We start from the raw sequence: 144,179 nt of genomic DNA on the forward strand, positions 1-144,179 counted from the left end.
TCTGTTGAGGGGGCAAGCCTTAGTGTCCGCCAGAGAGCGTGGGAGCTTTTCCGTCTACCAAACAGGGCTTGGGCATCGAGCATCCAAACTGTGTACGCGGTCAGTGTTTCCGATAGGGTGGAGGGTGGAGTCCGCAGGCGTAGTAGTGTGTGACGTCGACGCGTTTCGCGTGACGCAGCACGCTTCTTCAGGACGTAATTAGCGTCCATTACGTCAGTCCTTTAATACTAGGAGCTCAGCGATCATTGGTTAAAGACAGTCAGGCTCCCTGCTGACGTGTTATCACCTAAACAGTGACCCCTAGTGGACTCGGGAGAGATCAACACTAAAAAGAAGCACATAGATTGTTACAAGCAAAATATATGACAACGTAATCAATACTATCATATATGGTTGTAAATAAGCAACATTCAAGGTGATTAGGAGTTAATCTATGGATGAAGGGAGCAGAGGAATCCAGTTATCATTTTTACAAATAGATAAAGAGGAGCATTTAAAAATCAGGGATTCAAGTGTGATCTAGGGAGGCAGTTCTTATCACATTTATTGCCTAAACAATAATCAAGGGATATTTACAAATCCCTGATACTCTTACACCATATTCACACCATCATTCATGGAGTATATATAATGGACATATACAACCCATATAGTATATAGCAGTATATGTTATATTGGTGATCTATTAAATAAGGGAACATAACAGGGTTGGTACATATGTCCAAGTATAACTATTCCAAAATTGTTGTTATTGATTCAAGAATATTTTCAGACTACACTCGGTGTTAAGGCCTTTGGGTATAAGAGTTCCAAGACGAAAAATCCAGGCTTTCTCCCTTTGAAGGAGAATCCTGTCATAGTCACCTCGTCTGGGTGAAAGATCAAGGGAGAAAAAACCTTTAACTTTTAGGCCTTTAGGGTCACTATTATGTAGTTCTTTAAAATGAATGGCAAGGGGGGTGTCTTCATTGAGTCTAATGCTTTTGATGTGTTCGTTGATTCTTATGCGGAGCTGACGCTTTGTTTTCCCCACATAGAATTTGTTGCATGGGCATTGAATAGAGTAGAGGACTTTGCTAGTTCCACAATTGATGAACCGTTGGATGAGAAAGGTTCTGGTACCTTCTGAGTTTGTGAAGACATTGGTTTTCTCCACAAACCTACAAATGCCGCAATGGCCACAGGGAAACATTCCCTTAAGAGGAGGAAGATCTGTAAGCCAGGAATGTTTAGTGTTTTTTTGGAATTCTGAGTGAACCAAATGGTCGCCTAGATTATTTGCTCGTTTTGCCACCAACAAGGGCCTGGGTCCTACTATCTCTCTACTGGTGGGAATAGATGTTGAATCATTATACACATCTATTCCCAATGAATGGGGAATATTAGCCGTTTATCATTTCCTTGAACAAAAACATTATAAATTTGGGGCCCAAAATGAATTCCTGATTGAAATCTTAGACTTTGCTTTAACTAACAACTTTTTTCAGTTTCTCGGAAGTAATTTCCAGCAAATACAAGGGACCGCGATGGGAGCCCCGTGGGCCCCATCATACGCCTGCCTCCACCTAGGCCTATGGGAGGAGGAAACCATATACACTTCCTTGATGTACCTCAGCCATGTAAAAACATGGCTGAGGTACATTGATGATGTATTGGTTTTATGGACTGGTTCTAGGGGTGAATTGGATGAGTTCATGACTGAGCTCAACTCTAACCCTAGAAATATAAAACTTACATATATAGCAGATCCCCTTGAAATTTCTTTCCTTGATCTCAAAATCAAGATAAACCAAGGTTGTCTCTCTACTTCCACATTTCGAAAGGAAACTGCTGCAAACACGTTATTACGTGCAGACAGTTACCATCCTGGATCCCTGATTCGCGGAATTCTGGTAGGGCAATTCATCAGGGTCAAACGGATTTGCTCTGACCCTGTTGAATACCACCGGGAGGCTGCAAAGCTCTACTCCAGGTTCCGTGAGAGAGGATACTCTCACAGAACCCTTAGACGTGCGAAAAAACTGGCAGGTAAACGTACACGCCAAGAAATCCTTAACCCCATAAAGAAACAAAAACCAAAACAGGATAATTGCCCTAGATTGATCACCAAATTTGGTGGGCAATGGAATGAAGTAAAAACCATTCTTGAAAATCATTGGCACATTCTTAGGAGAGCGGGGAAAATAGGAGAGATAGTAGGACCCAGGCCCTTGTTGGTGGCAAAACGAGCAAATAATCTAGGCGACTATTTGGTTCACTCAGAATTCCAAAAAAACACTAAACATTCCTGGCTTACAGATCTTCCTCCTCTTAAGGGAATGTTTCCCTGTGGCCATTGCGGCATTTGTAGGTTTGTGGAGAAAACCAATGTCTTCACAAACTCAGAAGGTACCAGAACCTTTCTCATCCAACGGTTCATCAATTGTGGAACTAGCAAAGTCCTCTACTCTATTCAATGCCCATGCAACAAATTCTATGTGGGGAAAACAAAGCGTCAGCTCCGCATAAGAATCAACGAACACATCAAAAGCATTAGACTCAATGAAGACACCCCCCTTGCCATTCATTTTAAAGAACTACATAATAGTGACCCTAAAGGCCTAAAAGTTAAAGGTTTTTTCTCCCTTGATCTTTCACCCAGACGAGGTGACTATGACAGGATTCTCCTTCAAAGGGAGAAAGCCTGGATTTTTCGTCTTGGAACTCTTATACCCAAAGGCCTTAACACCGAGTGTAGTCTGAAAATATTCTTGAATCAATAACAACAATTTTGGAATAGTTATACTTGGACATATGTACCAACCCTGTTATGTTCCCTTATTTAATAGATCACCAATATAACATATACTGCTATATACTATATGGGTTGTATATGTCCATTATATATACTCCATGAATGATGGTGTGGATATGGTGTAAGAGTATCAGGGCTTTGTAAATATCCCTTGATTATTGTTTAGGCAATAAATGTGATAAGAACTGCCTCCCTAGATCACACTTGAATCCCTGATTTTTAAATGCTCCTCTTTATCTATTTGTAAAAATGATAACTGGATTCCTCTGCTCCCTTCATCCATAGATTAACTCCTAATCACCTTGAATGTTGCTTATTTACAACCATATATGATAGTATTGATTACGTTGTCATATATTTTGCTTGTAACAATCTATGTGCTTCTTTTTAGTGTTGATCTCTCCCGAGTCCACTAGGGGTCACTGTTTAGGTGATAACACGTCAGCAGGGAGCCTGACTGTCTTTAACCAATGATCGCTGAGCTCCTAGTATTAAAGGACTGACGTAATGGACGCTAATTACGTCCTGAAGAAGCGTGCTGCGTCACGCGAAACGCGTCGACGTCACACACTACTACGCCTGCGGACTCCACCCTCCACCCTATCGGAAACACTGACCGCGTACACAGTTCGGATGCTCGATGCCCAAGCCCTGTTTGGTAGACGGAAAAGCTCCCACGCTCTCTGGCGGACACTAAGGCTTGCCCCCTCAACAGACTCACCATGGCCGGACACACAACCGGACTGACTTCTACATACTGACGGACGGCACTAAGCGGACATCACACGGACTCATACCATCCATACGGTCAGTAAACGGCTCTGTTCCTGTGACTAAATGTTTGCAAACATGCCTGTCCTGGTGAAATCTATAGAGATGGAAGGCTAACTGAACGGTCGGAGACATACAAAGTGTGTCTATCAGTGAGCATAATCTTATACACCGGACTGCAATATCCACAGACCAGAGGACATTTAGCTGAAGAGCGTCCTGACTGCTCAGACACATATACTGGTTGAATATCAGACCGGGTATGCAAATCACTGTTTAAAGCCATCTGTTTGTTTGCCTGCTTCGCTTGCCTGTCTGTCCGTTTCAGTCATATGTCCGTGCCGCTTTACATGGTGTCTACTGCTGTGTTCTATGTTTAAAGATTCATCTGGAAAGTGCAGCCATTCAATACATGTCCATTTACCAGAGGAAGTTGTGGTAGAGCCATCAATTGCCCTTGTATACCATATGGGTGTGAGGACCCTGCACCTAACGGTCATATACGGAGACTTTTGATAACCACCAACCAAAACTTTTATATCAAAATTTGCACAAATATCCCCAACTGGATGCTTCTACTGGAAGTGGCTTTATCCATACATATCATGTTCATACTCCAAGAGTACTACAATTAATTTTATTTTTGTCATGAATATTTTTTGAATATTTTTTGATTTTTCAAGTGATTGTTGGATTTTTCAATGTGCAATTGGGGTGGTGGGTGGAGTCTGTAGCGTAGTGGTGCCATTTTTCACCAGACAGGACCTTTTACAGTGTTTCATCTTCATGTTGATTGGTAATTCTCTTATAACATTCTGTGCAATGTTGATGCTGTTGTTTTAACTTTTATTCCATAATTTTTCATTCAATAAAGCTCTATGTGATTCAATTTACCTCACCTTCGTTGTAGCCATACTTTGCAACTGCTTTTCTTTCACTTTTGTTTTTTCTTACAATTTCTTAGTTGCTTGGCACACAGGCTATATGCCGTTGGGTTTGAGGTAATATATTTCATATATATGTATATACATACATCACACCCCCATACCCCATTGTGGGTTGAGTGGGCTTTCTAAGGTCCAATATCCCTCCCCCCCCCCATCCCCTTGGAATACAATGGAAGTTTTAGTTTGCCTGCTAGGGGGCACAGAAGACATAAAAATCTGAATCCCCCACAAGTGGCAGCCCTGCATAAGTGAACAAGACCCAGAAACACAAAACATTGATACATCCATTGGTGAAATGAGTGGCAACATACTCAGCATTCTTGTTGGAGAGGTTCAGTTCCAACCTGTGGACCATGAGCATATAAGATGTTGCTACTACTGCATCCCGGGTACTATACCTCTGTGTTTGCATATTGCCTCTAAGTCTTTTAATGTATTTTTTGTTGGACCTCACTGTTAAATTTTAATGAAATCCTATAGTGGTGAGAGATAAATCATATCAAATCCAGGCTACATATGAAGGTAATAACCGATTAAATGCCATGGAAGAAACAGTTTACAACTATAATCAGACATTAAGGGTCTCACAACCAGGGGAAGGGGGGGGGAAGGAGAGAGAGAGAAAAAGAGGGGAAAAAAAGGGTTAAAGAGAGAGAAACGATAATGAAAGTTCAGAACAGTCTCCTGTTACTATAGAGCTGTTGTAGCATCTAAAGAATAAAAGCATTGAACTATAACTTCGGTAGTAATATTGAGGAATCATAGGTTTCATATTTTAACGTCATCAATTTTAGGGGGGCTTTAAGGTCAAATACCTTATATTATGAAATGTATGTTTAGTACATTTTACAACTGTTTAACTGCATTTATATGCAGTGGGCAAAAGCAAGAATAGGCCTTGCTGTCAAAAATTAAAATGATGTGCATCTGTCAAACAGGTGCAGAAAAAGTGGTCCTTGGGTGTTAACTGTGCCAATGAAACCTACACCAAAAAATTTCTTCCAAAAAAATCAACAGCAACAAAGCTAGGCAGCCTAGACAGTCTTTCAGAGATTCCAGATCGAAAAAGCATTTAATCAGCGACATTGGCATCAGGGGCTCGATAGCTGCTGCTAATCCAGGACTGATTCATTTTGATAAATGTCAGCCAGTCCACTGAGTCTTTGGACAAATGTGCTCTCTTATCTGTCACAAAACCTCCGGCAGCACTGAATGCCCCTTTGGAAAGTAGTAACCCAGTGGATCATCGATTAGAAACGTCTCCATTTCTGTTTATGCCCCTAGATAATCTCCCACCATATGATGCACATGCTGCCGATGGGATGAGGAAGCTGACAGCCCTGGGTGCAGAGGACTAAAAAAAATTTGAAATGCATCACTGAGACAGCCCCCTTCTCCAATGCTCCTTAAAACCTTAAAACTACATTTTCCATGAGACTGTAACCTACCAGAGTCTAGAAAGGCATTACATAAACTCATCTTTAAGTTATTCTTAAGAGATTTCATTTTCTGCCCCCTCTGTTGGAGCAAGTTCCCAGACTTTCCTCTTGTAACTGTGGTCAAGGTGGGTTGCCAACCAATAGTGATCCTTTTCCTTGATTCCACAAATTCTTGGGTCCTTTCCCAGGCTTTGAAGAATGAGTGAGCTCATGCACCGCAAGTTTGCAGGGGCATGAAAAGCAGAGTCCTCAGGATCACTGAGGATTACAGTATCTGGAACTGCCTCCTCCCAGCCACATACTACTCTCAAGGGTTCTGGGGATGGAAAACCATCTCTTAAGCTTTGATTTATGTCTTCCTATGCTTTAATGTCTCCAAAACTGCCAGAATCCTTCTCCTCCCTCTCCTCTTGTGTATTGTGTGACATCACAAGAATGGTGCCTGCATAAAATGAGCCTTGAGAGGAAATGAAGTCCTCCTCTTCCTCCCGCTGCTCTGCCTCGGGTGCCCTGTCCATAATGACATGCAGATTCTGCTCCAGCTGGAACACAACAGGGATTGTGTCACTGATTGAGACAAAAAGCAAGGAACATGAAAAATTGCCCAGCAGCACATAACCCCAGAGGGATAGTTGTAAAGCCCACTGCAAAGCAAGTATCGTATAAAATGTGAAAATGTTAAAACAAGCCACAGAATATATCCTCAATCCCTGTCAACTGCCCTCTGAAGAGTAAAGTGATTACAAAATAAAAACAATGAGATGGGTAGCCCAATGGACTATACACATTGCCACTGATTACTAGCTAGAAGGTGCAGCTTGAAGCAGCCATAGGTGATTGCTGAGACACTGTGAAAACAAATAGGGAAAGGACAAGTGCAACCTCCATAGTGTAGTAAACAAGGTGAACAATATTTATTAATAATTAAAAACACACTCACAAAGGGGAAGCTTGTGCAAAGTAGGTAAAGTCAAAGCTGCTGCCTCTGGAGCCCAGAGCCGCTGTGGAATTCCCCTGCTTTGGCTGTGAGAAGGGGAAGAGCACAGGCAGGAGGGAGCCGCTGCTGCAGGAAGACAACCCGACCAGGGATAGAACCTGGAGCCCAGATGGAGAGGATGCCTACACTATGGAGGTTGTGCTTGTCCTTTCCTTTTTGTTTTCCTTGTGGCACAGATGCATCCACTGTAATGATTCACCATCCTTGTCACCTCCTAAAATGGTGACAGTACATTGCATGCATCCTTTATCAGCAATATAGTAAAACAAGCTGCGCTGCTAAAGTAAAACAGTGCTACAATCACACATGTGTATCAAAAAACTTAAATTGAAGAAATAAAATAAAAAATATTAATAATGAAGTCCATAAAGTCTCTTATTCAAAAAAGTTCCAAAACGATAAATATTGTTTCAAATAATCGCAGGATTCACTGGGTGTAGTTGGACCTCTGCTAGTAGTACAGACTGCTTACCAGAATGTAATGAATTAAACGCCAAACAGGGGATTTCACACCCGAGAACTCCAAAGGATATCACACTTCTAGGTCAGATACTCCACTGTATTCCCAGAACTTGGACCATATAGTAGGCTCAGCCGACATCATACCACGTACATATGAGAAAAAATAAAAGATCCCATAGTGTAAAACTGATATACAGTGTATAGAAGCGAAGGAGGAAAACTTACAAGTGTAAAAAGTTTTGAGCATGAAAGTGTATCACACAAGACTGTGAAGAATCCAAAAAGTGGCAGGTATTCCAGATAAATAACCAGACTCCACCAGACATGTAGTGACCACCACCAGATATACAAACTGCTTACCAGAAATGGTAAAATACTGTAGATCGCCAATTAAAAGGTATTAGATGATTCGGACACCAGACTTCACCAAAAGAATAGTGACCACCACCTGTAGTGCAAACTGCTCAGCAGAAATAAACATATTATTGCCAAAAAAGGTGATATGGGACAATCCAGATGTAGACCAGGGACAGTAACCGTCACCCAAAACTGCTAACTGCTTACCAGATGTTCTCATATAACACGCCAAATAGAAATTGGTTCCACCCACGGTCTCAAATACTCCAGTACTCCAAATAGGAAGGGACTTGAATAACCTCCAATTTGTAGTTGGGCTCAAATCACATATTATGGACATCAATCACCAGATCACATGTATGAAGATAAGACATACCCCATAGCGTAAAACTGTATAATTTATTAAAAACAAGTAGAAAATAACTTACAAACATAGGTGGGAGAGCGCATAGAATAAGCAACAAGCCGCCGGCCGGTCGGCTCTTCCGCCCGCCCTTCATCTCTCTCGGATGACATCAGCACGCCACAACTGACGTACATTTAGTCAGAAATGACGTTTTCAAGTTACGGGCGGCGTGCTGACGACACCGCTTTAATACATACATAGCGAGGATCCACCCATTGTGACTTCCAGGATCCTATTTGAATAGGTACATCCAGGGATTATGCCCATAGAATCTCCCCACAGCTACATCCTTTATCAGCAGCCATTGGCGGGGGTAAAAAAGCTGATCCGGCCTGAGCCTGTCATGCCATACTGATACAGGTACTTGTTGATGGCCCTCTGCTGCATGTGCAGTCGCTGCAACATTGGCAAAGTCGAGTTCCACTGGTGGGCATGTCACAAATCAGGCGGTTTACAGGCAGATGGAATTCCCACTGGATTTCAGTCAACTGAGAACTGGCTGTGTATGGCTACAACCTCTTCTGGCCTGCTTTAGCAGATCTTCCAACCCTGTTTACCTATTTAGGAAATGCTGCACCACCAAATTGAGGACACATGCCTTTCTAAGGGTGGACAGGAGATTTGTGACATTATCGCACGCCACCATTCCTGGCTCCAGCTTGCATGGCATGAACCACCTCTGGGATTGCCCCTGCAGAGCTGAAAGAATCTCTGCTCCGGTGTGGCTCCTTTCCCCTACACAGACCAGCGTCCAGCTGAAGCACGGCATTGGTATATTTTAGCCTGAATCATTGAATAGCCCCTTAAAGGCTTAGGGTGTCCTGGAGGTTCATAGGACAATTCAGCAGAGGAGGACATAGAGGAGGAGGTGTGGAACTGACAAATCTCGCATCATCACCACTAGCTGTATGGAGACAAGGAGGCACAAAAAGATGCAGCACTGAGCCCTGTCTTGCATTCTCCTGAGTTGCAAGCAGAGTTACCCAATGTCCTGTGAACTAAATATATCGTCCCTAACCATGCTTGCTGGACCACGTGTCAGCAGTAACATGGACCTTGCAGCTGAATGCCTTGCCCAACGATACCTGGCAACCAAGTTGCATCAGTGACCTCATCATCATCATCCCCTCCAGTCTCATCATCACTGCAGCCAACTTGGCAATACACTGCGGCTGGGGGAACACGACTGTCAATTTATTCTCTACCAGTGTTCTCCTCTCTTTTTAGGCTCATGTCCCTATCTTCCTCAACCTCAGAACTAAGATCTAAATCAAGTAATGGCTGTGCATCATCAAGGAGCAAGTGGCTGACACTGTGTTCAAATAACTCAGCTGACTCCTCCATACCTGATGCTGGGGCTATGGCAGGAGTAGCTGTGGACTAGGATGCAGAAAAAGCATGCATGTTGCTGGATAACACGGGTAACATCATTAAACAGTGGAAATCATGACCTCATGACCTGCCTGAGGACGGATCACGTGCACCTTTGCCTGTGGACACAGACGCTGCTGGCCCTCTCACAGTGCCATGGGAATGTCTGCCTCTCCTTGTTGGCCTCTCAGACATGATGGGGAGGCGCTTATTAACAAAATGTAATAAAAATGGGTAAATGCGTACTTTGATGCACTTTAATTAATGGAAAGGGGTGTTTAGTGCACTTTAACTTGAGTACTTACTACACAGACACACTCCACTGACACATTAAAATACACTGCAGTATAACTGCACTGATACACTGCAATATACTGCGGTAAATGTGCACTAACACACTAAAATATACTGCTTTAAACATGCACTTAGGCACTGAAATATACTGCGTTAAACGTGCACCAACGCACTGAAATATACTGCATTGAACATGCACTAACGCACTGCAATATACTGCGGGAAGAATGCACCAATGCACTGAAATATACTGTCTTTAACGTGCACTAACGCACTGCAATGCACTGCATTAAACGTGCACAAACACACTGAAATATGATGCGTTAAACGTGCACTAAAGCAATGCAATATAATGCAGTGAACGTGCACTAACACACTGAAATATACTGCACTGAAATACACACGAGCAGCCAGACTACACCCCAGGAATACAGGGTTTTATGTTTAGCTTAAATCCTGGTAGGTGCTCAGAAGTAACTATATATTTCTAGGACAAATAGGTGAATACACCTTTTTGGAACACTTACACAATTTGCTCAAATCAACTCTGTCATAGGAAAAAACTGTAAAAAAATATATATATAACTGTTATTGAATGAAAAAAACAGACCCAATTCCCCTTTTCACACATTGGAGGTGGATGGGTGAATCTTCCCCACTGTGACTTCCCCTCTGTTAGAGTATACAGATTAGTGCAGTATAGCCTGCAGTGCTGATTGAGCAGAGACAATCTGACAGTGGGTGGTTGAACAGAAGTTGATTGGTAGATCGACTTCTGTTCAACCAGAGTGCTCACACATGCTCTAAAATTTGGCTGGCCCCTGCTGAACTTTAATCCATGTATAGGCAGTGTGACAGACCATCCAGCACCCAGTATGGGTGCCTCGGTCAGTATACAGCTTCCTCTAGTCTGGAACCAGGTACCAGGTATTATAGTTGAGCACCCAAGAACTAGATGACACTAGCTTAGGAGCAAACTGGAACTCACTTTATTGTAAACTCAGAATACATACCATGCAAGATCAGATAAGAGTTTGATCAAATTATCCTAACCAATACAAGCTGTAAACAGCACATCTAAGGAGCAGCTACCATAAACATAAGCAGTAATATAATTAAACAGTAAGCTAATCAACATAAATATATAATATCCCACAACAGTTTAGTAACAAGGTAAAGTGGACACAATATTAATCACATCTCCAAGAGATGAGCAGACAGACAGAAACAATAGGTGACTCACTTAACAATGGGAATTTACACCTAGGAGACATGCAATGGGGAAATTATACCAAGGGAGAAAGACACCTTAGGACAGTGGTTCTCAATTCCGGTCCTCGGGACCCACTAACAGGCCAGATTTTAAGTATTACCTTGGGGGATGCAGACTAGAATACTGCAATCACTGAGCAGCAAATTAGATCACCTGTGATGTAATTTAGTTATCTTGCAAACCTGGCCTGTTGGTGGGTCCCGAGGACCGGAGTTGGGAACCACTGCCTTAGGAAACCGATTATAGCAGGAGACCCCAGCATCAGGCTGTTTTGTGCTTTTTGTATTAACATCTACTCTCAGTCTCCCAGTCTCAGTCTCCCAAAGAGTAGTGCTCCCTCAAAAGCCAGGGCCCATAGTCAGTAGGCAAGAGGCCATCCTGCAGTCCACTCCAAAAGCCTCAGTCCTGGAAGGGTCTGTCACAGGCAGCTTTAGATGCCTGGTCCAAAACTGTTGTTTTATTGACTACATGATATGTCACTACGGTGTCTTACAGTGATATAGCAGCCACTGTTTGGAATCATGGCATAGGACTTGAAATCACAAGCGAAGGGAGAGATATTATATCCTTTTTAACTTTCCTTGTACCATGAAAAGTATTTTCTTCACCCTCCACTTATTTGTTGGACATAATTAAAACATCATGACTTCCAGTTCCGGCGCCGAATGGAGAGGAGCTAGGAAGCTGCAGCTCCTGCCAGGCTCCCTGTCTTCTCTGCTCTAAAGCCTGCTAGCTCCGGCGGAGACCCCATCCTCCTCGCCCCATCAGCCTGAGACACTATAATGGATCGCTTTGTGGAGCGATCAGCACCCCGCTCGGCGCCTGCCTCCCCCACCGTGTCGGATGACACAGGACATGCTGCAGCCAACATGGCGCCAGCTGCTTCCTTCTTACATGAGTCTTCTCTCTCCCAGCCCCATGCCTCTCCTTAGCCTGCCTCTCCTCAGCTGGGCATCACATCAACAGCCCCTGATCCAGCCTCACCAGCCAGTATTGCCCAAGTTGTGGTGGCCCTCATGACCCCCCATGCTGACAGAAGCGGTGGACCGTGCTGTCCTTAAAGGGCTATGGCACCTCACCAAGGAACTCCACTCCCAGGCACAGAGGATCACACACACAGAAGACCGCATATTCCTCCTGGAGGATGACGCCAACGCTACCTCTACCTTGCTAGCCAAATTGTCTGTTGTACAGAAGGAACTCCAGGCCAAGGTTGATGACCTGGAGAACCGCTAATGGTGCAATAACTTGTGCATTATTGGCATACCGGAGTCCTATACTGCTTCCTCCCTGGCTACTATCTGCGCCACCACTATTCCTAAACAGCTGGGACTATGCACCCCCTGTACCGTTGAGAGAGCTCATCGCATCGGACAGCCCTCGGAAATGCGTACCAAGCCTCGCCCTGTAATCGCCAGGTACTTGAACTATGTGGACAAGCATGAAATTCTCCAGAAATTTCGCAGACAATGCACCCTAACTCTGGATGTTCATCCCCTGCTTCTTTTTGCTGATTATTCTCTTGAGGTTATACTGTACGCCATCGCAAGGCTTTTTCTGCGGTTTGCTCCTCTCTCCACAATGATCAAATCGAATTCACGCTAGCGTACCCAGCCATTTTACATGTCCAGCTAGCCTCAGGGGAATGTGTGTCTTTCTCCTCCCCATCCAAAGCTGAACAGTACTTCAAAACAGACCAGCAAACAGACATGGATCAGGAAATCGGCTCATCTTCCTCAAGCCCCCCTCCCTGAAGGGGACCTCCGGCCTCATCTAAACAGCAACATACCCCCCAGAAGCCGCCCTTCAAGAGAGTTCGCTTTGGCTTGCCGGACCCCATGGCAACAGGCACTGACTTACTGTCCTACATCATCATTGCTTTCCACTTCCACTGGTTTTAGATCTCCATGCTGCACTTTGATTTACCATTGGACGTTTTTTTCCCTATTTTTCATGCCTTAGTCAATAGATTGGACTCTCTGCCATTGTCCCTTTCTCTGTCTCAGGTGCCCCCTCCCCCCTCTCTTTTTGCCCCCATCCCCCTTCCCCTTCTATTTTACCCCATCCTTCTCCCCCTCCTGCCTTCTCCCCTCCCCTCTCCCCCCTTTCCCCCCTCCCTCTTTACTCTTCCTCCCATCACTCCTTCTTTCTCACCGCCGGAGGGGTCTCTCCTATGTTCCCAGGGGTTGCCCCTTTGGCGGTGGCCTCACATGGTGGGGTCTCCATGAGGAAAAAAGTGAAGTAGTTAGACGGTTTTTGTTGGAGGCCGTGCCTCCTCTCTGAGGTTCTTCTTGTTATCTGGTTGTTTATTGTTGCTTCCACTCTCATTGCTCTAGGTTGCACTTCATTCTAGGGAGGATTCTGATCCGATGGAGCGATGCCTGGGGTACTACCGTCCCTGGCGGGGATCGATCTTCTTCACCTACTGCTTAAGCCATGGCTCCCTCGGATGCCGAAGATCACCTAAAGGTAATATCTTGGAATGTGAATAGGTTGCACACCCCCAAAAACGCATGCAAATTTTGAGACATCTTAAGCATCTACGGTGGATGTGGCTCTTTTGCAGGAGACGCACCTGGCCGCAGAGGACTTTTTTAGAATGCAAAAACTTTGGGTGGGCAAGGTCTATGGATAACCAGCCATGTGTAGGAAAGCCGGAGTGTTAATTCTGCTGCACAAAAATCTCCCTTACACCTTTACATCTTTGGACACTGACTCACTCGGTCGTAGAGCTACGCAACATCTCACACTAACCTCCAGGGACATTGCCATCTCTAACGTCTATGCCCCCAACTCCCCAGGAAATCTTTTTACCAAGATTTCGCTACTTGGACCCTCCGGGTTTCCGAACCTTTGCACCTGCTTGGAGGAGGTCATACATTTGGCTGAGGATAAATCTCCCACCCCTAGGCACTCTGTAACGGTCGAGGCTCCCCCCACTCCACTTGCCCAGACTATCTCCTCGCTTCAGCTCACAGATGTTTGGCGAATCAGCCACCCCACGGATAGGGATTTCACATTCTTTTCATCCCCCTACTCTTCCTTCTCATGCATTGATTATATATTCAGCTCCCTGGCTCTACTCCCCCTTATCTCCCACTCTGATATCGCTGACATGGCTATCTCAGGCCCCTCCCCTGTTTTGGTTCACCTCACGGGTCTCCTCCCTTTCCATCTTACCTCGCCAAAAACGAGGACTTTCAACGCACGGTCTGCGCGGCGTGGGACGAATACATCCAAACCAACCACACTCACCAATCCACCCCTAACCTCTTTTGGGAAGCAGGGAAGGCGTTCCTCAGGGGTCGCATTATCTCCTACGCGGCTCAATTCAAAAAGCACAACTGAAGACAGTACATGTTAGCCAGCGAGATCCTCCGTAGGACACACCATACATTATTGCAACACCATACCCCTTCCAATATTCAAGCTTGGCACACAGCTAAATGTTCGTTTGACCACTGGGCGGCTCAGATGGAACTCATCTACCACTCACACTTTGCCCTACAGCTCCACAGATTTGGAAACAAAGCGGGGAAACTTTTAGCTAGGATTAGCAGAGGCTCACATCAACTGACCTACATTGGTGCTCTTTGCATTCCGACTGGAGTAATCACTAGCTCAACCTCGGAGATCAACCCGATCCTCACTGACTACTATACGGCCCTATATTCTAAGACCCTATAGATGCTGACAAGGCTTCGGAGCTCCTTGCAGCTTTGAAGCTGCCCCAGCTACGAAGTGAACACATAGAGGCCCTGAATGCCCCTATAGCCCCCTCCAATGTCTTAGTGTAACGCTCCTGCGTTTTTATTGTAAGCTGGATTTGCAGCTGCAGAATCTCCACTCAGTAGTCATGTAGAGATGTGTTGGAATACCAGATCCAACTCTCCAGAATCATCACTGTGGGCCTGTCTGCTTCAGCATACAGATATACACACACTCAATAAGATGTTCCTGGAGTGATAGGATGTATATGACAGTATGGAGGTGATGTGCTGAAGGGACAGGTGTGAGCAGTGACAGTAATGGTAAGCACTTGATAGTAATGTTCAGGAGAGTAGTGGATGGTAATAGGTAGAATGCAGATAGGTTAGTAATCATGTATGGTAACAGGTGGTAAGGACAGCAGATGACATAGACAGGATAGACTAACCCAGTGCAAGGATAGATGGTAGTAGACTCAAGAGCTAGCAATCTATGTAACAGTGCAGATAGTAGAATTAGTATGCATAGATAGTAACAGTCCTTAATGTGCAGAAGATGATAGTGTAAGTTAGTATGGAGGATTCCCCCCCGAGATACGGGATCAGATGCGAGGTTCCGGTCTGTTCCAGGTAAAGGCAAATAGCTGGAGGTTCCGACAGCAAGACAAGGCTTGTGAGCATGTAGACACACATTGAACGAACAACGTGAGAGAGAATGCTGGCGATTGAAATAGCCGCTCAGCGGCGCTCAGCGATGACGTCATCCGTCTTAAAGGTGTATGCGTTCCACCTAACTAGAAAGGTGGGACGCAATGTTTTGAAAGGAAAATGGTAAATAAGGGTACCAAAGGTACCAGAATCTTACACTTAGACACAATCAAGTCCCTAACCACAGGGAAGGCCCCGGGCCCAGGTGACTTTTTCTCTGAGTTTTACTAACTCACCTCAGATTTCCTCCCCTATACTTGCCGCTTATACCAACACGTGTGGGAGGGGGGTCATACAGGCCCATATCAAGCTGTTATCCAAGAAAGGCAAGGACCCCCTTCCCCCCCGGCTCATAAAGACCCATATAACTCATCAATGTTGATGCGAAAAATCTCTCCAAAATCATCGCTACCCGACTCGCTACGATTCTCCCATCCTTCCTTCACCGAGACCAATCTGGCTTCATACAGGGCCGATCTGCAACGCTTAACCTACGCAACGTCCTTTTAGTCCTAGAATTTGCCAAAACCCATCCTAACACAAACACCGCTATCATCTCCCTCAACGCCGAAAAGGCTTTTGACAACATCAGCTTCTCCTGGTTATTCATGGTCATGCAGTCTTTGGGTTTCACTGGTCACATACTACGATTTGTGCAATCCGCGCAAATTGTCACACCCTCGTTTACTTCCCACTAAATTCCACTCACTAAAGGGACCAGACAGGGGTGCCCTCTCTCTCTCCCCTCCTCTTCTTCCATATCGCTATCGAGCCACTTTAGAGACTTCTCTACTCAGAGGCGGGGATTAGCGGCATTAGGATTAGTTAAACAGATCTTACGCTCCGCGTTTTTCGCCGATGGCATTCTGCTGTTTTCTACCTCTCCCTCCGCTGACTTCACTCTTCTCAAAGAGCTTTTCTTGACCTTTCGTAAATGCTCTGGGCTATGCATTAACTTTGACAAGAGCGAAGTTCTAGCTCTTAATTCGCAGCTGGCTAGCTCATGGGTGGGCTCTTCACCTTTTTTGGTAGCTAAACAACACATTACCTACCTGGGGATAAAAATAGGTAAAGACCCTTCTTCATTGTATTCTCTGAATTATCCCTCTGTCATTGAAAGAATTGTGCGGGATTTGGAGGCCTGGGCGGAGCTTCCCCTTTCGCTTTTTGGGAGATGTCACCTGTTTCAAATGGTCTCTTTCCCGAGATTGTTATACCCCCTACAAACCCTTTCCTTGTTATTGAAACACGCTGATGACCAAAAAATACACTCTGCCTTACAGAAATTCTTATGGAGGGGAAGGAGGCCATGTACACAAACTGACTCTCCCGAAGCGCGAAGGGAGAGCCGGGTTACCTAACATTAGACTGTACAACCTCTCCTGTCTACTGCATCAGGGTATTGACTGGTTGGCTGAGAAATCTCACTATTCCAACTGCGACTTAGAAGCTTCCCTTGTTGCCCCCTTCAAACTACAAGCCAATGCAGCACATTCAATTGCTGGGCCTCTTTAGGCCTAACCTCCCTCTCCTCCTTTATGGACCAAACCCTGGGATCTCCCAGACCATTCTCCTCTATTGCTCAACAATACTCCCTCCCCCCTTTGCACGCATTCCATTACTATCAACTGTGCAGCTACATTAAAGCATGCTTTCCTGCCAGAAAGAACCCGTGTCAACGCTCCTTCCTTGATACTTTATTGAATCAGGAACTCTACTCCATCTCAGAAATGTATTCAAAAGTCGTCGCCCACCAAGCGACTAAGTACCACACAGCTCCTTTTAATCCCTGGATCCCATTTCTGGACCCCCCAGAAGCCCCTGACTGAATACTGCAGGGTTACAAGAAATTCCGCTCTCTAGTTATCAATGAAACCTGGCGAGAGACTAAGTTCAAATTAGCCCACAGAGCCTACTTTCCCTACCGCCATGACAAACTGGACCCCCTTTCTGCCACCTGCACCTGGTGTAAGGGCTCACGCCCTACTCTCTTTCACAGACTTTGGGAATGATCTGCCATTTCTACCTTCTGGGACCGTGTGATTAAATATATTTTTGAAGTCACAACAATCCTTCTCCCGAAGACACCTATGCTGTGCCTTTTTAGTTGGGACACATCTATGTCTGCCCTGACGTCAGCGGCTCACAATCTGATCCCAAATTGGGCTCACATATGCCTCTTAACTGCACGCAGAACTATAATGCTCGCTTGGATACACCCCCCCCCCCCCCCCTCGGCTGGCCTTGGTGAAACAGGTCCTTCTGAAACTCTTCCACCTGGAAAAATTGGATTCAATCGGCCAACACTCCAGGAATATGAAGAAATTTCTTAACAGGTGGAGCCAATTTATGGAATATTCCCTCCCTGCGGAGGAGATCTCCCTCCACATGTTATCTTTTCTGTTTAACAGCTAAAAGTACCAAGCAGACACGCCGAACGCCCTGGAGCTGGCGGAATAAAACTTCTACAATCGCACATCGCTTCACAGCTCCCCTGATACATTCCAACGGCACCCCCCTTCTTTCTCTCCCAACTTGTTTCTCCATCTCTCTACTCAACCTGTTATACTTTAGATCACTTAAACTACTCTGCTACGCTCCCTCCCAGGCTTTCGCATGGTTCAGCTTGCCTATATGGGAATGAAGTGTTTCTACTGTATCACCCCAACCCAGATACTATTTTCATTACTTGCACAGTTACTATTATGCATTGCTTGTATGTTTTAGGTATACCTCAGTACTCTGATAGGTCATTGGGCCCATTGCACTGTTACTTTTCACTTTGATGTGATTTGTTTTATACTTATGTGGAATTTTTTTTTTTTTTTTTTTTTTTTTTTTTACTGTTTGCTCATGTACTGTATGTTTTCTCTTTGCACAATTTTCAATAAACATATTGAAGGAAAAAAAAAAAACATCATGGAATGTGTAACACAATCGCAGATCTTAACCAACAATGCGAAATGGAAAAAAAAATAGCCAGAAAAAATATGCAACTAGGAAAATGGTCCCAATGGTTAACACATCAGAAATTTAAAATTCACCTGTAATACTTTAAGCCTAATCTGCGTTGATGTCTTTTAATCTTGAACAATATCCACACTTGGTGAGCTAAGGAATCCCCTCCCTCCCCCCCCTTTCCCCCCCTCCCCCGCCATTAAAATTATTTAACATAAATATGTTTGAATTTATCTACCTCTGTATATTGTACACCATAAAACCTTACTGTTGTTGCTACGTCTCCAAGTACCTAGTCTGTTCCAACTAGGCAGAACCACAGTTGTACCTCATCTGGATTGTCTTACCCTTTCTTTGTACTAAAACTTAATAAAGACTTATTGAAATTAAAACATCATGGAAGGGACTTTGATGTTTCTATCTCTATATATATATATATATATATATATATATATATAAATATAGTATTTTTTTAAATTAATTTTCAGGAAGAACAAGCAAGAGCCTCAAAAGAACCTGGGTTTCCCCCTTTTTTTTAAGTCACCTCTTTTGAAATACCCACCTGATTCTGGTGTTAAAGCGGAGTTCCACCCTGGGACACCCTGGGACATTTTAATAAAAATACCCCTGGGATAGTCAGGGCTAGTGCATTCCACAATGGCTAGCCTCTAATCTGTCCCGGGTCGCACTTATCTGCAAGAAGAAATACTTACCTTGAAAATGTATTGTCCAGCGCTGCCATCTCAGGTGTGGGCAGCTTGAAGCCAGCGCGATCCTCTTCTGTGTCCTCTTCCGTCCTCTTCGGTCCCACGATGCACTGCACCGGCCCCGCCGTCACTTCCGGGGCCGCAGCGTCATCCCTGCACAGCTTCTGGGCATGCCCAGAAGCTGTTTAGCAAGGTATGACGGCGCCTGCACCAGAACTGACGTTGGGGTCGGTGCAGGCGCATTGATTCCTGGGAGCGATGACGTTCAGCTCCCAGGAATCATTGCAAAGCCAGGAAGTGATGAATTGCCGTGGCCGCCGAGGGGAGGAAGAGGAAGTAAGGTAAGTATATTATCTTCTAAACAAGGTATGTAAAAAATAAATAAATTGCGATTATCCATTTGTTTTTCAGGTGACCAGGAGCGAGAAGATGGAGATAAGTTTAATTTTAGGGTGGAACTCCGCTTTAATAATAACATAGTATGGGGTTTGCATACTTGAGGGCCTCTTGCTACAGACTTATATAACTAAAACCTGGACTAGTAACAATGGGGAAGGAGCAGATGCATTTAACTAAAATATTTTGTGGGAAAAAAAAAAGATATATTAACAATAAAATACAAATCATCAAAGTTTAACCTGGTGAAATCTTATTGTGGGCTGAATCTGTTAAACTAAAATCAGAATGTGTTATTCAATAATTTCAAAACGCCCTAAATGAAAAAAAACATTAAATCTTTCTTGCCAAAGGTGCTGCATATGCACTGAGATGGATGGAGCACTGCCACTAATCACAAACAATTGAACAACCAAACAATTTGTTCAGGGCTTCTATTATCCAGTGTAATAAAAATGTGACTCATATACCAATTTCCAGTCATTTGTAATGTTATGTCTCTTTTCAAGACAAACCTAATGTAGCATTACTGTACTTGACTGTAAAAAACAAATAAAACTTGGAAGGAAATTAGGCATCTATTCATCCATTCTTTAGACTCCAAAGTCTTTGCTTGTAAACTTTGTGGCCTCTGTTCTTCTTGAAAAAAATGTCTGACAGACAAATGCTGTAACGTTTTGTGAAAAGATATAGCTGTAATAAGCTAAACCACAGATGAGGATCCTTCATCTTTAATATTTAAAAAGAAAAAAAAATGCAGCTGCCTTTTATATGTCTTATTGTATAATGAATATGTTTGTGTAAAGCTGAATGAACATTGGGACACAATGTACAGTGATAGTTTCTTTGTTAGTCCATGTGGACTCATCCAAATTTTTGCAGATGTCTTTTCAGATCATCAGAATATTGTCTCTGCAAATACATTGCACATTTTTATATTTATATCTCCCATAATTTACTGTGATATGAAAATGCACTGAATATAATTTCAGAGGATCTCAGAATATATATAACGAGACAGTGCTATGATATTATTTGCCTGTGGTAGGCAAGGCACCTATGATATAAAGCTTGTACCACCATGGAACAAGGTCTTTGACCCACTTGCTTCTTACTTTTAATCTTTGTTAAGTATTCTGAAGTGGGTGGACCAGAATCCAATTATTTTTCCAGAGTATCCCTAATGTACTTCTATAAAATGCCTAATCTAAGTAAATATATTCCTGCAGTAACTAAGTGACAAAGTATTTGATCTTCTGCAAGTATTTAAGCCTCTAATTATTATGTCCATCGTAATGAGTTGACAGACCAGCACGCTATTTTTATCTGTTGAAAAATCGTAGAGAGGCAAGTGATGAGAAAGTGAGGTCATACAATTTAATGCTGTTTCTGAGAAGAGAAAGGCTGTTACAAATGAACTGTAATAATTTCTCAATACTGTAATCAGATCACACATTTTATATCTAGCATAAACACTCAAGAAAGTGGCTCTTAATTAAAATATTTATTGCAATAACTCTCAGTCAGTTCATGATGTTCATAGCATTTGAAAACCCAGTGTTCACAGTTAAAGTACAGCACATAATGCTTTTTTAAGGCTTCATTTATTAATGATTGTCGTTAAAATATATCATGGATAATGCAATGATTAAATCATTATTCTATCTAAAGATAAAAATTTAATGTTTTGTAAATGAGAGAATTAAGAGCAGTACATGTATTTAAATAATAAATCCACTGAAAACATAATTCTTGTGTGTTGTGGGACAGCCATGGAATTAGGCATGCCACATGCCTGGTAAACAAGATTTCATGCTGGTGGTGAAATAAAATTATGATCCCAAGCTGCTAGCGGTCGAAGCACACTTGAGACTATGCTACTGCCATATGTGCAGGTCCTCATTGAGGTGGGTCAAAAGGGCTTAAATCACACTGCTTTATTCCTCACTGAGACTCACATAAACTGCCAGATCGTGCTTCTCTTCTAAGCTTTCTAAAATTAAAAAAAAAAAAAAGATTGCAGAGAAGTGCTATTTAAGCCTTTTTTGTGAAAAAAAAAAAAACCTGTTGCTCTTGGCTTCTGCGCTGTACTTATGCCATACATTAATTAGGGATTACATATTAATCCAGATTATCCAGAGATTACTACCCAAATTGAGGACAGGGGGGAGCTTGCTGGGTTCTAAGCATTTCAGCCTTCAGAAAATTAAAACTTGCAGAGAAACCCCAGGGTGCTTTAAAAGTAGATTGTAAAGCAGTGAACCATGGGAAGGGAACCACGGGCAATTTCTGGAGCTTTCTGTGCAATTAATCTATTAAACTATCCAGAGTCAAAGGGCGCAGTTCTGGTGGCCACCAGTGGGTGTCTCTCAGCAACTGAGAAGTCGAAGTAATTAGGCTGCATCTGATGTGGGCTCCTGAAAGGTATATAATCCGGCCTTGACTGAAGGTCGGTGTTTTGGTGTTCTTCCTGTGAGCCTTGTCCCTGCCTGATCATGATCTTTGCTCCTGTACCTGCTTCTGAGACCTGTTTCTGTGACCAGCTCCCTGTACCCTGCTCCCCATTTCCAGCTCCCAGTACCTTGCTCCCCCACCACCCTTGTTTCCTGTCTATGTCCTGACCTTGCTCTGCTGATGTGTACTCCCACCATTTGTACATAGCCAGTTAGGTTGTTATTGGGGTTGCTGCACTTTCTTGTTTATGTACCACTTATATTGTTTATGGTTTACTGGTGTTGGTGTTGGAATTGTATTATGTGTCTTAAAAACTTCTTTTAACTTACTTCCGCCTGATTCTTGATTTCTTAAGGTACAGCCCACTGATCTCGTCACCCTTGCTGGATACCTTCATGTGGTATCCCAGACACTCACCTGTTTATAGCCTCACAAATCCCACTGGGAAGTGCCTGATGATCAGCATTAAAAAGGTTGTAATGGTAAAATGTTCTTTTACCTTAATGCATTCTATGCATTAGGTTAACCTCCCTGACGGTATGATTATGTCCAGATTTCTGTGCTAAAAGCGGTACATTGTTTTGCATAGAAATCTGTTGTTTTACATTTTAAAACTCACCTTCCCATGCGATTCCCCACCGTCCTCCCCCACCGTCCTCCCCCGCCGTCCTTCCGCTGTGTGCTCGGCCAATGCCAGCACCTGTCTTCCGGTTCCCTTCCCTGTGAGCGTTGCAAAAATGTAAAAACACAAAATTACATGATACAAAGCTGTGATCCTAACGGATTATACTGTATTATGGCATTTCACCACAGGATTTCACCTGGTGACTTTTCCTGTGCCCTGCCTGTGCTTTTCCAGTTCTTTGTGCATGGAAAATAGAGAACAACCATAGCGTCAAAAAAGCATTCTTTTTGCGCAAAAGCGCTTTTAGACGAACTGGAAAACAGCGACAGCGAAACTGAGTTACTTGAACTGAGCAATAGCGATTCATGGGAAAATTCGTCATCAGGTACAGAAAGTGACAACAGCAACAATTTGGATATCTCTTTCTGGCACATAGCTCTGTTGGAAATTCTGAAGAATCCTTTGATATACTTCTCAAATTCAACAAGCTATGTGCCAGAAAGAGACATCAGAATCGTCGCTGTCGTCACTTTCCGTACCTGATGATCAATTTTCCCAGGAATCGCTAAAGCTCAGTTCTTCAAGTAACTCAGTTTTGCTGTCGCTGTTTTCCAGTTCGTCTAAAAGCGTTTTTGCGCAAAAAAAAAAGCTTTTTGGATGCCATGGTCGTTCAAACTTTTCCAGGCACAATGCCCCGGAAAAACACAGGCAGGGCACTGGAAAAGTCATCAGGTGTAATCCTGTGTTGAATTGGCATGATACAGTGTTATCCGTTAGGATCACAGCTTTGCATCATGTCATTTAGTGTTTTTACAGTTTTGAATTTGCCGCCGGTTCCACCCCCCTGCTTCGCAATGCTCACAGGGAGAGAACCGGAAGGCAAGTGCCGGCAATCGCCCGTGCACAGAGCATGGAGGGACTGTGAGGAGGACAGGGAGGATGGCGGGGATGGCGGGGGGAGCGATGGGAAGGTGAGTAACATTCTGGGGTAATCCTGAGTGTGGCTCGGGGGTACCGCTTTTGGTACTGAAAATTAACCCCGAACCACACTCAGGAATACCCCCAGGGAGGTTAAAAAAACCTTTTAATAGTCGCTTCCACCCTGCTTCCCTTAAATACTCACCTGAGCCTGATCTTGATTCAACACTGTGGAGGGCCCCAAAAGAGGAAGATCGGGGCTAGAAAATAACAGAGTTCAACAATATTAACAGGAGGGGCAGTCTCTAATATGGGCCAGCTACCACTAGGGCCCTTTAAGAACATTGGTGCACTTGGTGAAAGTCCCCATTGAGGACCTGCAGGCAGTAAGTTGCTATAGAATAATCCATGGTAACTGCAGTCATTTATGGGAGCAGGTTAGTATTTCAGCAGCTCAGACTCTTTGGGACAGGTAAAGTGCGATATTAAAAATGGGGAGTCGGGTTAAAGGAAGGTGTGGAAGGATTCTGCTGCTTAAATATCCTGCTTTCAGTGGCCCTTGTGTGTAACAATGGAAAGAAACTTGAGCCTGTGGCACTCTTACTGACTCCTGGGCTCAGCGTTCTGCTCTCATGGTGGAAGGGGTCCCCTCAGTTCTACTAGGAGATTGCTAGAATTCAGGAATCTGTAGCAATGAGCCTAGGGACACACAGGTCTCTTGGTGGCAATGAGAGAAAAGCTGCGATGCAAGCTGGGCTGCTGGAAACCTTATGGTCCCGCTGGTGATTAGTGCTGAGCCTGGCTGGCTCGGCCTCCCTGACGATATGGTCCCATTGATGCATCTGCCAGAACTCCCACAGCACCCAAAGAAAGCAGCTTTCTAGATCTGCTTCTGCCGAACACTCCTGCAGCAAGCAGCTACAAGGGAGATACCTACATCCACATCACTTGTGCGGATGCAGGGATCCCTGCAAAAACAACCCTCAAAGTGTATATCCGGCTTTAGAAGACTGATAGACTTGAATTGACATAGGGAGATTCTAAAAACAGTCACTGTGCTGCATTTCTATTCAGGAAATGTAACCAGCATACAGTGTACAATAGTCAAACATGGTTCCTCATGAACAAATATGATTACATTATAACAAGAAACGTGTAAACGTGTTAATTTGTAAAAGAAATTGACTCTCATATGGTTTATTACATTTTTTTGATTAAATAACATACATACATACAGTATATTGTAAATGTGTTAAAATGACAATAGATTACTATTAAGCCTCACCTTTTGTTGATTTGGTCCTGGCTAGACTGAGTGGAACTCATAAATATTCAGCAGGAATCTTTATGCAGTACAAATGCAAAGTTGATATGCTAATTAGTCCATTTATGTATGGGGATATTAGAAAATTGTGTTTTAATTATTTATTTGAGGTTACATTATTTATTGACCTCTTAGGAAAAGGGGTTTAAAAACCCCAACATAGCTTGATTAACAGGAGAGATGTGAATTGCTCTTCTGAGTGAGTTTCCAATGTTTAAATACAAATTGTTTGACTTACTGAGAAGTCCTAACTGTAAAGTCCATTTTATGAATTTAAGCTCTGGAATGTGTGGACATGGAAGACTTATGGGACATTCTTAGCACCAGTTGTAGTTTTCAGCTCCCAACACCAAGAACTGGAGTAAATATTTTAGTTGTCTGGTGTTTCATTAACTACTAAAGAGTCTACTACACTAAAGCCCCATGAGACTGTTGTGAATGCTTTCAATTGAAACATGCAGCATCTGTATTCTTGTGCCAATCAGAACATATATACTGAACATACATATATACATAGGTTCTTAGAATAGAAAAGTTGCAGGCAAGTATTTGCTATTACAACTAGAGCCTAACATGAAAGTAAAGGCTAATACATTTCTGGTTAATACATTAGGAAAATTGGATGGCCGCACTCCCAATCAGGATAAAAGAGTATTTTTATTTAGACATCCATGAAAGCAAAAGAACAATGTATCACAAGCAGCTCCAAAGCAGGGGAGAGAAAGGGGTTAACGTGTTTCACATGTTTCTTTACCAAAACCACTGTGGTTTTTTTGGGGTGATTTTGATAAAGCATGGTAAACATGTGAAACATGTTGACCCTTTTCTCTCCCCTACTTTGGAGCTGCTTGTGAAACATTGTTGTTTTGCTTTTATGGTTGTCTAAATAAAAATAGTCTTTTATCCTGATTGCGAGTGCGGCCATCCAATTTTCTTATTTCTCTGATTCCTGCAGCAGTGACAGGGCGTGCACCCCTCTCAGGGTTTAAGCAGATTCCTAACCCACCTGTGAGCAGTGGTATACATTCTGGTTAAAACATTGTTTCCACCCTTCTCAGCGAAGTTGTTAGAAGCTACATTATCTTACTGTATTTTATAATAACTTTTTTTTTTAGAAGAGGAGAGGCGAACAGCTCAAACTTTCACAACAGAAAACAGAAAAAAAAGGAAGTCGTGACTACTTGGATGTCCTTGTGTAGATTGTGGTGACTTATCCTTGAACAGACTTGAGATTACATGTAACTTTGCAAAATACACTCATGCAATTATGTCAGTACAAAAGAACAGAAAAAACATACTTTACGTCTGAAAAACCATCTATCAGAAAAAGGTCACACACTTAAATTAAACATTCAACTACAACTATACATAGTGTATGTCTTTCTAATTGAGTTTCTATATAGATGACACAACAAGAGAAAATTATGTTAAAGATATAGTCCAGCCAAATGTTGAAATTTGCATTTATACTCTATCATTTGAATGCTTATTGTCTCTAAGGGGTAGATTTACTAAAACTGGTAAAGCTGGGTATGTTAGCCAATCAGCTTTTAACTTCAGCTTGTTCGATTAGGCTTTGACAAAAAACCTGGAAGCCAATTGGCTTCTATGCAGAGTTGCACCAGATTTTGCACTCTTTAGTTTTAGTAAATCAACCCCTAGCTGTCATCTAGCAGCAGGCTACCTTGACAACTAAACTTGTAAATACCACCTTATCCCCATCTAAAAAAGACCCTGATTCTGAACTTGTAAAAAATGCAAGTGTGTTTACTGGTTCAAGCCACATTGTTACTGTCATGTTGACAACCTCACCCCCATTTCTCATACACGCCTCACAAGTACAAGAAGTAGGGGGAAATCTCCATACAGGGGTCATAGACAGCAAGAGAAATCTGAGCTTTTCCCAAATCTATCCAAAACTCTGACTCGGTTTACTTGTACACCAATAGCCCACCCAGGGCCGGGACAAGGGGTGGGCCGGAGAGACGGCTGCCCTGGGTGCAATCGTTTATTGCCGGGATGGGGGCACCCTGGCCCTAACCCTAAGAAAAGGGGGGCACAGTTTGGAATCTTTGCCCTGGGCGCTGGATGGCCTCGTACTGGCATTGAGCCCACCTCCCAAAAATATTTAAGTGGTGATACTCAAGATACTTAAAAAAGAAATGTTTCACCATTCTTTCAGAAGCACATTTGTGAGGTCAGCCATTGATGTTGGAGAGAAAGTCTGGCTCGCAGTCTGCACTCACTCATTCATCCCAAAGGTGTTCTATCAGGTTAGGTCAGGACTCTCAGTAACTTTCCTCCACCCCAAACTCGGTCATCCATGTCTTTATGGACCTTGCTTTGTGCACTGGTCCAAATTATTTGGTAAAGGAGGGATTATGGTGTGGGGTTGTTTTTCAGGGGTTGGGCTTTGTGGGAACAGTTTGGGGTTGGCCCTTTCTGTTCCAACATGACTGCGGACCAGTGCACAAACAAGGTCCATAAAGACATGAATGAGTGAGTTTGGGGTGGAGGAACTTGACTGGCCTGACCTCAACTGGATAGAACACCTTTGGATTGAATTAGCCTGCAGACTGTGAGCCAGGCCTTCTCGTCTAACATCAGTGCACTTCTGGAAGAATGGTCAAACATTCCCATAGACACATTCCTAAACCTTGTGGACAGCCTTCACAGAGGAGTTGAAGCTGTTATAGCTGCAAAGGGTGGGCCAACTCAATTTTGACCCCTACGGACTAAGACTGGGCTGCCATTAAAGTTCATGTGCTTGTAAAGTCAGGCGTACCAATACTTTTGGTAATATAGTGTACATTTGAGGCATTGCAAAACATCCTGAAATCTCAAAATGTATTGATCTCCTGGACTTTGTCTATCTACATGCACAACAGCAGATATGTTTCCATTAGACAATACATCTCAGAAAGCACTTAAAAGAGAAACTTAAAGACCATTTGAGATTTTGAGTGGTTCAGGAAATTGAAAATGGAAGATGAATTTATTATTATGACAACAGAGAACTGACCAGTATATTTTTGACCTAATCTAAAAGAGGGCTGATGAAGAGAAACAAGTAGACCACGCTTAGTCATCTACATTAGAGCATTTGTTGTTGTTGGGATAGAGATCGTGAACATACTTGGGAGTGCAGTCGTTTTTGACTGGTAGAATTTTAATGGATTGTGTTAAGCACAAAGAAAAAGATGTTCCAAAACAACAGTGTGAGTTGATGTTGGGTATACATTTTGCTCACCGTCAAGTATCTGATTTATCTGATTGTGGTCTGAGAAGTAATATTGAAAAACTGTTCCAGAGACCGATTAGTCCTCAGTATCACCTTCCGATTTCTGGATGATATGCAGAGGAAGAGGAAAGTTCAGTTGCCACTTGCTGCCAAAACGACCTTTGGAAATAAATTTTGTTCTTCTGCCTAAGACTTTTTACTTGAGATTCCATATTTTTTAAAACCATAGTCTGTAAAAGGATGTGAGAGCTGTTTGGTCATGGGATAAAAGGAAGAACATTTTACTTAAATGTTTTTCTATTTCCAATCAGACAAAGCAGACCTGGAATTTGATTTACTCGAAAATATAAATCCTGCAAATCAGGAGATCACCAAAAAAGAGGTTTTACTGAGTTTTAGGTTATTTGTGTGTGTGTATGTGGGTGTTGGGGGCGGGCTTAGTGCTATACGTTATGTGTGTTGGGGGATGGGTACTGTAGGTTGAAAATAAGAGCACCTGTATTGCAAATTGCACCAGTTTGGGCCAGTCTTCTAAAACAGTAATTCTTATACATGGAGCAAAGCAAATGGATAAAGCAAATGAATGACAAAGAAAATGGATAAAGCATTGCCAACCTTCCCAGCAGCTGCAAAGAACTAGCACTCTACCAGAAAAATTTCACATAAAGTGGGTCATGCATTCACAAAGCAACAAGGAAGGACTCCAGAAACAAGGGAAAAAAAACAACAGTATTTCAGCATTTATCCCTTTCGCTACTAGGCCCTGCGCTCAACTTTTAAACAAATTTTTGCAATTTTTCCATTTTTTTCCCTTACAGCATTCAGAGTTTGTAAAAGACCCCCCCCCCCCCAAACCATAATCTCTCTGAAAGCACATGACCAGTAAAATTAAAAGAAGGTACTACTGCTTTTTAAGGCCCCACAATATTTGCAGAAATGTTTATGTAAACATTATTTTCGCTAAACATACACTAAAAACATTATTAGCAAATCATTATTAGCAGATACAAACACAGCAAATTTTACAAAATCCCTGCAAAATTCCTACTGAATATAAAAGCTTAACCTGTATTTAGTTAATAAATAACAAATATTTGTCAATTTTAAATTGCACCTTTTTGCAAAATGGTGATAAGCGAACGTATGCAAAAATGTAAATAACCAAATTTCTCTAAAAAGCTGGTTTTCATTTTTCATTTCCAGCTTTCAAAATTTGTAAAAGACCCCCTTAATTTTCTGAAAGCACATGCCAAGTAGTATAAAAAACAGATCCTACTGATTTTTTTTAGGTAAATAGCTCTGATTAGCCACGGAACAGAGCTATCAGTTTGTTCAGCAGAGTCTGCTGAACAGTTCTGCTATAAGTTCATGGTCTGAAGTGACCATGAGTTTATAGGAAAAGGAGGAATGTCATGTTTGTATGGAGTACAGATCTAGCCAGCTGGAAGCAGTGCTGTACGAACCTGGCAGTGAAAAAGGTTAAAGATTGGGTCCTGCAAAGAAATGGGGCAAGCCAGGGCTCCATTGCATAAAGAAAAAGACTGAAACATTTCCAAAGGAAAAGTCCAATATACAGCTGAGATTAGCAGACAAAGTCAAGACTCCAGTACAGAAATAAAAGAGTTGACACCTTTTCTGTGAGTCAAGCCAAGGGAGAAAAGTAAATCTGGCCATACATTAATAGATTTTCCAACAAACATTTGTATGAACATTCGTACAAAAATACATATGACATTTCCTAGTACATTGAATGGCTTGATGAATGTCTCTGGGATGTACTTCATATTTTCATTTACTTTTAACATTTAATTTTGGAGTGAATAGACTTTACCAAAGGAATACCACAAATTTTCTTGTAAATTTCCACCCTGCTTCTTCACATTTTATTTTCACTGCAGTTGAAAATTAATGTTGATTTGACCCCACTAACAATTGTAAAATCAATGAAATACATAAGTGTTCTCATTCAAAACCACTTTACATTTGCCAATAATTTTACCAACTCTTTTCCATTCCTGTAAGGAGTGCTTAAGCTGTAGCCTCAACATCCAGCACCAGAGAATTTTTGGATGCTTTTTTTTGAAACACACAAGAGGCTCTTAACCAATTAACGACTGCCCACCGCAGATTTACTGCGGCAGGCAGCCGGTCCTGGACAAACCGACGTAGTACTACGTCGCTCGCTCAGGACTCTAGGGGGGAGCGCGCGGCGCCGGCAGTGTGCTCCGCCCCCGCTTGTCAGCCGGGGAGCCAGTGCGTGTGACAGGCGGCTTCGATGGCCGCCGGCCACACGAGATCTCCCGCAGCTGAGAGAGACGGACAGACGGCTGATGTAAACACAGCCGTCTGTCATTCTCCCTGAAGTGATCACAGAGGCTATGTGATCCTGCTATATAGGATTGCATGTCTCTGTGATGACTTCACAAGCCACACCCCCTGAAATTTTGAATCACTAGGGACGCATTTAACCCCTTGATCACCCATACTGTTAACCCCTTCCCTGCCAGCGCCATTTTTACAGTAACAGTGCATATTTTTAGCACTGATTACTGTAGCAATGTCACTGGTCCCCCCAAAAGTGTCAAAAATGTCAGTTAGGGGTCCAATCTGTCTTCTGCAAGGTCGTAGTCCCGCAAAAAATCGCAGATCGCCACCATTACTAGTAAAAAAAAAAAAAACAATAAAAATGACATAAATCTTTCCCGTAGTTAGTAAACGCAATAACTTTTGCGCAAACCAACCAAAATACGCTTATTGCAATTTTTTACCAAAAATAAAAAGCAGAAAACAAATTGGCCTAAAATGTTAAAAAATTTAGAATTTTACACTTTTTTTGAGAATTTCATATAAAAGAATGTGAAAAATATTGTTATTTTTTCAAAATTGTCTCTCTTCTTTTGTTTATAGTTCAAAAAATAAAAATTGCACAGGTGATCAAATACCACCAAAGAAAGCTCTATTTGTGGGAAAAAATTGACATCAATTTAATTTGGGTACAGCGTCGCATGACCGCGCAATTGTCCGTTAAAATCACACAGTGCCGAATCACAAAATAGGTCCTGTGAATTTGTAAAACTACATAATGGTAAACGGGATATAATTAATTGGTGAAGATTATGGTGGTAAGAGAGGAGCATTGTGCAAGAATGGAAAGTCTTGGAAACTTCAGCTGGTTGGAGAACTTTACTGGTGTATAACATAAACCATAGCCAACGCAGAGCGTGACAGTGTATGGCACTCCTGGACAGTGCTTGTTTCTGTAGACTTTGCACCACTCTTTGCCAAAGCCCTGTACTGCCACCAAATTGCTTTATGTACTATCACCATGTACCTTTTGAACAAACTGAGGCAGACCCAAAAGGTGAAATGTCTGACCAACAAAACGTTTTGTTACTGAGCAACATATATTTTTTTGTCCAGTGTTTGCATTCATGAAAAGCATCAACATATAATAGGTCATAGGACTTCTAATAGAGCAGGGGGACTTTATAGATGTCAGCCCTTATGTTGTAAAGTGCTGCTCAGACTGATTGCGCTATATAAATCCTGTATAATAATAAAATAATAACTTTAAGAGAAAAATATACCACAAAAGTTAAAATCACAGAATTATACTTCAAACCACACTTTGTTAACAATTGTATAATGTTTTGAATTTCCTAAAAAGTAAAGCAATAAGTTAAGAACACAACATATTTGTTTTTTCCCTTTACATATACTGCATGTGTTAAATATGTATTACTTTAATTTATTTTGTTTGTGTTCACACATGTTGTTCTGCAGCTGGCTTTAACGAACATACAGCTTTTGCACATTTAAAACTGTAGAGCAATGTCTTAAAACATACTGCCGAAAACACAGTGGGATGCAAGAACCTAACTAGTACAGCAATAATTTAAGAACACAACGTAGAAGTATAGCTATACAGACTTTAGAAAAACATATATTTTTTTAAAGTACTATTATGCTCATTTTAAATATCAATACCAACTCCACCCCATTTACAAGCATTCTGAAGCTCACCCCCCCAAAAAAAGATTCTATTTGTATCCACTAATACTTACCTTTATCCACAGTCCTCTAACCTCCCCCTCCCCTCTGCTGGTTCTGACAACCAATCTGCTAAAGTTGTTCTGCATGCCAGTAAATGACCTGTTCCGTTGCCACCCCTTTTGTTGGCATCATCATGCCTGCACTCTAATCAGTGCAGGATCAGCAGCCATGTCATAAGGATGGGACATGGCCCATACTAAAGGTACCCACTCATATTACAGCTTTGAAGAGCAAGAAACATGTATGCCAGCTTTCATGGGACTATAAACTAAGGTGAATATTAGTGAGTCAGAAAATGTATAAAAAAAAAAAAAACAAACAAGCCCCAGATTATGCATACAGGTTTATATTACATTATACAGGTGATGGGGTCTTGCACACAGGGGTCTAGTGTCTAGACTCAGAGATCCTCACTCAAACTACGGCCCTCCAGCTGTTGTGGACCTATACATCCCATGAGGCATTGCAAAACTCTGACATTCACAGACATGACTAGGCATGATGGGAATTGTAGTTTCTGAACAACTGGAGAGCCATAGTTTGAAGACCCCTGGTCTAGAGAGTTGGGAATGGGGATTTTTAGATTGTGAGATATGCTAATGCGATAGCTCTGGCCAACCGGGACTTGCGTGCCTCCTTAACCAGGATATGAACAGCTCACGAAGTTTACAAAGGGTATCGAACATTGGGGCATTGGTTGGGATTTTAAAGGTACCGTTCTAATATAACCAATATGACACAAGAAAGTGTGTTCACTTGTTTAAAAAAGAAAGAATATATAACTTTATTAAGTGTACATAATCCCACAATGGGATGCACAATCATATATCAACAGACATGGTGACTGACAGAAATTTTTTTAAAAAAATAACATGTAATAAAAATGTGCCAAAATGGCCAACATCATTATATCAACATGTGGTCACAGCCTTGTTTGCGTGGGTGGACTCTCCAAGAGGCTGCTGCTGGCCTAGATACCCTAGCCCATAGACAAACCTCTGGTGTATCCAACTTCCACTATCCGACATGTTTCGCGGTGTCTATGGCCCAAGACTCCATTCTTGACATACACGGATATGCATAATGATTTAATCATATGATATTTGAGCATGAATCGCTGAACTATAATGTTAATGACTGTTCTTTCTCATGTTATCTCTATAGTTGGTCACTGTTAACTCCTTATACCCCTGAGGAAGCGGTTCACACCGCGAAACATGTCGGGTAGTGGAAGTTGGATACACCAGAGGTTTGTCTATCGGCTAGGGTATCTAGGCCGGCAGCAGCCTCTTGGAGAGTCCACCCACGCAAACAAGGCTGTGACCACATGTTGATATAATGATGTTGGCCATTTTGGCACATTTTTATTACATGTTATTTTTTAAAAAAAATTTCTGTCAGTCACCATGTCTGTTGATATATGATTGTGCATCCCATTGTGGGATTATGTACACTTAATAAAGTTATATATTCTTTCTTTTTTAAACAAGTGAACACACTTTCTTGTGTCATATTGGTTATATTAGAACGGTACCTTTAAAATCCCAACCAATGCCCCAATGTTCGATACCCTTTGTATTCAATTAGGGATGTGGTACCTTATGACAATATTTACTTTTCCAATGAGCTAAATGTGTCGCTATTATATTGGGTGGATAACACACCCGGGGCCTTTCTATATCCTAGCTCACCAACATATATTATAATTGATATTTAGATGTTTACTTAATAGCCCTATTGATATAGATCCCAGTTATCCTATGTATGTGACTAATTTCTCTCTCCTTTTTTTTTTTCTCCTCTTTCTTCCCCCCTCTCCCCCCCCCCTTTCCCCCCCCTCTCAGGATCTCCTCGGACCTTGCAGGTTTGGGCCAATTGGGCCTCTTCTAGCCGTTTATTCTGTTTTTCTTTATGTAACAGGTCTTTGAGCACCCTGATTTTGCAGAGAAATGGCAAAGTATCAAAGATAGATTAAGCAATATCAATAAAGAAATCCTAATAAAAAAACAGTCCAAATTTAATAGAGATAAATTAGCCTTTCTCGGAGGCTATGCTTATAAGTGGACGAATACACAACGCCCGCATAATTATAAAACAGGACGCACAGGGTTTCAATTACATGCTCAATCAGATGATTATTCTGAGTCAGATTCATCAAACTCTAATTCTATTTCCCTACAGGCATCTGTACGATCTTTGGCTCCACAGGCCACCCGTACCAAAGCCCAGAAACGCACACGCCATGGTGATGGACACTCTCCAGGTGACACTAATGATAAAAAACGCACACAGTCGGCACGATCAGGTTTGGTTTCAAATACGAATGATTTAACACCAGCATTACAACAAATTTTGACACAAAATTCACAGAAGACACAAGCAACACCTAATGATGATGGTTTTTTACACTTACCCACAACACCATCCACCAAAATGAAAATACAAGCGAGCCTGAAAGGCTTTGTCACGCAAACACCCCAACACTAAATACACTAGAAGTTAACACATTTAACATCATCAACCTTATTCCAATCACGCTAAATAAAGACCAAATTGCAGTACTCCAACTTGGTTTGGGATTCTGCCCTACACAAAATATAGATATATATCAAGTAATCAAAGATATATACCTATTTGCACGCAACCTCACATTTAAATTTATTTTTGATAAAGATCGTAAGCAGAAACATCTAGAACTTGAATTAACTGAGCAAATCAAGGACTATACCACGGACGAGTTCAGGGCACTACGCGATCTGATGCTCCTCTATGAGGAAAGTAATCCCTCATCTGACCCTCCAAGTATTAATCAAAATACAGTGATTTCCTTCAACACTCAACCTAACAGAAAATTCAAACCAAAATCTAAACAATTTCCAGACATTATGACATGCCCGAATATTTGGGCCTTCGTGAATCAAATTGTTAGAGAACTAAAACAGACACACTGGTCACCAACTGATAAAAATCTAACATATAAACAACGGCAAGCACTATATGATCTACCATTTTTATAAATTGTGGATACATAGGTGCTCACAGGCTATGTCCGATATAGATCCTGTTGAGGGGCCTTTCATTTATCTTCCTTTTGTGTTTCCCTCCATTCCATTTACTTTGAGATGTCTCCATGCATAGTTGTAACTATGGGATATATTGTTTAGCCAGGAGCGGAATTTCCGCTGAGAACTGTGTTCCTATGCGGCTGCGTTCTTGGCATATATAAATGTACTCACTTTGTATACTCTGTTGTGCAGGGCTACACAACTAATAATGTATTCATACAAATCATCATAATTGTATCCATCTTATTGTTTTTTTATAATTACAGAGATGTGAACCCTGACATGTGGTCCGATATATGGCATGCGATTATCCCCTGGTAGGATTTGAGACCATCCTTGGATTTAGTGCTTTGGACTGCCTGTAGAGTCCCACAGGCGGGTATGCGATGTTCAGAGGCTCGTGATGACTCATCAGTCACACGCCCCTTTGTTTACATGGACGGACCGCCCACCGTGTGACGCCGTTTCCTCCTCACAGCGGATGCTGTGTCCCGGCGTGTCGGTTGGCTAGGCAACCACTGATGGGCGGTACCGCCCGTGCTCTTCACAGCTGCGCACCGCGTCTACCGACGCAGGTGCGCGGTTGTACATTGGACCCCGTGACGTCAGTGCGGCGCGCGTCGCCCGACACTGACGACGGGGTTGACGACACTCATAAAAGCAGCGGCAAGGCATGGTCATGACGCAGACGATGGAGGCTGGACACATGCACTAGGAAAGGTAATGGCGTTTACCACGCTGTATTCATAGGGGAATTAACACAGGCTGCTACAGACCTTGTACCCCCGTTTTTTACCTACTCTATAGTTGTTTGATTCCATGGGTAATTGTATGGCTTTTTATCACGGAAGAGGATTGGTTAGGCTGTGTCAAACATGCCTCCATTATCTGATATCAATATATATATACCTCCACAGATATCCAGGGGATCCCTGGGAGACCCAAAGACAACGGGACACTTTTTATTCATATACAAAGATGTCCTTTTGCTTCATATATCTAACCTCGCCATCTCCATCGTCTGACCAGTGCGCTGCCTGCTAGCCTTTATTTTGGTGGGTATTAAGATATTCAGATGTTGCTTTTGTTTCCACCGATTACCATAGAATTACTCTACTTAAGACAACAATATATGGCAAATACTAGCTATTCATTAAGTGAACATATGTCTATCTCTAATAGTAATGTATATTAACCTAGATATTATATCCATCTACATCCGATTTATTTATGTTGATTCACTAGTACAGACTATACCCTATACCTTTTTAGGCATGGCTAACTGCTAGTTGTGATCGTCCATACCCGCCTGGGGGACAATAGTCGGCACCCAGCACATGCATCTTGGATGCTTCGATACATCATTCTCATTACCTAGGAATATCACACGTTTTTCGGCCTACATGTCAGTGGTAATAATACTTTCTTGTGATCTATGTAAGTACTCAAGACAATTTATGATTGAATAAATGACGTGCAAATGTCAGAAGATGGAGGGGTCTATGGCCCAAGACTCCATTCTTGACATACACGGATATTCATAATGATTTAATCATATGATATTTGAGCATGAATCGCTGAACTATAATGTTAATGACTGTTCTTTCTCATGTTATCTCTATAGTTGGTCACTGTTAACTCCTTATACCCCTGAGGAAGCGGTTCACACCGCGAAACATGTCGGGTAGTGGAATTTTTATACACCAGAGGTTTGTCTATCGGCTAGGGTATCTAGGCCGGCAGCAGCCTCTTGGAGAGTCCACCCACGCAAACAAGGCTGTGACCACATGTTGATATAATGATGTTGGCCATTTTGGCACATTTTTATTACATGTTATTTTTTAAAAAAAATTTCTGTCAGTCACCATGTCTGTTGATATATGATTGTGCATCCCATTGTGGGATTATGTACACTTAATAAAGTTATATATTCTTTCTTTTTTAAACAAGTGAACACACTTTCTTGTGTCATATTGGTTATATTAGAACGGTACCTTTAAAATCCCAACCAATGCCCCAATGTTCGATACCCTTTGTATTCAATTAGGGATGTGGTACCTTATGACAATATTTACTTTTCCAATGAGCTAAATTTGTAGCTTACAAAGTTTGAACATAATTAAAACATTAAAACATAATAAAACCAACTGATATGATAAAACATAGTTATTAGTTGATTCATCTACTAAAATTTAATTTACTAAATAGCACATAGAGCATAAGGCAGGAAATTGTTCAAAACCTTAAATATTAATCTTAAGTGAATACAAAGCCAGACTCAAATATCACACAATAAAATGGGACACTTTAATAATTACTAATAAAGCAATTTAAGTCTAACTCGATGTTAAGACCTCTTGGAGACTTATTAAAAGATAAATACACTTTGTTTCTCTTTTGGATAAATCCCTAATATGGTTAGAGCCTCTCCAAGTAGCATACACCACATCAATCCCACATAATTGCAATGAAGGGTCTCTATTATGTTGTTCCCTAAAGTGTAGGGACACACTGTGTTTCTTAAAACTTTTTTTGATGTTCGCCAAGTGTTCAGATATACGGATCCTTAATAATCTTTGTGTTCTACCTACATAATAGAGTCCGCATGGACACCAAAGTAAGTAAACTACATATGTCAAATTGCACAAAATAAATTCACTAATAGAGAACTCTTTCCCATCAACATTAGTGATAGACGTATGACTTCTATTACTAGTTTGGACAGTCCTATAGGATATACATTTCTGGCAAGGAAAAAAACCTTTTTTTCCAATGTCAATTTTCTGTTGACCTGGGGGCCAAGCATTTTTTTAACCACAAAGTCCCCAAAATTAGGTGCCTTCCTGTAAATAAATTTAGGATTAGCTGGAATCACCGGACCCAAGTCCCTATCCAGATTCAGGATGTACCAATGTTTCTTAAATATCTTTTCTATATCTTTATATTGTTTATGTAGGTTGGAGATAAAGCTCCATTGATACTGGTTAGTCTCAAATTTCAGATTAGGGTCCTTTTTTAATAAACATTGGGCTCTTGGTACTAGAGAGACTTCATTGATCATTCAATCTAGAAATTCTTCTTCATACCCTTTCTCTTGGAATTTTTTCTTTAATATTAATGACTGATCTATGAAATCTTCTTGTTTATTGCAGTTACACTTGACCCTTAGAAATTGTCCCTTAGGGATATTTCTAATCCAGGTAGGATGGTGCCCACTCCTTGTAGCTAAATAGCAGTTTCTATCAGTGGGTTTCAAATAGACCCTAGTGGCTAGTTCATCCCCAACCCTATCAATCACTAAATTTAGAAAGTGTACTGAAGACTCAATGAGTTGATAATCTAATTTAATATTATTTTTGTTATGATTAAGGTGTTCCAGAAAATCATGCAACAATTTCTCTGAGCCCTCCCATACCAACAGGAGGCCATCAATGAACCTTCAATAAAATTTGAGCTGGGGTGTAGGTGTATTAAAGACAAAATGAGTCTCCCACTCAGCCATAAACAGATTATTCAGATTATTGTCATTGCTATATTGGTATTTATTTTCTAACTAACACAAAATTCCTCTATGTGCATTATTCATAACCTTTGACTTATATTTGAATATTATCTAATAAACCAACTTATGTAATATGTATACGATAATAAATAACATTGTGTCAATACTGTACAACAATAGATTATTAAACTGTGAAAAAAGGAGATCTTAGATAATGAAAAAAAAGTCAAAACATTTACATTTCCGGGAGTTAGGGTTGTCCAATGTCATTAGCAAGTGATTCATGACACACAAAAATGTATAATTGATATGTGAGACTGCCTTGATGGTAAAATAACAATACTTTCCATTACAGATAAGAGTTTTGACAGCTCATACAATGAGACTGTATGCATTTTATGGGTCATTTGGGTTCCATTCAGATCTACAGGTCATTCTCACTCCTTCTTACTTTGAAGCATTTAATAGATTTCAGTAATAGAACAAAGAATATGCAACTATAGTGTAGATGGAGCCACATCTGTGCATATTGCACTGTGTTGTGTTTTCACTTCATCTCACATTTGTTTGTTTGATATATATATATATATATATATATATATATATATATATGTTTATATATATATATATATATATATATATATATATATATATATATATCAAACAAACAAATGTGCATATCTCCTCCAGAGTCAATCGAGAACGTCTCTATGAAACGTCCAAAACATAAGCAGCGCTGAAATGATGGAGTGCTCACTCAGCAAATGCATGATAATATGTGCCTTTAGAATGAATCCTTGCTCTGGATGGATCTCAGCCTGGGATCCGTGCCCAAAATTTTTACAGGAAATGCTGTCTCCAGAATCCGGCTTATATGCATAAATAAACCTTACCCAATGGCCGCCTACACTTCCAACAAGGACATGAAGGAGCATATAAAGAGAAAAGGCTCATAGGGTAGTAGTCCAAAACAAAGGTTTATTGGCACAAAAACCCCTAACCCCTTCTCTATACACTCACACAGTTTCAAATAAAACAGCACAAAACGATGTAAAAACTGGCAAAGACAGACGACAGCTGTGCCGCCAGGATCTCACCGTCCCTCACTCGTCAGCGTCCAGAGGATCTCGGAGCCGTTCATGGCAGCCGCTCAATGTCTGGTTGCCGGGGTGACCGTGTGCTCATGCACTGACGCGTTTCGTCATCAGAATGACTTTAACAGAGAATGTGGGCACGCGACCCGGACACCACTACTTATCTCCCTCCTCCCCAACCGCTTAACCCTTACAGCCAACTACTCACAACACAATGACTGCTAGCCTGGGGAAGCCGATCTGGTTCACCGGAGATCACCGATATATAACATCAATCACTTAGAAGTGAATGCTTATGATTGTATGCGCATCATTATTAGGGGACCCCAGAGGGAATGACAATCTTCCTACTTGCAATGGCCATAATTTGCTGTTAGAATAAAGTTTAGTATACACCCCGCGGGATACAAAGAAATATATAACCCCAAAAGGATCGCATATTAGCCACAAGACGTCTGTCGTCCCTTAAACAACATCTTAACAAGATAAAAGTCAAAAAACATACATCATATAAATAGATGACATTATTATACTTATACAATCATAAACATTATGGGAGATCTCCACATCTTATTATTATGCCCATTTCGCATTTGTCTCAGTGGTATTAACCCTGTGTATGGGGATGGTGTTCCTTAGACCATCCAAAGGACTTTGATTATATGTGCATATTGGAATAAATGCCCACCCAATAATAATAATAAAGGGGAAAAGAGTTCATATCAGAAATGGAGATCACCACAATAAAATTAAAAAACATAAATATAATTTAAGCAGTGTGAACGATACCAAAATCAATCCGAATACCACAACACTTGCTGTTAAGATTAAAATCTTAAAACTAAAAGAGATATATAATTAATAAAACAAGATGCACATTACTCTATGCCAAGACGGGAGCAATAATCCCTAATATGCATGGCGACCCTCAACATCAATAATTGCTAATGTAGCAATTAACATCTAATTCGATATTGAGGCCATTGGGAAACCTAGAATTGGTTAAGTATATCCAATGGGTTTCTCGTTTCTGTTTTATTTGAAACTGTGTGAGTGTATAGAGAAGGGGTTAGGGGGGTATTGTGCCAATAAACCTTTGTTTTGGACTACTACCCTATGAGCCTTTTCTCTTTATATGCTCCTTCATGTCTTTGTTGGAAGTGTATGCGGCCATTGGGTAAGGTTTATTTATGCATATAAGCCGGATTCTGGAGACAGTATTTCCTGTGAAAATTGTGGGCACGGATCCCTGGCTGAGATCCATCCAGAGCAAGGATTCATTCTAAAGGCAAATATTATCATACATTTGGTGAGTGAGCACTACCTAAGGGGGGGTCACGTGGTGCGGTGAAAGCTTTGTGTTCTCAACTTCACTTTGTGGTGTCTGGCCATCCCACCCTTTGGACTTTTGTGGACTTACCTATGTATATTCCTGTGTGTGTTTATACCATCATTTCAGCACTGCTAATGTGTTGGACTTTTCTGTCTCGATTGACACTGGAGGAGATATGCACATTTGTTTGTTTGATTATTTATTTATGAGGCAGCAGCTACAATTTATTGTTTTATATCTTTTAATATCTAATAGAGATTGAATATTTGTGTATATATTCATTCAATATTATTTCCTCAGCGCAGGGTGATTGAGATACATTTGGGCTACGCTTATTGATCTCAGTCTTGTTTGAGATATATATATATATATATATATATATATACAGTATATAAAAAATGGACAACTGTAAAAGTAAAAATAGTGGCTTTCATGTAACTTCACTTGTGTTTTTACTGCTGAACTTTTATCATCCAATTAGATATACAGTATGCTGTGGCGCTCTTATTATTTTATAGAGATTATTAACTTTGTGATTTATTCATTGTGAAGGAAAATTAAATACATTTGTTCCGCCTTTTAGAATAGAGTGGCTGCAGAAATTATTAAACATTGCAGTGTAAAGAACATTATAACAAAGTCGATATTATTTATTTAGCTGTCGATATTATTTAGCTCAAAATGGAAGTCTTATTATGCAACATAACGTTTAGGTCAGACTAGTGTGTCTCCACCATGAGGCAAGGTGAGATAGGGTAGAAAGGAAGGAGGACAGTTTCACTACCTGGTGTTGGTGCATTCTGTCAGGAGGTCGGAGTGAGGGTGCACAGTTGGGCATCAGTGGAAGCGTTTACTTCCTAATATAAAGCCTACTTGTGAACACTGCTCCAGGCGTATCATGTGCGCCTCTGTTACTGTTGGAGGTGCTTTTAACTACTTGACGTCCACACTATAGCTGAATTACGGCTACAGCGCAGACCTGAATTGCCGGGAGGGCGTATATTGACGTCCACTCGACAATGAGCGGCCTGCATGCTCTCTGCAGAGTGCGCCCGCTTTGCTCTGTGGTCGGCGAGTCCATGAGACTCACCTGATCACAGATCGGAGATCAGCTAATGACAGCTGATCATGTAAAGTAAACAGCACCTGGCGATCAGCTGTTTTTTTCTCTCACACTATCAGTTTGAGGAGAAAAAAACAATGATCGCCAGCTGCTGTCAGAGGGACATCGGTCCAAAGACAAGAGGTATTATTTGTGTACCCAGTTCCACCTACTAGTGCCCACAAGTGGCCAACAATGTCACCCACCAGTGCCCACCAGTGCCACCTACCAGTGCCCACCAGTGCCACCTGCCAGTGACCACTAGTGCCACCCGCCAATGCCCACCAGCACCACCTACCAGTGCCACATATCAGTGCTCACCAGTGCCACCTATCAGTGCCCCATCATGTGTCCCCTACCAGTGCCTATCAATGCCCATCTGCGCCCACTTTAAGTGCCAATCAGTGACGCCTATTAGTGCCCTTCAGTGCCACCTACCAGTGCCCTTCAGTGCCGCCCATCAATGCCACCCATCAGTGCCACCCATCAGTGCCACCTATCAGTGCTGCCTTATCAGTGCCCATCAGTGCTGCCTTATCAGTCCCCATCAGTGTCGCCTATCAGTGCCCATCAGTGCAGCCTCTCAGTGCCCATCAGTGCAGCCTATCAGTGCCCAACAGTGCAGCCTATCAGTGCCCATCAGTGCAGCCTACCAGTGCCTATAAGGGCCCATCATTGCTGCCTTATCAGCGCATATCAATAAAGGAGAAAAATTACTTGTTTGCAAAATCTTATAACAAACTATAAAAACAGTTTTTTGTTTTTTTCAAAATTTTCAGTCTTTTTTGTTTGTTAAGCAAAAAATAAAAACCCCAGTAGTGATTAAATATCACCAAAAGGAAGCTCTATTTGTTTGAAAAAAAATGATAAAAATTTCATTTGGGTACAGTGTTGCATGACTGCGCAATTGTCATTCAAAGTGCGACAGCACTGAAAGCTGAAAATTGGCCTGGGCAGGAGGGGGGTTTAAGTGCCCAGTAGGCAAGTGGTTAAAGGATGCTATTAACCATTTTAGCCCCGGAGGAGTTTGCTGCTTAATGACTAGGCCCTATTTTGCGACTCGGCACTGTGTTACTTTAATAGACAATTGCGTGGTTGTGCGACGCTGTACCCAAGTAAAATTGACGTCCTTTTTTCCCACAAATAGAGCTTTCTTTTGGTGGTATTTAATTACCTGTGCAATTTTAATTTTTTGCGCTATATATAAACAAAAAAAAACGACAATTTTGAAAAAAAAAAACAATGTTTTTCACATTCTGCTATAGAACATTCCCAAAATAAATTGAAAAATCAAACTTTTTTAACATTTTAGGCCAATTTGTTTTCTGCTACATTTTTTTGGTAAAAAAATCGCAATAAGCGTATTTTGATTGCTTTGCGCAAAAGTTATTGCGTCTACTAACTACGGAAAAGATTTATTTCATTTTTGTTGTTTTTTATTTTTTTTACTAGTAATGGCAGCGATCTGCGTTTTTTGCGGGACTGTAACATAGCGGCGGACAGAACGGACCCCTAACTGACATTTTTGACACTTTTGGGGGGACCAGTGACATTACTACAGTAATCAGTGCTAGAAATATGCACTGTTACTGTAATAATGCCATTGGCAAGGAAGGGGTTAATACTATTAGTGATCAAGGGGTTAAATGTAAGCCTAGGGGTGTGATTCTAAATGTGGAGGAGCTTGGCTTGTGAGATCATCACAGAGACATGTGATCCTATATAGCAGGATCACATAGCCTCCATGATCATTTAAGGGAGAAGGACAGATGGCTGTGCTTACATCAGCAGTCCGTCCTTCTCTGTCAGCGGAAGAGGGGGGGGAGATCGCTAGTGACCGGCAGCCATCAGAGCCGGCTGTCACACGCACTGGCTCCCCAGCTGACGAGCGGGGGCGGGAGCGGGGGCGCCCCCTAGAGTCTCCTGAGCGAGCGACGTAGTACTACGTCGGTTTGCCCAGGAGTGGCCGCCTGCCGCAGTAAATCTATGGTGGGCGGTCATCAAGTGGTGAAAGATGATGGTGTATATCTGCTTAAATCAGATTGCCTAATTTTAGGAGCCTCCTCTGGTAATAAGTGAACATATTCATAGGTGCTTAAACATGTTATGAAAAATCTCTCATATCAAAAACATATTGATATTGCAGCCATACTTTGTGGATGAGACCAGATGATTGTCATACCTATAGAAGGACTGTTGTCCTAAAAGCCTGTATTAATTTACAGATCCACTTGCAAGGTGAGCGAGCATTTTAGCTGGTGATGGAGCACCTGTGTGGCGGTGAAGCATTTAGTTTATAAGAGTGAAGAGCCCTCAACACTTGCACCTTTTTTCTTTATGTTTTTAGATATAAACTGAAAACTATTTGGAAGCTTTTTTCAGTGAAGCACATTGTTTTTAAGGGTGAAGGGCCCTAAACACTTTTTTTTCTTGAGTTTTTTCTGTTTGAACTGTAACAATTAGTTTTTGAGGGAGTGCTACCTTTAATTTATTGCTGTTTTTATGTTTTGGAATTTTTTTATGTCATTAAGTATATAAGGTGTTAATGTCATATTAATATGTTTTCGATATGAGAGATTTTCCATAGCATGTTTAAGCACCTATGAATTAGGATTGCCACTTCATCCCTTTAAACCAGGACACATATGAATTACACAGTTTCCGAGGCTAATTTATTACAGATAAGGCATCAAGTGAGTTTAATTACCAGCTTAATCAGCTACAGAACCTGTGTAATTCATGTGTCCTGGTCTAAAGGGAAGAGGTGGCAACCCTACTATGAATATGTTCACTTATTACCAGAGGAGGGTCATATAATTAGGCAATCTGTTCTAACCACTTGCCGACCACCAGCAGTACATATACTGCGGCAGGTTGCCTCTGTCCTGCGACACAATGTAACTGTAACCAGGTTGAAATATGGCGTTATAGTATTGACTTGCAATTTAAGCCTAGATCAGTTGCTCCTTTAAGAACTGTGGAAAGAACATGGGTCTCTTCCAGGGAGCGATGAACTGGATTATGGGGGATTTATTTTGAAAGAAGGCGGAGACCATGCATTGATGGATTGACTGGACCATACTCCCAGGGAGCCTTGAGAGATCCGTGGAGGATCATGGGAGGAGAGATAAATTGGGGGCGGGGATGGATGCATGCTCACTTGCTTCGAAGGACTCGTGGAGTGCGTGTGTGCGGAGGAGAACAGCTGAGCGGATTGATCAAGAGAGAGGCCGGAAGACGAGGCCTAGCTTGCTGACAGAGCGCATCCTGAGAGAGAAGGACAGCGGAAGTCATGGTGAGGTCCAGTGCGGGGGATTGAAAGGACAGAGAGCGGTGCGGAGATAGAGAGAGGCCTACACACTGAGAGTGCTGAAGTTGCCTGTGACGCAGCATCAGAGAGAGAAAGAATCCTGTGAAGGGCTGTGGCGATCACTGCTGGATACTGTTGCTACAGTAAAGTGCCTGGTGATCTGTGGAAAATAGCAAGTATATCTATATCTGCATATAGCATAAATTTACATTAGGATCTGGATATCACCTATACTCCTTTTGTGGATTACAAATATCACTTAACTAAGTGATTAGAGCTCCAACTGCCGGCAAAGAACCACAAGGCCTTGCTAGGGTAGTGACTCCATTCATTAATATTTAAGGGGCGCCCCCAGATTTCAGAGTGTTTATGCCAGTAGTTTAGATTGAATCTTTTTGACCTAGATGAGATAGCAGTTATTGCTGAGTGTATTGAGTTCAAGTTGCTTAATAGTGAATAATACATTATTGCATCATAGTCACTCTCACTTACTACATATATATATAATACAATATATATTGTTAATTATCTGCTTTAAGTTGGTGTTTGTGTCTCAAGTCCCACATCCATTATTGGGACTTGGGAGACCAAACTCTCCCTAATTCCTGATTGCATATTTGTTTTGTTGATTCTGTATCTGTTGCCTTCAAATTAATCCAGTAACCAGTTACACTGGTATATAAGTGTCAAGAGTATTACTATTCTAATATGTATGAACCTGTAGATGCCTCAGGGTCTAGCGCTGATAGACTGACCCCCCCACCCCTTCAACCTCTGCAGCAATGCTGGCAGCACTCATACGTCTATTTCCCAAAGACAACCTCTGGATATGACGCTGAGCATGTGCACTCAACTTCTTTGGTCGACCATGGCGAGGCCTGTTCTGAGTGGAACCTGTCCTGTTAAACCACTGTATGGTCTTGGCCACCATGCTGCAGCTCAGTTTCGGGGTCTTGGCACTCTTCTTATAGCCTAGGCCATCTTTTTCTCCCTGCTGTACATGAAATTTAAGGTGTCCAATTAAACCACTTAAGCCCCTGAAGATTTTACCCCCTTCCTGACCAGGCCCTATTTTGCGATTCGGCACTGCGTGACTTTAACGGACAATTGCGCAATCGTGCGACGCTGTACCTGAACGAATTTGACGTCCTTTTTTTCCGACAAACAGAGCTCTCTTTTGGTGGTATTTGATCACCTGTGCGATTTTTTGATCATGTGCTATAAACAAAAAAAGAGCAACAATTTTGCAAAAATAACAATATTTTTCACATTTTTTTGTATGAAATTCCCCCCAAAAAATGTAAACATCAAAATTTTTTAACATTTTTGACCAATTTGTTTTCTGCTACCTATGTTTGGTAAAAAAAATCACAATAAGCCTATTTTGATTGGTTTGCGCAAAAGCTATTGCGTTTACTAACTAAGGGAAAGATTTTTGTCATTTTTGTTGTTTTTTTTTTAACGAGTAATGGCGGCGATCTGCGATTTTTTTTGCTGGACTGCGACATTGCGGCGGACAGATCGGACCCTTGACTGACATTTTTGACACTTTTGGGGGTACCAGTGACATTACTACAGTAATCAGTGCTATATATATTCACTGTTACTGTAAAAATGACACTGGCAGGGAAGGGGGTTAATTTTATTGGAGAGGGAGGGGTTAATGTATGCCTGGTGCTTACTGACATGTGTGGGGGGAGGTGACTGAGTGACTCAAGGACAGATCGCATGTTCAGCTATGCTGAACACTGCAATCTGTCACTCCTTGTCACTTAGGAGATCCGCCCGCTCTGTTTACACAGGCGGGCTGATCTCCAAACTAGATTCCCCGACGATCGGGAAGAGCAGCGGCGATCGCCGCCACTCCTCCCCTGGCCCGACTCCCGCTGTGACTGAAAACAGCGGGCGCGCCGCCTACAGGGGGAGGAGTCCAGCGACGTAGGTCTACGTCGCTGGACGGAATCGTGCCACTTTGCCACAGTACAGTCCCAGTACAGACTGGTCGGCAAGTGGTTAAAGAATGAACATAGATAATTAGAACTCTATAGTCTCCTAAAAAATAAATGTAACATGAAAAAAAATTAACATCTAACAGATATGTAACTGTAAATGATACAGTAAATACATGTACCTCATGGAATACTACATTACATTACATACTACTCTGTAATAATCATTCAGAACAGCATTCATTAGCAAAAGAAGAAAACAAAGTATTCACAATAATTGTAATATAAATAAATAGCCACACACGAGGTAGAGCACACCCCATATTTATTGGCATACATGTACACACATGATCATAGCTAAATACTGCAGTGCAGTTTCATATAGGAAACTCATTGGCAATTGCCAGATATGAAACCAAGACTATGCCGATTTGGAATTCTCCAATGCATATTCGACTATTTGTACGCCTACTTTTCCGTTCACATGTTCACCTCAGTTGTTTTAATTGGGAGTAATTAAATGTAGAATGACTATTTCTTCTCCTTATTCTTAATGAATTAGGCCACCTTGACACTTTTGACACTTTTTTGGGGACCAGCGACATTATAACAGTGATTAGTGCTAAAAATATGCATTGTCACTGTACTAGTGATACTGGCTGGGAAGTGGTTAACATCGGGGGCGATCGAAGGGTTAACTGTGTGCCTAGCTGGTGTTTTACTGCAGTGTGGGAGGTGCTTTTACTAGAAGATGGCTTAAATCTGAGTCCCTGCTTTGCAGGAACACAGAATCTATGCCTTTCTTACTGACAGCATAGTGCTCTACCTTGTTTACATAGGCAAATCCCCGTTCTGCCTGTGTACCGAATGATCTGCGGGTACTGGCGGACATCGGGTCCTTGGGACCCACTGATCAGCTCCTGCTATGTAGAGTCACAGTGGCAGTGAGCCGCTGGCAGTGCGCACTCACACCCGATAGCTGGAAGTGCAGGATCATGTGTATATATATAGACGTGATCCTGCACACTGGGGCCCCCTGTATCAGTAAAACCTGGTTGGCAAGTGGATAATTGTTCAGAAAAAAGCAGAAAGGTAATTGTTCATGCTGAAAACTGAAGATCTGCTTAAAAAAGAGGCAGTGTTTTCCACAATAAAATACTGTTTATCTGTAAGTGTTTACAATTATCTGCCTGTGTACAACGAGATTTACCCTTATCAATTTATGGGAAAAAAAAATTTGCATAAGGAACACTACTTAACCACTTAAATACAGGGCACGTTTATCCCCTTCCTGCCCAGGCCACCTTTTTAGCGCTGTTGCACTTTTAATAACAATCGCACGGTCATGCAACGATGTACCCAGATGAACATTTTGGGCTTTTTTTTTTTTTTACACAAATAGAGCTTTGGCTGCACTGATGGGCACTGAAAGGCAGTGACTTGCATAACTGATAGGCACAGATTGGCCTCACTGATGGGCACAAATTGGTATCACTGATGGGCACCGATTGGCATCACTGATGGGCACCGATTGGCATCACTGATGGGCACAGACTGGCATCAATGATAGGCACAGATTTGCATCACTGCTGGGCACTGTTAGGGCTATACTGATCATCAGGCACTGATAATCAGTGCCCTGAATATCTGTACAGGTCTCCCCTGTGAGAAGATGTCGCTGATCGACTTTCCTCTCCTCCCACTCTGTCAGTGTGAGAGAGGAAAAGCCATCATCAGCTCTTTACCGAGATTGTTGTGCCATGTCCCATTATATGACGTCCCTGAACAACAGAGCATCCCGCCCACAGTCAATTGTCTATACAGCAGAGGGAAGGTAGCTAAAGGGCAACTCTATTTTCATGGGAAAATAAATAGGCAAATAAAATAATAAATAATATAGCGTATACAATATAACAAGTCATATTGTAATTGCATGTTATTAAAATTACATTTACTTTTCAATCTGCAGCAGCTGTAATTCTCTGTAAAATGTAATGCAATATGGCTGCCGGGAGGCATTCTGTACACAGATGGTGTACAGAATGCGCCCCAAGTATGTCATTTCTTGCTTGTATGGTTGGCTCACCAATTTTCCCAGAAATCTGCGCTAAGATATGAATTCAAATTTTGAGCATCCCCTGCAACAAAAAAATAGGATTAGGAGGGGGCCTGCTTACAATCTTATACAGTGGTATAAAAGGTAATAACTGTGAACGATGAACTGATGGAAGAATTAAAGTGTTTTTTTTATAGTTAAAAATAACAAATATGTTATAGTTATCTGCTCTGTGTAATGGTTTTGCACAGGGCAGCCCAGATCCTCTTCTTCTCGATCCTTCTTCTGCAGTCCTGGCCTCTCCCTCCTGTTGAGTGCCCCCACAGCAAGCAGCCAATGAGGAAGGGAGTCCCGGGCAGCTGAGGCACTCCTGAAACATTGCTGGTTATACAGCAGATGGACCTCAGGTAAGTATTAGGGGGCTGCTGTACACAGAAGGCTTTTTATCTTAATGCATAGAATTTATTAAGATTAAAAACAACCTTCTGCCTTTACAACTACTTTAAAATTCAGTTGTTAGGTGGAGGCGCAATAGGATTCCTTGAATAGATGAGTTTTTAGGGATCCCTTAAAGGTGGACAGATTGAGGTAGAGACTTCCAGACAATGGGAGAGGCTCTGGAGAAGTCCTGGAGGCAAACCTGAGAGGAGGAGACAAGTTAGCCAGAGAACATGAGGTCTTGAGAGGAGCAGAGAGGGCAGTTTGGATGATATTTTGATACAAGACTGGTAGCTTAGGACAGAGTTGTGAATGGCATTGTATGTTGTTTTTTTTTCTTTTTTAATTTGATTGTTGGGTAATTTGGATGCAAGTGGAGAGTTTGGCAGAGGAGGGTGGTGGACATTGAGTGGCTGGTAAGGTAGATGATTGAAAGGTCTGCCTCCTACATTCATGGATCATGCTTCATTCTTAGAAGCTATAAAACATATTCTATGAATGAAGTAGGCGTACAGGAAGGCCAGGCAGAGTCACACCATCTTGATTTGTACCTGTCACAGCTCCCTTAGCTCTATTAATCCATACCACACAGGGAGATCAGGGCAGTGGGGTTGGGTGAGATTGGAGGAGATATCATTTCAACCAAACCAGGAGACAGCAGCACAAGGGACACATCACACTTGTAATTAATGATCTTTTTTGCTGATTTTTTTTACTTTTTTTTAGCTAAACTTAGGCTTTAATGAGCAGATCTGGCTGACCTTATGTATATTTTATTACTAACTATACAGGTGTAAAGAAGTAAAGTTTTTAAAATAATAACACATGGTAATGAGATTTCATTGAGTTGACCTCTTTAACATGTATATCTAAAATCATTATTAATAAAATCATCATTCTCATTATTTTTAGGTACAGCGAAGGAAGGAAATTATTACCATTGTCATTTCTGTATATATTACAAGGTGGAACACATAGGATTACATAAAAATATTCATTCTACCCCTCCTCCTGCTGACCTTCAAAGATCTTCTTTATTTTTTCCTTTTTGTTTATCTTTCCCCAAACCCGTGTGAAACTATCCCTGGCACGGATGAAAGAATCATGTCTCCATTCATTTCCTATCTGGCAGAATTGCTTTCACATTTCATATCATTGGTACATAATCCTATTATCTCCATTATTTTCTTAATATCAAGTACAGCGGAAGATAATGGATAGACGCTGTAATAACAGTGTGGCCTGCAGGAGACCCTCCAGGGAAATAGCTTTGATGCCAGCGGAATATTAAAGTTTCTCCGGTCTCTGCTCTTCCTTTTTCACTTTATCTCCTGTTTTCTAAACTATGTAATGGCTTTTATACACTCTACATGACAATAGCATTACAATAAAAAAAGAAAAAAACACTGTAAAGCAAGAGGTACACTTTGTCTTTTGCACTTTTTCAATTACATCCTCTGACAGCGTAATCAATGTCCGATAAGAACAATGGAAACCCCATGTATCATAAAATTCAGAATCAGTAAAAAATATTCTGAAATTAAAAGGTATTAAATGCTGCATTATGAAGCAAAGTAATTAAAAAGTAATTAAAGTAGAATTATGGCCTCCCTTTAAAAAAACAAAAGTGCTGCAGAGCTTAATTAAAGTTCATCTGCAGTTTTCTCTTAGTCCCCCTGCAGCGTCCCACAAACACCTGTTGAGTATACCAAAGAAGACATTTAATGCAGCTTTTTGTGATGATTTGACAACAATGCTGCATTTTTCCTGAAATTCAGAGTAACATTACCACTCTCATATAGGTTGTGTTTGCATTATATTGGGATGAACCAATGCTGAGGGGTCATGGCTATTAGTATTGTTAGGGCTGTCTTGGGCACTGCCCAGGGGCCTGAGGTGCATGGGGGCCCAAGAAATTCAGCCCCCCCCTCTCCGGCACTCCTCTGGCATTTTGCAGGGGTTAAGGAAAACCCCCAAGGCAGAGGATTTGCTGCTTGTGTGGGTGACATTTGTCCTGCTCCGATCACATTGGATGAACAGGAGAGGAGTAAAGCGGGGATCGGAGCAGTACACATTTCACCCACACAAACAGTAGCAGTGGTAAGATTGTGGCTAGATCTAGGGGGGATAAGGTGGGCTGCCCTCCATGCCCCCCTCCCCAGAATTCTGCTGCACCCCCAAATGCCCTCCACCACTCCTAATTCTGTGCCAGCAGTTTCCCATCCCTGCACGGTACACAGCTTGAGCAAAGCCCTGAGAGCTCCTCCTCCCTGTCTGATTCTCTTACACATAGCTATATTCACAGTGTAGAGCAGGCTACTGAAACTGTGCAGCCGTTCTGACCATGTATTTTCACAGGTCAGAACTAAATATAGTAGCCAGCTATACACTGTGCAGATCGTGGCTATTGTATGTGTAAAGTAATTGGATTTCAGCTTCAGTGTGTATTGTGTAGGGAGCAGGAGATCTTAGTGCCTGTGTTCAGGCTGTGTACAGTGCAGGGATGGGAGACAGCAGTGACCCCTGTCCTGTACAGTGCCCTCCTCCCCCACCCTGTACCGTGCACTCCTGCCTGCCCTGTACTGTGCCCTCCTGCCCACCCTATACTGGGCCCTCCTACCCCCTTTGTAGTGTGCCCTCCTGCCCACCATACTGTGCCCTCTTGCCCCCCTGTACTATTCTCTCTTGCCCACACTGTACTTTGCCCTCCTGCCTTCTCTGTACTGTGCCCTCCTGCCCGCCCTGTACTATGCCCTCCTGCCCACCCTGTACTGCGCCATCCTGCATGCCCTGTACTGTGCCCTCCTGTCCACCCTTTACTGTGCCCTTCTACCCCTCTGTACTGTGCCCTCCTGACCACCATGTATTGTTCCCTCCTGCTCACACTCCTTCCCGCCCTGTACTGTGCTCTCTTGCCCACCATACTGTGCCCTCCTGCCCGCACTGTACTGTGCCCTCCTGCCCGCCCTGTACTGCGCCCTCTTGCCCATCCTGTATTGTGCCCTCCTGCCCACCCTGTACTGTGTGCTCCTACCCACCCTGTACTGTGCCCTCCTATCCACCATACTGTGCCCTCCTGCTCACTTGTACTGTGCCCTTCTGCCCGCCCTCTACTGCCCCCTCCTGCCTGCCCTTTACTGTGCCCTCCTGCCCACCCTTTACTGTGCCCTCCTACCCCCTCTGTACTTTGCCCTCCTGACCACCATGCACTGTTCCTGCTCACCTGTACTGTGAACTCCTACATGCCATGTACTGTTCCCTCCTGCCCACCATACTGTGCCCTCCTTCCCGCCCTGTACTGTGCCCTCCTTCCCGCCCTGTACTGTGCCCTCCTTCCCACCCTGTACTGTGCCCTGGTGCCCATTCTGTATGGTGCCCTCCTGCCCACCCTGTACTGTGTCCTCCTACACACCCTGTACTGTTGCCTCCTACCCAGCATACGGTGCCCTCCTGCTCACCCTGTACTGTGCCCTCCTGCCCACCCTGTACTGTGCCCTCCTGCCCACCACACTGTTCCCTCCTGCTTGACCTGTACTGTGCCCTCTTGCCCACCCTAAACTGCACCCTCCTTCTGCACTTCTATACTGTGCCCTTCTGCCCACCTATACTGTGCCCCCCTGCCCACCCTGTACTTTTCCCTTTTGCCCATTCTGTACTGTGCCATCCTGCCCACCCTGTACTGTGCCCTCCTGCCCACTCTGTACTGTGCCTTCCTGACACCAGCCTCTGCATTTATGTTTGTATGTGCCTATATGTAGGAGTGGGGGGCCTCAATTTTCTTTTCTTTGGGGGGAGGGGGGGTTAATGCTTTTGGGTGTAACTTTTGTTTTTGCAATTAAAAAAAATGTGTTTGTTTTACTTTTTTCATCACATAGCAGGAAAAAAGTCCCCTATGTGATGATTTTTTGGTGACTGGTTCTCTTTAATGAGACTAAAAGACCCTGCATGTCTCCTCTGGGCTCCACTGGATGTATTGCAGTGCAAATCGCATTTCAATACATTCCTTCTCAGTTATGCTACCTGGGCAACGTGACAGGGTGATCCAGAAGTGACATCATACACGTCACTTTCCAGGCCACCAACAAGAAAGATTGGAGAGTGGATGTGTGTCTGCTCTCTTCCCTCCCCTCCACCTCACGGCATCCATCATGATAGTCCGAAGCCCACAGATGGGGAAGCAGAGCCCAAAATACCTGGAGAGGGTGTCGCTACCGGGGGATGTGTGGAAGCCCTCAGATGGAACCGCAGCCATCTGAATGCTTCCACCTGACAGGCAGGAGTCTGCTGCAGCCATCAGATTGTGTGTGAGACCCCTGCAGTCAGGTTTGTACAATGTACAGACCAGACAGCGAAAGGTTTAAGGGACTCTGTCACTTTGACTATTATGATCTATTACAATGGCATATGATGGCAGCAGCAGGGGATTTTACATGCATTCTCGGCTGCAACTGCAGCTGGGAGTATATGCAAATCTGGTAGACGCTGTACAGCTGTCTGATCATTTTCACAGACTCAATGTGATAAAAATACTGTGTCCTGTGCCCTCCTATCCCCCATACTGTGCCCTCCTGCTCATTTGTACTGTGCCCTCCTGCCCGCCCTCTACTGCCCCCTCCTGCCTGCCCTTTACTGTGCCCTCCTGCCCAGCCTTTACTGTGCCCTCCTACCCCCTCTGTACTTTGCCCTCCTGACCACCATGCACTGTTCCCTCCGGCTCACCTGTACTGTGAACTCCTACCTGCCATGTATTGTTCCCTCCTGCCCACCATACTGTGCCCTCCTTCCCGCCCTGTACTGAGCCCTCCTGCCCACCCTGTACTGTGCCCTGGTGCCCATTCTGTATTGTGCCCTCCTGCCCACCCTGTACTGTGTCCTCCTACCCTTGCTGTACTGTTGCCTCCTACCCACCATACTGTGCCCTCCTGCTCACCCTGTACTGTGCCCTCCTGCCAACCCTGTACTGTGCCCTCCTGCCCACCACACTGTTCCCTCCTGCTTGACCTGTACTGTGCCCTCTTGCCCACCCTGCACTGCACCCTCCTGCCCACCCTGTACTGTGCCCTTCTGCACTTCTATACTGTGCCCTTCTGTCCACCTATACTGTGCCCCCCTGCCCACCCTGTACTTTTCCCCTTTGCCCATTCTGTACTGTGCCATCTTGCCCACCCTGTACTGTGCCCTCCTGCCCACTCTGTACTGTGCCTTCCTGACACCAGCCTCTGCATTTATGTTTGTATGTGCCTATATGTAGGAGTGGGGGGCCTCAATTTTCTTTTCTTTGGGGGAGGGGGGGTTAATGCTTTTGGGTGTAACTTTTGTTTTTGCAATTAAAAAAAAATGTGTTTGTTTTACTTTTTTCATCACATAGCAGGAAAAAAGTCCCCTATGTGATGATTTTTTGGTGACTGGTTCTCTTTAATGAGACTAAAAGACCCTGCATGTCTCCTCTGGGCTCCACTGGATGTATTGCAGTGCAAATCGCATTTCAATACATTCCTTCTCAGTTATGCTACCTGGGCAACGTGACAGGGTGATCCAGAAGTGACATCATACACGTCACTTTCCAGGCCACCAACAAGAAAGATTGGAGAGTGGATGTGTGTCTGCTCTCTTCCCTCCCCTCCACCTCACGGCACCCATCATGATAGTCCCAAGCCCGCAGATGGGGAAGCAGAGCCCGAAATACCTGGAGAGGGTGTCGCTACCGGGGGATGTGTGGAAGCCCTCAGATGGCAGCGCAGCCATCTGAATGCTTCCACCTGACAGGCAGGAGTCTGCTGCAGCCATCAGATTGTGTGTGAGACCCCTGCAGTCAGGTTTGTACAATGTACAGACCAGACAGCGAAAGGTTTAAGGGACTCTGTCACTTTGACTATTATGATCTATTACAATGGCATACGATGGCAGCAGCAGGGGATTATACATGCATTCTCGGCTGCAGCTGCAGCTGCAGCTGGGAGTATATGCAAATCTGGTAGAAGCTGTACAGCTGTCTGATCATTTTCACAGACTCAATGTGATAAAAATAAAATTTGGTGGAAAAAGAAGTGTAAACAATTAAATTGGGCAGCAAGAGGTTATATCAGGATCATGGCTGCAGCTACAATCCTAGTATCATTTTTTAAAGCCAGTGATCAGCTTTTCAGTAAAAGTGATCCAAGCTGCTTTACAGCGACCCAATCTTTTTTATAGTGATCAGATTAGGGCACTCCTTCCCACCACTGCCTATCATTGTTCATGGGCTTTCCTTTTCCACCAGAGAGCCTGGGACCACTGTAAGTGGCTGGGTTGGCTGCACACAAAAGAGATGGAAAAAACTCAGCTCCCTGATCTCCTCTGTGATGAATTACCCAGCAGTTTGAACGATTTTGTCATTTCTAGATTCAGTATTGCCTTTTCCTGGCCAGAAACCAGGGAAGCATCTGATCAAACAGATCTGTGTTTGATCAGATGTTTTGAAGGGCAGAGGAGGCATCAGGGGTCTAATAGACCACTCTGAGAACAATTAAAAAGTGTAATAAAAAAAGTAAGACCACCCATATTCCCCTGTGCTCGCATGCAAATGCAAACATAGGTCTGGTACGCATATATAAGCCATGACTGCAACACACGTTTGAGGTATTACCATGATCGTCGGAATGGGGCAATAATTCTAGTGCCATGGTTCATGTTTAAGGTAGAAGTAAACCCCCCAATTGTTTTCAGCCAAGGAAGCTGCCATATTGTCCTCTTTTTAATGTTCAACTGCCATAATACTGCATATGTGATCGGGTATGACACCAGTCATTGGATGGTTTGACAGTTTGGTTGAGAGCACAACCAATGTAACAGTTACATTACCGGCATGTTAAAGCGAGGGGTTTACTTCTGCTTGAACTCTAAACTCATAACCTGGAAATGCTTTTAAAGTGTTGCCTAGGGACAATTTTAAGTATCATAGTTTGTCGCCATGTCATAGGTGTGTGCAGTTTTAGGTCTTGACATGTTTGGTTCCGTTTACTCGACACAAGATCATATTTTAGATTTTACCCCCCACAAAAATAGAAATTATATTGTGTTTGTGTGCACTAAAATTTTATTTAGGTGTATTTTTCCTGAAAAGTTGCATGTGATAAACAGCTGTGCAAACATTGTGGAACATACAAAAATTTCAACAGCCACCATTTTATTCTCCAGGTCCTCTGCTTTCAGATAATATATATCTGTTTGGTGTTCTAACTAATTTTTATGAAACAAAAATGCAGATGTTCACATGTATGGGAAAAATTTAAAAATTGCCACAATAGGCAAGTGCTTAAAGTTACACCTACGCTCTTAGTTACATGGTTAGTAAGGTTGAAAAAAGACACCATTCAGTTCAACCTATGGTGTGTGTGTGTATGTTTGCTGTTAACAGTTCATTGAATACCCCTGTATGTTGTGATCTTTAGGGTGCCCATCTAATAGGTTTTTTTAAACTATCGATGCTCCCTGCTAATACCACTGCTTGGGGAAGAGAAGTCCACATCCACGACTCTGACAGTAAAGAACCCTTTACGCAGCTTAAGGTTAAACCGCTTATCTTCTAATTTAAGTGAGTGGCCATGTGTCTTATTGAATTCCCTTTCACTGAAAAGTTTGGTCCCTATGCTAGGGTCACCGGTACGGTATTTATACATTGATATCATATCCCCTCTCAAGCGTCTTTTCTCCAGAGAGAAGTTTAATGCTTGTAGTCTTTCCTCATAGCTGATGCCCTCCATTCCCCTAATTATCTTTGTTGTCTTTCTCTGGACTTTCTCCAGTTCCAGCACATCCTTTCTGAGGACTGGTGCCCAGAACTGGACGGCATACTCGAGATACGGACAGATCAGAGTCTTGTAGAGTGGGAGAATTATCCTTTTATCTCTGGAGTGAATCTTAACATCCCCAATGTAAATTATGAGCCCCCATGCCCTGGCTTTACATTGTTCAGTTCCCTAACCAGTATGCAGCATGTTCTCCTGCTATGTGACGCGTAGGGAGTGTTTGCCATCCCTCCCTTCCCTATTTGGAACTACACCCCACTCAGTGGTGTCCCCCGCCAGTTCCTTCCAGCTGCTAGTATGTCTCAGGTACCCGCTTGACAGTCCATAAGCCCCTGCACAACAACTTGACACCCGGGTGCAGTTTGGTCGTCCAAGACTGCCCCCCCTGCCCGCTTACCTTGCCTGTGCATATGGACTACTCTCCCTCCCCTTCGACTCCCTTCCCATGGAACGTCTCTTCTGGACGTCTCTCTGCCTGCCTCTCAGCTGGACGAGAACGTGTATTATGCCCCTGCCTCCTACTGGGCCATGATCTCCCACTGCCAAGCTCATTCAGGTTTTTGGAGAGTATTACTGCTATTGATGTCGCTTACTGTGTTGCCTACCTATAGCTTCCACAGATATATCTATATGCGTTCATTGTTCACCGCACACTTGGGGGCACGAGCTGTGTTTTACTCTTGCAGTGGGTTCCTCCAAGTGTCTGGTTTCTATCCAGTTTTCTCCTGGCATATGAGAGGGCCATTGATTGAAGGTTGGGCATGTCTGGGGCAGGGGAGGGGGTGGAGGGGAGGGTGAGGGACGAAAGAAGGGGTTTTCCTATATTGCCTGTATACTAGATGGGGGAATGCTATGCTGCTCTGTGCTAATGTCACTGCTCAGGTGGCGGCGGTCTATCCGTCGCTTAGCGGATGCTTGTGCACAGACTGGCCGCATATCCATGTGACTTACTCTATATTATTGTGTAGATGTTTAGAGATTAGGGTATCAGGGAATAACAGGTCTTCTTGCTGCTACTAGAATCTGGACGGAGTCTTAGCTAGCCTTACAGTTCAGACTTGTTTTTTACTTTTATGTTTATGTTTTTGGTATCCTATATCGCTGCTCAGGTTCACCCTTCAGGCGTTCTGGCTCCCCTGTTATACTTTCAGGTACCTCCTTAGTGACGCTGGGCCCTGACAGGTTCCCCCCCCCCTCTTTTGTTTGAGGCTTGTTTATGGTGTTCAGGCACAACCTTCCACAAAGGCCCAATTTTTGGCACTTGTGTAGCACATGCGATTTCAAATTTGCATGGCATTCTTACCAACCGGTCCCATTCCTGCACCAAGCAAGAGTAACTGCGAGGCCTTGGTTACGGTGTTCAGGCACCACTTTCCACAAAGGCCCAATTTTTGGCACTTGCGTAGCACATGAGATTTCAAATTTGTATGGCATTCCTACCAGCAGGTCCCATTCCTTCACCAAGCAAGAGTAACTGCGAGGCCTTGGTTACGGTGTTCAGGCACCACCTTCCATAAAGGCCCAATTTTTGGCACTTGTATAGCACATGCGATTTCAAATTTGCATGGAATTCTTACCAGCAGGTCCCATTCCTGCACCAAGCAAGAGTGACTGCGAGGCCTTGGTTATGGTGTTCAGGCACCACCTTCCACAAAGGCCCAATTTTTGGAACTTGTGTAGCACATGCGATTTCAAATTTGCATGGCATTCTTACCAGCAGGTCTCATTCCTTCACCAAGCAAGAGTAATTGCGAGGCCTTGGTTACGGTGTTCAGGCACCACCTTCCACAAAGGCCCAATTTTTGGCACTTGTATAGCACATGAGATTTCAAATTTGCATGACATTATGGCATTCTCGCCAGCAGGTCCCATTCCTGCACCAAGCAAGAGTAACTGCGAGGCCTTGGTTACGGTGTTCAGGCACCACATACGGCAAAGGCCCAATTTTTGACACTTGTATAGCACATGCGATTTCAAATTTGCATGGAATTCTCACCAGCAGGTCCCATTCCGGCACCAAGCAAGAGTAACTGCGAGGGGTTGGTTACGGTGTTCAGGCACCAGCAACACCAAAGGCTCAAGTTTTGGCACCTGAATGACTAGTACATGTGATTTGAAATTTGTATGTATATTTGTATATGACATTTTTTTCTTTACATAGTTACATAGTTACATAGTAGATGAGGTTGAATAAAGACAATAGTCCATCCAGTTCAACCTGTGTAGGTGTGTGTGGCTGTAATCATCTCACATAGCCCTGAATGTTCTGATCCTTGAGATGTACGTCTAAGAGTCTTTTGAAAGCCACCATACTTCCCGCAGAAACCACCTCTTGTGGTAGAGAATTCCACAATCTTGTAGCCCTCACAGTAAAGAACCCCCCACGTTGCCTGAGGTTAAAACGCTTCTCCTCTTATCGCATTGTATGCCCTTGAGTCCTCGTGCAATCCCTTCGATTGAACAGCTTTTTTTCTAAGCTGAGATCCCCATTGAGATATTTGTAAATTGCTATCATGTCCCCCCTCAGGCGTCTCTTAGAAATGTCAGTATAGCTGCAGCAGGCTACAAACATCGTAGAGATGCCCTACTTTACAGGCACAATCAGGGGACCCCCCAGGCATGATATTTGAAGGAATTTTTCATTTTTATAGTTTCACGTTAAGCCTCATTAAAATCAGTAAATCAGTGCTCCTTTAAAAACGATCGGTTTTAAAAACCTTTTTCTCATTGCTACATGTTCCCCAGGTCAGGGCCTGGACCCCCATACACTTTTTGGGGCAATAACTTGCATTTAAGCCTTCAAAATTAGGCCGTTTGATTTTTGAGGTTCGAGTCCCATAGACTTCAATGGGGTTAGTTAGTTCAAACAAACTTTTCCTCTGTTCGCGGTGTTCTGGTGCAAACCGAACCAGGGGTGTTCGGCTCATCACTAGTAACAACACCTCAAATTTTTAAACCCTCTACCAAAAAGTGCTTAAGTGTTGGATCAATTAAATAAATAAATAATCAATGTATTCTAATAAATAGTAAAACATAAGCCAAAATTCATACTCATTAAGTCCATAAATTATAGTCAAAGTGGTGCAAAGTTATCCAAATGGCCCCACACCAAGTGCTCAAACTTCTACCAGAGACCAATGACCTCTAAGCTATAGGAGGTTAAAGCAGCTTGTATTGAATAAATGAATAGACCAACAATCTCCACCACTAGGCAGCTCCAACATCTCCAAGAGTAGCCCACACTCTCTCCCATCTGCTCAAATTATTAATACAGACATGATAATGAAGCAAAGCAGGCACATCATGTAGTACTTTTATGTAGTTATATTTATTGTGCACTACAAGGTACTTAATAAAGACAAAATAGAGATAGGTAGATGTAACGGATCAACCAGCACCCCGACCGGGCACCTCTGTTGATGGATGCTCCTAGTGCTTCCCGAGGGCTCCAAGCACTCCACCAGACACCGTAACCACTTCAGACCCCACGAACCTCCGCAGCTTGGTTAGGGTCTTGCCATCTCCTACCCACCCTGGACCTACGACAAGGCTCCAGGTTCCCGTGGGTGAACCTCTCTTTCCCCAGAGAGTGCAGCAGAACAAGCTGTACACAAGCTCTTACAAGAGCTTAGTGATTATCCAAGTGAGTATGCAAGCATAGAAGTCCCTTGTAGAGGATTCCCCCAATGAGAGACAGGATCTAGACTGAAGGTGGACTAACTCAACTTTATTGAACAAGAAACAGACTTATATACAGTTTTCCCCCACAAGGTTACCGCCCAGGTGGACCTTGTTGAGTACTGGATGTGACATTCACAATCCAATAGAAACAGGGTTTCACACTTCCATACAGTGTACACAAAAATATACAATGTGGGACAACCCCCCCTCCCCCTTAGCATCCAATCCACATGCATATATACATCCCATAATAAGTTTCTCTTAAGGCAGAATAGACAGAACAATGCAAGGTCATTAACATTTAACAATGAGTCAGGGGCAATCCACATTCACTCCCAATCCACAAACAATAGGGAAAACCTGACATTGAGGGATATGTAATACACACATTATTTAGGAATTACAGATTTCATGGCAATAGGAATAAATCTTCATATTTCTATATGAAGATATTGCTGACAAATATGACTGTCCCATCTGAAGCAATTCAAACCATTAATTATCTTTTTTCACTTCCAGTGACGGTGAATACCGTCACAGTAGAACTCGCAAAACTGCACTGAGATCATCATGCATGATGATGTCATGCTTTAGCTCCTCCCAGAAGCACTTTTTTGGTATAAGGTATCATTATTTGGGGTGTTGTTACATAAAAATTAGATTTTCAATTGATTTCCAATAATTTTGTTAATTTTATTAATTTTACTAATGTTATTCAATTTAACACTGATGCACATTGTTTGTTATTTGTGATATGTAAATTATTATAAATTTTATGAGCACTTGAATGGACAGAGCACCTATTTTTAGAGCTGAATCTTTTGAATCCATTGTTTAAGATATTAGAGTGCTGCTGTTTCTGATACATTTTTCTAAAAGACATGGAATGCAGGATTTTCTGGATTATCTATTTACTTGGCACAGCTTCATCTTTTATATTTTACCCAAAAATTGGGTATTATATTTCATTTATGTGCCATAAAGGTAAATCTGAGTATGATACACTATCACACTAATATCATGTGACATAAAAAAATAGAACTATGACCATTTTTCCCCAGGGTCAATGCTTTCAGGAAATATATAATATTTGGGGGTTTTAACATATCTTCTATACAAAAATGATTTTTAAATGTGTGCAAAAAAACATAAAAAAGGCTCCGACAGCAAAATGATAAAATCCAATAACTTGATTGCCAGCATTTTTAAACCTTATTCTTTTTATATAAAGTACATTGGGGACTAGGCAAATACTGCAACTGAGTATTCATCAATAAAATAGTTATGTACATTCTCTATATCTAGCTAGCATTGTCATTAAAAAAAAAAGGCTAAAATATCTGCCAAACAAAGAGAGGAGCTGTCTTAACCTTAATTTCTATTGCAGGTTCCACTATATGTATATTGTAGCAGAAACAGGATATTAAATATTAATACATAGGTACTGTGCACAAAAAGTCTGTAAAATCACGAATACTAGAAATACAGCTGGAAAAATATATCCAAGCTCCTGAAAATTTTACCATGCAGAATTAATAACTTGATACTGAAACCATTGGGAAACTAAATTTTTGAGTAGCTTTGCTGACTTGGAATTTCTTCAACCAGGCGTGTCTTAACAAGTGGTGGAACACGGCAGACGCAATCTCTAAGGACGTTTCACATCCAAAATGGTTAGGGAGAAAGATTTCCAGCCTCTTTAATCATACAAGCATAGAAAATAGCTCTGGGGATAAAGAGAAAGCATGCAAATTTATTAGTGAGCTTGTTGCTTTTTTTGGATCAAGAAATTTCACGGGTTGCTAGTTATTTGCTTATGGCTGTTGAGGTGTTACTGAAATGGACGAATCCTGGGAGTTACAATAATTAAAATGCCACACTGAAAACCTCTGGGTTTATTTAACATGGATGCCCAATAATGGTTGACAGTGGCAAGTAATACTACTGATTCAGGTGTAATTTGCAACTTTGGGAGTTTTAGTGTGTGGTTTTGGGAAAACATTTACTGAGCATGTTAAAGTGACAGAGCAGTTTTGATCAATTGCAGAGATATTCCACCATGTTGGAAAATGTTTGCACTTAATCAGAGACATGTAATACAATCCTTATAACAATCCTGTTCCAAGAATTTCAACTACATTGGGAAGAAAATATCTGGCTTGTCCAGATCAGTGTTTCTCAACTCCGGTCCTCAGGGCACACTAACAGGCCAGATTTTAAGTATTACCTTGGGGAGATGCAGACTAGAATACTGCAATCACTGAGCAGCAAATGCTATCACCTGTGATGTATTTCAGTTTTCTTACAAACCTGGCCTGTTGGTGTGCCCTGAGGACCGGAGTTGAGAAACACTGGTCCAGATTATAGGCGATCTTGGGGTTTGCAGGCAAATCACAAACTACTCAATGTTTTCTTGCAAGATCTTTTGTTGACTATCTAGGTCAGCGATGGCGAACCTTTCCCATTATGCTCAACCGCACTGCAGAGTGTATGAGCATCATTGCAAATGTAGTTCCAAAACATCTGGGGTGCCAAGGTTCACCATCACTGATCTAGAACAATATCTGGACATTTGGTATCTCAATATCCTCAATCAGCACTCAGTTCTCACCCTTCAAGAATTTAAACTTAACATGTTAAAGCCTGCAGCAAATATATATATATATACAGGTGCATCGCATAAGATTAGAACATCATCAAAAAGTTAATTTATTTCAGTAATTAAAGCTGGTCAGCAGAGGGAAGCATGACGTGCTCTAGAATTTCCTGGTAGAGAGCTGCACTGACTTTGGACATAATAACCTCAAAAGAGATGTTTCAAAATAAATTTACAAAACTAAATTGGAAATTGCTTTATTCTCTCATATCGCCATCTGCTTCCTCCTCTTCTACTCCTCATCTATACAATACATTATTACACCTTATTACAGTGATGGCAAACCTTGGCAACCCAGATGTTTTTTAACCTCCCTGGCGGTATGATTCTTTCAGATTTTAGGTGCTGAAAGCGGTACCATTATTTTGCTTGCAATTCTGGAGAATGAGCAGCCCAAACCACCTATTTACTAATGATTTCTTTTTACCGTGTGTTCTTCTTTATTTTTTTTATTTTTTTTTTTTTTAATAAACGTTTTATTGGGAAAAACAATAAGGCACAGTGACAAGTGATAACAATGTGGCACAATCAGCAAATATAAGGACAAATAGTATTACACATCCGAGAGCAACGTAGACCGCACCTAGGTGCAGGAATCTGAAATATGCAGTATATACAAAAACAAAGATAAGTCACGTGTAACCTGGCAGAACAAAATACACATTTAACACTTAGGTACGACTCGCGTTAGAAGGGGCCGATGTGGCTCGGGCTCGAGCCCCATCAACATGGGCCCAAACAGGTGTGCAACAGGGCCAAATGCTCTCAGAAGAGGTAGTTGGAGAATAAAGGATAGAACAGCTAGGGGGAGAGGTAGGAACTCCGACCCAGCAGCTTGAAAAGATATGGAAGGGGGGCGGTCAGGGGGCATCAAAATGACGGTTTCGGAAGGTACACCCTCGGAATGGACACCCCCAAGGGGAACACGCTGCGTCCAAAACCGGGGGACCACCATCTGCAAATGTGAACGGACCGCTCCTCCCTGAGCACGGGTACAGGGGGTAAAGGGGGTGGGGAGGGGGTAGTGGAAAACCAGAAGGGGGGGGAGGACGCAGGGAGCGCCATGAGGCCGTGGGTTAGAAGAGTGGTAGAAAAAGGGAGGAAAGAGAGCAGGAAAGGCGGACTAAGTGGGAAGGGGGTAAAAGAAGCCAGAGAAAGGGGGGGAAGGAGATGAGGAGTGTGGGTGCACTCCCTAACAGTGTTCTTCTTTATAACATCCCGAGTATGATAAAGTTTGAAACACAAAATCCTAAATTATAATATAATAAATAACTATAAAATAATAATATAATAATAACACTTTTTTTTTTTCCAAAAAAAAACACTTTTTATTCAATAAATGATAGTAAATCATGTAATCAAAAACACTGACATTTTTTTTTGTCAAACAAGGATGCAATATATTTTTTTTTCCCAAAAAGGATGCAATATTACTCTTCATACTGCTTCAATAAACGTCCCAGGTGTGGAAAATTTTGAAACAGGGTACAGCGCAAAGTCCAACATCACAGTCTGGACAGTAGTACCGCGTTTCCTTTCTTATTTTCCGCCCGGTGTCGTCGTGCTTGGAACAGCACACCACACACATTCTTGTGGGTGCAGTCTTCTTCTCCGTCGGCGGAATGAGGTCCATAAAATGACGACCGGTCAGTCGTTCGGGGTTCACGACACCAGCAGCACGGCGTCCGGATTGACTTACAGTTGGTGTCTGGTGCCTGAGAAAAATCAGCTCCGCAATTTTCCACACAAAGTCCGCATGGATCATAGGCCGGTCACTTTTCTTTTTTAGCAGAATGAAGGCATTCCATAAACACTGCTCCAGGAGGTGTCTGAAAATTTTTTTATAGTATTTCTTCAGCTGTTTCTGCATTGCTGGATAGAAAGTCATGGCCTGGTCAGCTCTGTTCACACCTCCCATGGTGTTATTGTAATCCAGGGCCAGTTGCGGTTTCAGCACATCTTTTCCCCCTTTTGTATGGACCATGACAGTGGCGGTGTTATGGATGGTGCTCATCAGGCAGACATCTTTTTTGTCGCGCCATCTAAGTGCCAACATTTTGCCTTTCTGCTAGGCAACTAACTCTCCAGGCTTGAGTTTTTTGTTGGCAAAGCTGGGGGGCATGTCACGCCGGTTTGCTCTGACGGTCCCATAAGCATCCGTCTTATGCTGTAGGAGGAACTCAAACAGTTCTGGGGAGGTATAAAAATTGTCTGTAGTGACACAATACCCCTGATCCAGCAGAGGCTCAATCAGCGTCAGAACTGAAGCAGTTGCCATCCCATAGCTGCTGAACCTTGGGTTGAACTTAGTTCCTCTTCCGGTATATAGGACCGAGTTCCAAATATAGCCAGAGCTGGATTCACACAGCATAAAGGATTTTATTCCAAAGCGTGCTCGCTTGGACGCAATATATTGGATCCAGCTAAGTCTCCCTTTATAGGCCATAAGACTTTCGTCAATGCAAATGTCTCTTTCTGGGACATAGGACCGCTGGAAGTTTTTCAAAATTAATTGATAAATGTCCCAGATCTTTTTCAGCTTCGGAGCCGGATGAGATGTTTCATCAAAATCCTCATTGTTGGCAAAGTGCAAATATCGCATTATAAGGGAAAATTTGTACTCCGACATAATGGTTCCAAAAAAAGGAGTGGCCAATAATTTGTTGGTGGTCCAATACCACTTCTGCAGGGGTTTCCCCACCACTCCCTGCAGAATAATAAGGCCCAGGAATCTCCAGATATCCGCACTGGTAACGGGTTCCCACATCCTGCTCCTGGAAAACCGCCGATGTGCTGCGGCTTGTTGTTGCTGGTACCGGTTGGTTTCCACAACAATTTTTTCGATGACCTCATCGGTCAAAAAAAGCCGCAGATACGCCAAGGGGTTATCCTCCTCAACATCAACTTTGAGACCAGGCGTTCCTGTATACGGGAACCTTGGGGGCGCTACGTGCTCCGTACCGCAGTCGATCACGCAGCAAGTACGCACATCGCTCGGCACATCATCATCACTAAACTCACTTTCGTCGGATGATGAGCTTTCCCATGAATCGCTGTCACTCCACTCTCCGTGCGATTCGGGATCGTTGTCGCTATCGCCCAGCAGGTTATACATCACTTTTGATGTTGCGGCGCGCTTGCTTGAGGCCATGGTCGCTCTGCAATAATCCAGATACAAAGTATGGGAATAATGCAGGAAGTGCAATGGAGAAAGCACTGGGGGGCAATCAAAGGTCACTTTATTATATTTTGGGAATGTAATCCAATAGGATTTCAGTGTATCAGTGTGTTTGGTGTTTATACTTTTTGAATTTGCCGCCGGTTCCACCCCCCGGCGGACGTCACGTCGCCGGAGACGGAAGCCGGGGCTGACAGACGATCGAGAGGAACATCCGCCGCCGGACACCACTCTCATACATCGCTGGATCCCAGATAAAAGGTAAGTGAAACCTCCACCAGGATCCAGCGAGCTTCCTAGCGCTACCCCGAGTGTGACTCGGGGTTACCGCTTTTGGCACAAAAATCTTACCCCGAGTCACACTCGGGAATACCGCTAGGAAGGTTAATTATAGTTCCCATGATACTCATGCACTTTGCAGGGAAGTTGAGCATCATGGGAAATGTAGTTCCAAAACATCTGGGGTGCCAAGGTTCACCATTACTGCCTTATTAGAACCTTTCCAAGATGTCCAGACAATGCCCTATCAATATTCTCTTCTGTATTGGTGAGCTGTATGATCATGTAGCCATCCACAGAGACCAGGTATCCCTTGCATTCCATACCCCACTTCAGTTTCACTATTATTGGCATACCAGCAACGGCATTAAGTAATTGTTTTGCATTTAGTGGCAAACTCATTCTACCGCTGAAGCCACCACTGATCTACAGACCAGTGAAAGAAAGAAAAAAATTGCTCTGAGAAATATGCAGAAGTGGGAAAGTTGAACTTACGGTATTAGTGGTGCCTTCACACTGTAACCTTATAGAGGTACATTTGATGAAAGCAGGAATTGTCCTTTCTGTAAAAAAATGTAATTACACGCATTTGTCAAACAGGTGAGGAAAAATTGGGCTTTGGGAGTTGGTGGTGCCTTCACACCGTAAACCTATAGAGGTACTTTTGATGAAAGCAAGAATTGGCCTTGCTCTAAAAAAATGAAATTATATGCACCTGTCAAAAAGGTGTGAAAAAATTGGTCCTTGGGTGTTAATTGTGCCCATGAAACCTTTACCAAAAAATGACTTCAAGATAAAATCTACACCCACAAAGCAAGGCAGCCTAGACAGTCTTGCAGAGATTCCAGATAAACATTTATTTAGTGACATCGGCATTAGGGGCTTGATAGCTGCTGCAATGTCAGCAAATGTCAGCTGGTCAATGGAGTCTGAGGACAGACGCACTCTTTTATCCGTCACAAATCCTCTGGCAGCACTAAATGCCCATTCGGAAAGCATGCTGGATGTAGAGCAGCCCAGCAGCTCAATTGCATACTGGGCAAGTTCTGGCCAGTGGCCTATTCTCATGGCCCAGTAACCTAGTGGATTGTCTACTGGAAAGATCTCTGATTTTGCAACTGGATAGTTTCCCACCATATTAAGCAGACGCTGCTGATGGGATGTGGAAGCTGACAGTCCTGGGCGCCAGGACTAAAAAAAATGTTAACTGCATCGCTTAGGCGGCCCCTTTCTCCACCACTCCTCCTTTGACCAACAGAAGCCTCAAAACTACCTTTTCCATGAGACTGTAACCTGCCAGAGTCTGGAAAGGTGTTACATAAACTCCTCTTTAAGGTGTCCTCAAGATATTTCACCCTGTGCTCCCTCTGCGAGGGCAGGATGGGTTCCCAAGACTTTGACCTTGTAACGGTGGTCAAGGAGTGTTGCCAACCAATATTGATCCTTCTCCTTGATGCCACTAATTCTCGGGTCCTTTTCACAGGCTTTGAAGAATAAGGGAGCCCATGCACCGCAAGTTTGTGGAGGCAAGAGAAGCAGAGTCCTCAGTGTCACTGAGAATTACAGTATTTGGAACTGCCTCCTTCCAGCCACGTACTACTCCCAAGGTTTCCGGGGACTGAAAACCCTCTCTTAAGGTTTGACACAACTGCCAGAATTCTCCTCTTTTGTGTTCTGTGGTGTCGCCAGAATGGTGTCTGCATAAAGCAGGTTTTGAGAGGAAAGGAAATCCTCCTCTTCCTCCTGCTGCTCTGCCTTGAGTGCCCTGTCTATAATGCCATGCAGAGTATGCTCCAGCAGGAATACAAGAGAGATTGTGTCACTGATGCATGCATTGTCACAGCTCTCTATCCTTGTTGCCTCCTCAATAGGTGACAGTACAGTGCATCCATCCTTTATCAGAAGCCATTGGGGTGGAGAAAAAAGCCAAGCTCCTCTGAACCTGTCCTTGTGCCATACTCACACAGGAATTTGTTGACAGCCCTCTGCTGTATGTGCATCCGCTGCAGCATTGCCAAAGTTAAGTTCCACCTGGCGAGCAGAGTGCGGTAGTAGAAACTGAGCGGTTGGTAAGGTGGATGAGTCTGGCAGCAGCATTCATGTTAGACTGAAGGGGGGTCAGCCTGTGTAAAGTTAAACCAGTGAGGAGGGAGTTAGTAATCAAGGTGAGAGATGATCAGGGAGTGGACTAAGAGCTATGTGGTGTCATTGGTTAAGAAGGGAAATATTTTAGAGATGTTGTGAAGGTTGGGGCTTCTGACAGTGATTGGATGTGGGGCCCAAAGGAGAGTTCAGAGTCCAGGATTACATCTAGCACCTTGGCATGCAGGGACAGATGGATAGCTGCTCTGTCGATCTTGACAGAGAAGTTGGGGGAAGGGGCTCATGGGGGGGGGGGATATTATGAGCTCAGTTTTGGGTAGATTGAGTTTGAGGAAGTGGTGTGACATCCAGGCTGATATGTCTGTTAGTAAATTAGTGATGTGTGAGGAGACTGATACAGTCAGGTGAGGAGAAGAGAGATAGATTTGTGTTTCATCAGCGTAGAAATGGTATTGGAAGCCAATGGAGGCTAATAACTGACCCAGAGAAGAGGTATAGATCAAGAATAGGAGAGAACCTTGGGGGAGCCCAACTGAGAAAGGAAGAGGGGAAGAGGAAGTAAAGTTTTAAGTGACACTAAAGGTACAGAGCTATAGATAGTAAAAGAACCAGTGAAGAGTACAGTCACAGAGACCAAAGCAGTAGAGTTTTTTGAGGAGGAAGGAGTAGTCCACCATGTCAAAAGAAGCAGAAGGTCCAGGAGTAGGAGTACAGAATAGTGTCTTTTGATTTTAGCCATTAGTAAATAATTTTTAAGTTTTAGGAGAGCAGTTTCCGTGGAGTGTTGAGGTCGAAATCCAGACTAAAAGGGATGAAGAAGGTTGGTCTCAATAGGATGGTCACTCAGTCAGTTGTAGACCATATGTTTAAGGAGTTTGGAGGAAACGGGGAGCAAGTAGATGGGACGTAGGTTGTTAAGATTGGTGGGGTCCAAGGAAGACTTTTTAAGTATGGGGGTGACTAGTGCATGTTTTAGAGAGTTAGGGAAGATGCCAGAGGAGAGAGAGAGATTGAAGATGAGAGGAAAGGGTAACCAGGGTAACCATAGCGTTTTTTGCGAGGGAACATGGTCCAGGGGGTAGGTGGCAACCTCATCTATAGTAGCGGGGAAGAATGATAGATGTGTTAAGTGTACCTGTGGATATGTGTTGTTGAGTGGGGGAGATTTCTGTACATTTGTGATTTCACATTTTTGAAGTGACGATCTCCTGAGAAGTGAGTGATTTCGTGGGTGGAGGCAGTGTAGGACAAAGTAGAGAGGTGAAGGTAGAGAACATTTATGAAAGAAATGTTAGAATTGGATAGTTAAGGGCATCAGGTGGTTCATGCTTAGTAAAGTTCTTTCTAACAAATTGCCTCCACTATTTCCTCACTGATCTCACATGACTAACCAGGAGTTATCCCAATTTTTAGACCACATCACAATCGAATTTCAGACATCAGCCTGGCTATAAATATTTATTGAGAACACCAGTATCCATTCTAAAAAAATTATAATGCTAAATCTGCATGTTCACAAAGCTATTAATATGGTTACTTGGCCATACCTATGTACATAGTGGGTACATTTGGTTTTGGGAGTTCCTCCATAAATGGATTCCCGGCCTGTATTCATAGGTATCGTATTTTTTTGCAAATCTTGAGGCTTAACTTCTTTGGTATCTATTTACTGAAACCAGACTCATCTTTTTATCTTTTATATTTTATCAGAAAAGTGTGTATTGAGTTTGTGTACACTAAAGTAATTTGCATGTGTTTTAAAATTTAGACTTGATGAGAGGTAGTGTAATTATTCTGTAAAATAAAAAATTAGAACTTCCACTCTTTTTTTTTTACACGGTCTTTGCTTTCAAAAAATAATATTTTGGGGGTTTCAAATAATCTTTGGCCTAAAATGTGCATTTTTACATGTGTGCAAAAAATGAAAATATGGTTCCAGTAGCAAAGGGCTAAAGAGAAACAGTTTTTTTATATTTGTAATAATTTTGTCAGTTTAAAGAGGCAATGGGGTTGATTTACTAAAGGCAAATATGTTGTTCACTTTGCAAAGAAATATGCTCCAGAGCTTAGTGAATGTGGTGGAGTTTCACTTTGCAAAGGATACATACCCCATCGCATGCAAAGAAAATAAAAATAAAACAAAACATGCATTTTGCTTGCACATCATTGGATGATGAAAGTCAGCAGAGATTTGCCACATCCACTAAACTCTGAAACAAATTATTTTGCAAAGTTCAACTTCCCTTGCAAAGTGAACAATCGGTTTGCTGTTAGTAAATCAAGCTCTTTGCAACCTACCCATTTAAGGCAGAGTGACAGTGCCTCCTGACAGACCATCCCCCTTAGCAAGATATAGTAACCCATCTACACGCCCTATTTTACTCTTCACCGCCATAGCAAGCTCTTGTGTTGAAATCACTGCCCCACTATAGCATAGAATGAGGACTCCAATGGAGCAGGTATGTGACAATGGAGTACAGAAGTGTACCTTGCTAAGGTATGGACAATGTGACAGTATCTCTTTAAATTGTTTACTTTATTGAGATGTTTGATGTGTACTGATAAAGTATACCAGCCACTATTTTGGTCCTAAACTTCTCATTTGATAAGAAGGCTGATAAAATATACATAGCTAAACATCTTTGTTTTGTGTACTTTTAAATTTGACACTGTACTGTATAATTTTGGAGTTCATGTTATAAGCCCATAAAAGAGTTTTCAATCTTATTTGAATTGGTCCTCAATAAATTTGTCCTGCATTTGTCAGATATTTATTTGCTGGCACAAAATTATCCTGATTACATGAAGGCAAATTTCTACTTGGGATTCAACTAGACATCACACAAAAACTGAAATGCAATAGCACACAAATTCCCGCGTGGTCTGTATTTTACTGACTTGATCAGTTTAAAAAAAAAGTTTAAGCCAGTGGCTGTAAATAAATAAATAAATAAATAAAATTTGATAAAAGATTCCTATTGTAGATTGACAACCTGTTCTATATATTCAGTATTGTGGGTGAGAGTTGTCACCCTAAGACAATAAATTAATTACTGACAGGATCAAAAGAAAAAAATGAGGGAAAAAACTAAAAACACTAAATTAATACAGCCACTACATCTAAGTACTGGTAAACTGCAATATATTACATTTTTGTTTTTAAAGTTTATATACACTTTAAGCAAAGATTATTTTACTTTGACTTCCAAATAATGGTATTAATATTCAGAATTACTAAAGAATAATATTAAAATATTTTTAATCAACTAATTTATTAGCGCTGCCTTTGGGGCCAGGAACATTTTATTTTTCTCTGTGATAAAACTTTCAAAATAGAAGTTTTGATTTGGACCAAATCTGTTGGAGTTTGTAAGAAGTTAAACCTGATTCACACTTGTATTTATTCAACCTAGTTAACTATGTAATGAAGCGTTTCAAAAGAACATAGTAATTTATTGAACTGCTATTAAAGTATGTGCCCATATTGATTTCTGACAAAATGAAAGTTAAAAAAAAAAATAAAAATTACTCCTCTGTCATTTTCATTTTTATGTTTGCAAAATGTAATAAATGTAGAAATGACTTGGGTGGAAATAACAAATTTCATATCAGCCAAAATTGGGACTTAACAAGCTGGAATACATTTATTTACCCAGCCTCTATTTACACGACATGGAAAATAGGATTACGCAAGGTACAAAAATTTATATTTTATCTACATCATCTAATTAATTAAATTGTTCCTGAGTAGAAAAATCACAATTCTTATTAACAAGGTAATATTGAAATAAAAGCTGTTCTCCTGCATAGCCTTATCAAAAAAAAAAAAATATTTGCATATCCCCCACCTGTGATGGTTAGGTAATAACTACCTGCCACAAATCAAAATTATGAATTTTGTACGCCTAACAAAACCCCAGGAGAAATTATACCTCAGACATTCCGTAGTAATTGCAGCTAAGCTGTTTAGTGCTATCCACTTATTCTGCATGAAGTGTTTAAAACAGCAACAGTTGTCAATAACCAAGATGCAGAATTTCATGGTATAACTTAACCTATTTTCTTCTATTTACCACAGTTTTTATATATATATATATATATATATATATATATATATATATATATATATATATATATATACATATATATATATATGAAATTAAATTGGTATAGTTTTATTGTTTGTAGGTATTGTGATATTTTTAACCAGATGTGTACACTGGACATACTGCACATGTCAACAAAACTTCATAGAGTTACAGAGGCATATGTAGTTTGCCCTGTTCTTCTGCACTGCTTGCGCTCTGCCCTTACATTTTTCAGCAATCCCTGAGTGGGCAGTTCTTTTGTAAATACAACAGTTATAATAGAGTCTGCTGTCAGAAAGCAGAATGTCTCACACAGTGTTTATAAACACTGTTCAGACATGGGATAGACAGATACAACATGATATTGTTTTTTTTTGTATTCGCTGTGTTATTTACAGTATCTGCAGATTAAATAAATGAGCTTTAATCTGCATAATATGCCAGTTTAAACAACAACCTGACAAACAAACCCAAAAAAGTTGTTTTACTAATAAAATGTGTGCCTATTTAACCCATTATTAACTCTTAGTTTAACCTAACAAGTCCTAACTAATTCCTACTTTCTCTTGCCCCCTATAACTAATATTTTCCTGCTTTTTTTATTATTTATTTTTTAATAATTATTAATTAAACTTTTTGTTGGATTCATTTTTTTTTTATGTCAAATAGTTAAAAAAGTTAATGTTTAAAAAAGCACAAGGGTTTTTTTTTTTCTTTTTAGTATTTTATTGCTTTTTTCAAGAGAATGCATAAAAAGATAATTTTTGCTGGACAGAGGGCTCCATTCACAAAGTGGTATGTTTCTCTTTAGAATTTGTGGTAAAATAGCTCATAGCATGTTTCAAAACTTTATGCTATTAAAATATTGCATTTCATCGAACTGTGTGGTATTTATCTCATGCGATATCCGGTGGGATGGATACAGTGGGGAAGAATTAGAACCGTTGTTGGTTTCTATTGCTCATATAGAAGTAAAATGGTTAAAACCGTAGAAATATGCCAACTTACTAAGTCAGTGAGATCCATGCAGCATATGTAATAATAGAAAAGAAAAACGGTTACTGGAATACCAGTCAAAGGTCAGACGCTTTTACAGGACAAATGTGGGGTATTATTAACAACTAAGTTAAATTAAGTAAATAAATACAAAATATCTTTATAAGACTCGATACACACTAGCGCGACTTGTCAGGCGACTTGTCAGCCTGACAAGTTGCGCTCCCTTGCGGTCCATTGACTGCTACAGGACCCGTTCTAATAGTCAACACACTACAAGTCACTCCGACTTAGAAAAAGGGTCCTGTACTACTTCGGGGGGACCTCGGAGCGACTTGCATAGACTTACATTATGTGAAGTCCATGCAAGTCGCTCCGAAGTCGTGGTGCTTGGGAATGCACAAGTCGCCCCCGAAGTAGTACAGAGTCGTGCCGCCCCAGTGTGAACCGAGCCTAAATGTCAAATAGTGAATGAAAATACTATCAAAAATCACACACATACAGTATCTCACAAAAGTGAGTAAACCCCTCAAATTTTTGTAAATATTTTATTCTATCTTTTCATGTGACAACACTGAAGAAATTACACTTTGCTACAACATAAAGTAGTGAGTGTACAGCTTGTATAACAGTGTAAATTTGGTGTCCCCTCAAAATAACTCAACACACAGCCAGTAATGTCTAATCCACTGGCAACAAAAGTGAGTACACCCCTAAGTAAAAATGTTCAAATTGAGCCCAATTAGCCATTTTTCCTCCCCGTGTCATGTGACTCGTTAGTGTTACAAGGTCTCATGTGTGAATGGGGAGCAGGTGTGTTAAATTTGGTGTTATCGCTCTCACTCTCTCATACTGGTCACTGGAAGTTCAACATGGCACCTCATGGCAAAGTTTAGACATTTTGACTTAGGAGTGTACTCACTTTTGTTGCCAGCAGTTTAGACATTAATGGCTGCGTGTTGAGTTATTTTAAGGGGACAGCAAATTTACACTGTTATACAAGCTGTACACTCACTACTTTACATTGTAGAAAAGTGTAATTTCTTCAGAGTTGTCACATTAAAAGATATAATCAATTATTTACAAAAATGTGAGGGGTGTACTCATTTTTGTGAGCTACTGTATATAAATACTATTTTTCTACAGCCTTGTCTTTTTTTATTAGTAAAAGAAGGGTATTTATATATGTGTTATTTTTTATACTATTTACATTCAATATTTGACATTTATAAAGATATTTATTATTTACGTAAAGTATAACTAGTATAGGAAAAAACTTTTTTAATTTTAGATATGGTGGAAAGATATTTGAACAACTATTAGGTTTTTATGCTGTCTGCGCCCTCATTAGGGAGATTCACCTTTCTATTTGTACTGTTTACCATCATAATTGAAAGTGAAATCCCAAATTTTGGGTTGTCGAAAAGTAATAGAATAGACATTTTCCAATAGGACAATAGTTCTGGTGACCTGGGGGACCCCAAGGGATTCCCTTAATTTGCAGGGATATCCTCTTACATCCTGTTTTGACAGAGGGACAGGAAGTGAAGGTATAGTTGTGCTCATAAGTTTACATACCCTGGCAGAATTTTTGATTTCTTGGCCAACAGAAACTACCCAATTGACCCTGATCAAAAGTTTACATACCCCAGTTCTTAATACTGTGTATATTACATCAAAGACAGCTTGAAGTATTTTGTGGTATTTGTGGATGAGGTTCTTTATCTTCTCAGATGATAAAGCTGCCCATTCTTCCTTGCAAAAAGCCTCCAGTTCCTGTAAATTCTTGGGCTGTCTTGCATGAACTGCACGTTTGAGATCTCCACAGAGTGGCTCAATGATATTGAAGTCAGGAGACTGAGATGGCCACTCCAAAACCTTTACTTTATTCTGCTGTAGCCAATGACAGGTCGACTTGGCCTTGTGTTTAGGATCATTATCATGTTGGAATGTCCAAGTACGTCCCACGTTTAGCGTCTGGGATGATGAATTCAAATTTTCCTCCAGTTTCTTTTGATAACATACTACATTCATCTTGCCATCAATTCTGACCAAATTTCCTGTGCCTTTGTAGCTCAAACATCTCCAAAACATCAGCGATCCACCTCCATGTTTCACAGTAGGAATGGTGTACCTTTCATCATAGGCCTTGTTGACTCCTCTCCAAATGTAGCATTTATTGCTGTGGCAAAAAAACTAAATTTTGGTCTCATCACTCCAAATGACTTTGTGCCAGAAGGTTTGAGGCTTTTCTCTTTGCTGTTTGGCGTATTGTAAGCGGGATACTTTGTGGCATTTGTGTAGTAATGGCTTTCTTTTGGCGACTCGACCATGCAGCCCATATTTTTCTAAGTGCCTCCTTATTGTGCATCTTGAAACAGCCACACCACATGATTTTAGAGAGTCCTGTATTTCATCTGAAGTTATTAGTGGGTTTTTCTTTGCATCCCAAACTATTTTCCTGGCAGTTGTGGCTGAAATTTTAGTTGGTCTCCCTGACCGTGGTTTGGTTTCAACAGACCCCTCATTTTCCAATTCTTGATTAGAGTTTGAACACTGCTGATTGGCACTCTTAATTCCTTGGATATCTTTTTATATCCCTTTCCTGTTTTATACAGTTCAACTACCTTTTCCCGCAGATCCCTTGACAATTATTTTGCTTTCTCCATGATTCAGAATCCAGAAACGTCAGTGCAGCCCTGGATGAAAGATGCAAAGGTCTGTCAGGAGTCCATAAAATCATTGACCTTTTATACACACACACTAATTACAAGCAAACAGATCACAGGTGAGGATGGTTAACTTTAATAGCCATTCAAACCCCTTTGTGTCAACTTGTGTGCATGTTATCAGGCCAAAATCACCAGGGGTATGTAAACTTTTGATCAGGGACATTTGGGTAGTTTCTGTTATCATTATGATTTAAAAAGAGTAAACACAGTTGATTGATAATAAATGGCTTCAGCCAAACACTAACCATGAGTGAAAGAAACGTTTTTGTGTTATCATTCATATTCTCAGAAAAATGGCCAAGAAATCATAAATTCTGCCAGGGTATGTAAACTTATGAGCACAACTGTAAATCCCCCCAATGGGACACAAATGGCAAAAAAAAAAAAAACTGACATGGGTTCTAACCCTCGATTACTCATTCGAAATGAAAAATAAATTTTTGCTTTTAGTTACACTTTCAAGCAGCCTTTCGCAACCTTTTTACCACAGAGGAACCCTTAAAATAACATTCCAGTCTCAGGAAACCCCTGTTAAAAATCACTATATCTACAGCTCATGATTCATTAGTGTTATGGTCAGTGGGAAAAATGTTCCTTGTGATGCACTTGTGAGCACTGGGAATAATTTCCCCTTTATAGATAGCTTTAAAGATCAATGATGTCAGTGGGAAGATATCTTCAAAAATAATTATGAAAAAGAAAGTATCCCCACTACATATATGACATGTGTTCTAACAAGGGATTAGACCAATGTGATATGCATGTATAGTACATTGTATTATGTTTGGAGTGATTGGGAGTTTTTTTGCAGAAAATTATGTTTATGCTTGTATCTACACAAAAAAAAGTCTATAAAAATCAGGTGAAATGACTAAAATTAATGTCAAACTAGATAGAGAGCTGAGTGTCTAGGTGTCCATTGGACCATCTGCCACATCCCAAAATAGTGAAGTACAAGAAACAGGGAAACCTGCAGCTTGTACATTGACTTGATCTATCCTGCTACCACATACATGGTTAGCCTCCGGATTTTTTGATCCTTGTGAGTGCACAGCTGCTACAGAGATTGATTGGTCTGCTACTGCATTCCTGTGTCTCCCCACCTCCTCCATCTGGGGTCTGTATACTTTTGACCTTTATGTGGGGTGTTTCATCCTGATCAGGTCACTAGGGGGCACATCTCTATTTATTTATCGGCAACTTGTTGATTCTACTGCATGATTACTTAAGTACCTTGATCGCATTCGCCTTTGAAGAAGAAATTTGTATATTCCGATACATGTTGGATTTGGCTATATCAGGGTGAACTTTTGCTGGGTCTGTTACTTAAATTCATGACCCACCTGGTCCGTTGATTGAACGTATGGTACACCTGGAATCCTCCATGCATGATTCATTGTTTTTATTGTCTGCAATGTGACATGTTACCTTTTTAACAACTGTTCAATAAATTATTTTGATTTCACTTACCTACCTTCCTATTTCCTTCCTGTCTATAAAGTCCCACCACCTCGTAGGATTCCCCTGTTTCTTGTACTTTACTAAAAGTAATGGGGTGTATTTACTAAAGGCACATAGGCTGAGCACTTTGCAAGTGAAGTTGCTCCAGAGCTTAGTAAATGAGAGAAGCTCTGCTGACTTCCATCATCCAATCATGTGCAAGGAAAAAGGGTGTTTTTTTCCTTGAATGTTAATGGGTATTCTTTGTAAAGTGAAGCTTTACCTCATTGACTAAGCTCTGGAGCAACTTGCAAATTGCACAGTCTATTTTCTCTAAAGTAGAACTATTGGGAAAAAAAACCCTTTTTTTTTTCATATTGGATAGCGTAAGGGAGGGTTATAATCCCCTCTACTACTGTTCTGGGGACAACCCATAATTTGGGCTTTTCTTTTACCTTCACTTTCAGTGATAATGGTAAATAGGACAAATAGAATGGGTGAATCTCCCTAAAGGGAGCACAGACAACAATAAAAAACTGACTGGTGCTCCAATCCTCCACTCCATTAAGTAAATCAGTCCCAATGTTTTCCATATTTCCACATTTAGGTTTCAATTCATTACTGTTGAGAGAACTGATCCAAAAATGCAGAGACAACTCGAAATTGGCTATTATATTTTTACATTCCTTAAATACCACATGTCTGGGCCACTCCTCAATGACCTTATGCATTTAATTATTTATTTCCTTCTGTGTATTGACTTTAACCCCATTTGCATGGGGCATTTACTGACCATTTTGAGCGTTTTTCGGCATATCACAAAATGGCATAGTGAATTGACAATTTCATGATTGCATGCGATATTTAGGGAGAATGTGTCCAAACGCCTAAATACCGCATGCAATCTGTTTTTGTGAATGGAGCCTAATATCACCAAAAAGGCCACTTTTTCATATTATTTTGTTTTAGTAAGCATTGACAAAGTTATTGCTGAATCAATAGGACCGTAGCAGAAAAATACATTTGTTTGGTTTATTGTATAGTGGATGTAGGTGTGAGAATTGGAACGGTAAAATTACAAGCATAGAAGATGTATATAACATTTTTAGTTGCCTACTTTCATTCTAGTTATAATCATGTGAAATACAAAGCTTCAATTAAAATGATCTGACCTTTAACCAACCATAGTTCTATTCTCCATGACCTCACTAGTGAGTGACCCTGATAATCTTTAGGGCATAATGCCATCTCTGCAGATTATGAAGATGCACAAAGATTCTTTAAGGAAGTTTTAGATATTGATTTGATGGGTACTGAAACGTGCCTTCCATTGAACAGATAAAATAAGTATTTACAGAGTGTTTGGGCCAAAGATCTCTATTGAATTCCAAAATTTTCCAGCATTTTATATAATTTTATTCCATAACACCAGAATCTAGAATATTGAATTAAACCAATAATTAGAACAGATACTGAGAATTACACTCAACCTATCACACAATTTCAAAACATAGAACAAGATCTGATCCTGAAATTACAGAACAACATACTTGCTACTGTGCAGCCTCATTACATACAGAATAAACACAGGTAAAAATTTAAATTGTGATATGGAGCACCATTTGGGATCAGCCTCCATCCCTAAATACAGAACATACAGCATATACATGAGTTCCAATAAGTCCTGGCCTGGGTCTTTAAACAAGGCACATCACATACAAATATTATAATTGATACACATGATTGCAAATGAATTGTTAATAGTTAAAAACAGTTAAAATGATAATGAGCTGATTTATAGCATGAATTGAATACAAATAGTAACAATATAAAGGAATTCATGGTCATAATATTGTTTTTACATACTCAGTACAACTATTGATGCATGATGGTATTGTATACTGCATCCAAGGACTCAATGCATTTCATGGATCTCATGTCTATAAAATATAAATTAATACCAGAATAATAAGATCAGATAATTCAATAAATAGCACGCACAAAAGATAGCCATATTACTTACAAATCAGCTTTTAATTAAACCTAGTGGCAAGAAAGGTTAAAGATCTTAGAGGATGTCTGCCTCAGGAGCTGTGGCATTATAACCAACACAAGGACCAAAGGTTGCAAATGGAGGACAGATCAAGTAGCAGTGTTAATTTATTTGTGTTCAATCCTCTACATCAGGGATTTTCAAACTACGGCCAGCCAGTTGTTCAGGAACTACAATTCATGCCTAGTTATGTATGTCAGAGTGTTGTCAATGTCAGAGTTTTACAATGCCTCATGGGATGTGTAGTTCTGCAACAGCTGCAGGGCCATGACTTGGGAATCCCTGCTCTACATAAAAAGAACTGCCATTAGTACAAGTGGTAATCAACTTTAATGCCAGAACAAACACCCCAAATATTGTTAATTTTTTTGTAAAATATTTGAATAGTACCCCCAACAGCCATTTGTATCTATTGAAATTACCATTACATCATCATTTATCCCACTAAAAATACCCCAAATTCTGAAATTGTCAACTTTCTTTAAATAGCTTCAAATCTGCAATGCTTTTTAACATCTGCCACCCTTCACAGACTCTACCCTACCTGAAGAAATCCTTACACTTGTCAGTAGGGATGATTGAACGGTTCGGGTCGACCATCGGTTCGACCCGAACATTGGCTGTTCGAGGTTCGGCCGAATTTAGAACTTTTTGCTGAAAAAGTTCGGAATTCGGCAACCAGAACCGACCAAAATGCAATGGGACAGGAAATGGGCTTTAAAAGCCCATGATTGGACCAGAACCATTAGCAAAAGCCAATTGAGGGGGCAGGAGAATGCTAGGATGTGATTGGAGTGACTAGGGGGGTCCATAGGCCAATCATTAGTGAATATGCCCCCCAGTATATAAGATAGCCCCTGCCAAATTCCTAGCATTGTTATACAGGGACATGGAAGAGAGTGGAAGCAGTTCTGTGACTTCTGCTACAAAGGGTCATTTAGCTTTTATTAGTGTGAGGAAAGGGATATCTAGTGTAGTTAGGGTGCTCTTTTACACTTTAGTTAGATGCAAAAATTTAGTTTCTGTAGGGAAAGTGTTAAGTGCCAGGGTGACCGTGGTGTAGTGTAGGGTGAACTGACACTGACTGCTATGGCAGGGTGACCAAACCCTTCCATATCAGGGTGACCGCTATAGAGAAAAGATAGTTTCTCTGAAGTCACATTCGCTGCAGTAATATGACTTCGCCCCTGTCAGCTTGCTTTTTGGCTGCAGGCGTCTATAGGGATTTTTTGAGCACATGTTTGGAGTCAGGCATGACATCTGAACATGTGTATAGGGGGTATATATACACACCCATGTATGTATATATACACCTGCACATATATAGGTGGGAAAGGAGCAGAAAACACTACTTGCGCTAATTAAATAATTAACACCAATATAGTTACGCTCCTATCACACCTATATATGTGTATGTGTAAAATACATATAAGTGTGTGTGAAAAGGAGTTTATGTTTGTATTAAATTAGAAAGGGGTACCGCATCCCTGGGGATGTATATGTTATAGAGGTCGGGAATTTGTCCCAAAGATCGTCTGAGGCGGGGCCTAAGGAGGCTCCGCATCAGATAGAGAGGAAATTTAGAAAAAAGGAGAAAAGAGAGAGAAGAAGAAAGGGGGGAAAATGGAGTGAATGAAAGGGATAGGACAGAAAGAGGGGGGAGGGGAGGGAACAATGGGAAGGAAAGGGTGCAGGGAAGGGTAAGGGAAAGTAGGGGGGGGGAAACGGAGCAAGGAGGGAGACACAGTAGACAGGAAAAGGAAAAGAGGAATAGGAACATAAACAAGGCAAAAGAATGAGAATAAAGAAGGGGATAGAGAGAATAGCTAGAAAATGTTGAGGAACCATATTAAACATGGATAACCAAAATATAAAATAAAACATTTATTAATACAGATTAAAAACAGGGTAGAATACACAAGGAAGTAATCATCATATTACAAATGACACGTGTAAAAAATTACATATATGAGAGAAATATAGGCATAAGGCAAATATGAAAGTAATCAGGTCCAATGAGGGTACATCAGACAAATCCCGACATGTTTCGCGGGCACAACAGGTCCGCTTCTTCAGGGGTATGGAAGATGTTATAAACAGGATATGCCTTAATTAGCCTGTATGATACAACAGCAATAATTAATACAATTTTATAAATGCATAAACAGAGCAATGCATGCAGGTGTGGAACAGCCAGATGCACCCCAGGATAGCCACCGTGGAAGAACACCAATCAACCCCAATCTTCTCCCAGAAGGACGCCTCCCCAACGGATGTGGAGGGAAAATCTGATGCGGAGCCTCTGCACCTTAGGCCCCACCTCAGACGATCTTTGGGACAAATTCCCAACCTCTATAACATATAAGTGTGTGTGTATATATATACCCCTATACAGAAGTTCAGATGTTTGCCTGCCTCCAAAGAACCCAAGAAAATGCCCAAAAAACCGCTAGCGTCAAAAAAAAATGCCCAGGTGTGTTGTTGCAGGCATTTTTTGGGGGTTTTTGGAGGCAGACAAAACATCTGAACTTGTGTATAGTGGTATATATACACACATACTTATATGTATTTTACACTTACACATACATAAGTGTTATAGGAGCGGAGCCATATTAGTGTAAATGATTTCATTAGCGCAAGCATATATTTCTGCTACTATCACACCTATATATGTCTAGGTGCATATATACATATAAGTATGTGTGTATATATACCCGTATACACAAGTTCAGATGTTTTGCCTGCCTCAAAAGACCCCAAAAAAGCCCAAAAAAATGCTTGCTACTAAACCGGCAAGGTGTGAAAAGAGTGAAGCCACTATCCTGTTCTATAAGTGACCTAATACAAACAATATTTTTTTTTATGGTTCTGGACATGCTACAGAGCTGAAACTTCACGGGTACACTTTTTAGGCCCCCCAGATACTAAATCCAAAGAATTTTTTTTTAAATTTTCTCAATAATTGGCTCTCTATCAAAAATGACAATTTTTAAGAACTTTTTTGTGTGATTAATAGTCCCTGGGGTATGACCCAGAACCCTAGGCACTTTTTAGGGGCATTTATTGGGTTTTAGGGCTTCAAAATTGTGTTTTTTGATTACCGAAGTTCGGGTCCCATTGATTTCAATGGGGTTCTGAAATCCGGGCCAAACTTTCGGGAAGTTCGGATGTTCTGGCCGAACCAAACTTTTGAAAAGTTCGATCATCCCTACTTGTCAGTACTCCTCTGGACCCCAGACTAAATTTGGCATCCTTCTATGGACTGCTTACCCGTCCTCCTTCTCTACAAAAGCCTTCCTCTATGACTAACTGGGAGCATTCGCTACAAAGCCACACTGCAGCAATGGAACTCTGCAGTTCATCTACCATTAAAGCATTCCAGATGCCTATCCCAGTGGGAATCTTTACAAAAACTTCTAAACAACTGGTACTATACTCCTGTCAAACTAGCTGCTGTCTGCTCAAACTACTCGCCACTGTGCTGGAGGAACTGCGGCCAACCAGGTACCCTCTCCCATATTTGGTGGTTCTGCATACATAGCACCACCTTCTGATCTTCAGTCTTCTCCCTGGCATCCTTCATTATCAGAGCTCCACTTACACCTGATCTAAAAATGGCACTGCTGGATCTTGGCTTTGGCTCTCATCCTTTTTAATTTCATGCTATATTAACTCAGCTCTTCATAACGGCCACACTCACTGTGGCAAGAGGTTGGAAACAAGCATCACCCACTGTTATTTCAAACACTGTAATCGCTTTGAACGACCACACTCTATTCAAACTAATGTTTGTTAAAGTACACCTCCACCAGGACAATTTCCTCAAACACTGGTCCCCTTGGACAACTCACCCCTCCTCCTGCAAATTACCTTTAACCTAATAGTTCAGTTAATCTATGGATTAGGCGCTCCCCCTTTTAAATAGCCTTCTTTTCACCCACATGAACTACCTCGCTGAAAGAGTCTTGTCAATTATACTTGTCAACCTTTTTCTCCTTACAGTAATACCTAACAATCACTAAATATGTAACTGTAATGTATAATTGTAACATGTACCAAATATTCTTATGTCAGCATACCTCTTGTCCTTTACCAACATATATAGCAGGTGTCATTTCTATCTACTCTTTTTTCCTAACCCCCCACTTCCTATCACCTCATCTCCTACCCCCCTTCCCTATTCCCCTTATTCCTTTCCTTCTTCCCCTTTCCCTCTCTTGTTCTTTTCTTGTTTTGTTTTGTTCAGTTAGAATATACTGCCAACGCCGCACTCGTTTCCACGGCTATTCCTAATCGCACTCAAAGACGTGCTAGTTATACATGTTCGACCTAATGTGCAGTATTATCTTGTTAGTACAATTGCATACCCTTACTTACAAATTTTTACTTATTTCAATAAAGAAATATTGAAAGTAAAAATACTACAAATATTGTACTGAGTATGTGCACAGTCTTTAAACACTTTTGATGGCAGCTTTGTTAATAGGCCACAAAACAGTCAGCCTTTAATAAATAAATTACCAACGTAGTGTATTTATTTCACTGTAGACAGCTCCTAAAATTACTAAAGTAATAAGATCAGATGACCCCCCCCCCCTCCCCACCCCCCAGTAGGATGGTCCAATGTTGCAGGGACAGCCAATTTGTCTGAAGTCCCAGGGTGTTGAATGAGAGATCAGACTTCTGCAAGGCTGAATTTTGTTGTGAGGATCTTCCAAAAGATAGGAAGGAAGGACTTATATAAAGCTAGAGCCACATTTCTGAATCCAGAATTGGATGAAGGGTAGGCGCGCCATCGTGAAGAGAGCCCTAGAAAGGAATTCCAACCACTTATCAGTTGGGTTGCCAGAACCACAGTGGGCATAAAACACCTCTGCACAAAATTCCCACCAAATGGTTCCAACACTAAAAAGCAATTAGGTTGAGCATACAGCCTATCCAGATTCTTTCAATCTTCATAGAGAAATAGTTGGAAAAGAGCAAGAAAAGAAAAGTTTTTGTGGCCTTAGGGGCCATGTTAGAGAACGGTTCGTAGAAGGATTGGCACGTCTGCAAATGCCCAGCAAAACCGAGGATTGGCACATAGAAATTTGGCAATGCTAATGTGCATGCACGCACAGGCAAGAACGATCGCGAGTATCCATGTGCCAGTGCACAAAGCGCATGCAATGCGTGACAGATGCTGGCGCCCAGTGGCCTATTTAAAGCCAGCAGCATGAGCCATTAGTTGCTGGATGATCTTTAGCTCCCCCGTGTGATCCAGTCCTTGATATTATTGGATTTCCTGTTACCGACCCAACTTGCCTTTGACCTGTGTTGTCTCCATTCCTGGTTTTGACCCTTGGCTTGTTCCAGTTACTCCGCTTCTGCCTGCTGATCTGTGCATTACCTCTGGCTTGCTCTTCTGACTCTGCTGCTGCCTGATTACCAGTGAATGATCTTTGCTGACTCCTGACTTGCTGCGTTACTCCTGGCTGACCTTCCATGCATGACTTCCGGCCTGGCTCTTGACTCTACTCCTGGCTCTCCCTGCTGCCAAGTCTCACTCGGTACTCCGGAGTGACTCCTGCTCAGCGCTACTGCTCATCAAGGGAAGCTTTCTCAGCACTTCAGCGACCAGGTACGCGACAGGCCCTTTGAAAGAATAGAAACAGCATTGGTAAAAGCAGCAAACTTATCCTCTAGCTTCAGGTTGTTGCACACACTGCATCAATTAGAGCTAAAAAGGCCTCCTTTAAATTTGGGGTAAATATTGAAGAAACTAAGAAGCAGAATATATATGGCCAATGGCTCCAAAGCTGCTAACGCTGTGGGCAATTCAGTTATAAAATCTGCTGGAGAATGTTCAGAAGTGTGCTTGTGCACTCAGCAATCAGAGACAGCAAATAACCAAGGGATTTAGATCATAAAGTCTAAGAGCAAAGGTAACATTTTTAAAGGCTGCAGACATTATGAACATGCTGCAGGCTGCCTCAGAGCCATTAGTAAAATGTAAGCTGGGGGAGCATCTGCTACATTGACATTTCTCCTGTGTCTAGAATTAGCCATGTTGTGACCACATGGCAGTAAGGCAATTTATAGGCTCAGGGTAAGAGGCAAGGCCTTGAGCATTCACAAAACCTGGACAGCTGGTAGCAGGTGAGGGTGGTATGACTGGAGGAGACAGGAGACAAATTCACTTTAGGGTGCAAAAGGAACACATCAAAGTTTGACGTTGCTTGTGGCTCTTTGTAAGCATGATCAACAGCTAGGGGATGCATTCTCAATTCTGAAAAGTGGAAGAGAGAATGTGGTGTACATGCAATACTCCACCCAGAAGATGACACCAGTGTTCAGTCCCACAGCAGTAACTTCTTCCACAGCAAAGCCAATTGGAGTGAGAAGTAAAAGTGTCCAGTGACCTAGTAGTTGAGGAAGCTCCAGGTGCTCAGTTTGACTCGTCTACTGACTAAGTGAGTCTTAAGATACAGGGCAAGCAGTCTGCAGATAACTTTTACTAGAATGTAAGCACCTTACATGGAACCCAGTGTACAAAGGTCACTTCCAGGCTATCCCTGTAATGTCATGTCCAGTCGGACATAGTACTCCCAAAGCCAGGCTTAGGACGAGAGCACCAAATAGCTGAAATTAAAGAAAAAAAAAGTTTGAGCAGAAATATAGAGTGGAATCCTAACTGAAGATAATAGAAGTACTAGCAAAATGAAGTTAGTCATACACAGCAAATCTGTAGAAAAGGTGTCCATCCTCCTAGGAAACCAGCAAAACCTTGAGTCATGCTAGCAGTGGGGAAAAGCGTCCTAGACTGGCCTACAGCTTTTTTGTCTGCCAGTGTCCAGGCCTCCTGTAGACATTAGAAAAGAAAACTATACTTATAATTGACCAGAAATGACAAAACATTTTTACAACCTGGATATTTTTAATAAAAAGTTTCAGCATTGCTAATATGTATAATGAAAGTGGAACAATGTGATAATCTATTCCATTTGTTTTGTGAAGTGGAATTGATTGTACACATTATTACATTTTTACCATTTCATCAATTACATAAAAAATGTGAGTATGAGGCAATGCATTTATTTTCTCACCTTGTGATGTTTTGCTAATGGGTTCCCCACAGTTTTATGCTTTTTCCATTCATATTATGGAATATTCAGTCTTACATCATTATCTCATCTCATTCATTAGCATAATTAGTCTCTATTATTGTTTTTGTTTGATATTCTTTATTTATCCCAATGAAATGCAAATGTTAATGTCTTGTCATTATCAATTCATTATTTATATTCTTGAATTATTATTTTTCTTTCCAGTTAGGATTCATTCATTTCAAAGAGCCACTTGTAAATAATGAATGACTTCCATTTGATAATGTATGCCATACTGTAAAAAACTTGCATATATAGAAAATGAAGGTTGTATTGTTTAGTAAACTCTGGAGGCTATTCCACCAAATCTTTCTGGAAATTAAAAAAAAACAAAAAAAACTGTCACTTTTCTTTATATATGTAAAAAGATTGACATTGGCCCTTCAGATCGGGTATGAATCTGTAGAGGGAACCCAGTGGGGAAAAAAAAAAAAAAAACAAAAGCAAAAAAAAATAATATGGGGTCCCCACAAATTATCATACCAGACCCTTAATCCAAGCACATGACCTTGCAGGCCAGGGAAATGACCCCCCCCCCCTCCTGAACCATACCAGGCCACATGAGATGAACATGGAGTTCCATGCTGATGAGGACAAGGGCCTCTTTACTACAAGAATGGCCTGGTGGCTATGTGGGTTCAGGACTTATAGGATAAGGGGGGCCCCCGGAATCCACCCCAGATTTACTGAATGAATATGAAGTACATAATACCTCTATTTCTTCACAACAAAAAGCCACAAAAAAACACAAAAACAACGTTTTTGACAAGTCCTTTAAAAAAAACAAATACCCCCCCCCTAAAAAAAAAAAAAAAAATGTGTTGTAAGTTCAGCATCAAACATGATGAATGTCGCCTGCCAGTCATTGCCTGCTGAATGTCTAAAGAAAAGACTGATTGGTGCACAGACCTGCTTGCCCACACTACACTCCCATAATCACATCAAAGGAAACAAGGATGTGATAATATCACTGGTCAAAAATGAACATGGCCATATTTGGTCTAAGGCCAATTGCCATATTTGAAATATGTGAAAAAAGTGCGCTGATTCAAATAAGGGTATGCTGCTACCTTAGAGTGAATATGAATAAGATGTGCAGGTAAAAATCAGGTGCGCTAACCCAAAAACATATAAATAACACAGCATATAAACATATACATGTAGGTGATAAAAACAAAGTATATCAGAAAAAAGTAACACAAAGGTCTGACGAGTGCAAATCAAAAAATATGTCGAGTGAATCACCAGTGTGTATCAAATAATAGTGTCCAGAAAAATTGTGATAAACAGTCCAAAAAATAAATCCAAAAATTTGTGCTGTAAACACAATTTGACTCAGGAAGGTGCAAGCCACGTGATTGAAAGGTTCAGCGTCCCACCACCAGCTTAGCTCCTTACCAGACGATGGAAATATAAGGGCATATAGGGATATCCCTGCTCCAGAGATCATGCAGCTATAGGAAGATTCCAAGTCACTCAGGTGACACTGTTACACACAGATAGTGTCTAGACTCTTACCAGACAGAACATACAGTGGGTACGGAAAGTATTCAGACCCCCTTAAATTTTTCACTCTTTGTTATATTGCAGCCATTTGATAAAATCATTTAAGTTCATTCTTCTTCCTCATGAATGTACACATAGCACCCCATACTGACAGAAAAACACAGAATTGTTGATATTGTTGCAGATTTATTAAAAAAGAAAAACTGAAATATCACATGGTCCTAAGTATTCAGACCCTTTGCTCAGTATTTAGTAGAAGCCCCCTTTTGATCTAATACAGCCAGGAGTCTTTTTGGGAAAGATGCAACACGTCTTTCACACCTGGATTTGGGGATCCTCTGCCATTCCTCCTTGCAGATCCTCTCCAGTTTTGTCAGGTTGGATGGTAAACGTTGGTGGACAGCCATTTTTAGGTCTCTCCAGAGATGCTCAACTGGGTTTAAGTCGGGGGGCTCTGGCTGGGCCATTCAAGAACAGTCACGGAGTTGTTGTGAAGCCACTCCTTCGTTATTTTAGCTGTGTGCTTAGGGTCATTGTCTTGTTGGAAGGTAAACCTTCGGCCCAGTCTGAGGTCCAGAGCACTCTGGAGAAGGTTTTTGTCCAGGATATCCCTGTACTTGGCCGCATTCATCTTTCCCTCGATTGCAACCAGTCGTCCTGTCCCTGCAGCTGAAAAACACCCCCACAGCATGATGCTGCCACCACCATGCTTCACTGTTGGGACTGTATTGGACAGGTGATGAGCAGTGTCTGGTTTTCTCCACACATACCGCTTAGAATTAAAGCCAAAAAGTTCTATTTTGGTCTCATCAGACCAGAGAATCTTATTTCTCACCATCTTGGAGTCCTTCAGGTGTTTTTTTAGCAAACTCCATGCGGGCTTTCATGTGTCTTACACTAAGGAGAGGCTTCCGTCGGGCCACTCTGCCATAAAGCCCCGACTGGTGGAGGGCTGCAGTGATGGTTGACTTTCTACAACTTTCTCCCATCTCCTGACTGCATCTCTGGAGCTCAGCCACAGTGATCTTTGGGTTCTTCTTTACCTCTCTCACCAAGGCTCTTCTCCCCCGAGCTCAGTTTGGCCGGACGGCCAGCTCTAGGAAGGGTTCTGGTCGTCCCAAACGTCTTCCATTTGAGGATTATGGAGACCACTGTGCTCTTAGGAACCTTAAGTGCAGCAGAAATCTTTTTGTAACCTTGGCCAGATCTGTGCCTTGCCACAATTCTGTCTCTGAGCTCTTCAGGCAGTTCCTTTGACCTCATGATTCTCATTTGCTTTCACATGCATTGTGATCTGGAAGGTCTTATATAGACAGGTGTGTGGCTTTCCTAATCAAGTCCAATCAGTATAATCAAACACAGCTGGACTCAAATGAAGGTGTAGAACCATCTCAAGGATGATCAGAAGAAATGGAAAGCACCTGAGTTAAATATATGAGTGTCACAGCAAAGGGTCTGAATACTTAGGACCATGTGATATTTCAGTTTTTCTTTTTTAATAAATCTGCAACAATGTCAACAATTCTGTGTTTTTCTGTCAGTATGGGGTGCTATGTGTACATTCATGAGGAAGAAGAATGAACTTAAATGATCTTAGCAAATGGCTGCAATATAACAAAGAGTGAAAAATTTAAGGGGGTCTGAATACTTTCTGTACCCACTGTAGATGCAAGCCTGGAACTATCCTGTAATGTGGTCCTGCATGGAATCACTGTACGATGGATGGCTGTTAGGATCTCGGGTGTCTTTTACCTCAACAATAAGGGGACACAACAGAGGGGACCACCATGGTGCATTATCCAACAGTAATTTATTAAGACAGAAGAAAATGCACTTACAATATTGTAGACAATATTCATAGGGTTCCCTCAGAGGTGAAGCAGGTAACGGTGGCCGCAAAAATGAACATGGCCATATTTGGTCTAAGGCCAATTGCCATATTTAGTCAGTGTTGTTACTACTACCCTGCTCCTTTGCTTACATGAAAGTAGTGTATGTAACCAGTGATGTCACTGGTTGTTAAAATGATAATAATTTTTTTTTTTTTAAATAACAAACATGCTATACTTACCTGCTCTGTGCAGTATTTTTGCACAGAGCAGCCCCAATCCTCCTCTTCTCGGGTCCCCTGCCGGCGCTTCTGGCCCAGAGCAAGCAGCTTGCAGTGGGAGCACCCGAGCAGGTTCCCTTCCAAGCAGCAGCTCTTTGTACCCATTTACACACAGAGCCATAGCTTGCCCCCCTCTCTCCTCATTTTCTCACTGACTGCGATTGACAGTAGGGGGAGGCCAATGGCTTGCGCTGCTGTCTTAGCCAAAAAGGAGTGTGAGTCCCTGGAGAGCAGAAGCTCTCATGCACATCGCTGGAGGAAGATCGGGCTCAGGTATGTATTGGGGGGGGGGGGGGGACTGTTACACAGAGAAGGGTTTTTTACCTTCATAAATACAGTAGAATTTCTTCATCAGTTAAGGCCATTATGTATTCTGCTACATATTTGTGGTAAAAAACAACAAGCGTTCATTGTACGTACGTCTGTGCAGAGGAGCTGCTGCCCTGCAGTAAATGTACGTGGGGCGGTCGGCAAGAGGTTAACTTAAACTCTTAATGCCCCTTCACATAACCTCTAATGTTAGGGTCCAGGGAAATAGAGCAAGCCAAGGGTTCAATAGCCAAAGCAAATAGAAGATGTAAGGGGACATCCTGCCTCGTTCTATGGCAAAGAGTGAAGTATTCAGAGTTACAAACTGGAAGTTTAATACGCGTGCATGGATGGTGATAAAGAGTTCTGAAGCCATGCCCAAATGCTTCCTGAAATCCAACTTTCAGAAGAATGGATTCCAAGTAAGGCCATAATATGCTACCAAAAGCCTTATGGATGTCAAGAGTAAGTAAAAATACTTACATTTGGAATAAAAAAAAGTAAAAATACTTTAGGAGAGAATAGGTCTCCATCCTGTATAATGTTGGAGGCAAAACAATGGTTGTAAGTGATCTGTCTGGTTGGAATATATCCAGTCTGATCTGGGGTAATCAGTGTGGTAAAAATGGAGGAAAGTCTATCTGCTAAAAGGCATCCAAATATTTTAAGGTCATTGTTAATTATTGAGAGTAAGCAATAGTTTTTTGGGAGAGTGCGATCCTTAATTGGTTTAGGGATAAGGAGCATATTTGCCATAAGCATGTCATCAGGGAAGGGGTGTTATTTGAAAATTTGATTAAATAAATTCTTTAGGTAGGAGAACAGTTGGCTGAAAAAAAAATTATAGTAGAAGGCCGAGAATCCATCTGGGCATGGGACCTTAGAAGCTATTATGGTCCAAACTTCACTGCAGGAGGCATTTGGAGTCTGGATCTGCTCCTCGGACAAGGTTGGGAGGGAAGGAGCATCTAGCCAGGATTTGGATGCAGAACAAGGCTGGGAAGAAGGTGGGGATAGAAGGTCCTAGTAAGATTTAAAAAAAAAAAAATTTAGAGCACTTTTGCGGGGTGAGAGACAATATTCCCATCAGCATCAAGTTTATAAGTGTAGGGAGGCTGAATAGACTGATTAAAGAGGAACTACAGTCTGCTCACATAATTTGTAATAAAAACATATTTGCCATTCTGAAGCTTCTCTTCAACAAGTTTTCATATATACACTGTGATTCTGTACTTGCCAAATATGCTGCAGATATCTCCCTCCAGTAAGTCTGGCTGCAGCCATTTTAACTGTGGGCAGCTGAAGCTGGATTTATACAGACACATAGAGGCACACAGACACACACACATACATACATATACAGACACACAGACACACAGACACACACATACACATATATACAGACACACACATACATATACAGACAGACAGACACACTCACACCACTGTTTACCTGCACATTTCTCCTCTCTCGATGAATACACATCGATCTCTGCAGTATCCTCCTATCTCTGTCCTTATCCAGCCCCCTCTAGCTCTTCAGCTCTCCTTGGCTCTATGTGAATCATCCCTCCTCTCACTCTCCTGCTCCCCCCCTTTTGCTGGCAAACTCTTATGAGATTGGGAGAAAGAGCTGTGCATGATGTCATTAGCCTAGGCTAATTACCAGACAAGAAAGAGGAAGTGGGCTGTATAAGGTATTAACTGGCAGAAAAAAATGTTTTATTATTCAAAGTTAAAACAACAAGGCCAGAGGATTTAATAGATGTAAAAAATATGAAAAATGACTGAAGGTCCGCTGTAAGCTTTCCCACAAACATGGCTGAAGCCAAGTTGCCATTGAAGAGGAAGTGAGCCTTTGACCAACGTAAAGATCTTTAAGTTTGCTCAGAGAGAATTGTATCCAAGGTAATAATCTTCTGATTTATCTGGGGAATGGGTTTGACTATGGAGGTGGTATAGCTTGTCTAATTCCTGTGTGAGCTTGGTGATATCAGCTAACATACGTCTTTTCCTATCAGTGGCCGGTTCTATCAGGTGTCCCTGTATCACCACTTTGTGGGCTTATAGAGTGGTAGGGAGAGTATTTCCCACATTGTTAATACTGAAATATATATCCATTTGGTTAGACAATTTTAGTTTAGGGTCTGTGAGAAGAGAGTCGTTAAGGCACCACCGAGCAGTCGCAGGTGAGAGGCCTACATGGGAAGTAGTGAAATAAACTATATGGTGGTCTGACCAGGGGCAGGGTGTATGCTAGCCATAAAAGAATTAGCAAGTAGAACTGGGGTACTATATATTTAGTCCAGCCTGGAGTAGCTATCGTGAGGGTGTAAACAATATGTGAATTCTCGTTCAACCACATGGTGCACCCACCAGGCGTCTAGGATCTGGTGAGAGCTGAGGAAACCAGCTAAGGTTTTGGGGAAGGTATTGGCCGTACCAACAACTCAACTCTAAAATTTGCTTTTTAATATGTGTGCAGAAACTTATTAAAAGCATATCTGGCAGTGAAAGGGTAAAAGCAGTAATTTGCATTTCTAAAATGTAATCTTTAGCTATTGAACATTATATAAAATAATCCATCTCGATCATTGCCAGCTATTCCTTACAAACATTCTGAAAATTTTGTCTAGAATGAAAACTGGTATAACTGAGTTGTAAAAAAGAATACTCTTGGGATGGTTCAAGGCTACAGTATATGTTTGGCATGTTTTTCTTTTAAACTGAATGTTTTACCAGAAGCACTGTGATATTTTCCTTACTATGAAAAGTCCAGAAAGTTATCATTAGTTTACTCAGGGAAAAGCAGAGATCTTAAAAATGGAAAACATATTCATCTTATTTAGAACTTGCACTGCAGTCAATGTATTTCTGGTTAGACACTTTATTTGAAGAAAATAATCAGTATTTGTGAACAGCAGGTTATATATTTAGCTGTGCATGCTTGTATGTTCAACCATTCTTCCATCAGAGTCTAGGCAGAGTAGTATGGGGTCTGTGCAGTGTGCTGTTTTTTAATGTACAATATGTATGTGCTCATGAGGGAGAAAATCTTAAGAATAAAACTTCTTCAAATGTTGTTTCTAAACTATTCTTGTCTTTTGGTTGTTTTTACCTATTTTGCTTCTTTTTCTTTTCATGCAGTGCATGGAACAAATTTTTGTTGACCTAGCTTAAAGCGGAACTTTACCTATAACACTTTGATAACAATTATTGTTCTTTAATAAAAGAACATAAATTCCATATTAATATTTATGCTACCAAAATGAGTGTGTGCTTTAAATTACCTGCAGCATTGCTTCTGTTTATTCTTGCCAGAGGCTGACATTTTGTTGAAGCCTAGATCGATTATTGAGAACTTCCCCCCTCTCCCTGGTCTCAAAGACTATATGTCACGTTCTGTAACTAAAATGCTGCATGTGTATTTCCTGCAGAGGCTTTTCAGTGCTGAAGTTCACAGCCCTGCTCTGCTGGGGGAGAATGGAGAAAATATCAGGGAGATAAGATAAGGCACTATCCTTGCAAGTTTAACTCTTTTGTATCTCCCTGGTAGCAGAGTTTGTCTTGTCACCTCTCTCCCTAATCTGTGTTCCCTCAGCACATCCTCCAGTCATTCCTGTTGTTTCTTCCCCCCCCTCAGCAGCAGTAAATCTTTAGGCTGTCAGCAGATTGGCCTCTAGTGACACACTGATTATAAGTGCAATGCAGAGACTGTGCCTTACTGAATAGGCACTTATTGTAATATTTTACATAGCTGTACCTGCAATATGGACCAGAATGAAATGAGCTTTCAGGATTTCATGTTCTGACTAAAGTTCCACTTTAAGAACCCCAGGAGCGGCTGACTGCCGCAGTAAATAGTTGTGCAGCGGCCTGCAAGTGGTTAAAGACAGCCATAGATGGATCGAATCCTGACCTGTTCAGCAGGGACCGGCCGCGATTTTATCAAATTATGGGAAAGCCGGTTGTGCTAAAGTCGATCAACCAATTATGCTCAGCCTGTCATATTTGCTGTGTTATGTGAAAAAAATAAGGAGACATGAAAAAAATGGGGAATCCTAATGTGAGCCTGTTGCAAATCTTACTGAAATGCATGGTGGTAGGAATTTTTGTGACATCCTATCAGTGACATTCTGTGGTCTGCTGGAATTTCTTTGGGAACCTTCATTGACATGCCACTGCAGATTTACAGCCCCTACTATATGATTGTATATATATTTAAGATAGATAAATGATTTTACAACTGACTCATATTGTATAACTATAGAGACTTATTTTTTTTACCATTGGATAGTTTTTCTCTAGATACATGAATTGCAGGACCTCCAAATTCAGGAAAAGAAAACATACTACCTTTAAATCTGCTTTTAACGGTAAAACATATCAAATAAAAAAATTCATTACTTGTGCATCCACGCATGTGACATACCTCCTCTCATGCCCTTGCGGGCTACAGTATGTGGGTAGAACCACCAGAGAGCTGAGGATAAGACTTAGGGAACATGTCTCAAACATTAGAAAAGGGTTTAAAAACCACAGCCTTTCCCACCATTTTAAATTGGTCCACCAAAGTAATCCCACCTTATTATCCTTTTGTGCAATTGATAAAATTGAACCCCATTGGAGGGGTGGCAACTTAAAGCAAGCAGTGTCACAAAATGAAACACAATGGATCCACCGGTTGGAAACACTCCAGCCCAAAGGGTTAAATGTGGATGTAGATGTGAACTGCTTTTTATCTGATTGGTAGACTAATTATGTAAAATTATTGATATTATTTTTTACCTCCCTTAATATTTTTTAATAATTTTTTAATAATTTCTAATATTTGATTTATTTTATATATGTTATATATTTTTAATAATGCTCCATCAAAATATTATAACTAGCTTGAGAATTATATTTAATATATATACCTTTTTGTGTTAATTTTAATAAAAATACATAAGACCAAAAAAACCCCCTCCAGCTCTGCAGAACCCCTCTTTAAAATAATAATAGTTTTTATTTTTATTTTAATTTCTCTCCCTTTCTTGATTTTAACAAAATGTATGTTTTTATATTAATTTTTATATTAATTTTAATATAAATAATTTTAATAAAGTTATTTTAAAATTATGGTATTTATCCCCGTTAATAAACTATTTAATTATCGATATATCTATAATATAGCACGATATTATTATAATTAATCCAAACCCATCTCCATAAATAATAAATAGCTCTAGGAATCACAATAATTTGAGTTATATGAGTTTTATTGTATATTAAAGGAATATTCATTGCGAGTGTATAATAGGATGTTATATTTGTAAACAGGAAGTTACGCCCGGATGTAGAAACGTCCATATATTTTCTAAAAGTCATCAAATAAGCTTATTTTCAATTCTGGTTTAGGTGATTAATATCGCTAGACCAACAATAGACATGTTACATATGTTAGATATGAATTTTAAGACCAGTTAAGTTACGTTCCCTAAACAAATCCGGATATGATGTAGGAGAGGTTATAGTATAAAGAGCCTCTGTCAACAGGAAGTGATGTCCTTTGAAGACGCTGTGTGTGACGGCGAAACGCGTTGACGCACTTCCGGTTGCGGACGTAACGTAATTTCCGGTCGGGAACTTCCTGTATGTGGAACGCACGCCAAGAGCGGCGCCACTTGCTTTGTATGCTATATGCCATTTTTATTCTTTGATCTTGTAAGTATTCAATCGTATTTTGGGGAATAAAATTATACCTACGTACTTCACGATGTATGGCCCTCTTTTCTTTTAATGGTGTTATCGGGAACGATTTCCATACGGAGGACACATCGGAGGAATTCCATATCTGATCCTGGGCAAATGTGCAATAAAACCAAGGGCTTTTATACTATCTAATTCCGGTGAGTGGGGAACCAAGAGGGCACCTTCACCTCACAAGCACCTTTATTTACTTGGCACTTTGGCACCTTTTTGGATCATCAATAAGGACTTTATTCCACCATTTTTGCACTTTAAATCTCACATTTGAATGTTTATATTTTAGTTTAAATATGCACTTTAAAATATTTCTATAGAAATTTATGCACTTTAATGTGATTAATATATTTTATTATTACATATTGTATTCACATAGATTGGTTTCAATTTAACTAATTTGTAATTTTTGATATTATTTGTTGCTAGCGCTGCATTAATTTGGTTTTATACATGAATTGATAAATCAGAGGTTGAGAGCTTCACAAAGGAAAAACTATAGTAAGAATGCAAATGTAACATTAAAGGAGTAGTAAAGTCAAAAGGTTTTTGATCCCAATGCATTCTATGCATTAAGATAAAAAGCCTTCTGTGTGCAGCAGTCTCCTCAGCACCCCCTAATACTTACATGAGGTCCATCTCTATCCAGCGATGTCCACGAGTACACCCTCCTGATTGGCTGAGACACAGCCGCGGTGTCATTGGCTCCTGCGGCTGTCAAAAAAAGTCAGGTAGCCAATCAGGAGAGAGAAGGAGCAGGGCTGAACCACTGCTCCATGTCTGAATGGACACACAGAGCTGCAGCTCGGCCTGGGTGCCCCCATAGCAAGCTTCTTGCTGTGGGGCACTCAACAGGAGGGAGGGGCTAGGAGCAGCAAAAAGGGATCCAAGAAGAGGAGGATCCAGGCTGCCACTGCACAGAGGTGGTAAGTATAACATATTTGTTATTTAATAAACAAACAAAAAGGAGACTTTACAATCACTTTAAGCTGAAGGTACCTAGAGCGAAAAAACAAGCAGTTTTAGTAGGTGTATATAGACCTGCAATCAACAACATTTAAAAAGACGCTGTCTCTAGACTATTTACTTTACCAAAAATCTTTCTATAAGATTATATGTTATTTTTCTGTAAAAGCCTTCTTTGTGTAGACACTCAAAAGCCCTGAAAATGCTGCTTGGTGTCCCAATCTTCAGAGTGACATCAGCAGCCCTAGTTGATTTAGAGCTGTTAGTCAATTACCACTCCATAGTGTTCCCCTTAGCTTCTTCCCTGACAGCTACATAAAAAGTTAGGTAGGGTGGTAAAGGGCGGAGGAGACTTTTTACTTTGAAAAGTGTATGATCACATTACAAAATGTTTGATAAGTAGGTACCTGAGTTCACTTTGAATACCTCACTGAGTTATAATGCATCAATAATAGTAATAGTATTCCCACCTTATAGGTTACCATAAAGAAATATATCATTGGCATTGAATGAAGTATATTTTCCAAATTAAACTTTGCCCCTAAATTTTAGCCAACCATAGCAGGTAATAAAATATTAATTGGCAAGACAAAATTGGTCTGTATAGACTGCCTCAAAGATTAATGAAACATATTACACATAATGAAAACCCGAATTTATAAAAATGCCAAAAATATGCAACCCTAATATGACATCTGCTAAAATCTCAGTAGAACTATACAAAATCTTGCATTAGCAATGGTCCAAAAATAAGAGAACCATATTTGGCAAAGAGTCACCACTTTATCTCATTGCAATACAAATTTTCCTCTGTTTATTTTTTTAGTGGGCATCCACATCAGCTCATCAAGACCAGATATCAGAAGGAGTGGCACAGCACAGCAATGTATTTATAAATGATATAGGGTCTGGGATTAAAAGTATAATTTCAGTCTTTGCTGATAACACTAAGCTATGCAGTGGAATAACATCCTTACAGTACATGATGTTTCCAACTTACAAGCCAACCCCAATACACTGTTTAATGTTGATAAATGTAAAGTTATGCACTTCAGGGCTAAGAATATATCATGCATCATACTTACTATGGGGGGAGAAGAACTGGGGGAATCAATGGTGGAGAGGGAACTGGGTGTTCTGGTTGATCATAAGCCTAATAATAATTTCATGCAATGCCAAGTTGCGGTTTCCAAAGTGTGCAAAGTCCTTTCTTGTATTAAGAGAGGTATAGACTCCACAGAGAGAGATATAATTTCCCCAATGTACAAATCATTAGTAAGGCCTCATCTGGAATACACAGTTCAGTTTTGGGCAACAATTCACAAAAAGGTATTGGGGAACTGGAGAGAGTGCAAAGAAGGTCAACTAAACTGATAAGAGGCATAGGGGAGCTCAGCTATGAGGAAAGATTAGAGGAACTGAATTTATTCTCTCTGGAGAAGAGGAAATTAAAGGTGGATAAGATCAACATGTATAAATACATATTGTGAACTCAGTTATATAATTAAGGGGTCTACCTCATCTGGTAAGCCTTTAGTGCACACCGGGTGACCCTGTTGTTTTGGTGGAGGTGTTGGAGTCTACTAAGTGCTGAATCTGCTGTTATCACCAAATCTTTTTTAATATTCCATACTGGACACTAAGACTGGATCCTCACTCCAACTGTGATTTATTGTGGACTGTTATTTGGCTGCACAATCATTTAATGAACTAGTTATTTATTTATATATTTGCAATTGTATATACTTATGCGGACTGCTAGGTGATTGCAAAGTCACATATTTATCCATTTGCATCTGCACTTTTTGATATTTGCACTTTTATTTTCACTTACTTGCATATGCACGGTATTTATCACAATTTGTGGTTCACTCAAGTGTATTTTGGTTGACCGCAACCTTTTATTTAGCAATATTTATATTTTTTTCTGAATACACGTTTTTTACGTTCTTGTTGCGACTCCTGATTAGGAACTTTTTTCCTACACTTTATAAATTTTTCTATATTTATTAATCATGAATTATTATAAACTCTCCATTTGCGCTGCTTTCTGTTGGTGCTTAATACCATCATTCTTTCAAGATTTTACAATACATGGCCCCATCCATTGGCCCCTTAATGTGGCAAAGTCAGTCTGTACCTTTAACAGAGAAACAGCCCCAAAGCATAATGTTTCCACCTCCGCGCTTGACTGTAGGGATGGTGTTCTTAGGGTCATAATCAGCATTTTTCTTCCTCCAAATACACCTATGATAAAATTTCTAGACCCTTTATTTCTTTGTAAGTAGGCAAATTTACAAAATCTGCAGGGGATTAAATAATTATTTTCCCCACTGTACTTGTGTTTAGGGGTAAAAGGTGGTGGGATTTTATTTTGTTTTTTGTTTTTTTTTTTTCATTCGATTTTAATTTTTTAACACTGTTGTATGTTTTTTAATTTATATTGCTATCACAAGGGGGATAAGAAGCTGCATATACAGTATACAGGTTAGGAATTCTGACTTTCCTGACCCGCATGCTTGTTCCATGTCAGTATTGAAGCCAGAGACAGCCAGGCAGCTAGCAATTTCAGAACAGAGTCAGCAATGGCAAACTAGGTGTTTATTTGAGTTCATGTTTTTTATAGCATGATTGCATCCTAGACTGTGAGAACTGATAGTCAGTCTAGACAGACACATCCAGAGTCCCCTCGACACGCTGTGTGACATCTCTGGTTTGTAATATTTGCAGTAGCTGTTTTGGCTTTAATAAAATCCTTCCACTTTACTGAGCTCAGTTCTGGATCTACTTGGTATGCTTACAAACAGGTTGCAGGATGTTAAACTACTTTATATTCTGATGTGGTTAATGTTTCATTTGCATGGTACCTTGCTAAGTAGAAGTGAAAATGATTAACAACATATTGTGCTACAATAAATATTTTATTGAAGGTATTATCTGTGTAATTTGCAAGTTTGATTTTCTCCAGGAATTAGTTTAAAGCCTGGAAGCTAGAATTTTTTCTCATTTGGAAATTGCATATATTTTTAATAATGTGCGACTTTCCCTCCACGCAACAAATCAATAGCTTTTTGCAGAGACTATGTTTAGCGTTCCCTTTTGCTTAATGACGGTAAATCAGCATATGCATTTTTGAAAGGTTGCAATTGGGCTGTATTGTCTAAGCCATAAAAATGTTAGAGTATGTGTCCCCTTTTAAAAAATTATAGCCCATCACACACCAGGGTTTTTGTAATAAGAATGTGGGTTTTATTTACATTTTTCTCCATTATGGCTAATGATGTCACTTATCTGAATTTGTATTTACCACATTCTCTACCAGTCAGTTTTTTTTTTTTTTTGTTTTCCATTCCGGCACGCTACGGTAATGAAGAAATATAACAGCAATTTTTCTCCTCCCCAGTGCTCCAATTCAAGTGTTCACTAAACTCACAGTGAATTAAAAGTGATAAATTATAAACTCCCTTAAGACCATGGAGTGATTTACAGGATAGATTTTTGCCAGTCTCCTGTCTTAACAATCACTGCTTTGTGTATTTTTTTGCTCCCTGAATTTTCGTTTTGGTCATAGCTAAGTTCATTGTTTACTATGGAATTAGTCACACTGCCTCTTGGAAATTAAGTTATGTTAATACAAAATGAAGAAAAATGTAGACATCATTATTTTGAATTTTATGACCAACAAATTTGCAATTATCATAAGTATTTCAAAACACAACAAAGGCAAAGTACACACCATATGGTAATATATATCTTGCAGGGATATCCAATGTTGCATTTATTTCTTAGAGTTACAAGCTTAACATTTTTTTCTTTGTTGGGAATTGCAAGTTATGATGATGAAGAATGATTATTCGTGTAAATTAAGTGAAAAGATGTTGCATCAAACTAAGCATTTACATTTGGCATCTGCGTAATTATTATAAAGTTTACCTGATAGTGACTTTTGATGTGAGTTTTATATATCTACATTCTTGCGTTGCTATATTTTTATTGATTGGATTTCTTAGGCAGAGTTGTAGATTCTTTCTGTAGCGACTGTCAAGTCAGAAATGACCATCCGAAAGATTGTTCAATGACCATTGGGAGAAAATAATTACAGGAAAGGTCAAATGAAAAGCATAGAAAGAATAGTAGTCAGACTTTCACTCCACCATGCTACTAAACATTAGGCACAGCAGAAATACTAACATATAGTAGCTTAGAAAGCCTAGAGGGCTCCTAGGGATGTAAATTAATTTAGAAAGGCTGAATTGGAGGTACATTCTGAGTAAATACATTTTAATCCTTTAATAAAATCCTTTAATTTAATCCTTTAATTTAATCCTTTAATAAAAAAAAAAAAACACCTATTACATTGTATGACATCATCTTTTTTAATTAATTAATTAATTAATTAATTATATAATTAAACAGGGAAGAGGAGTCCAGTGGGATTTTTTATTTTTTATTTTTATTTTTTTACATTGGCAGGAAGCATCAATAGGCAAAGTAAATTACACATACAGTAATGGTATAGAGCAGCCCCATGCCAATGGGCACATAAAGTATATCTAAACACAGGACCAAAAAGGGAAAATATTGCAGCTTACCAATGTTTAGATATGACGAATATGTTAGTTTTGATTTTTTTGGGGGGGGTATTTTCCTTTATTTTTACCTGGTGATCCTGCCAGCAACACATCTCCTCTTCTAAGGTGACTACACCCACTTACTGTATTAAATTTTTCAAGGGCAGAGTTGTCACTCTATGACAGAAAGTGTATTAGGTTTACAGAACAATAATTTAATAAGGATTACCTATAGGTATAGTAAATGTCTCCTAAACATGCACTGTTTAAGAGATATTTACTTGTGAAGCCGCCGGTGACGTCACGGGTGCATGCCCTCAGAAGGACAGAGCCCTGTGCCATTAAAAGTGACTCCTGCGCGCATGTGCGGGAGTGATGTCATTGCGCCATATCCATTCAGAGGGCTAGAGCCCACGAACCCGTAAGGAAGACCGGGTGAAGATGGAAGCCCTGTCAGCGGTAACAGCGCGGCACTGGAGGGCTTCCTTTAAAGGTAAGTTTCACATAATGTGCTAGTATGTATACCAGCACAATATAACAATGCCTTACAGGAGGACTTTTTTTTTTTTTTCATACTGAGTTTACTACCGCTTTAAAGCAGTATTAAACCCAAAAGCAAACATTTATTATATTGCAGCTTACCAATTCTTAGATGTAATGACTGTATTGGTTTGCCTTTCCAAGCTTTCTTTCTTCTATTTTCATCTGTTGAACCAGCTAGTAAATCTGTTGTTTTTCAACAAAAATGCTCTCTTGCAATTACAGGGATAAGACAAACCATTTAACACTGCTTACAAGGATCAGCCTTTATTTATTTATGCGAAAACCTTTATCGAAAAAAGAAAAAACTGTTTTCTGTAACTGATTATGAAGTATTGGCTGAAGTTCAGCTTCAATTTGCTACTGTATTTAAATCAGCTAGTACTTCTAACACTCCCCTGCCCCTGAATGACAATGCTGCTGTCCAAATCTGCCCCCCTGTGCTCCTTCATGCAGAGTGGCATATATAATATTACAGGAGGTGTATTACTGGCCAAATCACCAGGGGAAAACAGAAGGAAAAAGCCTAAAAAGAAAACCGATACTGCCACTACATCTAATGATTGGTAAGCTGTGATATATTATATTTTTGATTTTGGGTTTATTACAGATTTAAATGTTGTGTATTGTAAGTGGTTTTTCTCAAGAAAATTGGTTATATATTTACTTTCTATGCACCATAAAGTATCCATCCCATTTACAGCTCCTGCTGCATAAACAACCATTGACAGCACCATTGTGTTTGCTACTAGCTAACATGTTTCCCTTAAGACATGATCAAGTTGTTATGTATATTCTAAACTTGCTCATAAACCCATAAACATATTTTATCTCATGTCATATTTGTGGCTGGTTGGTGCCATGCTGCATTTCAGGATGAGTCCAGAAGTTGTACGCTTAATGAAAATAAATTTAGAGTGAGAAGCTTCACTTTCAGTTTCAATAATACTTTTTGTTTCCCAATGTCCCCTGATAGTTCTTATGATTATGTACTATCTTGCAAAACAATAATACTGTCAAAGTATAATTCTATATTTCATAAAAATCTAAGCTGGAATAGATCACCTGAGAAGACCCATAGAGCTATTGTATATTTTCTTCGCAGAAACAAGTTCCTACTTCCCCTCAAACAAATTTATGTCCACAAGTAGTAATCAGTGCTCTTTACAATAACATAAAACATATAATACATACAGAATATATAAAAAAACAATACCTGGGTTGAAATATCACATTTTTTTCTTTTAGATTTCTTTTTGTTTTGATAATGTAAGTCATATTTTTATACAGCAACTGTTTCTTTGCAAACACTTATTTTTTATTATGCTTTTTAGGTGTTAAAGTCGTTCTAAAGGCAGAAGTATTTTTATCTTAATGCATTCTATGCATTAAGATAAAAAAAAACTTCTGTGTGCAGCAGCCCCCCCTAATACTTACCTGAGCCCCATCTTGATCCAGCGTTGTGCACGAAGCCTCGGCTGCCCGGCACTCTCCCTCCTGACTGGCTGAGACACAGCAGTGGTGCAATTGACTCCTGCTGCTATCAATCAAAGGCAGTTAGCTAATGAGGAGAGAGAGGAATTGGGCTGAACCGCTGCTCTATGTCTGAATGGACACACAGAGCTGGGGCTCAGCTTAGATGCCCCCATAGCAAGCTGCTTGATGTGGGGGCATTCGACAGGAGGGAGGGGTCAGGAGTGCCGGCGAGGGATCCAAGAAGGGATGGATCCAGGCTGCTCCGTGCAAAACCAACTGCATTGAGCAGGTAAGTATGACATGTTTGTTATTTTTAAAGAAAAAAACAAGACTTTAGTATAATTTTAAGAATTTTATGTGTATCATACACTATATTACCAAAAGTATTGGGGCGCCTGCCTTTGCATGCACATGAACTTTAATGGCATCCCAGTCTTAGTCCGTAGGGTTCAATATTGAGTTGGCCCACCCTTTGCAGCTATAACAGCTTCAACTCTTCTGGGAAGGCTGTCAACAAGGATTAGGAGTGTGTCTATGGGAATGTTTGACCATTCTTCCAGAAGCGCATTTGTGAGGTCAGGCACTGATGTAGACGAGAAGGCCTGGCTCGCAGTCTCCACTCAAATTCACCCCAAAGGTGTTCTATTGGGTTGGAGTCAAAACTCTGTGTAGGCCAGTGGAGTTCCTCCACCCCAAACTTGTCCTGACTCCAACCCAATAGAACACCATTGGGATGAATTAGAGCAGAGACTGTGAGCCAGGCCTTCTCATCCAACATCAGTGCCTGACCTCACAAATGGTCAAACATTCCCATAGACACATTCCTAATCTTTGTGGACAGCCTTCCCAGAAGATTTGAAGCTGGTTTAGCTGCAAAGGGTGGGCCAACTTAATATTGAACCCTACAGACTAAGACTCATTAAAGTTCATGTGCATGTAATGGCAGGTGTCCCAATACTTTTGGTAATATAGTGTAGATGGTATCAACTAATGTAAGTAATTTGTTGCTTTTGTTTGCATTTCTTGACTAAAAATGTAGTTGAATATGAGGACAGCCGTATCTTTTTGCATTACATTTTTATGTTGTGCTGGTTTAGCAATATCATAGCAGGAGGCATATTGGAACGAAAAGCTTGTTTTTATTAATTATATACTGTATGTTATTCTAGTCTTTTAGTCTACAGTCACATTGTTCACATGTGTTGTAGTGAGTTCATTTTTGTGCATATATATGTGCACCACAACAGTGCATTATATGCATTCAGCGGTGTGTTGCCATTAAATTTCAAAGCACAAAAAACTTGACCCCATCACATTGCAATGCATGCAATAGGAAACAGATAAAAATATATAGTGTGTACATGAGGGACCACCAAAGGGACAGGAAATCCCCCATATATTCACCAAAACATTAAAAACAACAGCACAGAAATATATCCCTGGTAGGGGAACAATACATGCTTCAAGCTGATGTTGGTGCAAGAAGTCTTTGTTGTTATTCGGTTTGAGGGTCCCAATGAGCCATCGCATTTCGCAACGGGCTTTGTCAGGGCCAGAGAGACCGAGCAATACCGATATTTCTGTAGTATGTATATATGCAGTGAAAGACACAAAAAAATATTAGACAATATACATAACTTCAATACATTTTACATTTTATAGTTCTCACAATTCTTTCATAGAATCATACTGTGGACATCATTCAAGTTAGGATCCCTGTGGATATTTTATACCAACCTTGCTGTGTGTGGGAGTATTAATAGTGGGCAGGATGTATAAATTCCTATAGTAGTAGGTATCTTGTGACAGTGGCTGGTGATGTAGACCAGTCTGGGTATTATTTCTTCAGCTGATATAAAGCCCCCATATTATAACAGCAATCCTTTGAGTATGGCCCTCTATGTAGATTTCCCCTCTTAGTGGCTTATACCGGTCAAAGAAGCAATGTATTATGGCTGTAAGCAATGGTGTATTCGTTAAGATGATATATACAGACAGGGAAAGGGGGGGGGGGGAAGATACTTTTTCCTCCCCATATTTTTCATTACTAAATCTCTGAAAAATATATCCAACAGATCCAAACAAGGCACAATTTCATACATACCTTCTTAATTTATTATCAAAGGCATGATTCTCCATCCCATACTTGGGGTCCACTTTATTGGAGGAGACCTTTCACAGACAAACCACACAGTGCAGGAGTATACTAGGAAAAAGTTTATGGAAATTAATCAGCCAAAACCGAAGATGGAAATTAGGGGGGGATGCATAGAGGTAATATAATTACCAGTATATGCTGGATATAGTGGGTAACATACCTACAATATAGTCCAGAAGAGGGTATGGAGACAGGATATTGGATGATTCCTAGTATATACCATTAACAGCCATGATATGATATTCATGACTTTCGGAGTAAACCTAAAATCAAAGGCATATGTGGTCCATATATGGGGCTGTTGTCAAGAAGTATAGAGCTTTAGTAGTTTCTAATATTGTTTTTTGAGGTGCTCCCATACATACCTTCCGGGGTAGTAGCTCTCCGTGTGTCCTGCCTGGAGTGTCGTTAGTCTCTGACAGCTATATATGTCTGGGCTCTAGGGCTGTTTGCGCCAAACGCTATTACAGGCGTCGCATTCCCAATGATGTCACCTCTGCGCGCCCCGGAAGTGACCGCCAACGTCAACTCCCAAGACTGGAAGTGATGCAATCCTGCGCTCCACCACTGGAAACTGGAAGACCCATGCCGAACACGGCTCTTGGCCACACAGGGCCCACATGCATCAAGCAAAATAGAGTCCAGCGGCGCAAATATCCGCCCACACATTCCAGACAGGAAAAGAGGGAGAAAAACTCCACCCCGAAAGGAGGGGAAACAAAAGCCCATAACCATCCAGCACCCAGATTGTTTCAGAATGTATAATATTCATATTAAGTCCTATCAAACCAAGGGTTTAATATAGACTTTTTACAGTCCCTCATAAGCCAGATAGTTTATTTTAGATTCCCACGGTAAACTGGTAAACGATGCCTGTATAAGATAAGGATAGATACTCCCCACAGAGAAACAGCACAAGCTAATATTCCAATATCCACAGTTAAACATAACGGTGTCCACAGCATAAATACATATACAACGTTTGACCATTATTAATAGTACCTTATTTAATCAGCATTTGTACAAACAGAAACTCATTTTAAATCAAAGGAGAACAAAGTGAACAGGAGGGATAGAGAGAACATGTTCAGACTAGGACCATCTAGATGAACGTTTATTGAATATTTTGTTGGACTTGTACCAGATCTGATCCTAAAGGAAGGGTTTAAAGCTAAGCATGTCATTTAACCCAGGGGGTGTGGTAGCTCTAAGGTCATAGATCCATCTGGATTCCTGGGCCAGTACTTTTTTGTCAATATTACCTCCTCTTCCATCGTCTGGAATCACATCCAGAACCGTGAAGCGGATAATAGATTGATCAAATTTGTGTTTTAGGCATATATGGCCACCGATCAGAGTATTGATTTGGCCATTGTTGATATAAGAGACGTGGTCAGAAATTTGTTTCCAAAGTGGTCTAATAGTCTTGCCCACGTAGAATGCTCCACATGGCAAAACACAATATAGACCAATATATATATACCAACAATATAGGCTTTGGTCTGGCAAGTGATGTGTTGGTTAATAAACCTCCTACGTCCGTTGGGCAGCTTGAAAGAGTCTCTTTCCAAAACAAAAGAACAAAAATCACATTCCCCACATTTGTATAGGCCTCTCTGGGTACAGTCAGTATCATTGGGGCTCCTATAGTGACTTGAGACTACATTGTCTCTAATGGATTTCGATCTCCTAAACGTCATATTTGGACGATTATCCAAATATTTCGATAGAATAGGATCATTTGTCAAAATGTCCCAGAAAAGGCTGTTCTGAAACTATAGGAGGGGATGTGGAACTAGAGGTGGTAATACAGAAACTACAGCGTGCATTGGAACGGAAAGCCAGTCTTTTCTGGCATATTAGATACTTTCAGAGATATATTGCAGAAGACCTGAACCCCAAAGGGTTGCGGGTCCAGGTCTTCCCCAATATCTGGGAGATCAGTTCGGAATTTAAGAGCCAATGGGAACATAATTTAAAATTATGCTCTACTAAAATCATGGAATTGTTGATGGACTATTACCAACAACAACTACAAGCCCTTGATTTAGAGATCACTAATATGCAAACTGATTATAAACAAATTTTTGCGAAAACAACCTTTAACCACTTTACCACCGGAGGATTTTGCTGTCTTCCTTCCAGGCCACTTTTTGCGATTCGGCGCTGTGCGACTTTAACTGACAATTGCGCGGTCGTGCGATGCCGTACCCAAACGAAATTTACGTCCTTTTTTTCCCACAAACAGAGCTTTCTTTTGGTGGTATTTGATCACCTGTGCGATTTTTACTTTTTGCGCTATAAACAAAAAAAGAGCGTTTATTTTGAAAAAATAACAATATTTTTCACATTTTTTTATATGAAATTCCCCCCCAAAAAAATGTAAAAATCAAAATTTTTTTTAATTTTTGGCCAATTTGTTTTATGCTACCTATGTTTAGTAAAAAAAATCGCAATAAGCGTATTTTGATTGGTTTGCGCAAAAGTTATTGCGTTTACTAACTAAGGGAAAGATTTCTGTCATTTTTGGTGTTTTTTTAACGCGTAATGGCGGTGATCTGCGATTTTTTTTGCGGGACTGCGACATTGCGGCGGACAGATCGGACCCTTGACTGACATTTTTGACACTTTTGGGGGTACCAGTGACATTACTACAGTAATCAGTGCTATATATATGCACTGTTACTGTAAAAATGACACTGGCAGGGAAGGGGTTAATTTTATTGGAGAGGGAGGGGTTAATGTATGCCTGGTGCTAACTGACTTGTGGGGGGGGAGGTGACTGTGTGACAGAAGGACAGATCGGATGTCCAGCTATGCTGAACACTCCGATCTGTCAGTCCCTGTCACTATGGAGATCCGCCCGCTGTGTTTACACACAGCGGGCGGATCTCCAGACTCGATCCCCGACGATCGGGGCAGAGCAGCGGCAATCGCCGCTGCTCCTCCCCTGGCCCGACTCCCGCTGTGAATGAACACAGCGGGAGCGAGCCTCCAGCGGCGCGCGAGCGCCGCCCACAAGGGGCGGAGTCCAGCGACGTAGGTCTACGTCGCTGGACGGGATCGCGGCACTTTGCCGCGGTAGCCTCAATGTAAGCGGGGCTAAAGTGGTTAAAGAAAGAGAAAAAAGAGGTAAAAGAACATTTGGAAGTCTTTACCAAAGATTTGATCAGAAAAAAGAGAAAACATTTTCAAGGGACAAATTGGCAATGGGGGCAATCAGGCATACACATGGCCTCAGCCACGCAACAATTCCATTGGTCAAAAATGGAGGGGATATAACAACAGAAATAATATCTATCCTAATGACAGTGAATCTGACTCTAATGTGTCTCAATTATCTTTCTCTTCTCGGACTTCTCAATACTCACGTCCACGGCATTGTTCTACTAGAAAGAGAGGCAATATGCAAGAAGATCACGGTGGTACTGATAGAAAGAGACCGGTGGAGGCTGCGTCTCACTTACAAGTTTCGGGTAATCTTGGTGATGGGATTGTTAATTCGGGGTCTATCCCGAACTCTAACTTGAACACTCAAGTAAACACTATAGACAAAAACCCCAATTACAAATTGCGTAGCAATAAAACCCATGGGAACAATGACAATACCACTATACACACACAACAAGCACGTATTACCACGTTCACTGGCCCACAAAATGCAAATAACACTGGAGTTATGCCCAAAACAACGACTAAAAAACAATGACAACAAGCACTTACTAAGTCACCTACACTATTTTCGACTGATGATGACATGGCGATTTTTTTCAATTATTAATTTATCTTCATATGTTCTATCACCAAATGAAATGGAGGTCCTATGCCATGGTCTGAGTTTCTGTCCAGATCAAGACACCACACATTTTGATATTATCAAAGATCTAAACTTATTTGCACATAAATTTACGTACAAATTCATCTTTGACAAGGAAAGACAACAAGTTAGAAAAAAATAAGGATATGTCCGAACTGTGGAAAGATTTCATAGTACGAGATTTTAGAGCTTTGAAAGATCTTATACAATTATTAGACGAAAGCGAATCTCAGTCACAAGATGATCTAATATCAACATTAACGTTAGATGACAACACTCCCTCCCTCACATCTATTATACAAACCAACAAAGAGAAAGGACAGGCTCCCATAGGTATAAGTGTGAAAAAAACAATCTACTAAATTTCCTCCTCTACAAACCAACCCAAATGTCTGGGCCTTTATGAACAAAATGATGACAGACATTAACTCCCTCACATTGAAAAATAAGGAACAGGAAAATATACCACCACCTCTAAAAGAGGCTATCCTTTCCCTTAAAAATAACCCCGAAATAGTGATTAAATCTTCGGATAAGGGGGGGAACATTGTAGTGATGGACCACCTTGACTATCGAAATATGTGCTGGGATATTCTCAAGAACCGTGAGTGGTATCGACCGGTTAATATGGAAATAATTAATCTTGCCCATACACAGTTCATGAGATATCTAAATGAGGCATACAACAATGGTACTATAGATAAAGAAACTCATGACTACCTAAAGATCGATCTCCCATGAACAACGTTTTATTCATTACCAAAAACACATAAGGACTTGCACCATCCCCCTGGTCGCCCAATCGTCTCCGGAATTGGCTCCTACACAGAGCCCCTGAGTAGATTGATAGACCAGTACCTTCGCCCGCATGTGGTTAGCCTACCATCATACATACAGGATACTCCAGATTTATTGAAAACTTTATATGATAAAAAAATGCCACCAAATTGTATCCTAATAGCTCTGGATATTGAGGCGTTATACTCCTCTATCCCCCATGATCTAGGCCTAAGTGCAGTGAAACATTTCATTAAAGAACAGGGTCCACTATTTGAGGCATACAACCAATTCATTTTGGATGGGTTGTCACATATATTGTACAACAATATATTTACCTTTGACGGCTCCCATCTCATCCAGGTGCAGGGTGTGGCCATGGGCTCTTGATGTGCCCCGGCATATGCCAATCCGCACCTGGGGGGTGGGAGCAAAATGTATTCAGTTATGAGTCCCTCGCTATGTACCTGAGCCACATTGTCCTGTGGCTCAGGTACATAGACGATGTCCTCATCATCTGGGATGGAGGTATCCGTCTGTTTGAGGCTTTCTTCAAGGAGTTTCACAAGAACACCCTAAATCTTAAGTTCCCCATAACTTGGAGTGAACATAAAATTGACTTTTTGGACACTACTCTCTTTTTCAAAGAGAATGGTCAACTTGGGTCTACATTATACAGAAAACCCACAGCAGGGAATACTGTTTTACATTCTGCTAGTGCACACCCTAAGACTTTAATCAACAGCATCCCATGTTCACAGTATCTCAGACTAAAACACAACTGTTCTGAGGACACAGATTTCAAAATCGAATCTAACAAACTTAGGTCACGTCTCTTAAAAAGAGGGTATTCAAAAACTATACTACGCCAGGCATTCAATAAAGAATATAAAATGAAAACTCATTCAGCGCTACAATCAGCAAAATGGAATAAAAGCTGCTGAACACCGGTAAAGGTCAAATCTATCAAAACCCAGATGAAACATAAAATACAAAAGGGGTGCAGCGCTACAGTAGAAAGTATGAACTCAGACTGTATAATTGTGAAAAAGTCCTGACTGAACAATTAAATCACAAATACTGTGCAAGCTTAAAATAAAGAAGAGTCCTTTAAATGTCACAAATCCAAGCCATAAGATCAAGGAAAACCCGTGCTGTAAAGGATGAAACAGATGCACCTCTTCATAAGTGACTCCATCACCAGAGTGTGTGCTAGCCTCTCACCTCAATGCTCAGACCTCTAGGGTCATAACGCAGTGTGTTTTCAAACACCTGATGGGCTCCCAATCTGCTCAGCTTTGCCTCCAACCTCCAACCTCAGACCGATCATAGAGTAAGAGATTCCATCATAGAGGGGGGGACAAAAGGACATCTAGTGCTCTCCGTATATATAACAGTTTATTGAATAATAAAAAATATTGCACTTACAAGCATGGCACTATCCTAGTGCAAAACGAACAGCATAAGTGTATAACAGCACAGCCAGCTGGCCGCTCGGTGTGCGATCCCTTCGGAGCGTCGCGGGTGACGTCACAGCTCCTCCCCCGTACGCGTTGCGTCAGTGGGTGTGACTTCTTCAGCGGGGTACGTGGAGGGCGGCACCCGCACGCTATTTATAGATGCTGCTAAGCAACCGGACCAATCGTTCCAGGGCGGAACAGGAAACTCTCAGGTTTCCATTTTGGAATAGGGAAAGAGAACCAGCTCTACTTCCTGATGACTCCGGAGCTAACAAAAACTCATATTTACAGACCGGAAACAGGGGAAAAGACACGGTTCAGTTCCTCTCTGTCTCTGTCGATGTAATTAGGAGCAAATAAATATACTATTGCACTTCGTGAATGCTAGGGGCACAAAACCTTTAACAGGACATAAAGTGACAATGCATAGTGCATAATATAATAACCTAAAAGTTTTCAAAAAATTCTTTTATATAAAAACTCTTTTTTTCTTCAAAAGTCTTTTTGAAAAAGTCTTTTTGAAAAAATGGCAAATGTTAAATAAGATAGTAAATACAATTCTAAAATCTTTTCATAAAAGCTAAAAAAGACGTGTAACCGCGATGCTCCGTATGGATCTTACAAACACATATATATATAAAAAACATAAAAAACATAACAGAAAAAACATCTAAAAATCAGCAATATTCATCTATTGGAAATAAAACAATTAAGATCAAATTCTACATTTAACCCCCCTGGTACTAAAACTTTAGTCTGGTAAATCCAGAATGATTCTCTTCGACTTAGTTGCCTAGTAAAGTTACCTCCCCTCCAATGCCTGGTAGTTTTCTCAATCCCCCAAAACTTTAATCCAGTAGGGTCACAGTGATGGTATCTTTTAAAGTGTTTGGGGACATTGTGCTTATCCTTTCCCTGTCTAATTCTGTTCATATGCTCTCCTACTCGAACATGCAATGCCCTCGTGGTTCTGCCCACGTATTGATATCCGCATTTACATTCGAGCATATAAACGACACCTTTGGTCTCACATGTAATGAAATCCCTCAAAACATGCACTTCCTGTGTGGCTGTAGCTAAAAATTCCTTCCTTCTTTTGATGTTACCTTTTGAGGTTTTGCATGCAGCACATCTTCCACAGGCGTAAAAACCTTTCATAGATGGAAAGAGCCTATTATCAGATTTAATGGGGGGATCCAGAACCCCTGGTGCCAGCCGATCTCTCAGGGTTGGCGCCCTTCGGTAGACAAATTTAGGTTTTGATGGAAGGGTCGGGCCCAATACCCTGTCTTGTTGTAGGATGGGCCAATACTTGGCTACTATATTTTCAAACTTCTTGTACTGGACATTGTAGTCCAGCACAAAGCAAAATTCATTACTGGTAGCCATTTTTTTAGAGGGCATAAGAGTGGTTTCTCGTTCGATCTCACTCACTCTAGATAGTTCCTTCTCTATGTGTTCTGGAGCATAACCTTTTTCTAAAAACCTAGAGGCTAATATTTTGGACTGTGAGCGAAAGTCTTCTTCCTGAGAACAGTTTCGTTTCATCCTTAAAAACTGCCCTCTGGGGATATTACATAACCAAAGATTATGGTGGCAACTTCCTGTCGGTATATAGGAGTTACGATCAGTGGGTTTGAAGTAGGTACGAGTTTTTAGACACCCATCATTTTTGAAAATCTCCAAATCCAAGAATATAATGTTTTCGGTGTTTACATTCCAAGTTAGTTCAATGTTCCTATTATTGGAACTAAGATGGTTCATGAATTGCTGCAGACTGGTCATATCTCCTCTCCAAACTAGGAGGAGATCGTCGATGAAACGACGGTAACAACTCAGCTGGGGAGGACGGTTTGTGAAGATCACCTCCTCCTCCCAGTGTGACATAAATAAATTTGCCACACTGGGAGCAAAACGTCCTCCCATAGCAACTCCTTTCACTTGTAGAAAATATTCTCGGTTGTACCAAAAATAATTTTTTAGTAAACAGAAATCTAAACATTCGACAAGGAACTTACGATGTTTAGAGGTCAAATCTGACTTACTTAGGGCCCACTTCACAGAATTCAAAGCATCTTCATGATTTATAATGGTGTAAAGCGACCCTACGTCAGCAGTCACCAATATGCTTTCTGAAGTTCCCGTTAGGTCCCCAAGAAGCTGGATTACATGTTTAGTGTCCTTGAGGTATGCGGATGTACCACATACCAAAGGCTGCAGATAATGGTCGATATACTGACCTAACCTTGCCGTTATAGAATCTATGCCGTTTACAATTGGACGGCCAGGTGGACACGTTTGATTCTTGTGGATTTTAGGGAGAAAATAAATTATAGGGGTCCTGCAAAATAAGGGGTTGAGATACTGGGCTTCCTTAGAGCTCAAAATTCCAGATTTCTCCCCTTTGTTGATCAAAACTCCCAGTTCTTTTTTAAACCTGATCATAGGGTTACCTGACAAGAGAGAGTAGGTATTCCTGTCACTAAGGAGCCTCTGCATCTCTTGACGGTAGTAGGTCCCACTCATTACTACCAAGGCACCTCCCTTATCAGCCGGGCGGATCACTAGATCTTTCCTGCCCTCTAGCAGTTTAATACCCTTTTTGATTTGTTGGGGATCATTCGCTCTCCTGATCCTAAGTGAGTCCAAATCACGGCTTACCATATTTTTGAACACTTCAATGTTCTTAGTGTCCACATTAGGGGGATTAAACACTGATTTATTCCGTAATTTGGAATGGTGTGAGACTCTAACCTCTCCCCTATCAGGATATGGATTTGTTAAAAAATGTTTTTTGATACTTAATGTTCTAGCAAATTTTTGAAGATTGACATAGGTATCGAACTTATTCATATTCTTAGTCGGTGCGAATTTTAGTCCCTTGTCCAAAACTCTGATCTCATCATCAGTAAGAGTGACACAGCTAAGATTGAATATTCCGGTTCCTATCGGGATTTTGGTTTTTTGTACCCTTCTACCTCCTCTGCATCCTCTTTTTTTCTTTTCTTTTGATTTTCCGTCCCGTTTATCAATGGATACGGGGGCTGCTGAGGAGGATAATAGGGGCTGATTCCCAATGGAGTTGACGGGTCTAGTTGAGGGTCCCTCCAGGGGGTCCTCTGTATCCCTAAAAAATGGGGGTCCTCTCCTTGATTTTGTAATGGTTGGAACCTATTTTCCGTTGGGATAGGGCGATCCCCTAATGGGTACGCACCTCTCTGTCCCCTACGTCTTCTAGGTCCCCCTCGATGCCCCCTATTGTGATAGGGGACAGTTTGCCACTCAAGGTTGGGTTGGTGATAATTATCACCACTCCAATTCTCCCTGGATGAGGGACGGTGATAAGGTTTTTGGCCCCCCCCTCTTCCTCGGCCTCTCCCTCTTTTGTTTCCCCGACCTCTTCCTCTGGGTGGAGGCCCTCCTAATGAGGGGAATTGTGACTGAGGAGTCCCACAATCCTGAGTGGGTACGTCCTCATTCATTGAGGTGCTGGAAACTGCTTCAGGGGCTGCTGAGGACAGAAGGTTTACTTGCCACCTATACACCATTTTGTTGCTAAAATCTCCTATATCCCTTAGGAATTTTTTCTTTTTCTTTTCCTGAGCCTCCTTATCCCATTTGATAAGTTTGGTTTTGAGTTCTTCTGATAGTTTTATGAACTCTGGCTTATCCTTCTCTTTTTCTATAGAGGTTTTGATGGCCTCTATTTGGGTCTCAAGAGCCTTCATCTTCCTCTGTTTCCGTGTTAACAGAAAAGTGAGGAGCTCAAGACCCTTTGTAGTGAAGAATTCATTCCATTCTGTGTATGATTCCTCATCTAAAAGCCCATCATTTGGTGGGATATCCCAACGCAAACGACGCGGGATTATTTTAGAGGAGATATACTGTTGGAATGAAACCACATCCCACCAAGCTTTAATCTTTTTTTCAAATAAGTGTCCTAACTTTTTGAAATAATGCTCGAATATGCTCGAATGTAAATGCGGATATCAATACGTGGGCAGAACCACGAGGGCATTGCATGTTCGAGTAGGAGAGCATATGAACAGAATTAGACAGGGAAAGGATAAGCACAATGTCCCCAAACACTTTAAAAGATACCATCACTGTGACCCTACTGGATTAAAGTTTTGGGGGATTGAGAAAACTACCAGGCATTGGAGGGGAGGTAACTTTACTAGGCAACTAAGTCGAAGAGAATCATTCTGGATTTACCAGACTAAAGTTTTAGTACCAGGGGGGTTAAATGTAGAATTTGATCTTAATTGTTTTATTTCCAATAGATGAATATTGCTGATTTTTAGATGTTTTTTCTGTTATGTTTTTTATGTTTTTTATATATATATGTGTTTGTAAGATCCATACGGAGCATCGCGGTTACACGTCTTTTTTAGCTTTTATGAAAAGATTTTAGAATTGTATTTACTATCTTATTTAACATTTGCCATTTTTTCAAAAAGACTTTTTCAAAAAGACTTTTGAAGAAAAAAAGAGTTTTTATATAAAAGAATTTTTTGAAAACTTTTAGGTTATTATATTATGCACTATGCATTGTCACTTTATGTCCTGTTAAAGGTTTTGTGCCCCTAGCATTCACGAAGTGCAATAGTATATTTATTTGCTCCTAATTACATCGACAGAGACAGAGAGGAACTGAACCGTGTCTTTTCCCCTGTTTCCGGTCTGTAAATATGAGTTTTTGTTAGCTCCGGAGTCATCAGGAAGTAGAGCTGGTTCTCTTTCCCTATTCCAAAATGGAAACCTGAGAGTTTCCTGTTCCGCCCTGGAACGATTGGTCCGGTTGCTTAGCAGCATCTATAAATAGCGTGCGGGTGCCGCCCTCCACGTACCCCGCTGAAGAAGTCACACCCACTGACGCAACGCGTACGGGGGAGGAGCTGTGACGTCACCCGCGACGCTCCGAAGGGATCGCACACCGAGCGGCCAGCTGGCTGTGCTGTTATACACTTATGCTGTTCGTTTTGCACTAGGATAGTGCCATGCTTGTAAGTGCAATATTTTTTATTATTCAATAAACTGTTATATATACGGAGAGCACTAGATGTCCTTTTGTCCCCCCCTCTATGATGGAATCTCTTACTCTATGATCGGTCTGAGGTTGGAGGTTGGAGGCAAAGCTGAGCAGATTGGGAGCCCATCAGGTGTTTGAAAACACACTGCGTTATGACCCTAGAGGTCTGAGCATTGAGGTGAGAGGCTAGCACACACTCTGGTGATGGAGTCACTTATGAAGAGGTGCATCTGTTTCATCCTTTACAGCACGGGTTTTCCTTGATCTTATGGCTTGGATTTGTGACATTTAAAGGACTCTTCTTTATTTTAAGCTTGCACAGTATTTGTGATTTAATTGTTCAGTCAGGACTTTTTCACAATTATACAGTCTGAGTTCATACTTTCTACTGTAGCGCTGCACCCCTTTTGTATTCAATAAAGAAAATAGTAAGAATCGGCATGATCTCCTCTTTGTTAAGAAGGAGAAAAACGACAATAACAAGATAAGATTCATTACTACATACTGTAAACAGCACAAAGAAATAAGTAACACCCTGACAAAAAACTGGGACATTTTGACAAATGATCCTATTCTATTGAAATATTTGGATAATCGTCCAAATATGACGTTTAGGAAATCGAAATCCATTAGAGACAATGTAGTCTCAAGTCACTATAGGAGACCCAATGATACTGACCGTACCCAGAGAGGCCTATACAAATGTGGGGAATGTGATTTTTGTTCTTTTATTTTGGAAGGAGACTCTTTCAAGCTGCCCAACGGACGTAGGAGGTTTATTATCCAACACATCACTTGCCAGACCAAAGCTGTGGTCTATATTATGTTTTGCCATGTGGAGCATTCTACGTGGGCAAGACTATTAGACCACTTTGGAAACAAATTTCTGACCACGTCTCTTATATCAACAATGGCCAAATCAATACTCCGATCGGTGGCCATATAGGCCTAAAACACAAATTTGGTCAATCTATTATCCGCTTCACGGTTCTGGATGTGATTCCAGACGATGGAAGAGGAGGTAATATTGACAAAAAAGTACTGGCCCGGGAATCCAGATGGATCTATGACCTTAGAGCTACCACACCCCCTGGGTTAAATGACATGCTTAGCTTTAAACCCTTCCTTTAGGATCAGATCAAGTTCAACAAAATATTCAATAAACGTTCATCTAGATGGTCCTAGTCTGAACATGTTCTCTCCATCCCTCCCTTTCACTTTGTTCTCCTTTGATTTAAAATTAGTTTCTGTTTGTACAAAATCTGATTAAATAAGGTACTATTAATAATGGTCAAACTGTGTATATGTATTTATGCTGTGGACACCGTTATGTCTAACTGTGGATGTTGGAATATTAGCTTGTGCTGTTTCTCTGTGGGGAGTATCTATCCTTATCTTATACAGGCATTGTTTACCAGTTTACTGTGGGAATCTAAAATAAACTATCTGGCTTATGAGGGACTGTAAAAAGTCTATATTAAACCCTTGGTTTGATAAGACTTAATATGAATATTATACATTCTGAAACGATCTGGGTGCTGGATGGTTATGAGCTTTTGTGTCCCCCTCCTTTCGGGGTGGAGTTTTTCTCCCTCTTTTCCTGTCTGGAATGTGTGGGCGGATATTTGCGCCGCTGGACTCTATTTTGCTTGATGCGTGTGGGCCCTGTGTGGCCGAGAGCCGTGTTCGGCATGGGTCTTCCGGTTTCCAGTGGTGGAGCGCAGGATTGCATCACTTCCGGTCTCGGGAATTGACGTTGGCGGTCACTTCCGGGCGCGCGGAGGTGACATCATTGGGAATGCAACGCCTGTAATAGCGTTTGGTGCGAAGAGCCCCGACATATAAAGCTGTCAGAGACTAACAACACTCCAGGCAGGACACACGGAGAGCTACTACCCCGGAAGGTATGTATGGGAGCACCTCAAAAAACAATATTAGAAACTACTAAAGCTCTATACTTCTTGACAACAGCCCCATATATGGACCACATCTGCCTTTGATTTTATGAATATCATATCATGGCTGTGAACGGTATATACTAGGAACCATCCAATATCCTGTCTCCATACCCTCTTCTGGACTATATTGTAGGTATGTTACCCACTATATCCAGCATATACTGGTAATTATATTACCTCTATGAATCCCCCCCTAATTTCCATCTTCGGTTTTGCCTGATTAATTTCCATAAACTTTTTCCTAGTATACTCCTGCACTGTGTAATTTGTCTGTGAAAGGTCTCCTCCAATAAAGTGGACCCCAAGCATGGGATGGAGAATCATGCCTTTGATAATAAATTAAGAAGGTATGTATGAAATTGTGCCTTGTTTGGATCTGTTGGATATATTTTTCAGAGACTTAGTAATGAAATATATGGGGAGGAAAAAGTATCTTTCCCCCCCTTTCCCTGTCTGTATATATACTCTTAACGAATACACCATTGCTTACATTCATAATACAGTGCTTCTTTGACCGGTATAAGCCACTAAGAGGGGAAATCTACATAGAAGGTCATACTCAAAGGATTGCTGTTATAATACGGGGGCTTTATATCAGCTGAAGAAATAATACCCAGACTGGTCTACATCACCAGCCGCTGTCACAAGATACCTACTACTATAGGAATTTATACATCCTGCCCACTATTAATACACCCACACACAGCAAGGTTGGTATAAAATATCCACAGGGATCCTGACCTGAATGATGTCCACAGTATGATTCTATGAAAGAATAGTGAGAACTATAAAATGTAAAATGTATTTAAATTATGTATATTGTCTAATATTTGTTTGTTTCTTTCACTGCATATATACATACTACAGAAATATCGGTATTGCTCGGTCTCTCTGGCCCTGGCGAAGCCCGATGCGAAACGAGTTGGCTCATTGGGACCCTCAAACCAAATATCAACAAAGACTTCTTGCACCAACATCAGCTTGAAGCATGTATTGTTCCCCTACCAGGGATATATTTCTGTGCTGTTGTTTTTAATGTTTTGGGGAATATATGGGGGATTTCCTGTCCCTTTGGTGGTCCCTCATGTACACACTATATATTTTCATATGGTCAATTCAATAAAATGTTCAATTTTTAAGTTATTGATTCTTGGTTTTCCTTCTCCCAATCGGCCCTTTAAAACCCATACTTTCTCTGTTGTTTGATATATTTTCCCTTTGGGACTTGGGCCAACCGTTATTTTCTTCCATTTCTGTAATAAAAATCCTTTTTTTATTGGTCTTATGTAATATTCTTGCATTTTGAGATACTAAAATTGGGGTTTTCATTAGCTGTAAGCCATAATCATCAAAATTAAAAGAAAGAAAGAAATGTTTGAAATATATCATTCTATCTATCATGCATCTATATAAAATATATGAGTTTCACTTTTAGAATTGAATTACTGAAATAAATTAACTTTTTAAAGATACTCTAATTTTATGAGATGCACCTGTATATGACATACTGGGTGGAATAACTTATAAACTGTCTGATGGTATAGACATTACTGAAACCGTCCTTGAAAGAAGACTGGCTTTGTGTGATGGACTGGCAAGTAAGGCAACCTTGTTTTTTGCACTGAAAGATGCCAACTTGGCTATCAAAGTAACATTTGATGTCTGTGAATTTTTCAGTCTTAGTTTTTTTAGAGATGCTTGGTGCAATACAATTCTTTAACGTACGGGCCCTTCTGAACACATCTTGGGGTACAGAAGGGATCAGAGAACATAATGTGGGGTCAGAGCGAAGGATATGCTAGTGTCTCTTGATGACGCTGATGATGTCCTCAAAGTTGCTATTAAACCCCGTAAATGTGGGTGAATCCCAACCATATGTTTGCGAACTTGCCCGAACCTGGACTGGCTCTGTGTCATCAGCTGACAGCAGGCTTCAGCCCGCTGTCTGCTGAAATTGGGTCACATGAGTGCAGAACAAACTGCACTCCTGTGAACCACATGAGAAGTACAGCCAAACAAGCTTTGGCTTTACTTCTCCTTTACATTTTCTATCCCTATCTGATATTATTTAACTAAATGTTATATGCAGTTTGACTTTACCTACAAGTGTTTGTGTGATCCCTCTTTGCACATTTCGAAAAAACTCAAAAACCGAAACTATCACGTTAGTGTGTCAGAAGTGGGATTATACTTTTGTGAACTAAAGATACCGTACCAATAATAGAATGTGTAGTGGCAGGATTGTGCTACATTGTTTTTGCTGGGTTTAATGCAGTGTTTTTGTTTTGTAAACCATAATACATTCACAAAGTGTAGAAAATGCATCAGTTGCTTAGCTTGGTTAAGAGAAATGTGCCAGATGATCAAAATGTGCCATTTTCGAGCTGGATGCCTACGTCCGAACAGTGGAATCCCATAGCTTGCGATCCTTGCCAGTTGCCAAGTGTAATGGTTGTGCTATCAGAAGCTTCAGATAGGAAAAAACAGGCACTGGAATCTGGGCTGCAGACAGTTTCAGAACAATTAGCTTTTTTGAGGTCTGGAAATGATGAGCAGAAGATCACAACAGGTAGGAGTTTAAAAATTGTAACCTGTGCTGGTGCTCAGATTGTGATGACTGCAGTAGCATAGGATATGTGTATATGTTCAAATCTAAACGGTGAGCTCTTTGTGTTGTCTTTTGTTTTTAGCTAGCTAATGAAGAGAAAATGTTACTTGCATGAAGACATGATGAATGCATGTTGTTTTCTGTGGTAAATGTGACAATGTTACCCCGAGCAATTGTCTTTTCTCAGCCAGGGGGTGGGGGCTTTAGCTGGTGGGGGAAAACAGTAATAAATAACGCATACTCAGACTGGTCTGGGGTGATAAGTGGGGTCCCCCAAGGCTCGGTCCTGGGACCAATTTTGTTCAATTTATTCATCAATAGCATTGAGGGCGGGATTATTAGTTCTATATCAATTTTTGCAGATGACACAAAATTAAGTAGGGCAATAACTTCACATTGTGAGGCAGAAATCTTACAGAATGACCTGAAGAAAATAACAGAGTGGGCAACACCATGGCAAATGAGGTTTAATGTGGAGAAGTGTAAGGTATTGCACTTGGGGACTAAAAATACAAACGCCCATTACGCTTTGGGGGGGGGGGACCCTGGGGGAATCAACAATAGAGAAAGATCTGGGAGTCTTAGTGGAAGATAGACTTAGTAATAGCATGCAATGTCAAGCTGCAGCTGCCAAAGCGGGCAGAATATTAGCATGCATAAGGAAAGGGAGGTATTCCAGAGATAAAAATATAATCCTACCACTTTATAAATCACTGGTTCGACCACATCTGGAGTATTCTGTCCAGTTCTGGTCGCCAGTCCTCAGAAGGGATGTGATGGAGCTTGAGAGAGTCCAGAGGAGAGCAACTAAACTGATTAGGGGATTGGAGGCTCTTAATTATGAAGAGCACTTACAAGCACTTGATTTATTCTCCCTGGAAAGGAGACGCCTGAGAGGGGACATGATAGCGATATACAAGTACTTCAACTGTGATCTCAACATAGAGAAAAAAACTGTTCAGTCGCAACGAATGCATGAGGACACGTGGCCATACAATGCAATTAGAGGAGAAGAGATTTAACCTTAGGCTATGCATGGGGGTTTTTTACAGTAAGGGCTACAAAATTGTGGAATTCTCTACCACAAATGGTAGTTACTGCAGGGAGTATGGCTATTTTTAAAAGACTCTTGGATGTACATCTCAAGGATCAAAACATTCAGGGGTATGTGAGATGATTGCGTCCACACACACCTACACAGGTTGAACTGGATGGACTATCGTCTTTATTCAACATCAACTACTATGTTTAACTATATGTAACTATGTATTATCGATGGCAGCTATAGCAGCTAATAATCCCAAGCTAATCCAGCAGGCTGGTTGTACCCAAGTTGAACGATAGATCAACTTGGTACATTTAGCCTGCCCATTAATGATTTGAATCTAGGCCAGTTTCTGCTGAACTGGCCAAGATTTGAACCATATATGGCCGGCCTAAGACAGAAATATTATGCTAAGTATGGATGATTTGTAAAACTACGTTTTGCTACTTATGTTTGTGGGTTTAAGTAAGTTTAACAATCTAAGTGTGAGACTGAATCAAAAGTTCTGTAAAGCTGTATATGAGAAAAGTGAGAAAATTTAGAGAGTTTCTGTATGTTTTAGTTTAATTAAACGAAAATTCATTTGTGAGACGAGATGCAGTTTGGATTGTGTCTGTGAAGATGACCCCTGCCCTTACATGTTTTGTGTGTGGGGGACAAAGAGAGAGAGAGTTTACAGATTTTCCCCATCCCCCTCCCCTTCTCCTGTGTCTGTAAAGCAGGATAATGTGTTCATTTTTGACCATCTAAGCAATGTGTAATATAATGCGTACGTTCATATATGGGTAGTGATGCAAGAGATTGTATAAGACAAAAGGAAATGTTTAAATATTTAGCAAAATAAAATCTTGGTTGAAATGGTTTGTTTTTACTATATAACTTGTAAGATGATTTGAAACAAAGGTAAGAAAGGAAAGTGGCTGATTGGGGTTGACACGCTTTAAATTCCTGAATAGTGAACACAGCTAAAGCAGCCATAATTATTAGAAAAAAAAAATGCTTAGCTCTTCATTTCAGGCTACTAGGGGTTGGAAAAGGAAGAATGCATGGAGTACAAATGAAGCACCATCCCTGACAAAACTGTGTTGCGCATCCTTTAATGGCAGTCATTTGCACAAGTTATTTGAATAGAGCATAACATGTATATTTGTGTCCAAGCTAAGAGTAAAGCATAAGATGGGACAATAGTGGATGATAACACTGGAGATGAACATGTATCTGATTAATGCGTTTACTTTATTGTGTCATTTATTACTTTATTATTTACTTATTATTTATTATTATTTACTGTTATTGGTAATTGTAATGAAATGTAACATTCTAGAATATAACACTAATAGTTTTTACATTTTTTCTTGTTATTTCAAGAGGAAACAGGTCTGTTCCTAGAGTTAGGAAGTCCATAAACTGTATAGTTGAAGTTGGACAAGAGATTGAGATAGTTAAATCAATATTGATATGGTGATGTATGATCATTGTGCACAAATGTAATTAATACACTATAAATGTTACTGTGAATGTCAAGTAAACCATAATGAATTATTGACCATGTTTAATGGACACCCTTTATTTAAATTTACCTTAATAACAAAGAATCCATGTGGTGTTAATTAATTAAATCATTAAAATGAGCTTATTAAATATAGGTAATAGAAAGTGTAATAATAAGTCAACAAAACAATGGCCCTATGTTTTGTGTAATGTGCTTTGTGAAATGTGTCTTTGTGTAAAGTGTTTTTGGTAATGTGTTTTTTGGTTGTAACCATGTCTTTATTTCTAGGAGGGAAATGTAATGATTAGGGTTGAGCGGACACCTAGATGTCCGTGTTCGACGGGTTCGGCCGAACTTTAAAAAAAAGTCCGGGTCCGTGTCCCGGACTTTTACCGAACTTTTCCCGGACACCGAACCCCATTGAAGTCAATGGGGACCCGAACTTTAAGGCACTAAAATGGCTCTAAAACACCAAAGGAAAGGGCTAGAGTGCTGCAAATGGCAGCAAAACGTAATTAAGAGCATGGCAAGTGCTCTGCAAACAAATGTGGATAGGGAAATAACTTAAAACAACAAAAAAAAACAGAAAAATAAAACAATGTTCTTCTTCATCTCTGAAGGACGAGGCCCATATGGAGTAGGAGGGAGGTTGAGGTGGTGGTGGATGTGGCGGTGACATAGGCGTGCGCACAGGGTGTGCTGGGTGTGCCTGGGCACACCCTAATCACCTAGGGCACATAGCATTGCCAGTGAGGAGATGGGAAAGATCTCCCTGGGACCTGCTCTGCTCTATTTCTCCTTGCCTACAGGTACATGGCCCCGATACATTACTCTCCCTGCTGGCAAACACATGCATGTGTATTTCAACTTTGGGGTGCACACCTTAATGCAATAGGCTGCGCACACCTATGGGCGGTGTAGGTGGAAGCGGCGGTGGAGGAGGACCAGGGCCGGATTAACAGCATCATGGGCTTGGTGCTGAGGATTTTGAAGGGCCTTAAGGGCCGTGCCTTGCCATGCACCCAGAGGAGGAAGGGTGCAGCCATGCATGCCTAATTCAACATGGGATGCTGTCTCTGAAGCCCATAAACACATCCATGCATCGCCAACTGTCCCTCCTTGTCCGGCCTTCACGCTGTGTGGGGAGGTTCTGAGGGTGCTGCCTGGGGAAGCGAGCATAGAAGCCAGACTTCTGTGTTTACAAGTGACAGAAGAGCGGTAACAGTGAATATGGCCAACCCGGGGCCTATATAAAAGGTAGGGGCCTGGAGCTGCAGCTCCAATAGCCCCTACATTAATCTGGCCCTGAGGAGGAGGACGAGGTAGCCAACACTGCTTCTTTTCAAAAATTTTAAATGAGGGTACACCCCAAAAGAGTGAGAAAGAGCAAAAATGGAACAATGGGTGGGTAAGGTCGGTATCCATTGCTATTCTGCATAAGGTACGGAAAAGTCCCGTGGGATCCATGCCTGGTTCATTTTAATGAACGTGAGCTTGTCCACATTGTCTCTGGACAGGCGGCTGCGCTTGTCTGTTATAACGCCCCCAGCCGTGCTAAATACCCGTTCAGATAATACACTGGCTGCAGGGCACGCCAGCACCTCCAAGGCGTAAAGGGCAAGCTCAGGCCATGTGCCCAATTTGGAGACCCAGAAGTTGAAGGGGGCAGACCCGTCATTCACTACATGTAGGCGTGTGCACACATACTGCTCCACCATGTTGGTAAAATGCTGCCTCCTGCTAAGACGTTCCATCTGAGCTGCTGGTGCTGCTGTTTGTTGTGGCGTGCTGACAAAGCTTTTCCACATTTCGGCCATGCTAACCCTGCCTTCTGAGGTGCTGGCGGTGCCCTGGTTGCGTTGGCGACCTCCTCCTCCTCCTCCTCTGCCTTGTGCTTCCACTGTGGCCCCGCTGTCAGATGGGAATGCCAGCAGCATGGCGTCTACCAGCGTGCGCTTGTACTCGCGCATCTTGCGATCGCGCTCCAGTGAGTGAATTAAGGACGGTACGTTGTCCTTGTAACGGGGATCCAGCAGCGTGGCCACCCAGTAATCAGCACAAGTTAGAATGTGGGCAACTCGGCGGTCGTTGTGGAGACACTGCAGCATGTAATCGCTCATGTGTGCCAGGCTGCCCAGAGGCAACGAAAGGCTGTCCTCTGTGGGAGGTGTATCGTCCGTGTCCTCTGTATCCCCCCAGCCACGCACCAGTGATGGCCATGAGCTGGCCTGGGTGCCACCCTGCTGTGAACATGGTTCCATCTCCTCCTCCAGCTCCTCCTCCTCCTCATCCTCCTCATCCTCCAGAACTGTGCCCCTGCTGGACAATTGCGTCCCTGGCGTTTGCGTGTGCAGGAACCCACCCTCGGAGCCCCTTGCGAATGACTGCCCTGAAAGCCTTGGAAATGTTACCTCTTCATCCTCCTCCTCCTCCTCATCCTGTGCCACATCCTCTTCCATCATCGCCCGAATTGTTTTTTCAAGGAGGCATAGAAGTGGGATAGTTAAGCTGAGAACGGCGTCATTGCCACTGGCCATGTTGGTGGAGTACTCAAAACAGCGCAACAAGGCACACAGGTCTCGCATGGAGGCCCAGTTATTGGTGGTGAAGTGGTGCTGTTCCGCAGAGCGACTCACGCGTGCGTGCTGCAGCTGAAACTCCACTATGGCCTGCTGCTGCTCGCACAGTCTTTCCAGCATGTGCAAGGTGGAGTTCCACCTTGTGGGCACGTCACATATGAGGCGGTGAGCGGGAAGGCCGAAGTTACGCTGCAGCGCTGCCAGGCGAGCAGCAGCAGGGTGAGAACGCCGAAAGTGCGCACAAACGGCCCGCACTTTCTGCAGCAGCTCTGACATATCGGGGTAGTTTTTAAGGAACCTCTGCACCACCAAATTCAGCACATGCGCCAGGCAAGGGATGTGCGTCAAACCAGCTAGGCCCAGAGCTGCTATGAGATTTCGCCCGTTATCGCACACCACCAGGCCGGGCTTGAGGCTCGCTGGCAGCAACCACTCATTTGTCTGCTGTTCCATGCTCCTCCACAACTCCTGCGCGGTGTGTGGTTTGTCCCCCAAACAGGCAAGTTGTAAAACTGCCTGCTGTCGTTTACCCCTGGCCGTGCTGAAGTTGGTGGTGAAGGTGTTACGCTGTCCGGATGAGGAGGCGGTAGAGGATGAGGAAGCGGAGTAGGAGGAGTTAGGAACAGGAGGCAAACTGAAGCGCCCTGCAATCCTCGGTGGTGGAAGGACATGCGCCAAATTGCTATCCGCCTCAGGCCCATCCGCCACTGCATTTACCCAGTGTGCCGTTAGGGAGATATAACGCCCCTGACCGTGCTTACTGGTCCACGTATCCGTAGTTAGGTGGACCTTGGCACAGATGGCGTTGCGCAGTGCACACCTGATATTTTCCCCCACTTGGTTGTGCAGGGAAGGGATGGCTTGCCTGGAAAAGTAGTGGCGGCTGGGCACGACGTACTGTGGGACAGCCACCGACATAAGGTTTTTAAAACTGTGCGTCTCCACCAGACGGAATGACAGCATTTCAAAGGCCAATAATTTTGAAATGCTGGCATTCAGGGCCAGGGATCGCGGGTGGGTAGGGGGGTACTTCCTCTTCCTCTCAAGTGTTTGGGAGATGGAAAGCTGAACGCTTCCACGGGACATTGTGGAGATGGTTGTTGGTGACCCAGGTGGTGGTGTTGCTGACAGATCGTCTGTTTGCGGGGTGGCAGGTGCCGGTATCACTACAGATGTGGCTGGAGCGGCCGAGACTGCAGCAGAAGAGGAAGCAGGATGAGCCAGAGACGTTTCTTGGTTTTGAAGGTGTGTACTCCACTGCAGCTCGTGCTTTGCACTTAGATGCCTGATCATGCAGGTTGTGCTCAGGTTGAGAAGGTTTATGCCTCGCTTCAAGCTCTGATTGCACAGGGTGCAAACCACTCGTGTCCTGTCATCAGCACATTTTCTAAAGAACTTCCACGCTAGAGAACTCCTTTGAGCTGACTTTGGTGCGCTCGTTCCCTTGCTGCGTTGGGCAGTAGCGGGCGTAGTGTCTAGGGCACGGCCGCTCCGCTTCTGCACCCTGCTCCCTCTTCTGCTGTGCTGGTGGCTCTGTGCGACCACCGCCTCTTCCTCCAAACTACTCAGGTCACCTGCATGACGTTCATTCCATGTGGGGTCGAGGACCTCATCGTCCTCCACATCATCTTCCACCCAGTCTTCACCCCTGCCCTCCTTGTCGGTCTCCACAATGCTGAACGCCGCAGCAGTTGGCACCTGCGTTTCGTCATCATCGGAGACGTGCTGCGATGATCCTTGCATGTACTCATCTTGAGAAATAAGTGGTTGGGCATCGCTGCACTCAATCTCTTCCACTTCTGGGGCAGGGCTAGGTGGATGGCCCTGGGAAACCCTGCTGACAGAGTCCTCAAAAAGAATAAGAGACTGCTGTATGGCTTGGGGCTCAGACTGCTGGCCTGATTTGCAAGGGGGTGAGGTGAAAGACGGTTGGACATTGGCTGCAGGTGCCAACTCTGACCTTTCTGCAGTAGACTGGGTGGGAGACAATGTGAAGGAACTGGAGGCACTGTCAGCAGCAAACCAATCTACTATCGCCTCAACTTGTTCTGGCCTCATCACTTCTAGGGGCGTTTGATGCCCTACCAAATACTGATGCAGGTTCTGTCGCCTACTCACACTTGAGGAAGGTGTTTCACTTGTGCGTGTAGCTGGCACAGATCGACCACGTCCTCTCCTTGCAACAGGAGCTCTACCAGCAGCACCACGACCCAGGCCACGGCCCTTATTTGACGGTCTCCTCATATTTCTGTAATTTAAGATCTTGCCCTAGAAAGGTTTTTATTGAATAGCGGAATAGGAAATATGATCCAAAAAAGTGTATGTATCTCGCACGTACAAAACCACACTAGGCCCCAATTACTATTGTTTCTACCCCTAAAAGGATGGATGAGGAGTAGGAGGAGTATGGAACAGACAGCACCCTCAAATCTTCAGAAGTATGAGATGAACCCCAAAAACTTGGAAAGGTGGATCTCTCTCACACGTACCAACACAGACTATCCCCCAATTTAACTGATCCCCAAAGGTTTTTGATTAAATAGCGGAATAGAAAATATGATCCAAAAAAAGTGTATGTATATCACACGTACACAACCACACTAGGCCCCAATTACTATTGTTTGTACCCCTAAAAGGCTAGATGAGGAGTAGGGGGGGTATGGAACTGGCAGCACCCTCAAACCTTCAGAAGTATGAGATGAACCCCAACAACTTGGAAAGGTGGATCTCTCTCACACGTACCAACACAGACTATCCCCCAATTTAACTGATCCCCAAAGGTTTTTGATTAAATAGCGGAATAGAAAATATGATCCAAAAAAAGTGTATGTATATCACACGTACACAACCACACTAGGCCCCAATTACTATTGTTTGTACCCCTAAAAGGCTAGATGAGGAGTAGGGGGGGTATGGAACAGGCAGCACCCTCAAACCTTCAGAAGTATGAGATGAACCCCAACAACTTGGAAAGGTGGATCTCTCTCACACGTACCAACACAGACTATCCCCCAATTTAACTGATCCCCAAAGGTTTTTGATTAAATAGCGGAATAGAAAATATGATCCAAAAAAAGTGTATGTATATCACACGTACACAACCACACTGGGCCCCAATTACTATTGTTTGTACCCCTAAAAGGCTAGATGAGGAGTAGGGGGAGTATGGAACAGGCAGCACCCTCAAACCTTCAGAAGTATGAGATGAACCCCAACAACTTGGAAAGGTGGATCTCTCTCACACGTACCAACACAGACTATCCCCCAATTTAACTGATCCCCAAAGGTTTTTGATTAAATAGCGGAATAGAAAATATGATCCAAAAAAAGTGTATGTATATCACACGTACACAACCACACTAGGCCCCAATTACTATTGTTTGTACCCCTAAAAGGCTAGATGAGGAGTAGGGGGGGTATGGAACAGGCAGCACCCTCAAACCTTCAGAAGTATGAGATGAACCCCAACAACTTGGAAAGGTGGATCTCTCTCACACGTACCAACACAGACTATCCCCCAATTTAACTGATCCCCAAAGGTTTTTGATTAAATAGCGGAATAGAAAATATGATCCAAAAAAAGTGTATGTATATCACACGTACACAACCACACTAGGCCCCAATTACTATTGTTTGTACCCCTAAAAGGCTAGGAGTAGGGGGAGTATGGAACAGGCAGCACCCTCAAACCTTCAGAAGTATGAGATGAACCCCAACAACTTGGAAAGGTGGATCTCTCTCACACGTACCAACACAGACTATCCCCCAATTTAACTGATCCCCAAAGGTTTTTGATTAAATAGCGGAATAGAAAATATGATCCAAAAAAAGTGTATGTATATCACACGTACACAACCACACTAGGCCCCAATTACTATTGTTTGTACCCCTAAAAGGCTAGATGAGGAGTAGGGGGGGTATGGAACAGGCAGCACCCTCAAATCTTCAGAAGTATGAGATGAACCCCAAAAACTTGGAAAGGTGGATCTCTCTCACACGTACCAACACAGACTATCCCCCAATTTAACTGATCCCCAAAGGTTTTTGATTAAATAGCGGAATAGAAAATATGATCCAAAAAAAGTGTATGTATATCACACGTACACAACCACACTAGGCCCCAATTACTATTGTTTGTACCCCTAAAAGGCTAGATGAGGAGTAGGGGGGGTATGGAACAGGCAGCACCCTCAAACCTTCAGAAGTATGAGATGAACCCCAACAACTTGGAAAGGTGGATCTCTCTCACACGTACCAACACAGACTATCCCCCAATTTAACTGATCCCCAAAGGTTTTTGATTAAATAGCGGAATAGAAAATATGATCCAAAAAAAGTGTATGTATATCACACGTACACAACCACACTAGGCCCCAATTACTATTGTTTGTACCCCTAAAAGGCTAGATGAGGAGTAGGGGGGGTATGGAACAGGCAGCACCCTCAAACCTTCAGAAGTATGAGATGAACCCCAACAACTTGGAAAGGTGGATCTCTCTCACACGTACCAACACAGACTATCCCCCAATTTAACTGATCCCCAAAGGTTTTTGATTAAATAGCGGAATAGAAAATATGATCCAAAAAAAGTGTATGTATATCACACGTACACAACCACACTAGGCCCCAATTACTATTGTTTGTACCCCTAAAAGGCTAGATGAGGAGTAGGGGGGGTATGGAACAGGCAGCACCCTCAAACCTTCAGAAGTATGAGATGAACCCCAACAACTTGGAAAGGTGGATCTCTCTCACACGTACCAACACAGACTATCCCCCAATTTAACTGATCCCCAAAGGTTTTTGATTAAATAGCGGAATAGAAAATATGATCCAAAAAAAGTGTATGTATATCACACGTACACAACCACACTGGGCCCCAATTACTATTGTTTGTACCCCTAAAAGGCTAGATGAGGAGTAGGGGGAGTATGGAACAGGCAGCACCCTCAAACCTTCAGAAGTATGAGATGAACCCCAACAACTTGGAAAGGTGGATCTCTCTCACACGTACCAACACAGACTATCCCCCAATTTAACTGATCCCCAAAGGTTTTTGATTAAATAGCGGAATAGAAAATATGATCCAAAAAAAGTGTATGTATATCACACGTACACAACCACACTGGGCCCCAATTACTATTGTTTGTACCCCTAAAAGGCTAGATGAGGAGTAGGGGGAGTATGGAACAGGCAGCACCCTCAAACCTTCAGAAGTATGAGATGAACCCCAACAACTTGGAAAGGTGGATCTCTCTCACACGTACCAACACAGACTATCCCCCAATTTAACTGATCCCCAAAGGTTTTTGATTAAATAGCGGAATAGAAAATATGATCCAAAAAAAGTGTATGTATATCACACGTACACAACCACACTAGGCCCCAATTACTATTGTTTGTACCCCTAAAAGGCTAGATGAGGAGTAGGGGGGGTATGGAACAGGCAGCACCCTCAAACCTTCAGAAGTATGAGATGAACCCCAACAACTTGGAAAGGTGGATCTCTCTCACACGTACCAACACAGACTATCCCCCAATTTAACTGATCCCCAAAGGTTTTTGATTAAATAGCGGAATAGAAAATATGATCCAAAAAAAGTGTATGTATATCACACGTACACAACCACACTAGGCCCCAATTACTATTGTTTGTACCCCTAAAAGGCTAGGAGTAGGGGGAGTATGGAACAGGCAGCACCCTCAAACCTTCAGAAGTATGAGATGAACCCCAACAACTTGGAAAGGTGGATCTCTCTCACACGTACCAACACAGACTATCCCCCAATTTAACTGATCCCCAAAGGTTTTTGATTAAATAGCGGAATAGAAAATATGATCCAAAAAAAGTGTATGTATATCACACGTACACAACCACACTAGGCCCCAATTACTATTGTTTGTACCCCTAAAAGGCTAGATGAGGAGTAGGGGGAGTATGGAACAGGCAGCACCCTCAAATCTTCAGAAGTATGAGATTGTGTTCACTGTACCCCACAAAGATTGAGTTCACTGCACCCCACAATGATTGTGTTCACTGCACCCCACAAAGATTGTGTTCACTGCACCTCACAAAGATTGTGTTCACTGTACCCCCCAAAGATTGTGTTCACTGCACCCCACAAAGATTCTGTTCACTGTACCCCACAAAGATTGTGTTCACTGCACCCTAAAAGGATGTTGTTCACTGCACCCCACAAAGATTGTGTTCACTGCACCCTAAAAGGATGTTGTTCACTGCACCCCAAAAAGATTGTGTTCACTGTACCCCCCCCAAAGATTGTGTTCACTGCACCCCACAAAGATTGTGTTCACTGCACCCCAAAAAGATTGTGTTCACTGTACCCCCCAAAGATTGTGTTCACTGCACCCCAAAAAGATTGTGTTCACTGTACCCCCCAAAGATTGTGTTCACTGCACCCCACAAAGATTCTGTTCACTGTACCCCACAAAGATTGTGTTCACTGCACCCCAAAAAGATTGTGTTCACTGTACCCCCCCAAAGATTGTGTTCACTGCACCCCACAAAGATTCTGTTCACTGCACCCCACAAAGGATTTTGTTCACTGCACCCCAAAAAGATTGTGTTCACTGCACCCCAAAAAGGATTTTGATCACTGCACCCCAAAAAGGATGTTGTTCACTGCACCCCAAAAATGATTTTGTTCACTCCACCCCAAAAAGATTGTGTTCACTGTACCCCACAAAGATTGTGTTCACTGCACCCCAAAAAGATTGTGTTCACTGTACCCCCCAAAGATTGTGTTCACTGCACCCCACAAAGATTCTGTTCACTGTACCCCACAAAGATTGTGTTCACTGCACCCCAAAAAGATTGTGTTCACTGCACCCCAAAAAGGATGTTGTTCACTGCACCCCAAAAAGGATGTTGTTCACTCCACCCCAAAAAGATTGTGTTCACTGCACCCCACAAAGATTGTGTTCACTGCACCCCAAAAAGATTGTGTTCACTGCACCCCAAAAATGATTTTGTTCACTGCACCCCAAAAAGGATTTTGTTCACTGCACCCCAAAAAGGATGTTGTTCACTCCACCCCAAAAAGATTGTGTTCACTGCACCCCAAAAAGATTGTGTTCACTGCACCCCACAAAGGATTTTGTTCACTGCACCCCAAAAAGATTGTGTTCACTGCACCCCAAAAAGGATGTTGTTCACTGCACCCCAAAAAGGATTTTGTTCACTGCACCCCAAAAAGATTGTGTTCACTGCACCCCACAAAGGATTTTGTTCACTGCACCCCACAAAGATTGTGTTCACTGCACACCAAAAAGGATTGTGTTCACTGCACCCCAAAAAGATTTTGTTCACTGCACCCCAAAAAGATTGTGTTCACTGCAGCCCAAAAAGATTGTGTTCACTGCAGCCCAAAAAGATTGTGTTCACTGCAGCCCAAAAAGATTGTGTTCACTGCAGCCCAAAAAGATTGTGTTCACTGCAGCTCACACACAGAAAAATGGATGTGGATCACTGACACCTGCCTATCTCCAATCCCACACCACACAGCAATATCGATTGTAGTTTGTAGAACACAGTTTCCCTAAAATTCAGCAGACTCTGTCCCTAACAGGATTGAGAAGAGATCGTAGATCAGGATTGAGTGCAGATTCACCCCACCCCCCACACAGCAATATCGATTGTAGTTTGTAGAAGACACTGACCCTATAATTCAGCAGACTCTATCCCTAAAATGCCTACAACTCGCCCTGCCTAAACACTCCGACCTGTCCCTCAATTCTATACGGACACAAATGGTTTTTTCCTGCCTATCTTTCCCTAATCAGCAGCCAGCACATTGATGTGTGCTCTGTCCCTTAGCTAAGCAGCAGAATGACGCTGCTGCGGCGGCTGCCTCGAACTTATAAAGACTTGGTCACATGCTTCAGACGGCCAATCACAGCTACTAAGACATTTGCAGGCATGGCTGGGATGACTTAAGGCACACCAGTTAAACGATTGTTGATTGGCTGTTGAAAGCCCGCCATGAAAAGAGCGCCAAAGCATGCAAAACCCGGAAATAAAACGACCGAACACGGATTTTTACCCGAACATACAGTAAAGTGTCCGTGTCCGTGTTCGGGTAAAAAAAATCCAATTATTCGGTACGAACACGAATAATACAGTCCGTGTTCGCTCAACACTAGTAATGATACCCCACTAAAACCTTTAATTTTGCTTAGTCCCTAGATAATAATAAATGGCATCAATTAACCTGTCTGATATGGTTTGATGTAACAGAACTAAGGATCACAGCCTTAATGGACAATTTGTGTCTTTTTATTATTGTTGTTATCTTTTTATGTAATATGTGAATGTAATAATATCAAATGTAATGAAAGGTTCTGTTAAGACAGGTTGTAAAACAGAGCAGCTTGTAAATTTGATGCTGGACAATAGTTATTTAAGAGTTTTTCTCTTATTAAGTTAAATATGAAACAATAGAAAGAAAACAAATAGAGTTTGATTTTTAACAGTAATATTGTATTACATTTAGGATGGTATGCTTGTTTTTCTTGCTTTGGAGGGTGTATGAATCCAACTATTTACACTAAAAATGTTGTACATCTTCCTTCACTGTCCTTTCCTGTGTGTGCTCTATTTAGACTATAGCAGCTAAGAAACTGTAATGCAATACCATTGGTAGAGAGTGCCTACCTTATTAATACATTTTAAAAACAAGATCCACAGGATGTACACAATACCGACAGAGAAAAAATAATAAAAGTAAAATCGTATAAGTTTAAAGTTTTGAACGTTGGTCTTATACCAATGAAATACATATGCAATGGTTGCAAATTTTAAAGTGAGTCCTACAAGATAAAGTGATCTAAATATTGCCTTTTTCTGACACATGTTGCTTACAAGTTAAAATCAGTATTTTTTGCTAGAAAATGACTTAGGACCCCCAACAATTATATATATATATTTTAGCAGAGACCCTAGAGAATAAAATGGCAATCATTGCAATATTTTATGTCGCACAGTATTTGCGCAGCGGTCTTTCAAATGCCATTTTTGGGAAGAAATGCACTTTCATAAATTAAATAAAAACAAAACAGTAAAGTTAGCCCAATTTTTTTGTACAATGTGAAAGATGATGTTACGCTAGTAAATAGATACCTAACATGTCATGCTTCAAAATTGCGTACACTCGTGGAGTGGCGGTAAACTATGATACCTAAAAATCTCCAAAGCCGCCCCGCCTAAAAAAAAGAAAAAAAAATTACAAAAAGAACAATAAAGTTTTGAAAAAAAACGCGTTCGCCGGCCTATGTGGTGGCTTTGGGGGGGGGTGGGGTTTACCACCCAGAAGAGGCGCCGATTGGCTGCCTTATGGGGGCGTAACCTGGGCACAGGTCATAGCGCTAGGACACCCCCACTTTCGTGATATACTGGCTGTGATTGGTTCAGTCTCCAGCCTGGACCAATCATCATCCAGGACATCCGATTGCTGACGTCGCAATGGGGGCGGTGCCGGTGCGTGCGTCAGTCACGCACCGTCACCGCCAAATCTCCTTCCCGCCGCCCGGACCGATCGGAAGGCCAGAAGACTGAAGAGGACGAGCAGCGCCGTGGACGATTCCCGGAATCCCGCCGCCATCAGAGAAAGAGGACTCGAGGAGAGGAGCAGCGCCGTGGACGTCTCGCAGGCAGTCCAGGAGGAGAGCAGGTAAGTGATTGAAGCCGACCTGTGCCCTCACCTGTACCATGCCGCCTATACCATCACCTGTACCATGCCGCCTATACCATCACCTGTACCATGCCGCCTATACCATCACCTGTACCATGCCGCCTATACCATCACCTGTGCCATGCCACCTATACCATCACCTGTGCCATGCCGCCTATACCATCACCTGTACCATGCCACCTATACCATCACCTGTGCCATGCCGCCTATACCATCACCTGTGCCATGCCGCCTATACCATCACCTGTACCATGCCATCTATACCATCACCTGTGCCATGCCGCCTATACCATCACCTGTGCCATGCCGCCTATACCATCACCTGTGCCATGCTGCCTATACCATCACCTGTGCCATGCTGCCTATATCATCACCTGTGCCATGCCGCCTATACCATCACCTGTGCCATGCCTATACCATCACCTGTGCCATGCCTATACCATCACCTGTGCCATGCCTATACCATCACCTGTGCCATGCATGTGCCATGCCTATACCATCGCCTGTGCCATGCCTATACCATCACCTGTGCCATGCCTATACCATCACCTGTGCCATGCCTGTACCATCACCTGTGCCATGCATATACCATCACCTGTGCCATGCCTGTACCATCACCTGTGCCATGCATATACCATCACCTGTGCCATGCCTATACCATCACCTGTGCCATGCATGTGCCATGCCTATACCATCGCCTGTGCCATGCCTATACCATCACCTGTGCCATGCCTATACCATCACCTGTGCCATGCCTGTACCATCACCTGTGCCATGCCTGTACCATCACCTGTGCCATGCCTGTACCATCACCTGTGCCATGCATATACCATCACCTGTGCCATACCTATACCATCACCTGTGCCATGCCTGTACCATGACCTCAAAGTCACGCAATTTTTTTCCCGCTTTTTTTGCCGCAAAGCAATACCTATTACATTTTTCTTTTTGCGCCCCCACAAAAATTTGAGCACCAGCCGCCACTGATCGTGGCGACACTTCACGTGTGTGGATTGAACACCGTTTACGTATGCGGGAGCGACTTGCGTATGTGTTCGCTTCTGTGCGCGATCATGAAGAAACGGGGCGCTTTAAAAATTTTTTTCTTATTTATTTTATTTTTTATTTTATTTTTGTTCATTTAAAAAATGTTTTATCACTTTTATTGTAAACACCCCTTGTGACAGAATAAGGAAATGACGGGTACTCTTTATGGAGGGATTTGTGGTCTAAAAGACCACAAATCCCTCCTCTGCACTTAAAAGCTTTCAAAATGCTAAGTTTGGCTGTTTTGAATGCTGTAATATTTTTTAAGATCTGGTGCCTTTAAGGGTCCAGTACCCATGACATCACGTTTGGGTTTTTACATTGGAGACCCGAACAAAGCTGAATTCAGATTGTTCGGGTCTTCGGCCAGCCGACAGATGTGCCGGCTGGTCGCTCAGGTCTCCTGGTGGGACAGGAGACCTGGGCGAGCCGCGGAAGGCGGCAGGAGGGGGGGGGGGTTGTCTCCTCCGCTCTTTGTAATGACAACGAGGGGCTGATCAGCCGCATTGGTTGTCATTACAAGAAAGCAGACCGTCAGCTCTAAACAACAGTACATGGGGTGATGCCTCCAGCTCGGTGTGAAGGGGTTAATATATACTGTATGTTCAGTTATATTTGATCCTCAGTGATCCTTTGGCCGCCATGTTCGATACACCTAATTGAGTTTTCATAAAATTGTCTTGGTGAACCATTATGAGATAAGTTCTCAGGTTTTTCCTCAATCCTCCCTGATTGCTTGGGTTTGGGATTGGCATGTAGAGTATGGTGACACATATGCATAGCAATTTGTACGCACATACTGGGGCCAGTGTAGACAAGAGCCAGTTAGCCTGCCAGAATGTCTTTAGAGTGTGGGAGAAGACTGGAATACACAGAGGAAACACACACACATTACCACTTGCCTACTGGGCATTTTTACCCCCCTTCCTGCCCAGGCCAATTTTTAGCTTTCAACGCTGTCGCGCTTTGAATGACAACTGAGTGATCATGCAACACTGTATTAAAAAAACAATGTTTTATCACACAAATAGAGATTTATTTTGATGGTATTTAATCATCACTTGGTTTTTTATTTTTTTGCCAAATAAATGAATAAATATGTTTTGAAAAAACAACTTTTTCATAGTTTGTTATAAGTTTTTGCGAACATTTTTCTCCTTCACTGATGTGCTGATGAGGCTTCACTGTTGGGCACTGATAGGTTGCACTGATGGGCACTGATGAGATGGCACTGATGGGCATTAATGGGCACTGATAGGCCTCACTGATTGGCACTGATGAGGAGGCACTGGTGAGCACTGTTAAGGCTGCACTGATAGGTGGCACTGATGGGCACGGATAGGTGGAACTGATGATCACTGGTAGGCAGCACTGATAGGTGACACTGATGAGGAGGCACTAAGGGGCACTGATTGGTAGCACTGATGGGCACTTATTGGCAGCACTTGTGGGCACTGTTGGGACTGCACTGATAATCAGGACACAGTTGATCATGTGATAAATAGCCTCTGATTGGCTCTTTACCTCAATCTGTGATCAGCTGTGTCCAGAGAACACTGCAATAACAGAGAAAGCTGCCCGAGCCCTGCGGCGGGCACGCGGCAGGTGTGATCACAGGAGGATGTCATATGACATCATTCAGTTATAGCGCGGTCAGCAAGTGGTTAACTAGTTCTTACAATACTTATGATCCTGTACTAGATGAATAGTGTACCCATGTTTTGTATTGTTACAGTATACTACTAGGTTGAGCCTGCAGTCGAAACAGTTTAGTTTAGATGTAGAAAAGTGTTAGATGTGTAATGCAACCATAACATTACTTTACTTTTTAACGTAGAAAGCTTTTTCTTTAGTGTTAGGCTAAGCCACTATTGATCATTTATTTACCTCATCAGAAATCTATATTGCTTTATATGGGCACTGTTGTTAACTATGAAATGTTAGACCAACAGTTTGAGTAACACCTGCCTTGATGTCAACCATACATCCTGTTCCAAATTGTTATGCAAATTCTATTTAAGTGTCACAAAGATTAAATATTTTGTTTTTCAGTTTAACTCATGGATGGCATTGTGTCTCAGGGTATTTTGATCACTGAAAACAATCTCGGACACCTGTGATAATTAGATTGCCAGGTGAGCCCAATTTAAGGAAAAACGACTAAAGGAGGGTGTTCCACATTATTAAGCAGAGCACCATTTTCATGCTATATGAGGAAGAAAAAGGATTCCTCTGCTGCCGAAAAGAGTGAAATAGTTCAATGCCTTGGACGAGGTATGAAAACATTCGATTTTTCACAAAAACGTAAGCGTTATCATTGCACTATTAAGAGATTTGTGGCTAATTCAGAGCACAGATGGGTTTGTGCAGATAAAGGCATATTGGGGAAGATTTCTGCCAGATCCATGCATCGGATCAAGAGAGTAGCTGCAAAAATACCATTACATAGCAGCAAGCAGATATTTGAATCTGCTGGTGCCTCTGGAGTACGACGGACGTCAAGGTGTAGAGTCCTCCAGAGTCTTGCAACTGTGCATAAACCTTCTATTTGGCCACCACTAACCAATGCTCACAAGCAGAAACGGCTGCATTGGGCAGAAGAATACATGAAGACTAATTTTCAAACAGTCCTGTTCACTGATGAGTGCCGTGCAACCCTGGATGGTCCCGATGGATGGAGTAGTGGATGGTTGGTGGACGGCCAACTCATTTTACTCATGTAATAAAAGTTTATGCTACACTCAGCGGCGTCTGTTCCTCTCCTTGGATGGTTGGTGGATGGCCACACTGTTCCAACAAGGCGGCGCCTGTTCCTCTCCTTGGATGGTTGGTGGATGGCCACACTGTTCCAACAAGGCTGCAACATCAGCAAGGCGGTGGTGGAGTCATGTTTTGGGCCGGAATCATGGGAAGAGAGCTGGTCAGCCCCTTAAGGGTCCCCGAAGGTGTAAAGATGACCTCTGCAAAGTATGTGGAGTTTCTGACTTACCACTTTCTTCCCTGGTACAGAAGGAAGAACTATGCTTTCCGTAATAAAATCATCTTCATGCATGACAATGCACCATCTCATGCTGCAAAGAATACCTCTGCATCAATGACTGCTATGGGGATAAAAGGAGAGAAATCATGGTGTGGCCTCCATCCTCCCCTGAACCTCAATCCTTTTGAGAACCTTTGGAGCATCCTCAAGCAAAAGATCTATGAGGGTGGGAGGCAGTTTACATCCAAACAGCAGCTCTGGGAGCCTGACATCTTTCAAACAAATTCAAGCAGAAACTGTCCAAAAACTCAAAAGTTCAATGGATGCAAGACTTGTGAAGCTGCTATCAAATAAGGGGTCCTATGTTAAAATGTAACGTGACCTGTTAAAATGTTTAAAAAGTTAAAATGTTGTTATAAGTTTGATTGAAATAGCTTTTGATTTCAGTAAATATGCTGTAAACACAACAAATGACAATTTTCAGTTCTTTACAACCTATAAAGTGTTTTGAAACTTACTGTGCGTAATTATTTGGAACAGTGCATTGTAAGTTTTTTTATGTTTAAAAAAAAAAAATACTGTTATCATTAGGAGGTTTGTTCAATAAAATATGAATTGTAATCTTAATCGTTGATAACATGTGAATTATGCTGACTGTTATTTACATCAATTGTTTAGGTAAATGAGAAAAATATAATTTGCATAATAATTTGGAACAGGGTGTAAACATGTTGGAGTAGGAGACAAAATTTTCTCGACAGCAGTAACTAGAAAGACTTTGCAAATTATCAGCATCTGTTTGTGCAAGTTCCATCTGCTATGATGGTCTGAACTATTTGTGCAAAAAGGCCAAAGTTCCATCTGCCATAATGGTAAAGTACCTGCACATCTATGACTTGTGAACTGCAATAGTCCTAAGGATTAAATGGACTTTGTATGAGTTCTACAGCTTTGCAATTTCTGTGCTGCAGCTGCCATCTGATTACCGAATGGCTTATCTGATGTCCATCAACAGATATGGAGGGGTTTTACAAGCGTATATTCATTGATCTTTCGAAAATAAAATTTTGGTGTTCGTATTTTGTTAGTCCATCATGTCATTTTTATATTTTGAATTTTGGAAATGTTTATATTATTCAGCCCTAACATAGTTAAATGAAATTTTCTGTAAAGGTAAATCAGACAGGAAAAGTAGGTAGATACACTTTAGATAGATAAGACAAGTGATCCCCTATTTCCCATTTGAGTTCAATTTAACCAGGGGGTGGAAGGATGTAAAACACATTAACCACTTGCCGACCGCCCGCTGCAGGCATGCTCGGTCGCGCGAAACAACATATGGGTACGTCGGTTTGCAAAAGCGGTGCTGGGGGCGAGCGCGCGCCAGCGGCGGCACGCTCCCACCCCCACTAGGCAGCAGGGATGCTGATTCACAGGTGGCCGTGATTGCTGTGGTTGTAAACACAGCAGACCGTTGTTCTCTCTGAAATGATCACAGAGCGCCTGTGATCCTCCTATATAGGATCACAGGTCTCTGTGGTCATTTCACAAGTCCCTCCCCCATAAAGTTAGAAACCACCCCCTGGGCTCACACTTAACTCTTTGATCTTTACTGGGTTAACCCTTCCCTGCCAGTGTCTTTATTACAGTAACAGTGCATATTTTTAGCACTGATTACTGTAGTAATGTCACTGGTACCCCCAAAAGTGTCAAAAATGTCAGTTAGGGGTCTGATCTGTCTGCCGCAATGTCGAAGTCCCGCTAAAAATCGCAGATCGACACCATTACTAGTAAAAAAAATGAATAAATAAAAATGACATAATCTGTCCCCGAGTTTTCGCAAACCAATCAAAATACGCTTATTAATACGCTTATTAATATTTTTTAAAAATATGTAGCAGGATTCAAATTGGCCTAAAAGGATGAAAAATTTAGATTTTTACGTTTTTTTTTTTTGGGGGGGGGGGGGAAATATTGTTTTTTTTTTTTTTTTTTTTTTTCAGAATTGTCACTCCTTTTTTTATAGCGCAAAAAAATAAAATCACACAGGTGATCAAAAATCACCGGAAGAAAGCTCTATTTGTGGGAAAAAAAGGCATCAATT

The sequence above is a fragment of the Pelophylax lessonae genome, assembly GCF_965119305.1.
Source record: "Pelophylax lessonae genome assembly, chromosome: 8".
NCBI classification, from domain to species: domain Eukaryota; kingdom Metazoa; phylum Chordata; class Amphibia; order Anura; family Ranidae; genus Pelophylax; species Pelophylax lessonae.